Below are 144179 nucleotides of genomic sequence, written 5' to 3' on the forward strand. Positions count from 1 at the left end.
AAATCTGCCAATGGGCTACGACAATTTTTCTTGAATTAAGTGTTTATATCTAGATTTGTTTCTTACCCCTTTGGCAGATTTATTTGCTTGTTTTAAGCCCAAATTCTGAGTTTTTTCTCCCTAAAGGCTAGGTTTATTTTCTTAGGGCATTTTGCTCATCAAAAAATGCATCTTATTTTAAGACTTTCTAGATATTTGTATAGTTAAAACAGTTCGAAATAACAAGTAAGAAATGATTTTTTGCAATGTATTCATTCATTCGCTACCCTTCATACTACAGCTGTCGAAAAACCACAGCAACGTCGACAGACCTGGAAGCGTAGCTGTATTTGTTTAACTCACAAAGACAACGGGTAAAGTATTTTCTTGATTACCTAAATGACTTGCTGTAAGAAAATAAGTTTAGGTTTAAGGGGGGGAAATACAGTTTAAAGGGATATTTCAATTTATGATGATAATTCTGTCATCATTTACTCATGCATACAGGCTTACAACAACACGAGGATTAGTTTTTTTCTGAGTAACACAAAAGAAGGTATTTTGAGGAATGATGGTAAACCCACAGCAGATAGTCACCATTGACTTCCATAGTAGGAATAAAAAAATATGATGGAATTTAATAGGTACCATCAACCGTGTGCTAACCATCACTTTGCAAAATATTTTCTTCATCATTTATCACGATACTTCCAAAATATTTTTTCCTACTAAGTCAATATTTCATTATTTGCTTTACAAGCTTAAAAATGATGGTGACAGGATTCCATGGTAATCACAAACAGGTAAACAAGTAAAATAATCACTATTTACTTTTAAAAGCATTTTGAAAATTGCTTGCTTATGCTGGGAGTAAAGGTATTTCATGCAAAAGGTATTTCCTCTTTAAAAGGTAATGTATGCTTCTTTTAAAGCTGACACATTTGCCACATTAAAATAACAGAAATGTGTACTGTTTAAACTTTTTGGAGCCGGTGTGTCTGTGTTCTTGGGGCACGCATCTACATGTAAAAGCAGAATTGCTTATTATTCTTCTCTATTTCTTGTATAGGTCAATTATGAGTGAAGAACCGTTCACCAAATGAAGACCGCAGCCAGGTGACGGGATCCTGTGGTAATCACAAACAGGTAAACCAGTAAAATAATCATCATTTAATGTTAAAATAATTTTGAAAATTGAAGTTCTGTGTGTTCTTATTGTACTTTATTTATTTCTGCAGGTAAGCACCATACCGTAAGCTTCATTCCCTTTATAACAGGTAAGGTTCATACTGTTTTATTCTTTTGTACTGTTTTATTCGTACTGTTTTAAATCATTCAGTAAATGCAAAGTTAAACTGATGTGTTTTTAATCTAGATTTAAAAGTGTCTACTGTTGAAGCACATCTGATCTCTTCTGAAAGCTGATAATAACTGAATGCTGAGGCACCTTGTTTTGAGTGAACCCTTGTTTTTTTCTAAATGACCTGATCCTATTGATCCGAGTAATCGGTTTCATATTCGATTAGCATATCTGTCATGTATTGTAGCCATGAAGTGGTTTTTAAACAAGAAACAGTACTTTTTAAATCCATTGACCATTGCAATAATCGGCCCTGCTGGTGATGAAAGCATGAACAAGTTTCTCTAAGTCCTGTCTTGAGACAAAACCTCTAATTCTGGCAATATTTCTGAGATGGTAGTAAAAGCAGAATTCCTTATTATTTTTCTCTATCTCAGGCTCTACGGCATATATGTCATGATTTTATTTGTCTATTTATATGTCTATTTACAAGGACTGCCTTGGCCAAATGTTATTGTTAATTAATATTGAAGCAGTTATTTAACATAGGTCCTTTGAGTAGTGATTTGTGTAATGATCCATATATCTATTTTTATGTATATTTTTAACTTAGGAATGTGATTTTAAAGCTCATATTTGTTATTGTATGACACCTCTCATGTTATGAAAGTAAAAAATAAATGTATTTTCTGATGTCTTGCATTTCTGTTTTTAAACTGTTAATCCTTATCAAGTGCTATACATTAGAAAGTGGATATAGAGTGAAATGCACACGGTGAATAATGAACGCAGACCTTCAGTGCCGGACCTCTGACCCGCTAACCTCCATCCCGACAGCCAGCGCCTTCTCCGGATGCCATTGCGGTATCGCTTCTCGGCTTTTTGGGTAAGATCGAGTGGACACCGGGGACTACACGTTTAAATGGATTTTTGACCTTCGGCTATGGAAGCGAGGCTTGTTCCGTCCACTCCGTGCATCGACTCTGGCGCTTTCCGGGGACAAATAAGGTGAGTTTAAAATCAGAGTTTGCTTCTTTAGTGCGTGGTTGCCAGTTTGTTTGCCAGTCCGTGGTCCATAATACGTTCCGCGTTCGTGGTCTCTCCATCGCTCAGTACTTTTCTGTGTTTCTATTTTACGTAAAGCTAACACCAAAACGATTGTGGAAGGCGCTATATAGATTGTTCTCAAAGAAAAAAAACGAGAAACAAACCCATGTGAATATGGGTCAAATTATCTAGGCGGAGCACTTCGTTCAAAGAAAAACGCAACAGAATTGTTTGCGTTGAACAAAGACAATGGTGCCTGCAGACATCGAATGTGTATTGTGGATAAAAAATGGCCAGTGGGGTGGGACAATTTTTCTTGAATTAAGTGTTTATGGGAAAAGTTCACGAATTTTTTCTTACCCTGTAGTCAGATTTATTTGCTTGTTTTAAGCATAAAATAACAGGAGAAGAAATTGTGTAGGGGGAGCAGAGGGTTTTTTTTCGTTCAAAGAAAAGCAGCGTGGCACGAATGAATGTTTGGCTGAAATGCTATCGTAATTTCCCCCTTAATTTTCCTTACAAACATGAAACCAGAGAGAAGGGTCAGTTGGCATCGAATTGCACCTTGTATTCGGTGATTGATTGAGGAAAAATATGCGTATGTGTATATATATACTTGTTTTGTTGAACAGAGACAATGGCCGCGTGCTCCAGCGTCACCTATATGCCTATTTCACAAAATGGCGGCTTTGACCGGAAGTAGGGAAAACATCGTTCAGGTTGCACCACTACGATGGCCACTCAATATAGTATGGACTGACAGCTGCTTTGTTTTCTCCTACACATGAATTTACTTGTAAAAATAACAATAACAGATATTGTCGATTGGTGTTATATTATTTTTTTAGCATTTCGTATTATCAAAATATATCATATGTTAGACAGCTTATCAATTTTAAATAAAATAACGAGACATACATAACTATTCGTGTCTGCTCCCGTTTATTGTAATGAGTGTGCACATTTGGAGAAATACTTAGACATTTTACTTCTTATTTCTTTAGACTGAATAATTATTTCTTATTAATTCCAAAGTATGCGACCCGATGATCTAATCGTGGTGTATGTGCTATTCCTCGTTTGTTTGCCTGCATCCATTGCTTTACGGCTTGCTTGTTGCGTTTAAATGCACATTTGATTTCTTTACCAGCATTGGATTTAGACCATTCAATGAGAAGAGTTAACAGCGTTTATTATGATTGATAAGCCCTCAACGGAGAATGAGGTCGGCATACATTAAAAGCCTTATTTTGTTTTTATCGTGTGCCTTCCAAAATGTATGCGACGAAACTTAAATCACGCAAAATATGAATGGTAACTAGACGTGCTTGTTGTGTGCAAGGAGTGCATTTATTTGTAAACTTTTGCTAAATCAAAATGGTTTATTTGTATTTGCTTTTTACCTGGGTTTTATCAGGTTCGCAGTCGGGACATTTTTAATCCATAGTGTATGCATAATTAATTTCAAAGAAATAAGAAGTAAAATGTGTAAGTATTCCTCAAAATGTGCTTTGGACTAAGTCCCCCGTCATCACAGCAAACGGGAGCAGACCCGAATAGGTATGTCTAGTTATTTTATTAAAAATTTCCAGCCGTCTGTAAATTTATGTTTGAAAGAAAAAAGTAAATTAATATCTTACTTACTGTTTTTGTCTTGTTTTCTAGTGAATATCTGACAATGCTTAAATGGAGATACATTTACTTGGTAAGCAAAGTGGCTTAAGATATTATGTATTGTAATAGAAAATTGTTATAAAAACGTTTTGTTTTTGCTGGGAATTCTTGTATATATTTCACAGCTATATAATTAATTATAATAACGCACTTTTTGTTGATAAACATGTTAAAAAATACATTAACACATAATAATGTGGCAACAAATCAAATGTGCATTTAAATGCAACAAGCAAAAATAAATAAATAAAGCAAATGCACGGAAAAGAAACGAGGAATAAAAGAAACACCGCGATTAAAAAAATCAGATCGCATACTTTGTAATAATTGAAATAAATTATAAAAATCAACAGGTTTATATTTAAAACAAATAAAAAATATCTGCCAGCGGGGTAAGAAAAATAAACTTAATTCTAGTTTCAACTTAATTCAATAATAAACTCAATTTAGGTTTATTTTTCTTACCCCACTGGCAGATATTTTTACTTGTTTTAAGCCTTAACCTATTACATTTTAGAATTTATTTCAGTAAACAAGACTTAAATTCTAAGCCACTTTGCTTATTAAGTAAATGTATCTCGATTTAAGAATTATTTTTTAACTCGAAAACATTAAGAAAATACTAAGTAAACGAACAAATTGGGATGTTCAAAACACTTAAATATTTTTTTTCACTCTACCCTTCATATTACAGCTGTCGAAAAACCACAGCAACGTTGACAGACCCGGAAGCCATGATACATTAGCAGTTTTTAAAATAAGTTAAATCTAGAATCCTTATTGGTTTTAGATACTTTAAAGCAATGAATGATCTTCTTTCTTTTGAATTGATTTGGTATTATGGAGGAGCTCTGTGTCTGGTTATTGAAGATGATTTGTTCTTTGCTCCTATGTTGGCTTATTTTTTTGTTATTTCCGTTACTATATATATTTTTTTCTTTGTTTTTTCTGATTTGAGGTTATGAAAATGTTTTAATTTGTAATAAAGGTTTTTTGAAAATTCTAAATTCTCTCTATCTCTCTCTCTCTCATGAGCGTGGATCAGATCCTGCATTAAAACATGAACTTCTGATTTGCTAGCTCAACGTTCTACCTCTGGGTTATACAATGAGAACGTATAGAGTTAAATGCCCGCTAGCCTCCACCCCAAAAGCCAGCGCCTTCGCCGGCTCCCCCTTTGGCTGCGTCTATTCCGGTATCGCTTCTCGGCCTTTTGGCTAAGATCAAGTGTAGTATCGGTTCTTATCAGTTTAATGTCTGATACGTCTCCTATCCGGGGACTATATGTTAAATGGATTTTTGACCTTCGGAAATGGAAGCGGAGCTTGCTCCTTCCACTCCATGCATCAACATGGTATTGCAGTGTTTCCATGAATGGTGCGCTCCCCATCTCGGGGATAAATAAGTCAAGTATAAAAAAAGAATTTGCTTCTTTTGTGCGTGAATGACGGTGTTTTTTCTAATCCGTGTGTTTTAAAATTGCTGTGATTTCGTTGGCTTTATTGGTTTAACGAAAAGCTTGCGTGGAAATGAACACGCTGATAAAGAAATGTTTTTGTAATGTATTTAATTAATTTCTTTACAAGTTTGCGGAGGTGATACGAGGACGAATTAAACATCCTCGACACAGCTGAAGGCGCAACAAAAGCGAACGAGACCGATTGGAATGTTAAAAACACCTGAAAACTTTTTTCACTACCCTTCATACTACAGCTGTCGAAAAACCACAGCAACGTCGACAGACCTGGAAGCATAGCTGTACTTGTTTAATTCACAACGACAACGGGTAAGTCATTGAGCCCTGTGTTTTTATTTATCCACGTTCTAAAATTGCTATGCTTTCGTTGTTTCTTGATTGCTCTGTACATTTCTTTGTTTCTATTCCACGTAAAGTTACTTTGTAATAACGAAACCATATATTTGAATGCGCAATTTAAATCCATTTGATTTAAATTGTTTCACATATTTCACTCTACACGGTTCAACCGGGCTGGAAACGGAATAAAAACAGGGTAGATCTCGAAGAATGTTTGGTCTCAGACGTGGCTTCGTGCGCTTTCCACCTGGTCACACACAGTAAATGAAATGTTAGTCGGACGGCCTCCGGGGGCGCCGTCGATGTGATCGGTCACAGGAAGATGCGGCCGTCTGGCCTCAAAGGGTGTCGCTCATACTTACCTGGCAGGGGAGACACCATGATCATGAAGGTGGTTCACCCAGGGCGAGGCTCAGCCATTGCACTCCGGTTGGGCTGACCCTTTGCGAATTCCCCAAATGTGGGAATCTCGACTGCAAAATTTCTGATAGTGGGGGACTGCGTTCGCGCTCTCCCCTGACCTTTGTGTAAAAATAGATTCGCTTGTCGTTTTACGTAAAATCCAAGAGACGTCTAACCACGGCCCAAGAATACATTAGTCATCAAAAAAGCGGCTATTCAACGACTACATAACTTTTAATAGACAGCGAATAAGTGTCTAGGCTAAAACAAGGCTGTATTTGGGCTGTCAGTGAAAATCTAATAGCCGTTTGACCATTCCAAACGAATAGACTAGCCATTAAATAGAACCACAATCAAACGGCTACATGTCTAAGAGCACAAAATAATGCTTAGATGATTCTTTTACTTCCAATATAAGAGGTTCTCGGGAATGGCAATCATCCAAACTAATAAATTATAAAGGCTTTTATAAGAAAATGACAACAGTTAAACAACCTAGACAGCGTTGGGCAATACAAAATGCTAATAAATACAAGACAAATTGAAATATTGTACATGCATGTACATTAAACAAGCCAACAAATCTGCCAATGGGCTACGACAATTTTTCTTGAATTAAGTGTTTATATCTAGATTTGTTTCTTACCCCTTTGGCAGATTTATTTGCTTGTTTTAAGCCCAAATTCTGAGTTTTTTCTCCCTAAAGGCTAGGTTTATTTTCTTAGGGCATTTTGCTCATCAAAAAATGCATCTTATTTTAAGACTTTCTAGATATTTGTATAGTTAAAACAGTTCGAAATAACAAGTAAGAAATGATTTTTTGCAATGTATTCATTCATTCGCTACCCTTCATACTACAGCTGTCGAAAAACCACAGCAACGTCGACAGACCTGGAAGCGTAGCTGTATTTGTTTAACTCACAAAGACAACGGGTAAAGTATTTTCTTGATTACCTAAATGACTTGCTGTAAGAAAATAAGTTTAGGTTTAAGGGGGGGAAATACAGTTTAAAGGGATATTTCAATTTATGATGATAATTCTGTCATCATTTACTCATGCATACAGGCTTACAACAACACGAGGATTAGTTTTTTTCTGAGTAACACAAAAGAAGGTATTTTGAGGAATGATGGTAAACCCACAGCAGATAGTCACCATTGACTTCCATAGTAGGAATAAAAAAATATGATGGAATTTAATAGGTACCATCAACCGTGTGCTAACCATCACTTTGCAAAATATTTTCTTCATCATTTATCACGATACTTCCAAAATATTTTTTCCTACTAAGTCAATATTTCATTATTTGCTTTACAAGCTTAAAAATGATGGTGACAGGATTCCATGGTAATCACAAACAGGTAAACAAGTAAAATAATCACTATTTACTTTTAAAAGCATTTTGAAAATTGCTTGCTTATGCTGGGAGTAAAGGTATTTCATGCAAAAGGTATTTCCTCTTTAAAAGGTAATGTATGCTTCTTTTAAAGCTGACACATTTGCCACATTAAAATAACAGAAATGTGTACTGTTTAAACTTTTTGGAGCCGGTGTGTCTGTGTTCTTGGGGCACACATCTACATGTAAAAGCAGAATTGCTTATTATTCTTCTCTATTTCTTGTATAGGTCAATTATGAGTGAAGAACCGTTCACCAAATGAAGACCGCAGCCAGGTGACGGGATTCTGTGGTAATCACAAACAGGTAAACCAGTAAAATAATCATCATTTAATGTTAAAATAATTTTGAAAATTGAAGTTCTGTGTGTTCTTATTGTACTTTATTTATTTCTGCAGGTAAGCACCATACCGTAAGCTTCATTCCCTTTATAACAGGTAAGGTTCATACTGTTTTATTCTTTTGTACTGTTTTATTCGTACTGTTTTAAATCATTCAGTAAATGCAAAGTTAAACTGATGTGTTTTTAATCTAGATTTAAAAGTGTCTACTGTTGAAGCACATCTGATCTCTTCTGAAAGCTGATAATAACTGAATGCTGATGCACCTTGTTTTGAGTGAACCCTTGTTTTTTCTAAATGACCTGATCCTATTGATCCGAGTAATCGGTTTCATATTCGATTAGCATATCTGTCATGTATTGTAGCCATGAAGTGGTTTTTAAACAAGAAACAGTACTTTTTAAATCCATTGACCATTGCAATAATCGGCCCTGCTGGTGATGAAAGCATGAACAAGTTTCTCTAAGTCCTGTCTTGAGACAAAACCTCTAATTCTGGCAATATTTCTGAGATGGTAGTAAAAGCAGAATTCCTTATTATTTTTCTCTATCTCAGGCTCTATGGCATATATGTCATGATTTTATTTGTCTATTTATATGTCTATTTACAAGGACTGCCTTGGCCAAATGTTATTGTTAATTAATATTGAAGCAGTTATTTAACATATTTCCTTTGAGTAGTGATTTGTGTAATGATCCATATATCTATTTTTATGTATATTTTTAACTTAGGAATGTGATTTTAAAGCTCATATTTGTTATTGTATGACACCTCTCATGTTATGAAAGTAAAAAATAAATGTATTTTCTGATGTCTTGCATTTCTGTTTTTAAACTGTTAATCCTTATCAAGTGCTATACATTAGAAAGTGGATATAGAGTGAAATGCACACGGTGAATAATGCACGCAGACCTTCAGTGCCGGACCTCTGACCCGCTAACCTCCATCCCGACAGCCAGCACCTTCTCCGGATGCCATTGCGGTATCGCTTCTCGGCTTTTTGGGTAAGATCGAGTGGACACCGGGGACTACACGTTTAAATGGATTTTTGACCTTCGGCTATGGAAGCGAGGCTTGTTCCGTCCACTCCGTGCATCGACTCTGGCGCTTTCCGGGGACAAATAAGGTGAGTTTAAAATCAGAGTTTGCTTCTTTAGTGCGTGGTTGCCAGTTTGTTTGCCAATCCGTGGTCCATAATACGTTCCGCGTTCGTGGTCTCTCCATCGCTCAGTACTTTTCTGTGTTTCTATTTTACGTAAAGCTAACACCAAAACGATTGTGGAAGGCGCTATATAGATTGTTCTCAAAGAAAAAAAACGAGAAACAAACCCATGTGAATATGGGTCAAATTATCTAGGCGGAGCACTTCGTTCAAAGAAAAACGCAACAGAATTGTTTGCGTTGAACAAAGACAATGGTGCCTGCAGACATCGAATGTGTATTGTGGATAAAAAATGGCCAGTGGGGTGGGACAATTTTTCTTGAATTAAGTGTTTATGGGAAAAGTTCACGAATTTTTTCTAACCCTGTAGTCAGATTTATTTGCTTGTTTTAAGCATAAAATAACAGGAGAAGAAATTGTGTAGGGGGAGCAGAGGGTTTTTTTTCGTTCAAAGAAAAGCAGCGTGGCACGAATGAATGTTTGGCTGAAATGCTATCGTAATTTCCCCCTTAATTTTCCTTACAAACATGAAACCAGAGAGAAGGGTCAGTTGGCATCGAATTGCACCTTGTATTCGGTGATTGATTGAGGAAAAATATGCGTATGTGTATATATACACTTGTTTTGTTGAACAGAGACAATGGCCGCGTGCTCCAGCGTCACCTATATGCCTATTTCACAAAATGGCGGCTTTGACCGGAAGTAGGGAAAACATCGTTCAGGTTGCACCACTACGATGGCCACTCAATATAGTATGGACTGACAGCTGCTTTGTTTTCTCCTACACATGAATTTACTTGTAAAAATAACAATAACAGATATTGTCGATTGGTGTTATATTATTTTTTTAGCATTTCGTATTATCAAAATATATCATATGTTAGACAGCTTATCAATTTTAAATAAAATAACGAGACATACATAACTATTCGTGTCTGCTCCCGTTTATTGTAATGAGTGTGCACATTTGGAGAAATACTTAGACATTTTACTTCTTATTTCTTTAGACTGAATAATTATTTCTTATTAATTCCAAAGTATGCGACCCGATGATCTAATCGTGGTGTATGTGCTATTCCTCGTTTGTTTGCCTGCATCCATTGCTTTACGGCTTGCTTGTTGCGTTTAAATGCACATTTGATTTCTTTACCAGCATTGGATTTAGACCATTCAATGAGAAGAGTTAACAGCGTTTATTATGATTGATAAGCCCTCAACGGAGAATGAGGTCGGCATACATTAAAAGCCTTATTTTGTTTTTATCGTGTGCCTTCCAAAATGTATGCGACGAAACTTAAATCACGCAAAATATGAATGGTAACTAGACGTGCTTGTTGTGTGCAAGGAGTGCATTTATTTGTAAACTTTTGCTAAATCAAAATGGTTTATTTGTATTTGCTTTTTACCTGGGTTTTATCAGGTTCGCAGTCGGGACATTTTTAATACATAGTGTAATTAATTTCAAAGAAATAAGAAGTAAAATGTGTAAGTATTCCTCAAAATGTGCTTTGGACTAAGTCCCCCGTCATCACAGCAAACGGGAGCAGACCCGAATAGGTATGTCTAGTTATTTTATTAAAAATTTCCAGCCGTCTGTAAATTTATGTTTGAAAGAAAAAAGTAAATTAATATCTTACTTACTGTTTTTGTCTTGTTTTCTAGTGAATATCTGACAATTCTTAAATGGAGATACATTTACTTGGTAGGCAAAGTGGCTTAAGATATTATGTATTGTAATAGAAAATTGTTATAAAAACGTTTTGTTTTTGCTGGGAATTCTTGTATATATTTCACAGCTATATAATTAATTATAATAACGCACTTTTTGTTGATAAACATGTTAAAAAATACATTAACACATAATAATGTGGCAACAAATCAAATGTGCATTTAAATGCAACAAGCAAAAATAAATAAATAAAGCAAATGCACGGAAAAGAAACGAGGAATAAAAGAAACACCGCGATTAAAAAAATCAGATCGCATACTTTGTAATAATTGAAATAAATTATAAAAATCAACAGGTTTATATTTAAAACAAATAAAAAATATCTGCCAGCGGGGTAAGAAAAATAAACTTAATTCTAGTTTCAACTTAATTCAATAATAAACTCAATTTAGGTTTATTTTTCTTACCCCACTGGCAGATATTTTTACTTGTTTTAAGCCTTAACCTATTACATTTTAGAATTTATTTCAGTAAACAAGACTTAAATTCTAAGCCACTTTGCTTATTAAGTAAATGTATCTCGATTTAAGAATTATTTTTTAACTCGAAAACATTAAGAAAATACTAAGTAAACGAACAAATTGGGATGTTCAAAACACTTAAATATTTTTTTTCACTCTACCCTTCATATTACAGCTGTCGAAAAACCACAGCAACGTTGACAGACCTGGAAGCCATGATACATTAGCAGTTTTCTCTCTATCTCTCTCTCTCTCATGAGCGTGGATCAGATCCTGCATTAAAACATGAACTTCTGATTTGCTAGCTCAACGTTCTACCTCTGGGTTATACAATGAGAACGTATAGAGTTAAGTGCCCGCTAGCCTCCACCCCAAAAGCCAGCGCCTTCGCCGGCTCCCCCTTTGGCTGCGTCTATTCCGGTATCGCTTCTCGGCCTTTTGGCTAAGATCAAGTGTAGTATCTGTTCTTATCAGTTTAATGTCTGATACGTCTCCTATCCGGGGACTACACTGTAAAAAATTTCCCTGTAAAATAACAGTAAAGAGCTGGCAGCAGAGACGCCAGCAGTATACTGTTATTTTTACGGTATTTATACGTAAAATGACTTTACGGTAGTAGTCTGTAAATTAGAAAAACTGTATTTTTCTGTATTTATATAATTAACAGTAAAGAGCTGGCAGCAGAGACGCCAGCAGTATACCGTTATTTTTACAGTATTCATACGTAAAATTACTTTACGGTAGTAGTCTGTAAACCAGAAATACAGAATACTTCTGAAGTCACACTCTTAAATGATTTCACCGTCTAATACAGTAAAAAAAATAAATGCATATTTCTGTGATTTATTTGGAAACTAAAATAATATTGTTTAGGTTAAAGGAACAACCTAAACAATATTATTGTAATTTCCAAATAATCACAGAAATATGCAGCATTTTTTACTGTATTAGAAATAACATCAATTTAGCAGTTTCTAAAAATTCTTCATTGATATTTAAAATATCTGTCTCCCAATGAACTTGCCAATGAATTCCCAGGGCTAAAGACAGTTGCTTAAGATATGCATTATTGTGAATATTATGCAAAATAAGCAACAAAAACTTCCAAATCAAACACCTTTATTTCAAAGAGCAATGTCTATGTCAACATGACTACAAAAAAAGTAAAGAAAATAAATCCAGTTGGACAATGCTGAAAAGAGCTTTCTAGAAGTAAACAGAAACAGTAGTGTCTTGCTTTAGACCAGGGGTGGGGAACCCTGGTCCTGGAGGGCCACTGTCCTGCAGAGTTTAGTTCCAACCCTAATTAAACACACCTGAAAAATCAAATTAGAATCTTCAGGATCACTTGGAAATTAAATTCCGGTGTGTTTGATTAGGGTTGGAACTAAACTCTGGAGGACAGTGGCACTCCAGGACCCAGGGTTCCCCACTCCTGCTTTAGACTATGGCAATAAACTTAACATTCTTAAATTGCTCATCAGAAACTGCCCCTAATCCTTACCAAATGTGAAGGGCATAACCTATAGTTTACTTTTTTATTTAAGACATAAGTTTGAAAACATACCTAAGGCCATTTTGAAACTATTATAGTACAGTAGAACATTTTGTCAGGATGTATCAATAACATGCATAAAAACATTAAGGATGAAACCGTAGGGTAGGCACCTATGCCACTGCAAGCTAGACTTGCAGGTTACCTCTTAAAATTGTCCTGTGAGGTAGGTTTGTGTTTTTACATCTTAGTTCTTGTGGATGAAGAGACGATCATCACTTTGATAGCCGCTGTTCCTCTCTGCAGCATTATTCCAGTGCTGCCACTGTCAAAGAACAAAAAACAATTATACTCATAAATAAACTAAACAATCACGAATGTAAAGTATAAACTCCAAGCTAATGCTTATGAAGTAAAAAATACCAGTACTCTTGTGGCTAATTGTGGCAATGCCAGACTGTCAAAACAATGAGAAAAAGATTACCGTATATACTCACAGATCTATATGAAGTTCCATTAAAAAGTCAAGGAGATTCTTCAGTAGTATGGCCACATGTGTATTTGACTGCAGAAGACGACTTCTGGACCATCACACCTTTCTTCTTAGAGACAACCTTGCTTGATGATTTTGGCATTTGTCCCTCTCTCTGGATTTATATCAATGAAGCGCCTGAAATCAAAAGCAATTAATTGTTTTTTGTCTTCTTCATTGCACAAATTGAGTGGATTTAATTACATCAAATGGAGTTATAAAAAAGTCTATACCCTGTGTGTGTGCGTGCGTGCGTGCGTGCGTGCGTGCGTGCGTGCGTGTGTGTGTAGGTGTGTAGGTGTGTAAGTGTTGAGGCTTGAAATGTAAAGGGATAATTCCATTTTATGCATAACATACAAACACATTAATTTTGAATTCCACAGGGCAGGCTGTCTCATCTTGATACTGAAGGCTGAAAATGTAGTAGGTTGCAAACATAGCAGCAAGTCCAATTGCAAATGTTGGTGTGATGCCCTTAAAACTTAACAACATGGAAATACTTGTTACTTTGTTTAAACATTTGTAAACTCAAGATGAATGGCCGATAAGATATACAATGCTTCTATCAATGAATCTAAATTAAATGTATATTACCAGGTATCAGGCGAGGACTTGCAGGAAGACTGAGAGTTGTCTCAACATCAACTGCAGTGGCAGACACCTGAAGGGAACAAATATGTTATCCTTACCATAATAAGATTTTTAAGAAGAACATTTATAAAAAGGACAATAACTAGTAAACACTCGGTGGAATGTAACCAAGAGGTGAACGAGGTAGGCTTCTGAAGTACCTACAATCAAACTTCTAAATATATTTGACATCCAAAATTTAAAGGGTAACAATTTACATGCAGCATCCTTTAAACCACAAAATAATTTACACCTCTCTTTTTACATATGTAGTAGTACTCCCACAAATTAGTACACACATTGCATTCACAAAGAGTCCAGAAAGACAATATTTTACACCAATTTGGCGTTTAAAAAGAAAAATGCAAAGTTCAACTTTAACCAAGCTACAATTAGCTTTATTTTCTTGTTAACTGTTTGTAAAACACTTTTCATTAAAGTCAACAAAACTAAATAAAACTCAACAAAACCATCTCGGTTAGTCGATGTTCATATAATCCTATGGTTTGGTTGAAATAAATTCTTTAATAAGTGTTGTTGAAGTAAAAGTAATATTGTTAATGGCTATTCAAATCTAAGCCTCACTGTTAGATGACACGTTTAAATCCCTATAAGAGAAGCTTCTATCAGTTGATATCAAGCATTCTTGGCAATATGAATAAGATTTGAATTACCGTTTCATTTGTAGATGCAAGACCCGATCAATTTGATGAAGAACACTTGAGAATGTGCAGCACGTCATCTAAATTGTACGTCCTCTTCTGGAAAATCTCCTATCCAAATAATGGTTCCCGAAATTCCATCCAGGAGTTAATGGCAAATTATATCTGTATTTTTTAAAGAAAATTGACCAAAAGTAATAGGCTAGCTTCAATTTATAAGACTAACATTGCTTAGCTTCTGACCGTGCTCCAAATTCCCCAGTCAACACGCATTTTCGAGAAAATACTGTATTGTCCTGTAATTTAAAACATCAACTTACTGTTGAGGGCCTCTGTCTTGTTGCTCCAATTTAATCAGCCCACAATGCATTGCTAACTACAGTACTAAACTGTTTAACATGAAAACAGTATTTTACTGTTGAAAATTGGCTGTTAATTTACAGCAATTGCTTACAGTGTATATGTTAAATGGATTTTTGACCTTCGGAAATGGAAGCGGAGCTTGCTCCTTCCACTCCATGCATCAACATGGTATTGCAGTGTTTCCATGAATGGTGCGCTCCCCATCTCGGGGATAAATAAGTCAAGTATAAAAAAAAGAATTTGCTTCTTTTGTGCGTGAATGACGGTGTTTTTTCTAATCCGTGTGTTTTAAAATTGCTGTGATTTCGTTGGCTTTATTGGTTTAACGAAAAGCTTGCGTGGAAATGAACACGCTGATAAAGAAATGTTTTTGTAATGTATTTAATTAATTTCTTTACAAGTTTGCGGAGGTGATACGAGGACGAATTAAACATCCTCGACACAGCTGAAGGCGCAACAAAAGCGAACGAGACCGATTGGAATGTTAAAAACACCTGAAAACTTTTTTCACTACCCTTCATACTACAGCTGTCGAAAAACCACAGCAACGTCGACAGACCTGGAAGCATAGCTGTACTTGTTTAACTCACAACGACAACGGGTAAGTCATTGAGCCCTGTGTTTTTATTTATCCACGTTCTAAAATTGCTATGCTTTCGTTGTTTCTTGATTGCTCTGTACATTTCTTTGTTTCTATTCCACGTAAAGTTACTTTGTAATAACGAAACCATATATTTGAATGCGCAATTTAAATCCATTTGATTTAAATTGTTTCACATATTTCACTCTACACGGTTCAACCGGGCTGGAAACGGAATAAAAACAGGGTAGATCTCGAAGAATGTTTGGTCTCAGACGTGGCTTCGTGCGCTTTCCACCTGGTCACACACAGTAAATGAAATGTTAGTCGGACGGCCTCCGGGGGCGCCGTCGATGTGATCGGTCACAGGAAGATGCGGCCGTCTGGCCTCAAAGGGTGTCGCTCATACTTACCTGGCAGGGGAGACACCATGATCATGAAGGTGGTTCACCCAGGGCGAGGCTCAGCCATTGCACTCCGGTTGGGCTGACCCTTTGCGAATTCCCCAAATGTGGGAATCTCGACTGCAAAATTTCTGATAGTGGGGGACTGCGTTCGCGCTCTCCCCTGACCTTTGTGTTAAAAATAGATTCGCTTGTCGTTTTACGTAAAATCCAAGAGACGTCTAACCACGGCCCAAGAATACATTAGTCATCAAAAAAGCGGCTATTCAACGACTACATAACTTTTAATAGACAGCGAATAAGTGTCTAGGCTAAAACAAGGCTGTATTTGGGCTGTCAGTGAAAATCTAATAGCCGTTTGACCATTCCAAACGAATAGACTAGCCATTAAATAGAACCACAATCAAACGGCTACATGTCTAAGAGCACAAAATAATGCTTAGATGATTCTTTTACTTCCAATATAAGAGGTTCTCGGGAATGGCAATCATCCAAACTAATAAATTATAAAGGCTTTTATAAAAAAATGACAACAGTTAAACAACCTAGACAGCGTTGGGCAATACAAAATGCTAATAAATACAAGACAAATTGAAATATTGTACATGCATGTACATTAAACAAGCCAACAAATCTGCCAATGGGCTACGACAATTTTTCTTGAATTAAGTGTTTATATCTAGATTTGTTTCTTACCCCTTTGGCAGATTTATTTGCTTGTTTTAAGCCCAAATTCTGAGTTTTTTCTCCCTAAAGGCTAGGTTTATTTTCTTAGGGCATTTTGCTCATCAAAAAATGCATCTTATTTTAAGACTTTCTAGATATTTGTATAGTTAAAACAGTTCGAAATAACAAGTAAGAAATGATTTTTTGCAATGTATTCATTCATTCGCTACCCTTCATACTACAGCTGTCGAAAAACCACAGCAACGTCGACAGACCTGGAAGCGTAGCTGTATTTGTTTAACTCACAAAGACAACGGGTAAAGTATTTTCTTGATTACCTAAATGACTTGCTGTAAGAAAATAAGTTTAGGTTTAAGGGGGGGAAATACAGTTTAAAGGGATATTTCAATTTATGATGATAATTCTGTCATCATTTACTCATGCATACAGGCTTACAACAACACGAGGATTAGTTTTTTTCTGAGTAACACAAAAGAAGGTATTTTGAGGAATGATGGTAAACCCACAGCAGATAGTCACCATTGACTTCCATAGTAGGAATAAAAAAATATGATGGAATTTAATAGGTACCATCAACCGTGTGCTAACCATCACTTTGCAAAATATTTTCTTCATCATTTATCACGATACTTCCAAAATATTTTTTCCTACTAAGTCAATATTTCATTATTTGCTTTACAAGCTTAAAAATGATGGTGACAGGATTCCATGGTAATCACAAACAGGTAAACAAGTAAAATAATCACTATTTACTTTTAAAAGCATTTTGAAAATTGCTTGCTTATGCTGGGAGTAAAGGTATTTCATGCAAAAGGTATTTCCTCTTTAAAAGGTAATGTATGCTTCTTTTAAAGCTGACACATTTGCCACATTAAAATAACAGAAATGTGTACTGTTTAAACTTTTTGGAGCCGGTGTGTCTGTGTTCTTGGGGCACACATCTACATGTAAAAGCAGAATTGCTTATTATTCTTCTCTATTTCTTGTATAGGTCAATTATGAGTGAAGAACCGTTCACCAAATGAAGACCGCAGCCAGGTGACGGGATCCTGTGGTAATCACAAACAGGTAAACCAGTAAAATAATCATCATTTAATGTTAAAATAATTTTGAAAATTGAAGTTCTGTGTGTTCTTATTGTACTTTATTTATTTCTGCAGGTAAGCACCATACCGTAAGCTTCATTCCCTTTATAACAGGTAAGGTTCATACTGTTTTATTCTTTTGTACTGTTTTATTCGTACTGTTTTAAATCATTCAGTAAATGCAAAGTTAAACTGATGTGTTTTTAATCTAGATTTAAAAGTGTCTACTGTTGAAGCACATCTGATCTCTTCTGAAAGCTGATAATAACTGAATGCTGAGGCACCTTGTTTTGAGTGAACCCTTGTTTTTTTCTAAATGACCTGATCCTATTGATCCGAGTAATCGGTTTCATATTCGATTAGCATATCTGTCATGTATTGTAGCCATGAAGTGGTTTTTAAACAAGAAACAGTACTTTTTAAATCCATTGACCATTGCAATAATCGGCCCTGCTGGTGATGAAAGCATGAACAAGTTTCTCTAAGTCCTGTCTTGAGACAAAACCTCTAATTCTGGCAATATTTCTGAGATGGTAGTAAAAGCAGAATTCCTTATTATTTTTCTCTATCTCAGGCTCTACGGCATATATGTCATGATTTTATTTGTCTATTTATATGTCTATTTACAAGGACTGCCTTGGCCAAATGTTATTGTTAATTAATATTGAAGCAGTTATTTAACATAGGTCCTTTGAGTAGTGATTTGTGTAATGATCCATATATCTATTTTTATGTATATTTTTAACTTAGGAATGTGATTTTAAAGCTCATATTTGTTATTGTATGACACCTCTCATGTTATGAAAGTAAAAAATAAATGTATTTTCTGATGTCTTGCATTTCTGTTTTTAAACTGTTAATCCTTATCAAGTGCTATACATTAGAAAGTGGATATAGAGTGAAATGCACACGGTGAATAATGAACGCAGACCTTCAGTGCCGGACCTCTGACCCGCTAACCTCCATCCCGACAGCCAGCGCCTTCTCCGGATGCCATTGCGGTATCGCTTCTCGGCTTTTTGGGTAAGATCGAGTGGACACCGGGGACTACACGTTTAAATGGATTTTTGACCTTCGGCTATGGAAGCGAGGCTTGTTCCGTCCACTCCGTGCATCGACTCTGGCGCTTTCCGGGGACAAATAAGGTGAGTTTAAAATCAGAGTTTGCTTCTTTAGTGCGTGGTTGCCAGTTTGTTTGCCAGTCCGTGGTCCATAATACGTTCCGCGTTCGTGGTCTCTCCATCGCTCAGTACTTTTCTGTGTTTCTATTTTACGTAAAGCTAACACCAAAACGATTGTGGAAGGCGCTATATAGATTGTTCTCAAAGAAAAAAAACGAGAAACAAACCCATGTGAATATGGGTCAAATTATCTAGGCGGAGCACTTCGTTCAAAGAAAAACGCAACAGAATTGTTTGCGTTGAACAAAGACAATGGTGCCTGCAGACATCGAATGTGTATTGTGGATAAAAAATGGCCAGTGGGGTGGGACAATTTTTCTTGAATTAAGTGTTTATGGGAAAAGTTCACGAATTTTTTCTTACCCTGTAGTCAGATTTATTTGCTTGTTTTAAGCATAAAATAACAGGAGAAGAAATTGTGTAGGGGGAGCAGAGGGTTTTTTTTCGTTCAAAGAAAAGCAGCGTGGCACGAATGAATGTTTGGCTGAAATGCTATCGTAATTTCCCCCTTAATTTTCCTTACAAACATGAAACCAGAGAGAAGGGTCAGTTGGCATCGAATTGCACCTTGTATTCGGTGATTGATTGAGGAAAAATATGCGTATGTGTATATATATACTTGTTTTGTTGAACAGAGACAATGGCCGCGTGCTCCAGCGTCACCTATATGCCTATTTCACAAAATGGCGGCTTTGACCGGAAGTAGGGAAAACATCGTTCAGGTTGCACCACTACGATGGCCACTCAATATAGTATGGACTGACAGCTGCTTTGTTTTCTCCTACACATGAATTTACTTGTAAAAATAACAATAACAGATATTGTCGATTGGTGTTATATTATTTTTTTAGCATTTCGTATTATCAAAATATATCATATGTTAGACAGCTTATCAATTTTAAATAAAATAACGAGACATACATAACTATTCGTGTCTGCTCCCGTTTATTGTAATGAGTGTGCACATTTGGAGAAATACTTAGACATTTTACTTCTTATTTCTTTAGACTGAATAATTATTTCTTATTAATTCCAAAGTATGCGACCCGATGATCTAATCGTGGTGTATGTGCTATTCCTCGTTTGTTTGCCTGCATCCATTGCTTTACGGTTTGCTTGTTGCGTTTAAATGCACATTTGATTTCTTTACCAGCATTGGATTTAGACCATTCAATGAGAAGAGTTACCAGCGTTTATTATGATTGATAAGCCCTCAACGGAGAATGAGGTCGGCATACATTAAAAGCCTTATTTTGTTTTTATCGTGTGCCTTCCAAAATGTATGCGACGAAACTTAAATCACGCAAAATATGAATGGTAACTAGACGTGCTTGTTGTGTGCAAGGAGTGCATTTATTTGTAAACTTTTGCTAAATCAAAATGGTTTATTTGTATTTGCTTTTTACCTGGGTTTTATCAGGTTCGCAGTCGGGACATTTTTAATCCATAGTGTATGCATAATTAATTTCAAAGAAATAAGAAGTAAAATGTGTAAGTATTCCTCAAAATGTGCTTTGGACTAAGTCCCCCGTCATCACAGCAAACGGGAGCAGACCCGTATAGGTATGTCTAGTTATTTTATTAAAAATTTCCAGCCGTCTGTAAATTTATGTTTGAAAGAAAAAAGTAAATTAATATCTTACTTACTGTTTTTGTCTTGTTTTCTAGTGAATATCTGACAATGCTTAAATGGAGATACATTTACTTGGTAAGCAAAGTGGCTTAAGATATTATGTATTGTAATAGAAAATTGTTATAAAAACGTTTTGTTTTTGCTGGGAATTCTTGTATATATTTCACAGCTATATAATTAATTATAATAACGCACTTTTTGTTGATAAACATGTTAAAAAATACATTAACACATAATAATGTGGCAACAAATCAAATGTGCATTTAAATGCAACAAGCAAAAATAAATAAATAAAGCAAATGCACGGAAAAGAAACGAGGAATAAAAGAAACACCGCGATTAAAAAAATCAGATCGCATACTTTGTAATAATTGAAATAAATTATAAAAATCAACAGGTTTATATTTAAAACAAATAAAAAATATCTGCCAGCGGGGTAAGAAAAATAAACTTAATTCTAGTTTCAACTTAATTCAATAATAAACTCAATTTAGGTTTATTTTTCTTACCCCACTGGCAGATATTTTTACTTGTTTTAAGCCTTAACCTATTACATTTTAGAATTTATTTCAGTAAACAAGACTTAAATTCTAAGCCACTTTGCTTATTAAGTAAATGTATCTCGATTTAAGAATTATTTTTTAACTCGAAAACATTAAGAAAATACTAAGTAAACGAACAAATTGGGATGTTCAAAACACTTAAATATTTTTTTTCACTCTACCCTTCATATTACAGCTGTCGAAAAACCACAGCAACGTTGACAGACCCGGAAGCCATGATACATTAGCAGTTTTTAAAATAAGTTAAATCTAGAATCCTTATTGGTTTTAGATACTTTAAAGCAATGAATGATCTTCTTTCTTTTGAATTGATTTGGTATTATGGAGGAGCTCTGTGTCTGGTTATTGAAGATGATTTGTTCTTTGCTCCTATGTTGGCTTATTTTTTTGTTATTTCCGTTACTATATATATTTTTTTCTTTGTTTTTTCTGATTTGAGGTTATGAAAATGTTTTAATTTGTAATAAAGGTTTTTTGAAAATTCTAAATTCTCTCTATCTCTCTCTCTCTCATGAGCGTGGATCAGATCCTGCATTAAAACATGAACTTCTGATTTGCTAGCTCAACGTTCTACCTCTGGGTTATACAATGAGAACGTATAGAGTTAAATGCCCGCTAGCCTCCACCCCAAAAGCCAGCGCCTTCGCCGGCTCCCCCTTTGGCTGCGTCTATTCCGGTATCGCTTCGCGGCCTTTTGGCTAAGATCAAGTGTAGTATCTGTTCTTATCAGTTTAATGTCTGATACGTCTCCTATCCGGGGACTATATGTTAAATGGATTTTTGACCTTCGGAAATGGAAGCGGAGCTTGCTCCTTCCACTCCATGCATCAACATGGTATTGCAGTGTTTCCATGAATGGTGCGCTCCCCATCTCGGGGATAAATAAGTCAAGTATAAAAAAAGAATTTGCTTCTTTTGTGCGTGAATGACGGTGTTTTTTCTAATCCGTGTGTTTTAAAATTGCTGTGATTTCGTTGGCTTTATTGGTTTAACGAAAAGCTTGCGTGGAAATGAACACGCTGATAAAGAAATGTTTTTGTAATGTATTTAATTAATTTCTTTACAAGTTTGCGGAGGTGATACGAGGACGAATTAAACATCCTCGACACAGCTGAAGGCGCAACAAAAGCGAACGAGACCGATTGGAATGTTAAAAACACCTGAAAACTTTTTTCACTACCCTTCATACTACAGCTGTCGAAAAACCACAGCAACGTCGACAGACCTGGAAGCATAGCTGTACTTGTTTAATTCACAACGACAACGGGTAAGTCATTGAGCCCTGTGTTTTTATTTATCCACGTTCTAAAATTGCTATGCTTTCGTTGTTTCTTGATTGCTCTGTACATTTCTTTGTTTCTATTCCACGTAAAGTTACTTTGTAATAACGAAACCATATATTTGAATGCGCAATTTAAATCCATTTGATTTAAATTGTTTCACATATTTCACTCTACACGGTTCAACCGGGCTGGAAACGGAATAAAAACAGGGTAGATCTCGAAGAATGTTTGGTCTCAGACGTGGCTTCGTGCGCTTTCCACCTGGTCACACACAGTAAATGAAATGTTAGTCGGACGGCCTCCGGGGGCGCCGTCGATGTGATCGGTCACAGGAAGATGCGGCCGTCTGGCCTCAAAGGGTGTCGCTCATACTTACCTGGCAGGGGAGACACCATGATCATGAAGGTGGTTCACCCAGGGCGAGGCTCAGCCATTGCACTCCGGTTGGGCTGACCCTTTGCGAATTCCCCAAATGTGGGAATCTCGACTGCAAAATTTCTGATAGTGGGGGACTGCGTTCGCGCTCTCCCCTGACCTTTGTGTAAAAATAGATTCGCTTGTCGTTTTACGTAAAATCCAAGAGACGTCTAACCACGGCCCAAGAATACATTAGTCATCAAAAAAGCGGCTATTCAACGACTACATAACTTTTAATAGACAGCGAATAAGTGTCTAGGCTAAAACAAGGCTGTATTTGGGCTGTCAGTGAAAATCTAATAGCCGTTTGACCATTCCAAACGAATAGACTAGCCATTAAATAGAACCACAATCAAACGGCTACATGTCTAAGAGCACAAAATAATGCTTAGATGATTCTTTTACTTCCAATATAAGAGGTTCTCGGGAATGGCAATCATCCAAACTAATAAATTATAAAGGCTTTTATAAGAAAATGACAACAGTTAAACAACCTAGACAGCGTTGGGCAATACAAAATGCTAATAAATACAAGACAAATTGAAATATTGTACATGCATGTACATTAAACAAGCCAACAAATCTGCCAATGGGCTACGACAATTTTTCTTGAATTAAGTGTTTATATCTAGATTTGTTTCTTACCCCTTTGGCAGATTTATTTGCTTGTTTTAAGCCCAAATTCTGAGTTTTTTCTCCCTAAAGGCTAGGTTTATTTTCTTAGGGCATTTTGCTCATCAAAAAATGCATCTTATTTTAAGACTTTCTAGATATTTGTATAGTTAAAACAGTTCGAAATAACAAGTAAGAAATGATTTTTTGCAATGTATTCATTCATTCGCTACCCTTCATACTACAGCTGTCGAAAAACCACAGCAACGTCGACAGACCTGGAAGCGTAGCTGTATTTGTTTAACTCACAAAGACAACGGGTAAAGTATTTTCTTGATTACCTAAATGACTTGCTGTAAGAAAATAAGTTTAGGTTTAAGGGGGGGAAATACAGTTTAAAGGGATATTTCAATTTATGATGATAATTCTGTCATCATTTACTCATGCATACAGGCTTACAACAACACGAGGATTAGTTTTTTTCTGAGTAACACAAAAGAAGGTATTTTGAGGAATGATGGTAAACCCACAGCAGATAGTCACCATTGACTTCCATAGTAGGAATAAAAAAATATGATGGAATTTAATAGGTACCATCAACCGTGTGCTAACCATCACTTTGCAAAATATTTTCTTCATCATTTATCACGATACTTCCAAAATATTTTTTCCTACTAAGTCAATATTTCATTATTTGCTTTACAAGCTTAAAAATGATGGTGACAGGATTCCATGGTAATCACAAACAGGTAAACAAGTAAAATAATCACTATTTACTTTTAAAAGCATTTTGAAAATTGCTTGCTTATGCTGGGAGTAAAGGTATTTCATGCAAAAGGTATTTCCTCTTTAAAAGGTAATGTATGCTTCTTTTAAAGCTGACACATTTGCCACATTAAAATAACAGAAATGTGTACTGTTTAAACTTTTTGGAGCCGGTGTGTCTGTGTTCTTGGGGCACACATCTACATGTAAAAGCAGAATTGCTTATTATTCTTCTCTATTTCTTGTATAGGTCAATTATGAGTGAAGAACCGTTCACCAAATGAAGACCGCAGCCAGGTGACGGGATCCTGTGGTAATCACAAACAGGTAAACCAGTAAAATAATCATCATTTAATGTTAAAATAATTTTGAAAATTGAAGTTCTGTGTGTTCTTATTGTACTTTATTTATTTCTGCAGGTAAGCACCATACCGTAAGCTTCATTCCCTTTATAACAGGTAAGGTTCATACTGTTTTATTCTTTTGTACTGTTTTATTTGTACTGTTTTAAATCATTCAGTAAATGCAAAGTTAAACTGATGTGTTTTTAATCTAGATTTAAAAGTGTCTACTGTTGAAGCACATCTGATCTCTTCTGAAAGCTGATAATAACTGAATGCTGAGGCACCTTGTTTTGAGTGAACCCTTGTTTTTTTCTAAATGACCTGATCCTATTGATCCGAGTAATCGGTTTCATATTCGATTAGCATATCTGTCATGTATTGTAGCCATGAAGTGGTTTTTAAACAAGAAACAGTACTTTTTAAATCCATTGACCATTGCAATAATCGGCCCTGCTGGTGATGAAAGCATGAACAAGTTTCTCTAAGTCCTGTCTTGAGACAAAACCTCTAATTCTGGCAATATTTCTGAGATGGTAGTAAAAGCAGAATTCCTTATTATTTTTCTCTATCTCAGGCTCTACGGCATATATGTCATGATTTTATTTGTCTATTTATATGTCTATTTACAAGGACTGCCTTGGCCAAATGTTATTGTTAATTAATATTGAAGCAGTTATTTAACATAGGTCCTTTGAGTAGTGATTTGTGTAATGATCCATATATCTATTTTTATGTATATTTTTAACTTAGGAATGTGATTTTAAAGCTCATATTTGTTATTGTATGACACCTCTCATGTTATGAAAGTAAAAAATAAATGTATTTTCTGATGTCTTGCATTTCTGTTTTTAAACTGTTAATCCTTATCAAGTGCTATACATTAGAAAGTGGATATAGAGTGAAATGCACACGGTGAATAATGAACGCAGACCTTCAGTGCCGGACCTCTGACCCGCTAACCTCCATCCCGACAGCCAGCGCCTTCTCCGGATGCCATTGCGGTATCGCTTCTCGGCTTTTTGGGTAAGATCGAGTGGACACCGGGGACTACACGTTTAAATGGATTTTTGACCTTCGGCTATGGAAGCGAGGCTTGTTCCGTCCACTCCGTGCATCGACTCTGGCGCTTTCCGGGGACAAATAAGGTGAGTTTAAAATCAGAGTTTGCTTCTTTAGTGCGTGGTTGCCAGTTTGTTTGCCAGTCCGTGGTCCATAATACGTTCCGCGTTCGTGGTCTCTCCATCGCTCAGTACTTTTCTGTGTTTCTATTTTACGTAAAGCTAACACCAAAACGATTGTGGAAGGCGCTATATAGATTGTTCTCAAAGAAAAAAAACGAGAAACAAACCCATGTGAATATGGGTCAAATTATCTAGGCGGAGCACTTCGTTCAAAGAAAAACGCAACAGAATTGTTTGCGTTGAACAAAGACAATGGTGCCTGCAGACATCGAATGTGTATTGTGGATAAAAAATGGCCAGTGGGGTGGGACAATTTTTCTTGAATTAAGTGTTTATGGGAAAAGTTCACGAATTTTTTCTTACCCTGTAGTCAGATTTATTTGCTTGTTTTAAGCATAAAATAACAGGAGCAGAAGTTGTGTAGGGGGAGCAGAGGGTTTTTTTTCGTTCAAAGAAAAGCAGCGTGGCACGAATGAATGTTTGGCTGAAATGCTATCGTAATTTCCCCCTTAATTTTCCTTACAAACATGAAACCAGAGAGAAGGGTCAGTTGGCATCGAATTGCACCTTGTATTCGGTGATTGATTGAGGAAAAATATGCGTATGTGTATATATATACTTGTTTTGTTGAACAGAGACAATGGCCGCGTGCTCCAGCGTCACCTATATGCCTATTTCACAAAATGGCGGCTTTGACCGGAAGTAGGGAAAACATCGTTCAGGTTGCACCACTACGATGGCCACTCAATATAGTATGGACTGACAGCTGCTTTGTTTTCTCCTACACATGAATTTACTTGTAAAAATAACAATAACAGATATTGTCGATTGGTGTTATATTATTTTTTTAGCATTTCGTATTATCAAAATATATCATATGTTAGACAGCTTATCAATTTTAAATAAAATAACGAGACATACATAACTATTCGTGTCTGCTCCCGTTTATTGTAATGAGTGTGCACATTTGGAGAAATACTTAGACATTTTACTTCTTATTTCTTTAGACTGAATAATTATTTCTTATTAATTCCAAAGTATGCGACCCGATGATCTAATCGTGGTGTATGTGCTATTCCTCGTTTGTTTGCCTGCATCCATTGCTTTACGGCTTGCTTGTTGCGTTTAAATGCACATTTGATTTCTTTACCAGCATTGGATTTAGACCATTCAATGAGAAGAGTTAACAGCGTTTATTATGATTGATAAGCCCTCAACGGAGAATGAGGTCGGCATACATTAAAAGCCTTATTTTGTTTTTATCGTGTGCCTTCCAAAATGTATGCGACGAAACTTAAATCACGCAAAATATGAATGGTAACTAGACGTGCTTGTTGTGTGCAAGGAGTGCATTTATTTGTAAACTTTTGCTAAATCAAAATGGTTTATTTGTATTTGCTTTTTACCTGGGTTTTATCAGGTTCGCAGTCGGGACATTTTTAATACATAGTGTATGCATAATTAATTTCAAAGAAATAAGAAGTAAAATGTGTAAGTATTCCTCAAAATGTGCTTTGGACTAAGTCCCCCGTCATCACAGCAAACGGGAGCAGACCCGAATAGGTATGTCTAGTTATTTTATTAAAAATTTCCAGCCGTCTGTAAATTTATGTTTGAAAGAAAAAAGTAAATTAATATCTTACTTACTGTTTTTGTCTTGTTTTCTAGTGAATATCTGACAATGCTTAAATGGAGATACATTTACTTGGTAAGCAAAGTGGCTTAAGATATTATGTATTGTAATAGAAAATTGTTATAAAAACGTTTTGTTTTTGCTGGGAATTCTTGTATATATTTCACAGCTATATAATTAATTATAATAACGCACTTTTTGTTGATAAACATGTTAAAAAATACATTAACACATAATAATGTGGCAACAAATCAAATGTGCATTTAAATGCAACAAGCAAAAATAAATAAATAAAGCAAATGCACGGAAAAGAAACGAGGAATAAAAGAAACACCGCGATTAAAAAAATCAGATCGCATACTTTGTAATAATTGAAATAAATTATAAAAATCAACAGGTTTATATTTAAAACAAATAAAAAATATCTGCCAGCGGGGTAAGAAAAATAAACTTAATTCTAGTTTCAACTTAATTCAATAATAAACACAATTTAGGTTTATTTTTCTTACCCCACTGGCAGATATTTTTACTTGTTTTAAGCCTTAACCTATTACATTTTAGAATTTATTTCAGTAAACAAGACTTAAATTCTAAGCCACTTTGCTTATTAAGTAAATGTATCTCGATTTAAGAATTATTTTTTAACTCGAAAACATTAAGAAAATACTAAGTAAACGAACAAATTGGGATGTTCAAAACACTTAAATTTTTTTTTCACTCTACCCTTCATATTACAGCTGTCGAAAAACCACAGCAACGTTGACAGACCCGGAAGCCATGATACATTAGCAGTTTTTAAAATAAGTTAAATCTAGAATCCTTATTGGTTTTAGATACTTTAAAGCAATGAATGATCTTCTTTCTTTTGAATTGATTTGGTATTATGGAGGAGCTCTGTGTCTGGTTATTGAAGATGATTTGTTCTTTGCTCCTTTGTTGGCTTATTTTTTTTGTTATTTCCGTTACTATATATATTTTTTTCTTTGTTTTTTCTGATTTGAGGTTATGAAAATGTTTTAATTTGTAATAAAGGTTTTTTGAAAATTCTAAATTCTCTCTATCTCTCTCTCTCTCATGAGCGTGGATCAGATCCTGCATTAAAACATGAACTTCTGATTTGCTAGCTCAACGTTCTACCTCTGGGTTATACAATGAGAACGTATAGAGTTAAATGCCCGCTAGCCTCCACCCCAAAAGCCAGCGCCTTCGCCGGCTCCCCCTTTGGCTGCGTCTATTCCGGTATCGCTTCTCGGCCTTTTGGCTAAGATCAAGTGTAGTATCTGTTCTTATCAGTTTAATGTCTGATACGTCTCCTATCCGGGGACTATATGTTAAATGGATTTTTGACCTTCGGAAATGGAAGCGGAGCTTGCTCCTTCCACTCCATGCATCAACATGGTATTGCAGTGTTTCCATGAATGGTGCGCTCCCCATCTCGGGGATAAATAAGTCAAGTATAAAAAAAGAATTTGCTTCTTTTGTGCGTGAATGACGGTGTTTTTTCTAATCCGTGTGTTTTAAAATTGCTGTGATTTCGTTGGCTTTATTGGTTTAACGAAAAGCTTGCGTGGAAATGAACACGCTGATAAAGAAATGTTTTTGTAATGTATTTAATTAATTTCTTTACAAGTTTGCGGAGGTGATACGAGGACGAATTAAACATCCTCGACACAGCTGAAGGCGCAACAAAAGCGAACGAGACCGATTGGAATGTTAAAAACACCTGAAAACTTTTTTCACTACCCTTCATACTACAGCTGTCGAAAAACCACAGCAACGTCGACAGACCTGGAAGCATAGCTGTACTTGTTTAATTCACAACGACAACGGGTAAGTCATTGAGCCCTGTGTTTTTATTTATCCACGTTCTAAAATTGCTATGCTTTCGTTGTTTCTTGATTGCTCTGTACATTTCTTTGTTTCTATTCCACGTAAAGTTACTTTGTAATAACGAAACCATATATTTGAATGCGCAATTTAAATCCATTTGATTTAAATTGTTTCACATATTTCACTCTACACGGTTCAACCGGGCTGGAAACGGAATAAAAACAGGGTAGATCTCGAAGAATGTTTGGTCTCAGACGTGGCTTCGTGCGCTTTCCACCTGGTCACACACAGTAAATGAAATGTTAGTCGGACGGCCTCCGGGGGCGCCGTCGATGTGATCGGTCACAGGAAGATGCGGCCGTCTGGCCTCAAAGGGTGTCGCTCATACTTACCTGGCAGGGGAGACACCATGATCATGAAGGTGGTTCACCCAGGGCGAGGCTCAGCCATTGCACTCCGGTTGGGCTGACCCTTTGCGAATTCCCCAAATGTGGGAATCTCGACTGCAAAATTTCTGATAGTGGGGGACTGCGTTCGCGCTCTCCCCTGACCTTTGTGTAAAAATAGATTCGCTTGTCGTTTTACGTAAAATCCAAGAGACGTCTAACCACGGCCCAAGAATACATTAGTCATCAAAAAAGCGGCTATTCAACGACTACATAACTTTTAATAGACAGCGAATAAGTGTCTATGCTAAAACAAGGCTGTATTTGGGCTGTCAGTGAAAATCTAATAGCCGTTTGACCATTCCAAACGAATAGACTAGCCATTAAATAGAACCACAATCAAACGGCTACATGTCTAAGAGCACAAAATAATGCTTAGATGATTCTTTTACTTCCAATATAAGAGGTTCTCGGGAATGGCAATCATCCAAACTAATAAATTATAAAGGCTTTTATAAGAAAATGACAACAGTTAAACAACCTAGACAGCGTTGGGCAATACAAAATGCTAATAAATACAAGACAAATTGAAATATTGTACATGCATGTACATTAAACAAGCCAACAAATCTGCCAATGGGCTACGACAATTTTTCTTGAATTAAGTGTTTATATCTAGATTTGTTTCTTACCCCTTTGGCAGATTTATTTGCTTGTTTTAAGCCCAAATTCTGAGTTTTTTCTCCCTAAAGGCTAGGTTTATTTTCTTAGGGCATTTTGCTCATCAAAAAATGCATCTTATTTTAAGACTTTCTAGATATTTGTATAGTTAAAACAGTTCGAAATAACAAGTAAGAAATGATTTTTTGCAATGTATTCATTCATTCGCTACCCTTCATACTACAGCTGTCGAAAAACCACAGCAACGTCGACAGACCTGGAAGCGTAGCTGTATTTGTTTAACTCACAAAGACAACGGGTAAAGTATTTTCTTGATTACCTAAATGACTTGCTGTAAGAAAATAAGTTTAGGTTTAAGGGGGGGAAATACAGTTTAAAGGGATATTTCAATTTATGATGATAATTCTGTCATCATTTACTCATGCATACAGGCTTACAACAACACGAGGATTAGTTTTTTTCTGAGTAACACAAAAGAAGGTATTTTGAGGAATGATGGTAAACCCACAGCAGATAGTCACCATTGACTTCCATAGTAGGAATAAAAAAATATGATGGAATTTAATAGGTACCATCAACCGTGTGCTAACCATCACTTTGCAAAATATTTTCTTCATCATTTATCACGATACTTCCAAAATATTTTTTCCTACTAAGTCAATATTTCATTATTTGCTTTACAAGCTTAAAAATGATGGTGACAGGATTCCATGGTAATCACAAACAGGTAAACAAGTAAAATAATCACTATTTACTTTTAAAAGCATTTTGAAAATTGCTTGCTTATGCTGGGAGTAAAGGTATTTCATGCAAAAGGTATTTCCTCTTTAAAAGGTAATGTATGCTTCTTTTAAAGCTGACACATTTGCCACATTAAAATAACAGAAATGTGTACTGTTTAAACTTTTTGGAGCCGGTGTGTCTGTGTTCTTGGGGCACACATCTACATGTAAAAGCAGAATTGCTTATTATTCTTCTCTATTTCTTGTATAGGTCAATTATGAGTGAAGAACCGTTCACCAAATGAAGACCGCAGCCAGGTGACGGGATCCTGTGGTAATCACAAACAGGTAAACCAGTAAAATAATCATCATTTAATGTTAAAATAATTTTGAAAATTGAAGTTCTGTGTGTTCTTATTGTACTTTATTTATTTCTGCAGGTAAGCACCATACCGTAAGCTTCATTCCCTTTATAACAGGTAAGGTTCATACTGTTTTATTCTTTTGTACTGTTTTATTCGTACTGTTTTAAATCATTCAGTAAATGCAAAGTTAAACTGATGTGTTTTTAATCTAGATTTAAAAGTGTCTACTGTTGAAGCACATCTGATCTCTTCTGAAAGCTGATAATAACTGAATGCTGAGGCACCTTGTTTTGAGTGAACCCTTGTTTTTTTCTAAATGACCTGATCCTATTGATCCGAGTAATCGGTTTCATATTCGATTAGCATATCTGTCATGTATTGTAGCCATGAAGTGGTTTTTAAACAAGAAACAGTACTTTTTAAATCCATTGACCATTGCAATAATCGGCCCTGCTGGTGATGAAAGCATGAACAAGTTTCTCTAAGTCCTGTCTTGAGACAAAACCTCTAATTCTGGCAATATTTCTGAGATGGTAGTAAAAGCAGAATTCCTTATTATTTTTCTCTATCTCAGGCTCTACGGCATATATGTCATGATTTTATTTGTCTATTTATATGTCTATTTACAAGGACTGCCTTGGCCAAATGTTATTGTTAATTAATATTGAAGCAGTTATTTAACATAGGTCCTTTGAGTAGTGATTTGTGTAATGATCCATATATCTATTTTTATGTATATTTTTAACTTAGGAATGTGATTTTAAAGCTCATATTTGTTATTGTATGACACCTCTCATGTTATGAAAGTAAAAAATAAATGTATTTTCTGATGTCTTGCATTTCTGTTTTTAAACTGTTAATCCTTATCAAGTGCTATACATTAGAAAGTGGATATAGAGTGAAATGCACACGGTGAATAATGAACGCAGACCTTCAGTGCCGGACCTCTGACCCGCTAACCTCCATCCCGACAGCCAGCGCCTTCTCCGGATGCCATTGCGGTATCGCTTCTCGGCTTTTTGGGTAAGATCGAGTGGACACCGGGGACTACACGTTTAAATGGATTTTTGACCTTCGGCTATGGAAGCGAGGCTTGTTCCGTCCACTCCGTGCATCGACTCTGGCGCTTTCCGGGGACAAATAAGGTGAGTTTAAAATCAGAGTTTGCTTCTTTAGTGCGTGGTTGCCAGTTTGTTTGCCAGTCCGTGGTCCATAATACGTTCCGCGTTCGTGGTCTCTCCATCGCTCAGTACTTTTCTGTGTTTCTATTTTACGTAAAGCTAACACCAAAACGATTGTGGAAGGCGCTATATAGATTGTTCTCAAAGAAAAAAAACGAGAAACAAACCCATGTGAATATGGGTCAAATTATCTAGGCGGAGCACTTCGTTCAAAGAAAAACGCAACAGAATTGTTTGCGTTGAACAAAGACAATGGTGCCTGCAGACATCGAATGTGTATTGTGGATAAAAAATGGCCAGTGGGGTGGGACAATTTTTCTTGAATTAAGTGTTTATGGGAAAAGTTCACGAATTTTTTCTTACCCTGTAGTCAGATTTATTTGCTTGTTTTAAGCATAAAATAACAGGAGAAGAAATTGTGTAGGGGGAGCAGAGGGTTTTTTTTCGTTCAAAGAAAAGCAGCGTGGCACGAATGAATGTTTGGCTGAAATGCTATCGTAATTTCCCCCTTAATTTTCCTTACAAACATGAAACCAGAGAGAAGGGTCAGTTGGCATCGAATTGCACCTTGTATTCGGTGATTGATTGAGGAAAAATATGCGTATGTGTATATATATACTTGTTTTGTTGAACAGAGACAATGGCCGCGTGCTCCAGCGTCACCTATATGCCTATTTCACAAAATGGCGGCTTTGACCGGAAGTAGGGAAAACATCGTTCAGGTTGCACCACTACGATGGCCACTCAATATAGTATGGACTGACAGCTGCTTTGTTTTCTCCTACACATGAATTTACTTGTAAAAATAACAATAACAGATATTGTCGATTGGTGTTATATTATTTTTTTAGCATTTCGTATTATCAAAATATATCATATGTTAGACAGCTTATCAATTTTAAATAAAATAACGAGACATACATAACTATTCGTGTCTGCTCCCGTTTATTGTAATGAGTGTGCACATTTGGAGAAATACTTAGACATTTTACTTCTTATTTCTTTAGACTGAATAATTATTTCTTATTAATTCCAAAGTATGCGACCCGATGATCTAATCGTGGTGTATGTGCTATTCCTCGTTTGTTTGCCTGCATCCATTGCTTTACGGCTTGCTTGTTGCGTTTAAATGCACATTTGATTTCTTTACCAGCATTGGATTTAGACCATTCAATGAGAAGAGTTAACAGCGTTTATTATGATTGATAAGCCCTCAACGGAGAATGAGGTCGGCATACATTAAAAGCCTTATTTTGTTTTTATCGTGTGCCTTCCAAAATGTATGCGACGAAACTTAAATCACGCAAAATATGAATGGTAACTAGACGTGCTTGTTGTGTGCAAGGAGTGCATTTATTTGTAAACTTTTGCTAAATCAAAATGGTTTATTTGTATTTGCTTTTTACCTGGGTTTTATCAGGTTCGCAGTCGGGACATTTTTAATCCATAGTGTATGCATAATTAATTTCAAAGAAATAAGAAGTAAAATGTGTAAGTATTCCTCAAAATGTGCTTTGGACTAAGTCCCCCGTCATCACAGCAAACGGGAGCAGACCCGAATAGGTATGTCTAGTTATTTTATTAAAAATTTCCAGCCGTCTGTAAATTTATGTTTGAAAGAAAAAAGTAAATTAATATCTTACTTACTGTTTTTGTCTTGTTTTCTAGTGAATATCTGACAATGCTTAAATGGAGATACATTTACTTGGTAAGCAAAGTGGCTTAAGATATTATGTATTGTAATAGAAAATTGTTATAAAAACGTTTTGTTTTTGCTGGGAATTCTTGTATATATTTCACAGCTATATAATTAATTATAATAACGCACTTTTTGTTGATAAACATGTTAAAAAATACATTAACACATAATAATGTGGCAACAAATCAAATGTGCATTTAAATGCAACAAGCAAAAATAAATAAATAAAGCAAATGCACGGAAAAGAAACGAGGAATAAAAGAAACACCGCGATTAAAAAAATCAGATCGCATACTTTGTAATAATTGAAATAAATTATAAAAATCAACAGGTTTATATTTAAAACAAATAAAAAATATCTGCCAGCGGGGTAAGAAAAATAAACTTAATTCTAGTTTCAACTTAATTCAATAATAAACTCAATTTAGGTTTATTTTTCTTACCCCACTGGCAGATATTTTTACTTGTTTTAAGCCTTAACCTATTACATTTTAGAATTTATTTCAGTAAACAAGACTTAAATTCTAAGCCACTTTGCTTATTAAGTAAATGTATCTCGATTTAAGAATTATTTTTTAACTCGAAAACATTAAGAAAATACTAAGTAAACGAACAAATTGGGATGTTCAAAACACTTAAATTTTTTTTTCACTCTACCCTTCATATTACAGCTGTCGAAAAACCACAGCAACGTTGACAGACCCGGAAGCCATGATACATTAGCAGTTTTTAAAATAAGTTAAATCTAGAATCCTTATTGGTTTTAGATACTTTAAAGCAATGAATGATCTTCTTTCTTTTGAATTGATTTGGTATTATGGAGGAGCTCTGTGTCTGGTTATTGAAGATGATTTGTTCTTTGCTCCTTTGTTGGCTTATTTTTTTTGTTATTTCCGTTACTATATATATTTTTTTCTTTGTTTTTTCTGATTTGAGGTTATGAAAATGTTTTAATTTGTAATAAAGGTTTTTTGAAAATTCTAAATTCTCTCTATCTCTCTCTCTCTCATGAGCGTGGATCAGATCCTGCATTAAAACATGAACTTCTGATTTGCTAGCTCAACGTTCTACCTCTGGGTTATACAATGAGAACGTATAGAGTTAAATGCCCGCTAGCCTCCACCCCAAAAGCCAGCGCCTTCGCCGGCTCCCCCTTTGGCTGCGTCTATTCCGGTATCGCTTCTCGGCCTTTTGGCTAAGATCAAGTGTAGTATCTGTTCTTATCAGTTTAATGTCTGATACGTCTCCTATCCGGGGACTATATGTTAAATGGATTTTTGACCTTCGGAAATGGAAGCGGAGCTTGCTCCTTCCACTCCATGCATCAACATGGTATTGCAGTGTTTCCATGAATGGTGCGCTCCCCATCTCGGGGATAAATAAGTCAAGTATAAAAAAAGAATTTGCTTCTTTTGTGCGTGAATGACGGTGTTTTTTCTAATCCGTGTGTTTTAAAATTGCTGTGATTTCGTTGGCTTTATTGGTTTAACGAAAAGCTTGCGTGGAAATGAACACGCTGATAAAGAAATGTTTTTGTAATGTATTTAATTAATTTCTTTACAAGTTTGCGGAGGTGATACGAGGACGAATTAAACATCCTCGACACAGCTGAAGGCGCAACAAAAGCGAACGAGACCGATTGGAATGTTAAAAACACCTGAAAACTTTTTTCACTACCCTTCATACTACAGCTGTCGAAAAACCACAGCAACGTCGACAGACCTGGAAGCATAGCTGTACTTGTTTAATTCACAACGACAACGGGTAAGTCATTGAGCCCTGTGTTTTTATTTATCCACGTTCTAAAATTGCTATGCTTTCGTTGTTTCTTGATTGCTCTGTACATTTCTTTGTTTCTATTCCACGTAAAGTTACTTTGTAATAACGAAACCATATATTTGAATGCGCAATTTAAATCCATTTGATTTAAATTGTTTCACATATTTCACTCTACACGGTTCAACCGGGCTGGAAACGGAATAAAAACAGGGTAGATCTCGAAGAATGTTTGGTCTCAGACGTGGCTTCGTGCGCTTTCCACCTGGTCACACACAGTAAATGAAATGTTAGTCGGACGGCCTCCGGGGGCGCCGTCGATGTGATCGGTCACAGGAAGATGCGGCCGTCTGGCCTCAAAGGGTGTCGCTCATACTTACCTGGCAGGGGAGACACCATGATCATGAAGGTGGTTCACCCAGGGCGAGGCTCAGCCATTGCACTCCGGTTGGGCTGACCCTTTGCGAATTCCCCAAATGTGGGAATCTCGACTGCAAAATTTCTGATAGTGGGGGACTGCGTTCGCGCTCTCCCCTGACCTTTGTGTAAAAATAGATTCGCTTGTCGTTTTACGTAAAATCCAAGAGACGTCTAACCACGGCCCAAGAATACATTAGTCATCAAAAAAGCGGCTATTCAACGACTACATAACTTTTAATAGACAGCGAATAAGTGTCTAGGCTAAAACAAGGCTGTATTTGGGCTGTCAGTGAAAATCTAATAACCGTTTGACCATTACAAACGAATAGACTAGCCATTAAATAGAACCACAATCAAACGGCTACATGTCTAAGAGCACAAAATAATGCTTAGATGATTCTTTTACTTCCAATATAAGAGGTTCTCGGGAATGGCAATCATCCAAACTAATAAATTATAAAGGCTTTTATAAGAAAATGACAACAGTTAAACAACCTAGACAGCGTTGGGCAATACAAAATGCTAATAAATACAAGACAAATTGAAATATTGTACATGCATGTACATTAAACAAGCCAACAAATCTGCCAATGGGCTACGACAATTTTTCTTGAATTAAGTGTTTATATCTAGATTTGTTTCTTACCCCTTTGGCAGATTTATTTGCTTGTTTTAAGCCCAAATTCTGAGTTTTTTCTCCCTAAAGGCTAGGTTTATTTTCTTAGGGCATTTTGCTCATCAAAAAATGCATCTTATTTTAAGACTTTCTAGATATTTGTATAGTTAAAACAGTTCGAAATAACAAGTAAGAAATGATTTTTTGCAATGTATTCATTCATTCGCTACCCTTCATACTACAGCTGTCGAAAAACCACAGCAACGTCGACAGACCTGGAAGCGTAGCTGTATTTGTTTAACTCACAAAGACAACGGGTAAAGTATTTTCTTGATTACCTAAATGACTTGCTGTAAGAAAATAAGTTTAGGTTTAAGGGGGGGAAATACAGTTTAAAGGGATATTTCAATTTATGATGATAATTCTGTCATCATTTACTCATGCATACAGGCTTACAACAACACGAGGATTAGTTTTTTTCTGAGTAACACAAAAGAAGGTATTTTGAGGAATGATGGTAAACCCACAGCAGATAGTCACCATTGACTTCCATAGTAGGAATAAAAAAATATGATGGAATTTAATAGGTACCATCAACCGTGTGCTAACCATCACTTTGCAAAATATTTTCTTCATCATTTATCACGATACTTCCAAAATATTTTTTCCTACTAAGTCAATATTTCATTATTTGCTTTACAAGCTTAAAAATGATGGTGACAGGATTCCATGGTAATCACAAACAGGTAAACAAGTAAAATAATCACTATTTACTTTTAAAAGCATTTTGAAAATTGCTTGCTTATGCTGGGAGTAAAGGTATTTCATGCAAAAGGTATTTCCTCTTTAAAAGGTAATGTATGCTTCTTTTAAAGCTGACACATTTGCCACATTAAAATAACAGAAATGTGTACTGTTTAAACTTTTTGGAGCCGGTGTGTCTGTGTTCTTGGGGCACACATCTACATGTAAAAGCAGAATTGCTTATTATTCTTCTCTATTTCTTGTATAGGTCAATTATGAGTGAAGAACCGTTCACCAAATGAAGACCGCAGCCAGGTGACGGGATTCTGTGGTAATCACAAACAGGTAAACCAGTAAAATAATCATCATTTAATGTTAAAATAATTTTGAAAATTGAAGTTCTGTGTGTTCTTATTGTACTTTATTTATTTCTGCAGGTAAGCACCATACCGTAAGCTTCATTCCCTTTATAACAGGTAAGGTTCATACTGTTTTATTCTTTTGTACTGTTTTATTCGTACTGTTTTAAATCATTCAGTAAATGCAAAGTTAAACTGATGTGTTTTTAATCTAGATTTAAAAGTGTCTACTGTTGAAGCACATCTGATCTCTTCTGAAAGCTGATAATAACTGAATGCTGATGCACCTTGTTTTGAGTGAACCCTTGTTTTTTCTAAATGACCTGATCCTATTGATCCGAGTAATCGGTTTCATATTCGATTAGCATATCTGTCATGTATTGTAGCCATGAAGTGGTTTTTAAACAAGAAACAGTACTTTTTAAATCCATTGACCATTGCAATAATCGGCCCTGCTGGTGATGAAAGCATGAACAAGTTTCTCTAAGTCCTGTCTTGAGACAAAACCTCTAATTCTGGCAATATTTCTGAGATGGTAGTAAAAGCAGAATTCCTTATTATTTTTCTCTATCTCAGGCTCTATGGCATATATGTCATGATTTTATTTGTCTATTTATATGTCTATTTACAAGGACTGCCTTGGCCAAATGTTATTGTTAATTAATATTGAAGCAGTTATTTAACATATTTCCTTTGAGTAGTGATTTGTGTAATGATCCATATATCTATTTTTATGTATATTTTTAACTTAGGAATGTGATTTTAAAGCTCATATTTGTTATTGTATGACACCTCTCATGTTATGAAAGTAAAAAATAAATGTATTTTCTGATGTCTTGCATTTCTGTTTTTAAACTGTTAATCCTTATCAAGTGCTATACATTAGAAAGTGGATATAGAGTGAAATGCACACGGTGAATAATGAACGCAGACCTTCAGTGCCGGACCTCTGACCCGCTAACCTCCATCCCGACAGCCAGCACCTTCTCCGGATGCCATTGCGGTATCGCTTCTCGGCTTTTTGGGTAAGATCGAGTGGACACCGGGGACTACACGTTTAAATGGATTTTTGACCTTCGGCTATGGAAGCGAGGCTTGTTCCGTCCACTCCGTGCATCGACTCTGGCGCTTTCCGGGGACAAATAAGGTGAGTTTAAAATCAGAGTTTGCTTCTTTAGTGCGTGGTTGCCAGTTTGTTTGCCAATCCGTGGTCCATAATACGTTCCGCGTTCGTGGTCTCTCCATCGCTCAGTACTTTTCTGTGTTTCTATTTTACGTAAAGCTAACACCAAAACGATTGTGGAAGGCGCTATATAGATTGTTCTCAAAGAAAAAAAACGAGAAACAAACCCATGTGAATATGGGTCAAATTATCTAGGCGGAGCACTTCGTTCAAAGAAAAACGCAACAGAATTGTTTGCGTTGAACAAAGACAATGGTGCCTGCAGACATCGAATGTGTATTGTGGATAAAAAATGGCCAGTGGGGTGGGACAATTTTTCTTGAATTAAGTGTTTATGGGAAAAGTTCACGAATTTTTTCTAACCCTGTAGTCAGATTTATTTGCTTGTTTTAAGCATAAAATAACAGGAGAAGAAATTGTGTAGGGGGAGCAGAGGGTTTTTTTTCGTTCAAAGAAAAGCAGCGTGGCACGAATGAATGTTTGGCTGAAATGCTATCGTAATTTCCCCCTTAATTTTCCTTACAAACATGAAACCAGAGAGAAGGGTCAGTTGGCATCGAATTGCACCTTGTATTCGGTGATTGATTGAGGAAAAATATGCGTATGTGTATATATACACTTGTTTTGTTGAACAGAGACAATGGCCGCGTGCTCCAGCGTCACCTATATGCCTATTTCACAAAATGGCGGCTTTGACCGGAAGTAGGGAAAACATCGTTCAGGTTGCACCACTACGATGGCCACTCAATATAGTATGGACTGACAGCTGCTTTGTTTTCTCCTACACATGAATTTACTTGTAAAAATAACAATAACAGATATTGTCGATTGGTGTTATATTATTTTTTTAGCATTTCGTATTATCAAAATATATCATATGTTAGACAGCTTATCAATTTTAAATAAAATAACGAGACATACATAACTATTCGTGTCTGCTCCCGTTTATTGTAATGAGTGTGCACATTTGGAGAAATACTTAGACATTTTACTTCTTATTTCTTTAGACTGAATAATTATTTCTTATTAATTCCAAAGTATGCGACCCGATGATCTAATCGTGGTGTATGTGCTATTCCTCGTTTGTTTGCCTGCATCCATTGCTTTACGGCTTGCTTGTTGCGTTTAAATGCACATTTGATTTCTTTACCAGCATTGGATTTAGACCATTCAATGAGAAGAGTTAACAGCGTTTATTATGATTGATAAGCCCTCAACGGAGAATGAGGTCGGCATACATTAAAAGCCTTATTTTGTTTTTATCGTGTGCCTTCCAAAATGTATGCGACGAAACTTAAATCACGCAAAATATGAATGGTAACTAGACGTGCTTGTTGTGTGCAAGGAGTGCATTTATTTGTAAACTTTTGCTAAATCAAAATGGTTTATTTGTATTTGCTTTTTACCTGGGTTTTATCAGGTTCGCAGTCGGGACATTTTTAATACATAGTGTAATTAATTTCAAAGAAATAAGAAGTAAAATGTGTAAGTATTCCTCAAAATGTGCTTTGGACTAAGTCCCCCGTCATCACAGCAAACGGGAGCAGACCCGAATAGGTATGTCTAGTTATTTTATTAAAAATTTCCAGCCGTCTGTAAATTTATGTTTGAAAGAAAAAAGTAAATTAATATCTTACTTACTGTTTTTGTCTTGTTTTCTAGTGAATATCTGACAATTCTTAAATGGAGATACATTTACTTGGTAGGCAAAGTGGCTTAAGATATTATGTATTGTAATAGAAAATTGTTATAAAAACGTTTTGTTTTTGCTGGGAATTCTTGTATATATTTCACAGCTATATAATTAATTATAATAACGCACTTTTTGTTGATAAACATGTTAAAAAATACATTAACACATAATAATGTGGCAACAAATCAAATGTGCATTTAAATGCAACAAGCAAAAATAAATAAATAAAGCAAATGCACGGAAAAGAAACGAGGAATAAAAGAAACACCGCGATTAAAAAAATCAGATCGCATACTTTGTAATAATTGAAATAAATTATAAAAATCAACAGGTTTATATTTAAAACAAATAAAAAATATCTGCCAGCGGGGTAAGAAAAATAAACTTAATTCTAGTTTCAACTTAATTCAATAATAAACTCAATTTAGGTTTATTTTTCTTACCCCACTGGCAGATATTTTTACTTGTTTTAAGCCTTAACCTATTACATTTTAGAATTTATTTCAGTAAACAAGACTTAAATTCTAAGCCACTTTGCTTATTAAGTAAATGTATCTCGATTTAAGAATTATTTTTTAACTCGAAAACATTAAGAAAATACTAAGTAAACGAACAAATTGGGATGTTCAAAACACTTAAATATTTTTTTTCACTCTACCCTTCATATTACAGCTGTCGAAAAACCACAGCAACGTTGACAGACCTGGAAGCCATGATACATTAGCAGTTTTCTCTCTATCTCTCTCTCTCATGAGCGTGGATCAGATCCTGCATTAAAACATGAACTTCTGATTTGCTAGCTCAACGTTCTACCTCTGGGTTATACAATGAGAACGTATAGAGTTAAGTGCCCGCTAGCCTCCACCCCAAAAGCCAGCGCCTTCGCCGGCTCCCCCTTTGGCTGCGTCTATTCCGGTATCGCTTCTCGGCCTTTTGGCTAAGATCAAGTGTAGTATCTGTTCTTATCAGTTTAATGTCTGATACGTCTCCTATCCGGGGACTATATGTTAAATGGATTTTTGACCTTCGGAAATGGAAGCGGAGCTTGCTCCTTCCACTCCATGCATCAACATGGTATTGCAGTGTTTCCATGAATGGTGCGCTCCCCATCTCGGGGATAAATAAGTCAAGTATAAAAAAAAGAATTTGCTTCTTTTGTGCGTGAATGACGGTGTTTTTTCTAATCCGTGTGTTTTAAAATTGCTGTGATTTCGTTGGCTTTATTGGTTTAACGAAAAGCTTGCGTGGAAATGAACACGCTGATAAAGAAATGTTTTTGTAATGTATTTAATTAATTTCTTTACAAGTTTGCGGAGGTGATACGAGGACGAATTAAACATCCTCGACACAGCTGAAGGCGCAACAAAAGCGAACGAGACCGATTGGAATGTTAAAAACACCTGAAAACTTTTTTCACTACCCTTCATACTACAGCTGTCGAAAAACCACAGCAACGTCGACAGACCTGGAAGCATAGCTGTACTTGTTTAACTCACAACGACAACGGGTAAGTCATTGAGCCCTGTGTTTTTATTTATCCACGTTCTAAAATTGCTATGCTTTCGTTGTTTCTTGATTGCTCTGTACATTTCTTTGTTTCTATTCCACGTAAAGTTACTTTGTAATAACGAAACCATATATTTGAATGCGCAATTTAAATCCATTTGATTTAAATTGTTTCACATATTTCACTCTACACGGTTCAACCGGGCTGGAAACGGAATAAAAACAGGGTAGATCTCGAAGAATGTTTGGTCTCAGACGTGGCTTCGTGCGCTTTCCACCTGGTCACACACAGTAAATGAAATGTTAGTCGGACGGCCTCCGGGGGCGCCGTCGATGTGATCGGTCACAGGAAGATGCGGCCGTCTGGCCTCAAAGGGTGTCGCTCATACTTACCTGGCAGGGGAGACACCATGATCATGAAGGTGGTTCACCCAGGGCGAGGCTCAGCCATTGCACTCCGGTTGGGCTGACCCTTTGCGAATTCCCCAAATGTGGGAATCTCGACTGCAAAATTTCTGATAGTGGGGGACTGCGTTCGCGCTCTCCCCTGACCTTTGTGTTAAAAATAGATTCGCTTGTCGTTTTACGTAAAATCCAAGAGACGTCTAACCACGGCCCAAGAATACATTAGTCATCAAAAAAGCGGCTATTCAACGACTACATAACTTTTAATAGACAGCGAATAAGTGTCTAGGCTAAAACAAGGCTGTATTTGGGCTGTCAGTGAAAATCTAATAGCCGTTTGACCATTCCAAACGAATAGACTAGCCATTAAATAGAACCACAATCAAACGGCTACATGTCTAAGAGCACAAAATAATGCTTAGATGATTCTTTTACTTCCAATATAAGAGGTTCTCGGGAATGGCAATCATCCAAACTAATAAATTATAAAGGCTTTTATAAGAAAATGACAACAGTTAAACAACCTAGACAGCGTTGGGCAATACAAAATGCTAATAAATACAAGACAAATTGAAATATTGTACATGCATGTACATTAAACAAGCCAACAAATCTGCCAATGGGCTACGACAATTTTTCTTGAATTAAGTGTTTATATCTAGATTTGTTTCTTACCCCTTTGGCAGATTTATTTGCTTGTTTTAAGCCCAAATTCTGAGTTTTTTCTCCCTAAAGGCTAGGTTTATTTTCTTAGGGCATTTTGCTCATCAAAAAATGCATCTTATTTTAAGACTTTCTAGATATTTGTATAGTTAAAACAGTTCGAAATAACAAGTAAGAAATGATTTTTTGCAATGTATTCATTCATTCGCTACCCTTCATACTACAGCTGTCGAAAAACCACAGCAACGTCGACAGACCTGGAAGCGTAGCTGTATTTGTTTAACTCACAAAGACAACGGGTAAAGTATTTTCTTGATTACCTAAATGACTTGCTGTAAGAAAATAAGTTTAGGTTTAAGGGGGGGAAATACAGTTTAAAGGGATATTTCAATTTATGATGATAATTCTGTCATCATTTACTCATGCATACAGGCTTACAACAACACGAGGATTAGTTTTTTTCTGAGTAACACAAAAGAAGGTATTTTGAGGAATGATGGTAAACCCACAGCAGATAGTCACCATTGACTTCCATAGTAGGAATAAAAAAATATGATGGAATTTAATAGGTACCATCAACCGTGTGCTAACCATCACTTTGCAAAATATTTTCTTCATCATTTATCACGATACTTCCAAAATATTTTTTCCTACTAAGTCAATATTTCATTATTTGCTTTACAAGCTTAAAAATGATGGTGACAGGATTCCATGGTAATCACAAACAGGTAAACAAGTAAAATAATCACTATTTACTTTTAAAAGCATTTTGAAAATTGCTTGCTTATGCTGGGAGTAAAGGTATTTCATGCAAAAGGTATTTCCTCTTTAAAAGGTAATGTATGCTTCTTTTAAAGCTGACACATTTGCCACATTAAAATAACAGAAATGTGTACTGTTTAAACTTTTTGGAGCCGGTGTGTCTGTGTTCTTGGGGCACACATCTACATGTAAAAGCAGAATTGCTTATTATTCTTCTCTATTTCTTGTATAGGTCAATTATGAGTGAAGAACCGTTCACCAAATGAAGACCGCAGCCAGGTGACGGGATCCTGTGGTAATCACAAACAGGTAAACCAGTAAAATAATCATCATTTAATGTTAAAATAATTTTGAAAATTGAAGTTCTGTGTGTTCTTATTGTACTTTATTTATTTCTGCAGGTAAGCACCATACCGTAAGCTTCATTCCCTTTATAACAGGTAAGGTTCATACTGTTTTATTCTTTTGTACTGTTTTATTCGTACTGTTTTAAATCATTCAGTAAATGCAAAGTTAAACTGATGTGTTTTTAATCTAGATTTAAAAGTGTCTACTGTTGAAGCACATCTGATCTCTTCTGAAAGCTGATAATAACTGAATGCTGAGGCACCTTGTTTTGAGTGAACCCTTGTTTTTTTCTAAATGACCTGATCCTATTGATCCGAGTAATCGGTTTCATATTCGATTAGCATATCTGTCATGTATTGTAGCCATGAAGTGGTTTTTAAACAAGAAACAGTACTTTTTAAATCCATTGACCATTGCAATAATCGGCCCTGCTGGTGATGAAAGCATGAACAAGTTTCTCTAAGTCCTGTCTTGAGACAAAACCTCTAATTCTGGCAATATTTCTGAGATGGTAGTAAAAGCAGAATTCCTTATTATTTTTCTCTATCTCAGGCTCTACGGCATATATGTCATGATTTTATTTGTCTATTTATATGTCTATTTACAAGGACTGCCTTGGCCAAATGTTATTGTTAATTAATATTGAAGCAGTTATTTAACATAGGTCCTTTGAGTAGTGATTTGTGTAATGATCCATATATCTATTTTTATGTATATTTTTAACTTAGGAATGTGATTTTAAAGCTCATATTTGTTATTGTATGACACCTCTCATGTTATGAAAGTAAAAAATAAATGTATTTTCTGATGTCTTGCATTTCTGTTTTTAAACTGTTAATCCTTATCAAGTGCTATACATTAGAAAGTGGATATAGAGTGAAATGCACACGGTGAATAATGAACGCAGACCTTCAGTGCCGGACCTCTGACCCGCTAACCTCCATCCCGACAGCCAGCGCCTTCTCCGGATGCCATTGCGGTATCGCTTCTCGGCTTTTTGGGTAAGATCGAGTGGACACCGGGGACTACACGTTTAAATGGATTTTTGACCTTCGGCTATGGAAGCGAGGCTTGTTCCGTCCACTCCGTGCATCGACTCTGGCGCTTTCCGGGGACAAATAAGGTGAGTTTAAAATCAGAGTTTGCTTCTTTAGTGCGTGGTTGCCAGTTTGTTTGCCAGTCCGTGGTCCATAATACGTTCCGCGTTCGTGGTCTCTCCATCGCTCAGTACTTTTCTGTGTTTCTATTTTACGTAAAGCTAACACCAAAACGATTGTGGAAGGCGCTATATAGATTGTTCTCAAAGAAAAAAAACGAGAAACAAACCCATGTGAATATGGGTCAAATTATCTAGGCGGAGCACTTCGTTCAAAGAAAAACGCAACAGAATTGTTTGCGTTGAACAAAGACAATGGTGCCTGCAGACATCGAATGTGTATTGTGGATAAAAAATGGCCAGTGGGGTGGGACAATTTTTCTTGAATTAAGTGTTTATGGGAAAAGTTCACGAATTTTTTCTTACCCTGTAGTCAGATTTATTTGCTTGTTTTAAGCATAAAATAACAGGAGAAGAAATTGTGTAGGGGGAGCAGAGGGTTTTTTTTCGTTCAAAGAAAAGCAGCGTGGCACGAATGAATGTTTGGCTGAAATGCTATCGTAATTTCCCCCTTAATTTTCCTTACAAACATGAAACCAGAGAGAAGGGTCAGTTGGCATCGAATTGCACCTTGTATTCGGTGATTGATTGAGGAAAAATATGCGTATGTGTATATATATACTTGTTTTGTTGAACAGAGACAATGGCCGCGTGCTCCAGCGTCACCTATATGCCTATTTCACAAAATGGCGGCTTTGACCGGAAGTAGGGAAAACATCGTTCAGGTTGCACCACTACGATGGCCACTCAATATAGTATGGACTGACAGCTGCTTTGTTTTCTCCTACACATGAATTTACTTGTAAAAATAACAATAACAGATATTGTCGATTGGTGTTATATTATTTTTTTAGCATTTCGTATTATCAAAATATATCATATGTTAGACAGCTTATCAATTTTAAATAAAATAACGAGACATACATAACTATTCGTGTCTGCTCCCGTTTATTGTAATGAGTGTGCACATTTGGAGAAATACTTAGACATTTTACTTCTTATTTCTTTAGACTGAATAATTATTTCTTATTAATTCCAAAGTATGCGACCCGATGATCTAATCGTGGTGTATGTGCTATTCCTCGTTTGTTTGCCTGCATCCATTGCTTTACGGTTTGCTTGTTGCGTTTAAATGCACATTTGATTTCTTTACCAGCATTGGATTTAGACCATTCAATGAGAAGAGTTACCAGCGTTTATTATGATTGATAAGCCCTCAACGGAGAATGAGGTCGGCATACATTAAAAGCCTTATTTTGTTTTTATCGTGTGCCTTCCAAAATGTATGCGACGAAACTTAAATCACGCAAAATATGAATGGTAACTAGACGTGCTTGTTGTGTGCAAGGAGTGCATTTATTTGTAAACTTTTGCTAAATCAAAATGGTTTATTTGTATTTGCTTTTTACCTGGGTTTTATCAGGTTCGCAGTCGGGACATTTTTAATCCATAGTGTATGCATAATTAATTTCAAAGAAATAAGAAGTAAAATGTGTAAGTATTCCTCAAAATGTGCTTTGGACTAAGTCCCCCGTCATCACAGCAAACGGGAGCAGACCCGTATAGGTATGTCTAGTTATTTTATTAAAAATTTCCAGCCGTCTGTAAATTTATGTTTGAAAGAAAAAAGTAAATTAATATCTTACTTACTGTTTTTGTCTTGTTTTCTAGTGAATATCTGACAATGCTTAAATGGAGATACATTTACTTGGTAAGCAAAGTGGCTTAAGATATTATGTATTGTAATAGAAAATTGTTATAAAAACGTTTTGTTTTTGCTGGGAATTCTTGTATATATTTCACAGCTATATAATTAATTATAATAACGCACTTTTTGTTGATAAACATGTTAAAAAATACATTAACACATAATAATGTGGCAACAAATCAAATGTGCATTTAAATGCAACAAGCAAAAATAAATAAATAAAGCAAATGCACGGAAAAGAAACGAGGAATAAAAGAAACACCGCGATTAAAAAAATCAGATCGCATACTTTGTAATAATTGAAATAAATTATAAAAATCAACAGGTTTATATTTAAAACAAATAAAAAATATCTGCCAGCGGGGTAAGAAAAATAAACTTAATTCTAGTTTCAACTTAATTCAATAATAAACTCAATTTAGGTTTATTTTTCTTACCCCACTGGCAGATATTTTTACTTGTTTTAAGCCTTAACCTATTACATTTTAGAATTTATTTCAGTAAACAAGACTTAAATTCTAAGCCACTTTGCTTATTAAGTAAATGTATCTCGATTTAAGAATTATTTTTTAACTCGAAAACATTAAGAAAATACTAAGTAAACGAACAAATTGGGATGTTCAAAACACTTAAATATTTTTTTTCACTCTACCCTTCATATTACAGCTGTCGAAAAACCACAGCAACGTTGACAGACCCGGAAGCCATGATACATTAGCAGTTTTTAAAATAAGTTAAATCTAGAATCCTTATTGGTTTTAGATACTTTAAAGCAATGAATGATCTTCTTTCTTTTGAATTGATTTGGTATTATGGAGGAGCTCTGTGTCTGGTTATTGAAGATGATTTGTTCTTTGCTCCTATGTTGGCTTATTTTTTTGTTATTTCCGTTACTATATATTTTTTTTTCTTTGTTTTTTCTGATTTGAGGTTATGAAAATGTTTTAATTTGTAATAAAGGTTTTTTGAAAATTCTAAATTCTCTCTATCTCTCTCTCTCTCATGAGCGTGGATCAGATCCTGCATTAAAACATGAACTTCTGATTTGCTAGCTCAACGTTCTACCTCTGGGTTATACAATGAGAACGTATAGAGTTAAATGCCCGCTAGCCTCCACCCCAAAAGCCAGCGCCTTCGCCGGCTCCCCCTTTGGCTGCGTCTATTCCGGTATCGCTTCGCGGCCTTTTGGCTAAGATCAAGTGTAGTATCTGTTCTTATCAGTTTAATGTCTGATACGTCTCCTATCCGGGGACTATATGTTAAATGGATTTTTGACCTTCGGAAATGGAAGCGGAGCTTGCTCCTTCCACTCCATGCATCAACATGGTATTGCAGTGTTTCCATGAATGGTGCGCTCCCCATCTCGGGGATAAATAAGTCAAGTATAAAAAAAGAATTTGCTTCTTTTGTGCGTGAATGACGGTGTTTTTTCTAATCCGTGTGTTTTAAAATTGCTGTGATTTCGTTGGCTTTATTGGTTTAACGAAAAGCTTGCGTGGAAATGAACACGCTGATAAAGAAATGTTTTTGTAATGTATTTAATTAATTTCTTTACAAGTTTGCGGAGGTGATACGAGGACGAATTAAACATCCTCGACACAGCTGAAGGCGCAACAAAAGCGAACGAGACCGATTGGAATGTTAAAAACACCTGAAAACTTTTTTCACTACCCTTCATACTACAGCTGTCGAAAAACCACAGCAACGTCGACAGACCTGGAAGCATAGCTGTACTTGTTTAATTCACAACGACAACGGGTAAGTCATTGAGCCCTGTGTTTTTATTTATCCACGTTCTAAAATTGCTATGCTTTCGTTGTTTCTTGATTGCTCTGTACATTTCTTTGTTTCTATTCCACGTAAAGTTACTTTGTAATAACGAAACCATATATTTGAATGCGCAATTTAAATCCATTTGATTTAAATTGTTTCACATATTTCACTCTACACGGTTCAACCGGGCTGGAAACGGAATAAAAACAGGGTAGATCTCGAAGAATGTTTGGTCTCAGACGTGGCTTCGTGCGCTTTCCACCTGGTCACACACAGTAAATGAAATGTTAGTCGGACGGCCTCCGGGGGCGCCGTCGATGTGATCGGTCACAGGAAGATGCGGCCGTCTGGCCTCAAAGGGTGTCGCTCATACTTACCTGGCAGGGGAGACACCATGATCATGAAGGTGGTTCACCCAGGGCGAGGCTCAGCCATTGCACTCCGGTTGGGCTGACCCTTTGCGAATTCCCCAAATGTGGGAATCTCGACTGCAAAATTTCTGATAGTGGGGGACTGCGTTCGCGCTCTCCCCTGACCTTTGTGTAAAAATAGATTCGCTTGTCGTTTTACGTAAAATCCAAGAGACGTCTAACCACGGCCCAAGAATACATTAGTCATCAAAAAAGCGGCTATTCAACGACTACATAACTTTTAATAGACAGCGAATAAGTGTCTAGGCTAAAACAAGGCTGTATTTGGGCTGTCAGTGAAAATCTAATAGCCGTTTGACCATTCCAAACGAATAGACTAGCCATTAAATAGAACCACAATCAAACGGCTACATGTCTAAGAGCACAAAATAATGCTTAGATGATTCTTTTACTTCCAATATAAGAGGTTCTCGGGAATGGCAATCATCCAAACTAATAAATTATAAAGGCTTTTATAAGAAAATGACAACAGTTAAACAACCTAGACAGCGTTGGGCAATACAAAATGCTAATAAATACAAGACAAATTGAAATATTGTACATGCATGTACATTAAACAAGCCAACAAATCTGCCAATGGGCTACGACAATTTTTCTTGAATTAAGTGTTTATATCTAGATTTGTTTCTTACCCCTTTGGCAGATTTATTTGCTTGTTTTAAGCCCAAATTCTGAGTTTTTTCTCCCTAAAGGCTAGGTTTATTTTCTTAGGGCATTTTGCTCATCAAAAAATGCATCTTATTTTAAGACTTTCTAGATATTTGTATAGTTAAAACAGTTCGAAATAACAAGTAAGAAATGATTTTTTGCAATGTATTCATTCATTCGCTACCCTTCATACTACAGCTGTCGAAAAACCACAGCAACGTCGACAGACCTGGAAGCGTAGCTGTATTTGTTTAACTCACAAAGACAACGGGTAAAGTATTTTCTTGATTACCTAAATGACTTGCTGTAAGAAAATAAGTTTAGGTTTAAGGGGGGGAAATACAGTTTAAAGGGATATTTCAATTTATGATGATAATTCTGTCATCATTTACTCATGCATACAGGCTTACAACAACACGAGGATTAGTTTTTTTCTGAGTAACACAAAAGAAGGTATTTTGAGGAATGATGGTAAACCCACAGCAGATAGTCACCATTGACTTCCATAGTAGGAATAAAAAAATATGATGGAATTTAATAGGTACCATCAACCGTGTGCTAACCATCACTTTGCAAAATATTTTCTTCATCATTTATCACGATACTTCCAAAATATTTTTTCCTACTAAGTCAATATTTCATTATTTGCTTTACAAGCTTAAAAATGATGGTGACAGGATTCCATGGTAATCACAAACAGGTAAACAAGTAAAATAATCACTATTTACTTTTAAAAGCATTTTGAAAATTGCTTGCTTATGCTGGGAGTAAAGGTATTTCATGCAAAAGGTATTTCCTCTTTAAAAGGTAATGTATGCTTCTTTTAAAGCTGACACATTTGCCACATTAAAATAACAGAAATGTGTACTGTTTAAACTTTTTGGAGCCGGTGTGTCTGTGTTCTTGGGGCACACATCTACATGTAAAAGCAGAATTGCTTATTATTCTTCTCTATTTCTTGTATAGGTCAATTATGAGTGAAGAACCGTTCACCAAATGAAGACCGCAGCCAGGTGACGGGATCCTGTGGTAATCACAAACAGGTAAACCAGTAAAATAATCATCATTTAATGTTAAAATAATTTTGAAAATTGAAGTTCTGTGTGTTCTTATTGTACTTTATTTATTTCTGCAGGTAAGCACCATACCGTAAGCTTCATTCCCTTTATAACAGGTAAGGTTCATACTGTTTTATTCTTTTGTACTGTTTTATTCGTACTGTTTTAAATCATTCAGTAAATGCAAAGTTAAACTGATGTGTTTTTAATCTAGATTTAAAAGTGTCTACTGTTGAAGCACATCTGATCTCTTCTGAAAGCTGATAATAACTGAATGCTGAGGCACCTTGTTTTGAGTGAACCCTTGTTTTTTTCTAAATGACCTGATCCTATTGATCCGAGTAATCGGTTTCATATTCGATTAGCATATCTGTCATGTATTGTAGCCATGAAGTGGTTTTTAAACAAGAAACAGTACTTTTTAAATCCATTGACCATTGCAATAATCGGCCCTGCTGGTGATGAAAGCATGAACAAGTTTCTCTAAGTCCTGTCTTGAGACAAAACCTCTAATTCTGGCAATATTTCTGAGATGGTAGTAAAAGCAGAATTCCTTATTATTTTTCTCTATCTCAGGCTCTACGGCATATATGTCATGATTTTATTTGTCTATTTATATGTCTATTTACAAGGACTGCCTTGGCCAAATGTTATTGTTAATTAATATTGAAGCAGTTATTTAACATAGGTCCTTTGAGTAGTGATTTGTGTAATGATCCATATATCTATTTTTATGTATATTTTTAACTTAGGAATGTGATTTTAAAGCTCATATTTGTTATTGTATGACACCTCTCATGTTATGAAAGTAAAAAATAAATGTATTTTCTGATGTCTTGCATTTCTGTTTTTAAACTGTTAATCCTTATCAAGTGCTATACATTAGAAAGTGGATATAGAGTGAAATGCACACGGTGAATAATGAACGCAGACCTTCAGTGCCGGACCTCTGACCCGCTAACCTCCATCCCGACAGCCAGCGCCTTCTCCGGATGCCATTGCGGTATCGCTTCTCGGCTTTTTGGGTAAGATCGAGTGGACACCGGGGACTACACGTTTAAATGGATTTTTGACCTTCGGCTATGGAAGCGAGGCTTGTTCCGTCCACTCCGTGCATCGACTCTGGCGCTTTCCGGGGACAAATAAGGTGAGTTTAAAATCAGAGTTTGCTTCTTTAGTGCGTGGTTGCCAGTTTGTTTGCCAGTCCGTGGTCCATAATACGTTCCGCGTTCGTGGTCTCTCCATCGCTCAGTACTTTTCTGTGTTTCTATTTTACGTAAAGCTAACACCAAAACGATTGTGGAAGGCGCTATATAGATTGTTCTCAAAGAAAAAAAACGAGAAACAAACCCATGTGAATATGGGTCAAATTATCTAGGCGGAGCACTTCGTTCAAAGAAAAACGCAACAGAATTGTTTGCGTTGAACAAAGACAATGGTGCCTGCAGACATCGAATGTGTATTGTGGATAAAAAATGGCCAGTGGGGTGGGACAATTTTTCTTGAATTAAGTGTTTATGGGAAAAGTTCACGAATTTTTTCTTACCCTGTAGTCAGATTTATTTGCTTGTTTTAAGCATAAAATAACAGGAGCAGAAGTTGTGTAGGGGGAGCAGAGGGTTTTTTTTCGTTCAAAGAAAAGCAGCGTGGCACGAATGAATGTTTGGCTGAAATGCTATCGTAATTTCCCCCTTAATTTTCCTTACAAACATGAAACCAGAGAGAAGGGTCAGTTGGCATCGAATTGCACCTTGTATTCGGTGATTGATTGAGGAAAAATATGCGTATGTGTATATATATACTTGTTTTGTTGAACAGAGACAATGGCCGCGTGCTCCAGCGTCACCTATATGCCTATTTCACAAAATGGCGGCTTTGACCGGAAGTAGGGAAAACATCGTTCAGGTTGCACCACTACGATGGCCACTCAATATAGTATGGACTGACAGCTGCTTTGTTTTCTCCTACACATGAATTTACTTGTAAAAATAACAATAACAGATATTGTCGATTGGTGTTATATTATTTTTTTAGCATTTCGTATTATCAAAATATATCATATGTTAGACAGCTTATCAATTTTAAATAAAATAACGAGACATACATAACTATTCGTGTCTGCTCCCGTTTATTGTAATGAGTGTGCACATTTGGAGAAATACTTAGACATTTTACTTCTTATTTCTTTAGACTGAATAATTATTTCTTATTAATTCCAAAGTATGCGACCCGATGATCTAATCGTGGTGTATGTGCTATTCCTCGTTTGTTTGCCTGCATCCATTGCTTTACGGCTTGCTTGTTGCGTTTAAATGCACATTTGATTTCTTTACCAGCATTGGATTTAGACCATTCAATGAGAAGAGTTAACAGCGTTTATTATGATTGATAAGCCCTCAACGGAGAATGAGGTCGGCATACATTAAAAGCCTTATTTTGTTTTTATCGTGTGCCTTCCAAAATGTATGCGACGAAACTTAAATCACGCAAAATATGAATGGTAACTAGACGTGCTTGTTGTGTGCAAGGAGTGCATTTATTTGTAAACTTTTGCTAAATCAAAATGGTTTATTTGTATTTGCTTTTTACCTGGGTTTTATCAGGTTCGCAGTCGGGACATTTTTAATACATAGTGTATGCATAATTAATTTCAAAGAAATAAGAAGTAAAATGTGTAAGTATTCCTCAAAATGTGCTTTGGACTAAGTCCCCCGTCATCACAGCAAACGGGAGCAGACCCGAATAGGTATGTCTAGTTATTTTATTAAAAATTTCCAGCCGTCTTTAAATTTATGTTTGAAAGAAAAAAGTAAATTAATATCTTACTTACTGTTTTTGTCTTGTTTTCTAGTGAATATCTGACAATGCTTAAATGGAGATACATTTACTTGGTAAGCAAAGTGGCTTAAGATATTATGTATTGTAATAGAAAATTGTTATAAAAACGTTTTGTTTTTGCTGGGAATTCTTGTATATATTTCACAGCTATATAATTAATTATAATAACGCACTTTTTGTTGATAAACATGTTAAAAAATACATTAACACATAATAATGTGGCAACAAATCAAATGTGCATTTAAATGCAACAAGCAAAAATAAATAAATAAAGCAAATGCACGGAAAAGAAACGAGGAATAAAAGAAACACCGCGATTAAAAAAATCAGATCGCATACTTTGTAATAATTGAAATAAATTATAAAAATCAACAGGTTTATATTTAAAACAAATAAAAAATATCTGCCAGCGGGGTAAGAAAAATAAACTTAATTCTAGTTTCAACTTAATTCAATAATAAACTCAATTTAGGTTTATTTTTCTTACCCCACTGGCAGATATTTTTACTTGTTTTAAGCCTTAACCTATTACATTTTAGAATTTATTTCAGTAAACAAGACTTAAATTCTAAGCCACTTTGCTTATTAAGTAAATGTATCTCGATTTAAGAATTATTTTTTAACTCGAAAACATTAAGAAAATACTAAGTAAACGAACAAATTGGGATGTTCAAAACACTTAAATTTTTTTTTCACTCTACCCTTCATATTACAGCTGTCGAAAAACCACAGCAACGTTGACAGACCCGGAAGCCATGATACATTAGCAGTTTTTAAAATAAGTTAAATCTAGAATCCTTATTGGTTTTAGATACTTTAAAGCAATGAATGATCTTCTTTCTTTTGAATTGATTTGGTATTATGGAGGAGCTCTGTGTCTGGTTATTGAAGATGATTTGTTCTTTGCTCCTTTGTTGGCTTATTTTTTTTGTTATTTCCGTTACTATATATATTTTTTTCTTTGTTTTTTCTGATTTGAGGTTATGAAAATGTTTTAATTTGTAATAAAGGTTTTTTGAAAATTCTAAATTCTCTCTATCTCTCTCTCTCTCATGAGCGTGGATCAGATCCTGCATTAAAACATGAACTTCTGATTTGCTAGCTCAACGTTCTACCTCTGGGTTATACAATGAGAACGTATAGAGTTAAATGCCCGCTAGCCTCCACCCCAAAAGCCAGCGCCTTCGCCGGCTCCCCCTTTGGCTGCGTCTATTCCGGTATCGCTTCTCGGCCTTTTGGCTAAGATCAAGTGTAGTATCTGTTCTTATCAGTTTAATGTCTGATACGTCTCCTATCCGGGGACTATATGTTAAATGGATTTTTGACCTTCGGAAATGGAAGCGGAGCTTGCTCCTTCCACTCCATGCATCAACATGGTATTGCAGTGTTTCCATGAATGGTGCGCTCCCCATCTCGGGGATAAATAAGTCAAGTATAAAAAAAGAATTTGCTTCTTTTGTGCGTGAATGACGGTGTTTTTTCTAATCCGTGTGTTTTAAAATTGCTGTGATTTCGTTGGCTTTATTGGTTTAACGAAAAGCTTGCGTGGAAATGAACACGCTGATAAAGAAATGTTTTTGTAATGTATTTAATTAATTTCTTTACAAGTTTGCGGAGGTGATACGAGGACGAATTAAACATCCTCGACACAGCTGAAGGCGCAACAAAAGCGAACGAGACCGATTGGAATGTTAAAAACACCTGAAAACTTTTTTCACTACCCTTCATACTACAGCTGTCGAAAAACCACAGCAACGTCGACAGACCTGGAAGCATAGCTGTACTTGTTTAATTCACAACGACAACGGGTAAGTCATTGAGCCCTGTGTTTTTATTTATCCACGTTCTAAAATTGCTATGCTTTCGTTGTTTCTTGATTGCTCTGTACATTTCTTTGTTTCTATTCCACGTAAAGTTACTTTGTAATAACGAAACCATATATTTGAATGCGCAATTTAAATCCATTTGATTTAAATTGTTTCACATATTTCACTCTACACGGTTCAACCGGGCTGGAAACGGAATAAAAACAGGGTAGATCTCGAAGAATGTTTGGTCTCAGACGTGGCTTCGTGCGCTTTCCACCTGGTCACACACAGTAAATGAAATGTTAGTCGGACGGCCTCCGGGGGCGCCGTCGATGTGATCGGTCACAGGAAGATGCGGCCGTCTGGCCTCAAAGGGTGTCGCTCATACTTACCTGGCAGGGGAGACACCATGATCATGAAGGTGGTTCACCCAGGGCGAGGCTCAGCCATTGCACTCCGGTTGGGCTGACCCTTTGCGAATTCCCCAAATGTGGGAATCTCGACTGCAAAATTTCTGATAGTGGGGGACTGCGTTCGCGCTCTCCCCTGACCTTTGTGTAAAAATAGATTCGCTTGTCGTTTTACGTAAAATCCAAGAGACGTCTAACCACGGCCCAAGAATACATTAGTCATCAAAAAAGCGGCTATTCAACGACTACATAACTTTTAATAGACAGCGAATAAGTGTCTAGGCTAAAACAAGGCTGTATTTGGGCTGTCAGTGAAAATCTAATAGCCGTTTGACCATTCCAAACGAATAGACTAGCCATTAAATAGAACCACAATCAAACGGCTACATGTCTAAGAGCACAAAATAATGCTTAGATGATTCTTTTACTTCCAATATAAGAGGTTCTCGGGAATGGCAATCATCCAAACTAATAAATTATAAAGGCTTTTATAAGAAAATGACAACAGTTAAACAACCTAGACAGCGTTGGGCAATACAAAATGCTAATAAATACAAGACAAATTGAAATATTGTACATGCATGTACATTAAACAAGCCAACAAATCTGCCAATGGGCTACGACAATTTTTCTTGAATTAAGTGTTTATATCTAGATTTGTTTCTTACCCCTTTGGCAGATTTATTTGCTTGTTTTAAGCCCAAATTCTGAGTTTTTTCTCCCTAAAGGCTAGGTTTATTTTCTTAGGGCATTTTGCTCATCAAAAAATGCATCTTATTTTAAGACTTTCTAGATATTTGTATAGTTAAAACAGTTCGAAATAACAAGTAAGAAATGATTTTTTGCAATGTATTCATTCATTCGCTACCCTTCATACTACAGCTGTCGAAAAACCACAGCAACGTCGACAGACCTGGAAGCGTAGCTGTATTTGTTTAACTCACAAAGACAACGGGTAAAGTATTTTCTTGATTACCTAAATGACTTGCTGTAAGAAAATAAGTTTAGGTTTAAGGGGGGGAAATACAGTTTAAAGGGATATTTCAATTTATGATGATAATTCTGTCATCATTTACTCATGCATACAGGCTTACAACAACACGAGGATTAGTTTTTTTCTGAGTAACACAAAAGAAGGTATTTTGAGGAATGATGGTAAACCCACAGCAGATAGTCACCATTGACTTCCATAGTAGGAATAAAAAAATATGATGGAATTTAATAGGTACCATCAACCGTGTGCTAACCATCACTTTGCAAAATATTTTCTTCATCATTTATCACGATACTTCCAAAATATTTTTTCCTACTAAGTCAATATTTCATTATTTGCTTTACAAGCTTAAAAATGATGGTGACAGGATTCCATGGTAATCACAAACAGGTAAACAAGTAAAATAATCACTATTTACTTTTAAAAGCATTTTGAAAATTGCTTGCTTATGCTGGGAGTAAAGGTATTTCATGCAAAAGGTATTTCCTCTTTAAAAGGTAATGTATGCTTCTTTTAAAGCTGACACATTTGCCACATTAAAATAACAGAAATGTGTACTGTTTAAACTTTTTGGAGCCGGTGTGTCTGTGTTCTTGGGGCACACATCTACATGTAAAAGCAGAATTGCTTATTATTCTTCTCTATTTCTTGTATAGGTCAATTATGAGTGAAGAACCGTTCACCAAATGAAGACCGCAGCCAGGTGACGGGATTCTGTGGTAATCACAAACAGGTAAACCAGTAAAATAATCATCATTTAATGTTAAAATAATTTTGAAAATTGAAGTTCTGTGTGTTCTTATTGTACTTTATTTATTTCTGCAGGTAAGCACCATACCGTAAGCTTCATTCCCTTTATAACAGGTAAGGTTCATACTGTTTTATTCTTTTGTACTGTTTTATTCGTACTGTTTTAAATCATTCAGTAAATGCAAAGTTAAACTGATGTGTTTTTAATCTAGATTTAAAAGTGTCTACTGTTGAAGCACATCTGATCTCTTCTGAAAGCTGATAATAACTGAATGCTGATGCACCTTGTTTTGAGTGAACCCTTGTTTTTTCTAAATGACCTGATCCTATTGATCCGAGTAATCGGTTTCATATTCGATTAGCATATCTGTCATGTATTGTAGCCATGAAGTGGTTTTTAAACAAGAAACAGTACTTTTTAAATCCATTGACCATTGCAATAATCGGCCCTGCTGGTGATGAAAGCATGAACAAGTTTCTCTAAGTCCTGTCTTGAGACAAAACCTCTAATTCTGGCAATATTTCTGAGATGGTAGTAAAAGCAGAATTCCTTATTATTTTTCTCTATCTCAGGCTCTATGGCATATATGTCATGATTTTATTTGTCTATTTATATGTCTATTTACAAGGACTGCCTTGGCCAAATGTTATTGTTAATTAATATTGAAGCAGTTATTTAACATATTTCCTTTGAGTAGTGATTTGTGTAATGATCCATATATCTATTTTTATGTATATTTTTAACTTAGGAATGTGATTTTAAAGCTCATATTTGTTATTGTATGACACCTCTCATGTTATGAAAGTAAAAAATAAATGTATTTTCTGATGTCTTGCATTTCTGTTTTTAAACTGTTAATCCTTATCAAGTGCTATACATTAGAAAGTGGATATAGAGTGAAATGCACACGGTGAATAATGAACGCAGACCTTCAGTGCCGGACCTCTGACCCGCTAACCTCCATCCCGACAGCCAGCACCTTCTCCGGATGCCATTGCGGTATCGCTTCTCGGCTTTTTGGGTAAGATCGAGTGGACACCGGGGACTACACGTTTAAATGGATTTTTGACCTTCGGCTATGGAAGCGAGGCTTGTTCCGTCCACTCCGTGCATCGACTCTGGCGCTTTCCGGGGACAAATAAGGTGAGTTTAAAATCAGAGTTTGCTTCTTTAGTGCGTGGTTGCCAGTTTGTTTGCCAATCCGTGGTCCATAATACGTTCCGCGTTCGTGGTCTCTCCATCGCTCAGTACTTTTCTGTGTTTCTATTTTACGTAAAGCTAACACCAAAACGATTGTGGAAGGCGCTATATAGATTGTTCTCAAAGAAAAAAAACGAGAAACAAACCCATGTGAATATGGGTCAAATTATCTAGGCGGAGCACTTCGTTCAAAGAAAAACGCAACAGAATTGTTTGCGTTGAACAAAGACAATGGTGCCTGCAGACATCGAATGTGTATTGTGGATAAAAAATGGCCAGTGGGGTGGGACAATTTTTCTTGAATTAAGTGTTTATGGGAAAAGTTCACGAATTTTTTCTAACCCTGTAGTCAGATTTATTTGCTTGTTTTAAGCATAAAATAACAGGAGAAGAAATTGTGTAGGGGGAGCAGAGGGTTTTTTTTCGTTCAAAGAAAAGCAGCGTGGCACGAATGAATGTTTGGCTGAAATGCTATCGTAATTTCCCCCTTAATTTTCCTTACAAACATGAAACCAGAGAGAAGGGTCAGTTGGCATCGAATTGCACCTTGTATTCGGTGATTGATTGAGGAAAAATATGCGTATGTGTATATATACACTTGTTTTGTTGAACAGAGACAATGGCCGCGTGCTCCAGCGTCACCTATATGCCTATTTCACAAAATGGCGGCTTTGACCGGAAGTAGGGAAAACATCGTTCAGGTTGCACCACTACGATGGCCACTCAATATAGTATGGACTGACAGCTGCTTTGTTTTCTCCTACACATGAATTTACTTGTAAAAATAACAATAACAGATATTGTCGATTGGTGTTATATTATTTTTTTAGCATTTCGTATTATCAAAATATATCATATGTTAGACAGCTTATCAATTTTAAATAAAATAACGAGACATACATAACTATTCGTGTCTGCTCCCGTTTATTGTAATGAGTGTGCACATTTGGAGAAATACTTAGACATTTTACTTCTTATTTCTTTAGACTGAATAATTATTTCTTATTAATTCCAAAGTATGCGACCCGATGATCTAATCGTGGTGTATGTGCTATTCCTCGTTTGTTTGCCTGCATCCATTGCTTTACGGCTTGCTTGTTGCGTTTAAATGCACATTTGATTTCTTTACCAGCATTGGATTTAGACCATTCAATGAGAAGAGTTAACAGCGTTTATTATGATTGATAAGCCCTCAACGGAGAATGAGGTCGGCATACATTAAAAGCCTTATTTTGTTTTTATCGTGTGCCTTCCAAAATGTATGCGACGAAACTTAAATCACGCAAAATATGAATGGTAACTAGACGTGCTTGTTGTGTGCAAGGAGTGCATTTATTTGTAAACTTTTGCTAAATCAAAATGGTTTATTTGTATTTGCTTTTTACCTGGGTTTTATCAGGTTCGCAGTCGGGACATTTTTAATACATAGTGTAATTAATTTCAAAGAAATAAGAAGTAAAATGTGTAAGTATTCCTCAAAATGTGCTTTGGACTAAGTCCCCCGTCATCACAGCAAACGGGAGCAGACCCGAATAGGTATGTCTAGTTATTTTATTAAAAATTTCCAGCCGTCTGTAAATTTATGTTTGAAAGAAAAAAGTAAATTAATATCTTACTTACTGTTTTTGTCTTGTTTTCTAGTGAATATCTGACAATTCTTAAATGGAGATACATTTACTTGGTAGGCAAAGTGGCTTAAGATATTATGTATTGTAATAGAAAATTGTTATAAAAACGTTTTGTTTTTGCTGGGAATTCTTGTATATATTTCACAGCTATATAATTAATTATAATAACGCACTTTTTGTTGATAAACATGTTAAAAAATACATTAACACATAATAATGTGGCAACAAATCAAATGTGCATTTAAATGCAACAAGCAAAAATAAATAAATAAAGCAAATGCACGGAAAAGAAACGAGGAATAAAAGAAACACCGCGATTAAAAAAATCAGATCGCATACTTTGTAATAATTGAAATAAATTATAAAAATCAACAGGTTTATATTTAAAACAAATAAAAAATATCTGCCAGCGGGGTAAGAAAAATAAACTTAATTCTAGTTTCAACTTAATTCAATAATAAACTCAATTTAGGTTTATTTTTCTTACCCCACTGGCAGATATTTTTACTTGTTTTAAGCCTTAACCTATTACATTTTAGAATTTATTTCAGTAAACAAGACTTAAATTCTAAGCCACTTTGCTTATTAAGTAAATGTATCTCGATTTAAGAATTATTTTTTAACTCGAAAACATTAAGAAAATACTAAGTAAACGAACAAATTGGGATGTTCAAAACACTTAAATATTTTTTTTCACTCTACCCTTCATATTACAGCTGTCGAAAAACCACAGCAACGTTGACAGACCTGGAAGCCATGATACATTAGCAGTTTTCTCTCTATCTCTCTCTCTCATGAGCGTGGATCAGATCCTGCATTAAAACATGAACTTCTGATTTGCTAGCTCAACGTTCTACCTCTGGGTTATACAATGAGAACGTATAGAGTTAAGTGCCCGCTAGCCTCCACCCCAAAAGCCAGCGCCTTCGCCGGCTCCCCCTTTGGCTGCGTCTATTCCGGTATCGCTTCTCGGCCTTTTGGCTAAGATCAAGTGTAGTATCTGTTCTTATCAGTTTAATGTCTGATACGTCTCCTATCCGGGGACTATATGTTAAATGGATTTTTGACCTTCGGAAATGGAAGCGGAGCTTGCTCCTTCCACTCCATGCATCAACATGGTATTGCAGTGTTTCCATGAATGGTGCGCTCCCCATCTCGGGGATAAATAAGTCAAGTATAAAAAAAAGAATTTGCTTCTTTTGTGCGTGAATGACGGTGTTTTTTCTAATCCGTGTGTTTTAAAATTGCTGTGATTTCGTTGGCTTTATTGGTTTAACGAAAAGCTTGCGTGGAAATGAACACGCTGATAAAGAAATGTTTTTGTAATGTATTTAATTAATTTCTTTACAAGTTTGCGGAGGTGATACGAGGACGAATTAAACATCCTCGACACAGCTGAAGGCGCAACAAAAGCGAACGAGACCGATTGGAATGTTAAAAACACCTGAAAACTTTTTTCACTACCCTTCATACTACAGCTGTCGAAAAACCACAGCAACGTCGACAGACCTGGAAGCATAGCTGTACTTGTTTAACTCACAACGACAACGGGTAAGTCATTGAGCCCTGTGTTTTTATTTATCCACGTTCTAAAATTGCTATGCTTTCGTTGTTTCTTGATTGCTCTGTACATTTCTTTGTTTCTATTCCACGTAAAGTTACTTTGTAATAACGAAACCATATATTTGAATGCGCAATTTAAATCCATTTGATTTAAATTGTTTCACATATTTCACTCTACACGGTTCAACCGGGCTGGAAACGGAATAAAAACAGGGTAGATCTCGAAGAATGTTTGGTCTCAGACGTGGCTTCGTGCGCTTTCCACCTGGTCACACACAGTAAATGAAATGTTAGTCGGACGGCCTCCGGGGGCGCCGTCGATGTGATCGGTCACAGGAAGATGCGGCCGTCTGGCCTCAAAGGGTGTCGCTCATACTTACCTGGCAGGGGAGACACCATGATCATGAAGGTGGTTCACCCAGGGCGAGGCTCAGCCATTGCACTCCGGTTGGGCTGACCCTTTGCGAATTCCCCAAATGTGGGAATCTCGACTGCAAAATTTCTGATAGTGGGGGACTGCGTTCGCGCTCTCCCCTGACCTTTGTGTTAAAAATAGATTCGCTTGTCGTTTTACGTAAAATCCAAGAGACGTCTAACCACGGCCCAAGAATACATTAGTCATCAAAAAAGCGGCTATTCAACGACTACATAACTTTTAATAGACAGCGAATAAGTGTCTAGGCTAAAACAAGGCTGTATTTGGGCTGTCAGTGAAAATCTAATAGCCGTTTGACCATTCCAAACGAATAGACTAGCCATTAAATAGAACCACAATCAAACGGCTACATGTCTAAGAGCACAAAATAATGCTTAGATGATTCTTTTACTTCCAATATAAGAGGTTCTCGGGAATGGCAATCATCCAAACTAATAAATTATAAAGGCTTTTATAAGAAAATGACAACAGTTAAACAACCTAGACAGCGTTGGGCAATACAAAATGCTAATAAATACAAGACAAATTGAAATATTGTACATGCATGTACATTAAACAAGCCAACAAATCTGCCAATGGGCTACGACAATTTTTCTTGAATTAAGTGTTTATATCTAGATTTGTTTCTTACCCCTTTGGCAGATTTATTTGCTTGTTTTAAGCCCAAATTCTGAGTTTTTTCTCCCTAAAGGCTAGGTTTATTTTCTTAGGGCATTTTGCTCATCAAAAAATGCATCTTATTTTAAGACTTTCTAGATATTTGTATAGTTAAAACAGTTCGAAATAACAAGTAAGAAATGATTTTTTGCAATGTATTCATTCATTCGCTACCCTTCATACTACAGCTGTCGAAAAACCACAGCAACGTCGACAGACCTGGAAGCGTAGCTGTATTTGTTTAACTCACAAAGACAACGGGTAAAGTATTTTCTTGATTACCTAAATGACTTGCTGTAAGAAAATAAGTTTAGGTTTAAGGGGGGGAAATACAGTTTAAAGGGATATTTCAATTTATGATGATAATTCTGTCATCATTTACTCATGCATACAGGCTTACAACAACACGAGGATTAGTTTTTTTCTGAGTAACACAAAAGAAGGTATTTTGAGGAATGATGGTAAACCCACAGCAGATAGTCACCATTGACTTCCATAGTAGGAATAAAAAAATATGATGGAATTTAATAGGTACCATCAACCGTGTGCTAACCATCACTTTGCAAAATATTTTCTTCATCATTTATCACGATACTTCCAAAATATTTTTTCCTACTAAGTCAATATTTCATTATTTGCTTTACAAGCTTAAAAATGATGGTGACAGGATTCCATGGTAATCACAAACAGGTAAACAAGTAAAATAATCACTATTTACTTTTAAAAGCATTTTGAAAATTGCTTGCTTATGCTGGGAGTAAAGGTATTTCATGCAAAAGGTATTTCCTCTTTAAAAGGTAATGTATGCTTCTTTTAAAGCTGACACATTTGCCACATTAAAATAACAGAAATGTGTACTGTTTAAACTTTTTGGAGCCGGTGTGTCTGTGTTCTTGGGGCACACATCTACATGTAAAAGCAGAATTGCTTATTATTCTTCTCTATTTCTTGTATAGGTCAATTATGAGTGAAGAACCGTTCACCAAATGAAGACCGCAGCCAGGTGACGGGATCCTGTGGTAATCACAAACAGGTAAACCAGTAAAATAATCATCATTTAATGTTAAAATAATTTTGAAAATTGAAGTTCTGTGTGTTCTTATTGTACTTTATTTATTTCTGCAGGTAAGCACCATACCGTAAGCTTCATTCCCTTTATAACAGGTAAGGTTCATACTGTTTTATTCTTTTGTACTGTTTTATTCGTACTGTTTTAAATCATTCAGTAAATGCAAAGTTAAACTGATGTGTTTTTAATCTAGATTTAAAAGTGTCTACTGTTGAAGCACATCTGATCTCTTCTGAAAGCTGATAATAACTGAATGCTGAGGCACCTTGTTTTGAGTGAACCCTTGTTTTTTTCTAAATGACCTGATCCTATTGATCCGAGTAATCGGTTTCATATTCGATTAGCATATCTGTCATGTATTGTAGCCATGAAGTGGTTTTTAAACAAGAAACAGTACTTTTTAAATCCATTGACCATTGCAATAATCGGCCCTGCTGGTGATGAAAGCATGAACAAGTTTCTCTAAGTCCTGTCTTGAGACAAAACCTCTAATTCTGGCAATATTTCTGAGATGGTAGTAAAAGCAGAATTCCTTATTATTTTTCTCTATCTCAGGCTCTACGGCATATATGTCATGATTTTATTTGTCTATTTATATGTCTATTTACAAGGACTGCCTTGGCCAAATGTTATTGTTAATTAATATTGAAGCAGTTATTTAACATAGGTCCTTTGAGTAGTGATTTGTGTAATGATCCATATATCTATTTTTATGTATATTTTTAACTTAGGAATGTGATTTTAAAGCTCATATTTGTTATTGTATGACACCTCTCATGTTATGAAAGTAAAAAATAAATGTATTTTCTGATGTCTTGCATTTCTGTTTTTAAACTGTTAATCCTTATCAAGTGCTATACATTAGAAAGTGGATATAGAGTGAAATGCACACGGTGAATAATGAACGCAGACCTTCAGTGCCGGACCTCTGACCCGCTAACCTCCATCCCGACAGCCAGCGCCTTCTCCGGATGCCATTGCGGTATCGCTTCTCGGCTTTTTGGGTAAGATCGAGTGGACACCGGGGACTACACGTTTAAATGGATTTTTGACCTTCGGCTATGGAAGCGAGGCTTGTTCCGTCCACTCCGTGCATCGACTCTGGCGCTTTCCGGGGACAAATAAGGTGAGTTTAAAATCAGAGTTTGCTTCTTTAGTGCGTGGTTGCCAGTTTGTTTGCCAGTCCGTGGTCCATAATACGTTCCGCGTTCGTGGTCTCTCCATCGCTCAGTACTTTTCTGTGTTTCTATTTTACGTAAAGCTAACACCAAAACGATTGTGGAAGGCGCTATATAGATTGTTCTCAAAGAAAAAAAACGAGAAACAAACCCATGTGAATATGGGTCAAATTATCTAGGCGGAGCACTTCGTTCAAAGAAAAACGCAACAGAATTGTTTGCGTTGAACAAAGACAATGGTGCCTGCAGACATCGAATGTGTATTGTGGATAAAAAATGGCCAGTGGGGTGGGACAATTTTTCTTGAATTAAGTGTTTATGGGAAAAGTTCACGAATTTTTTCTTACCCTGTAGTCAGATTTATTTGCTTGTTTTAAGCATAAAATAACAGGAGAAGAAATTGTGTAGGGGGAGCAGAGGGTTTTTTTTCGTTCAAAGAAAAGCAGCGTGGCACGAATGAATGTTTGGCTGAAATGCTATCGTAATTTCCCCCTTAATTTTCCTTACAAACATGAAACCAGAGAGAAGGGTCAGTTGGCATCGAATTGCACCTTGTATTCGGTGATTGATTGAGGAAAAATATGCGTATGTGTATATATATACTTGTTTTGTTGAACAGAGACAATGGCCGCGTGCTCCAGCGTCACCTATATGCCTATTTCACAAAATGGCGGCTTTGACCGGAAGTAGGGAAAACATCGTTCAGGTTGCACCACTACGATGGCCACTCAATATAGTATGGACTGACAGCTGCTTTGTTTTCTCCTACACATGAATTTACTTGTAAAAATAACAATAACAGATATTGTCGATTGGTGTTATATTATTTTTTTAGCATTTCGTATTATCAAAATATATCATATGTTAGACAGCTTATCAATTTTAAATAAAATAACGAGACATACATAACTATTCGTGTCTGCTCCCGTTTATTGTAATGAGTGTGCACATTTGGAGAAATACTTAGACATTTTACTTCTTATTTCTTTAGACTGAATAATTATTTCTTATTAATTCCAAAGTATGCGACCCGATGATCTAATCGTGGTGTATGTGCTATTCCTCGTTTGTTTGCCTGCATCCATTGCTTTACGGTTTGCTTGTTGCGTTTAAATGCACATTTGATTTCTTTACCAGCATTGGATTTAGACCATTCAATGAGAAGAGTTACCAGCGTTTATTATGATTGATAAGCCCTCAACGGAGAATGAGGTCGGCATACATTAAAAGCCTTATTTTGTTTTTATCGTGTGCCTTCCAAAATGTATGCGACGAAACTTAAATCACGCAAAATATGAATGGTAACTAGACGTGCTTGTTGTGTGCAAGGAGTGCATTTATTTGTAAACTTTTGCTAAATCAAAATGGTTTATTTGTATTTGCTTTTTACCTGGGTTTTATCAGGTTCGCAGTCGGGACATTTTTAATCCATAGTGTATGCATAATTAATTTCAAAGAAATAAGAAGTAAAATGTGTAAGTATTCCTCAAAATGTGCTTTGGACTAAGTCCCCCGTCATCACAGCAAACGGGAGCAGACCCGTATAGGTATGTCTAGTTATTTTATTAAAAATTTCCAGCCGTCTGTAAATTTATGTTTGAAAGAAAAAAGTAAATTAATATCTTACTTACTGTTTTTGTCTTGTTTTCTAGTGAATATCTGACAATGCTTAAATGGAGATACATTTACTTGGTAAGCAAAGTGGCTTAAGATATTATGTATTGTAATAGAAAATTGTTATAAAAACGTTTTGTTTTTGCTGGGAATTCTTGTATATATTTCACAGCTATATAATTAATTATAATAACGCACTTTTTGTTGATAAACATGTTAAAAAATACATTAACACATAATAATGTGGCAACAAATCAAATGTGCATTTAAATGCAACAAGCAAAAATAAATAAATAAAGCAAATGCACGGAAAAGAAACGAGGAATAAAAGAAACACCGCGATTAAAAAAATCAGATCGCATACTTTGTAATAATTGAAATAAATTATAAAAATCAACAGGTTTATATTTAAAACAAATAAAAAATATCTGCCAGCGGGGTAAGAAAAATAAACTTAATTCTAGTTTCAACTTAATTCAATAATAAACTCAATTTAGGTTTATTTTTCTTACCCCACTGGCAGATATTTTTACTTGTTTTAAGCCTTAACCTATTACATTTTAGAATTTATTTCAGTAAACAAGACTTAAATTCTAAGCCACTTTGCTTATTAAGTAAATGTATCTCGATTTAAGAATTATTTTTTAACTCGAAAACATTAAGAAAATACTAAGTAAACGAACAAATTGGGATGTTCAAAACACTTAAATATTTTTTTTCACTCTACCCTTCATATTACAGCTGTCGAAAAACCACAGCAACGTTGACAGACCCGGAAGCCATGATACATTAGCAGTTTTTAAAATAAGTTAAATCTAGAATCCTTATTGGTTTTAGATACTTTAAAGCAATGAATGATCTTCTTTCTTTTGAATTGATTTGGTATTATGGAGGAGCTCTGTGTCTGGTTATTGAAGATGATTTGTTCTTTGCTCCTATGTTGGCTTATTTTTTTGTTATTTCCGTTACTATATATATTTTTTTCTTTGTTTTTTCTGATTTGAGGTTATGAAAATGTTTTAATTTGTAATAAAGGTTTTTTGAAAATTCTAAATTCTCTCTATCTCTCTCTCTCTCATGAGCGTGGATCAGATCCTGCATTAAAACATGAACTTCTGATTTGCTAGCTCAACGTTCTACCTCTGGGTTATACAATGAGAACGTATAGAGTTAAATGCCCGCTAGCCTCCACCCCAAAAGCCAGCGCCTTCGCCGGCTCCCCCTTTGGCTGCGTCTATTCCGGTATCGCTTCGCGGCCTTTTGGCTAAGATCAAGTGTAGTATCTGTTCTTATCAGTTTAATGTCTGATACGTCTCCTATCCGGGGACTATATGTTAAATGGATTTTTGACCTTCGGAAATGGAAGCGGAGCTTGCTCCTTCCACTCCATGCATCAACATGGTATTGCAGTGTTTCCATGAATGGTGCGCTCCCCATCTCGGGGATAAATAAGTCAAGTATAAAAAAAGAATTTGCTTCTTTTGTGCGTGAATGACGGTGTTTTTTCTAATCCGTGTGTTTTAAAATTGCTGTGATTTCGTTGGCTTTATTGGTTTAACGAAAAGCTTGCGTGGAAATGAACACGCTGATAAAGAAATGTTTTTGTAATGTATTTAATTAATTTCTTTACAAGTTTGCGGAGGTGATACGAGGACGAATTAAACATCCTCGACACAGCTGAAGGCGCAACAAAAGCGAACGAGACCGATTGGAATGTTAAAAACACCTGAAAACTTTTTTCACTACCCTTCATACTACAGCTGTCGAAAAACCACAGCAACGTCGACAGACCTGGAAGCATAGCTGTACTTGTTTAATTCACAACGACAACGGGTAAGTCATTGAGCCCTGTGTTTTTATTTATCCACGTTCTAAAATTGCTATGCTTTCGTTGTTTCTTGATTGCTCTGTACATTTCTTTGTTTCTATTCCACGTAAAGTTACTTTGTAATAACGAAACCATATATTTGAATGCGCAATTTAAATCCATTTGATTTAAATTGTTTCACATATTTCACTCTACACGGTTCAACCGGGCTGGAAACGGAATAAAAACAGGGTAGATCTCGAAGAATGTTTGGTCTCAGACGTGGCTTCGTGCGCTTTCCACCTGGTCACACACAGTAAATGAAATGTTAGTCGGACGGCCTCCGGGGGCGCCGTCGATGTGATCGGTCACAGGAAGATGCGGCCGTCTGGCCTCAAAGGGTGTCGCTCATACTTACCTGGCAGGGGAGACACCATGATCATGAAGGTGGTTCACCCAGGGCGAGGCTCAGCCATTGCACTCCGGTTGGGCTGACCCTTTGCGAATTCCCCAAATGTGGGAATCTCGACTGCAAAATTTCTGATAGTGGGGGACTGCGTTCGCGCTCTCCCCTGACCTTTGTGTAAAAATAGATTCGCTTGTCGTTTTACGTAAAATCCAAGAGACGTCTAACCACGGCCCAAGAATACATTAGTCATCAAAAAAGCGGCTATTCAACGACTACATAACTTTTAATAGACAGCGAATAAGTGTCTAGGCTAAAACAAGGCTGTATTTGGGCTGTCAGTGAAAATCTAATAGCCGTTTGACCATTCCAAACGAATAGACTAGCCATTAAATAGAACCACAATCAAACGGCTACATGTCTAAGAGCACAAAATAATGCTTAGATGATTCTTTTACTTCCAATATAAGAGGTTCTCGGGAATGGCAATCATCCAAACTAATAAATTATAAAGGCTTTTATAAGAAAATGACAACAGTTAAACAACCTAGACAGCGTTGGGCAATACAAAATGCTAATAAATACAAGACAAATTGAAATATTGTACATGCATGTACATTAAACAAGCCAACAAATCTGCCAATGGGCTACGACAATTTTTCTTGAATTAAGTGTTTATATCTAGATTTGTTTCTTACCCCTTTGGCAGATTTATTTGCTTGTTTTAAGCCCAAATTCTGAGTTTTTTCTCCCTAAAGGCTAGGTTTATTTTCTTAGGGCATTTTGCTCATCAAAAAATGCATCTTATTTTAAGACTTTCTAGATATTTGTATAGTTAAAACAGTTCGAAATAACAAGTAAGAAATGATTTTTTGCAATGTATTCATTCATTCGCTACCCTTCATACTACAGCTGTCGAAAAACCACAGCAACGTCGACAGATCTGGAAGCGTAGCTGTATTTGTTTAACTCACAAAGACAACGGGTAAAGTATTTTCTTGATTACCTAAATGACTTGCTGTAAGAAAATAAGTTTAGGTTTAAGGGGGGGAAATACAGTTTAAAGGGATATTTCAATTTATGATGATAATTCTGTCATCATTTACTCATGCATACAGGCTTACAACAACACGAGGATTAGTTTTTTTCTGAGTAACACAAAAGAAGGTATTTTGAGGAATGATGGTAAACCCACAGCAGATAGTCACCATTGACTTCCATAGTAGGAATAAAAAAATATGATGGAATTTAATAGGTACCATCAACCGTGTGCTAACCATCACTTTGCAAAATATTTTCTTCATCATTTATCACGATACTTCCAAAATATTTTTTCCTACTAAGTCAATATTTCATTATTTGCTTTACAAGCTTAAAAATGATGGTGACAGGATTCCATGGTAATCACAAACAGGTAAACAAGTAAAATAATCACTATTTACTTTTAAAAGCATTTTGAAAATTGCTTGCTTATGCTGGGAGTAAAGGTATTTCATGCAAAAGGTATTTCCTCTTTAAAAGGTAATGTATGCTTCTTTTAAAGCTGACACATTTGCCACATTAAAATAACAGAAATGTGTACTGTTTAAACTTTTTGGAGCCGGTGTGTCTGTGTTCTTGGGGCACACATCTACATGTAAAAGCAGAATTGCTTATTATTCTTCTCTATTTCTTGTATAGGTCAATTATGAGTGAAGAACCGTTCACCAAATGAAGACCGCAGCCAGGTGACGGGATCCTGTGGTAATCACAAACAGGTAAACCAGTAAAATAATCATCATTTAATGTTAAAATAATTTTGAAAATTGAAGTTCTGTGTGTTCTTATTGTACTTTATTTATTTCTGCAGGTAAGCACCATACCGTAAGCTTCATTCCCTTTATAACAGGTAAGGTTCATACTGTTTTATTCTTTTGTACTGTTTTATTCGTACTGTTTTAAATCATTCAGTAAATGCAAAGTTAAACTGATGTGTTTTTAATCTAGATTTAAAAGTGTCTACTGTTGAAGCACATCTGATCTCTTCTGAAAGCTGATAATAACTGAATGCTGAGGCACCTTGTTTTGAGTGAACCCTTGTTTTTTTCTAAATGACCTGATCCTATTGATCCGAGTAATCGGTTTCATATTCGATTAGCATATCTGTCATGTATTGTAGCCATGAAGTGGTTTTTAAACAAGAAACAGTACTTTTTAAATCCATTGACCATTGCAATAATCGGCCCTGCTGGTGATGAAAGCATGAACAAGTTTCTCTAAGTCCTGTCTTGAGACAAAACCTCTAATTCTGGCAATATTTCTGAGATGGTAGTAAAAGCAGAATTCCTTATTATTTTTCTCTATCTCAGGCTCTACGGCATATATGTCATGATTTTATTTGTCTATTTATATGTCTATTTACAAGGACTGCCTTGGCCAAATGTTATTGTTAATTAATATTGAAGCAGTTATTTAACATAGGTCCTTTGAGTAGTGATTTGTGTAATGATCCATATATCTATTTTTATGTATATTTTTAACTTAGGAATGTGATTTTAAAGCTCATATTTGTTATTGTATGACACCTCTCATGTTATGAAAGTAAAAAATAAATGTATTTTCTGATGTCTTGCATTTCTGTTTTTAAACTGTTAATCCTTATCAAGTGCTATACATTAGAAAGTGGATATAGAGTGAAATGCACACGGTGAATAATGAACGCAGACCTTCAGTGCCGGACCTCTGACCCGCTAACCTCCATCCCGACAGCCAGCGCCTTCTCCGGATGCCATTGCGGTATCGCTTCTCGGCTTTTTGGGTAAGATCGAGTGGACACCGGGGACTACACGTTTAAATGGATTTTTGACCTTCGGCTATGGAAGCGAGGCTTGTTCCGTCCACTCCGTGCATCGACTCTGGCGCTTTCCGGGGACAAATAAGGTGAGTTTAAAATCAGAGTTTGCTTCTTTAGTGCGTGGTTGCCAGTTTGTTTGCCAGTCCGTGGTCCATAATACGTTCCGCGTTCGTGGTCTCTCCATCGCTCAGTACTTTTCTGTGTTTCTATTTTACGTAAAGCTAACACCAAAACGATTGTGGAAGGCGCTATATAGATTGTTCTCAAAGAAAAAAAACGAGAAACAAACCCATGTGAATATGGGTCAAATTATCTAGGCGGAGCACTTCGTTCAAAGAAAAACGCAACAGAATTGTTTGCGTTGAACAAAGACAATGGTGCCTGCAGACATCGAATGTGTATTGTGGATAAAAAATGGCCAGTGGGGTGGGACAATTTTTCTTGAATTAAGTGTTTATGGGAAAAGTTCACGAATTTTTTCTTACCCTGTAGTCAGATTTATTTGCTTGTTTTAAGCATAAAATAACAGGAGAAGAAATTGTGTAGGGGGAGCAGAGGGTTTTTTTTCGTTCAAAGAAAAGCAGCGTGGCACGAATGAATGTTTGGCTGAAATGCTATCGTAATTTCCCCCTTAATTTTCCTTACAAACATGAAACCAGAGAGAAGGGTCAGTTGGCATCGAATTGCACCTTGTATTCGGTGATTGATTGAGGAAAAATATGCGTATGTGTATATATATACTTGTTTTGTTGAACAGAGACAATGGCCGCGTGCTCCAGCGTCACCTATATGCCTATTTCACAAAATGGCGGCTTTGACCGGAAGTAGGGAAAACATCGTTCAGGTTGCACCACTACGATGGCCACTCAATATAGTATGGACTGACAGCTGCTTTGTTTTCTCCTACACATGAATTTACTTGTAAAAATAACAATAACAGATATTGTCGATTGGTGTTATATTATTTTTTTAGCATTTCGTATTATCAAAATATATCATATGTTAGACAGCTTATCAATTTTAAATAAAATAACGAGACATACATAACTATTCGTGTCTGCTCCCGTTTATTGTAATGAGTGTGCACATTTGGAGAAATACTTAGACATTTTACTTCTTATTTCTTTAGACTGAATAATTATTTCTTATTAATTCCAAAGTATGCGACCCGATGATCTAATCGTGGTGTATGTGCTATTCCTCGTTTGTTTGCCTGCATCCATTGCTTTACGGCTTGCTTGTTGCGTTTAAATGCACATTTGATTTCTTTACCAGCATTGGATTTAGACCATTCAATGAGAAGAGTTAACAGCGTTTATTATGATTGATAAGCCCTCAACGGAGAATGAGGTCGGCATACATTAAAAGCCTTATTTTGTTTTTATCGTGTGCCTTCCAAAATGTATGCGACGAAACTTAAATCACGCAAAATATGAATGGTAACTAGACGTGCTTGTTGTGTGCAAGGAGTGCATTTATTTGTAAACTTTTGCTAAATCAAAATGGTTTATTTGTATTTGCTTTTTACCTGGGTTTTATCAGGTTCGCAGTCGGGACATTTTTAATACATAGTGTATGCATAATTAATTTCAAAGAAATAAGAAGTAAAATGTGTAAGTATTCCTCAAAATGTGCTTTGGACTAAGTCCCCCGTCATCACAGCAAACGGGAGCAGACCCGAATAGGTATGTCTAGTTATTTTATTAAAAATTTCCAGCCGTCTGTAAATTTATGTTTGAAAGAAAAAAAGTAAATTAATATCTTACTTACTGTTTTTGTCTTGTTTTCTAGTGAATATCTGACAATGCTTAAATGGAGATACATTTACTTGGTAAGCAAAGTGGCTTAAGATATTATGTATTGTAATAGAAAATTGTTATAAAAACGTTTTGTTTTTGCTGGGAATTCTTGTATATATTTCACAGCTATATAATTAATTATAATAACGCACTTTTTGTTGATAAACATGTTAAAAAATACATTAACACATAATAATGTGGCAACAAATCAAATGTGCATTTAAATGCAACAAGCAAAAATAAATAAATAAAGCAAATGCACGGAAAAGAAACGAGGAATAAAAGAAACACCGCGATTAAAAAAATCAGATCGCATACTTTGTAATAATTGAAATAAATTATAAAAATCAACAGGTTTATATTTAAAACAAATAAAAAATATCTGCCAGCGGGGTAAGAAAAATAAACTTAATTCTAGTTTCAACTTAATTCAATAATAAACTCAATTTAGGTTTATTTTTCTTACCCCACTGGCAGATATTTTTACTTGTTTTAAGCCTTAACCTATAACATTTTAGAATTTATTTCAGTAAACAAGACTTAAATTCTAAGCCACTTTGCTTATTAAGTAAATGTATCTCGATTTAAGAATTATTTTTTAACTCGAAAACATTAAGAAAATACTAAGTAAACGAACAAATTGGGATGTTCAAAACACTTAAATTTTTTTTTCACTCTACCCTTCATATTACAGCTGTCGAAAAACCACAGCAACGTTGACAGACCCGGAAGCCATGATACATTAGCAGTTTTTAAAATAAGTTAAATCTAGAATCCTTATTGGTTTTAGATACTTTAAAGCAATGAATGATCTTCTTTCTTTTGAATTGATTTGGTATTATGGAGGAGCTCTGTGTCTGGTTATTGAAGATGATTTGTTCTTTGCTCCTTTGTTGGCTTATTTTTTTTGTTATTTCCGTTACTATATATATTTTTTTCTTTGTTTTTTCTGATTTGAGGTTATGAAAATGTTTTAATTTGTAATAAAGGTTTTTTGAAAATTCTAAATTCTCTCTATCTCTCTCTCTCTCATGAGCGTGGATCAGATCCTGCATTAAAACATGAACTTCTGATTTGCTAGCTCAACGTTCTACCTCTGGGTTATACAATGAGAACGTATAGAGTTAAATGCCCGCTAGCCTCCACCCCAAAAGCCAGCGCCTTCGCCGGCTCCCCCTTTGGCTGCGTCTATTCCGGTATCGCTTCTCGGCCTTTTGGCTAAGATCAAGTGTAGTATCTGTTCTTATCAGTTTAATGTCTGATACGTCTCCTATCCGGGGACTATATGTTAAATGGATTTTTGACCTTCGGAAATGGAAGCGGAGCTTGCTCCTTCCACTCCATGCATCAACATGGTATTGCAGTGTTTCCATGAATGGTGCGCTCCCCATCTCGGGGATAAATAAGTCAAGTATAAAAAAAGAATTTGCTTCTTTTGTGCGTGAATGACGGTGTTTTTTCTAATCCGTGTGTTTTAAAATTGCTGTGATTTCGTTGGCTTTATTGGTTTAACGAAAAGCTTGCGTGGAAATGAACACGCTGATAAAGAAATGTTTTTGTAATGTATTTAATTAATTTCTTTACAAGTTTGCGGAGGTGATACGAGGACGAATTAAACATCCTCGACACAGCTGAAGGCGCAACAAAAGCGAACGAGACCGATTGGAATGTTAAAAACACCTGAAAACTTTTTTCACTACCCTTCATACTACAGCTGTCGAAAAACCACAGCAACGTCGACAGACCTGGAAGCATAGCTGTACTTGTTTAATTCACAACGACAACGGGTAAGTCATTGAGCCCTGTGTTTTTATTTATCCACGTTCTAAAATTGCTATGCTTTCGTTGTTTCTTGATTGCTCTGTACATTTCTTTGTTTCTATTCCACGTAAAGTTACTTTGTAATAACGAAACCATATATTTGAATGCGCAATTTAAATCCATTTGATTTAAATTGTTTCACATATTTCACTCTACACGGTTCAACCGGGCTGGAAACGGAATAAAAACAGGGTAGATCTCGAAGAATGTTTGGTCTCAGACGTGGCTTCGTGCGCTTTCCACCTGGTCACACACAGTAAATGAAATGTTAGTCGGACGGCCTCCGGGGGCGCCGTCGATGTGATCGGTCACAGGAAGATGCGGCCGTCTGGCCTCAAAGGGTGTCGCTCATACTTACCTGGCAGGGGAGACACCATGATCATGAAGGTGGTTCACCCAGGGCGAGGCTCAGCCATTGCACTCCGGTTGGGCTGACCCTTTGCGAATTCCCCAAATGTGGGAATCTCGACTGCAAAATTTCTGATAGTGGGGGACTGCGTTCGCGCTCTCCCCTGACCTTTGTGTTAAAAATAGATTCGCTTGTCGTTTTACGTAAAATCCAAGAGACGTCTAACCACGGCCCAAGAATACATTAGTCATCAAAAAAGCGGCTATTCAACGACTACATAACTTTTAATAGACAGCGAATAAGTGTCTAGGCTAAAACAAGGCTGTATTTGGGCTGTCAGTGAAAATCTAATAGCCGTTTGACCATTCCAAACGAATAGACTAGCCATTAAATAGAACCACAATCAAACGGCTACATGTCTAAGAGCACAAAATAATGCTTAGATGATTCTTTTACTTCCAATATAAGAGGTTCTCGGGAATGGCAATCATCCAAACTAATAAATTATAAAGGCTTTTATAAGAAAATGACAACAGTTAAACAACCTAGACAGCGTTGGGCAATACAAAATGCTAATAAATACAAGACAAATTGAAATATTGTACATGCATGTACATTAAACAAGCCAACAAATCTGCCAATGGGCTACGACAATTTTTCTTGAATTAAGTGTTTATATCTAGATTTGTTTCTTACCCCTTTGGCAGATTTATTTGCTTGTTTTAAGCCCAAATTCTGAGTTTTTTCTCCCTAAAGGCTAGGTTTATTTTCTTAGGGCATTTTGCTCATCAAAAAATGCATCTTATTTTAAGACTTTCTAGATATTTGTATAGTTAAAACAGTTCGAAATAACAAGTAAGAAATGATTTTTTGCAATGTATTCATTCATTCGCTACCCTTCATACTACAGCTGTCGAAAAACCACAGCAACGTCGACAGACCTGGAAGCGTAGCTGTATTTGTTTAACTCACAAAGACAACGGGTAAAGTATTTTCTTGATTACCTAAATGACTTGCTGTAAGAAAATAAGTTTAGGTTTAAGGGGGGGAAATACAGTTTAAAGGGATATTTCAATTTATGATGAAAATTCTGTCATCATTTACTCATGCATACAGGCTTACAACAACACGAGGATTAGTTTTTTTCTGAGTAACACAAAAGAAGGTATTTTGAGGAATGATGGTAAACCCACAGCAGATAGTCACCATTGACTTCCATAGTAGGAATAAAAAAATATGATGGAATTTAATAGGTACCATCAACCGTGTGCTAACCATCACTTTGCAAAATATTTTCTTCATCATTTATCACGATACTTCCAAAATATTTTTTCCTACTAAGTCAATATTTCATTATTTGCTTTACAAGCTTAAAAATGATGGTGACAGGATTCCATGGTAATCACAAACAGGTAAACAAGTAAAATAATCACTATTTACTTTTAAAAGCATTTTGAAAATTGCTTGCTTATGCTGGGAGTAAAGGTATTTCATGCAAAAGGTATTTCCTCTTTAAAAGGTAATGTATGCTTCTTTTAAAGCTGACACATTTGCCACATTAAAATAACAGAAATGTGTACTGTTTAAACTTTTTGGAGCCGGTGTGTCTGTGTTCTTGGGGCACACATCTACATGTAAAAGCAGAATTGCTTATTATTCTTCTCTATTTCTTGTATAGGTCAATTATGAGTGAAGAACCGTTCACCAAATGAAGACCGCAGCCAGGTGACGGGATCCTGTGGTAATCACAAACAGGTAAACCAGTAAAATAATCATCATTTAATGTTAAAATAATTTTGAAAATTGAAGTTCTGTGTGTTCTTATTGTACTTTATTTATTTCTGCAGGTAAGCACCATACCGTAAGCTTCATTCCCTTTATAACAGGTAAGGTTCATACTGTTTTATTCTTTTGTACTGTTTTATTCGTACTGTTTTAAATCATTCAGTAAATGCAAAGTTAAACTGATGTGTTTTTAATCTAGATTTAAAAGTGTCTACTGTTGAAGCACATCTGATCTCTTCTGAAAGCTGATAATAACTGAATGCTGATGCACCTTGTTTTGAGTGAACCCTTGTTTTTTCTAAATGACCTGATCCTATTGATCCGAGTAATCGGTTTCATATTCGATTAGCATATCTGTCATGTATTGTAGCCATGAAGTGGTTTTTAAACAAGAAACAGTACTTTTTAAATCCATTGACCATTGCAATAATCGGCCCTGCTGGTGATGAAAGCATGAACAAGTTTCTCTAAGTCCTGTCTTGAGACAAAACCTCTAATTCTGGCAATATTTCTGAGATGGTAGTAAAAGCAGAATTCCTTATTATTTTTCTCTATCTCAGGCTCTATGGCATATATGTCATGATTTTATTTGTCTATTTATATGTCTATTTACAAGGACTGCCTTGGCCAAATGTTATTGTTAATTAATATTGAAGCAGTTATTTAACATATTTCCTTTGAGTAGTGATTTGTGTAATGATCCATATATCTATTTTTATGTATATTTTTAACTTAGGAATGTGATTTTAAAGCTCATATTTGTTATTGTATGACACCTCTCATGTTATGAAAGTAAAAAATAAATGTATTTTCTGATGTCTTGCATTTCTGTTTTTAAACTGTTAATCCTTATCAAGTGCTATACATTAGAAAGTGGATATAGAGTGAAATGCACACGGTGAATAATGAACGCAGACCTTCAGTGCCGGACCTCTGACCCGCTAACCTCCATCCCGACAGCCAGCACCTTCTCCGGATGCCATTGCGGTATCGCTTCTCGGCTTTTTGGGTAAGATCGAGTGGACACCGGGGACTACACGTTTAAATGGATTTTTGACCTTCGGCTATGGAAGCGAGGCTTGTTCCGTCCACTCCGTGCATCGACTCTGGCGCTTTCCGGGGACAAATAAGGTGAGTTTAAAATCAGAGTTTGCTTCTTTAGTGCGTGGTTGCCAGTTTGTTTGCCAATCCGTGGTCCATAATACGTTCCGCGTTCGTGGTCTCTCCATCGCTCAGTACTTTTCTGTGTTTCTATTTTACGTAAAGCTAACACCAAAACGATTGTGGAAGGCGCTATATAGATTGTTCTCAAAGAAAAAAAACGAGAAACAAACCCATGTGAATATGGGTCAAATTATCTAGGCGGAGCACTTCGTTCAAAGAAAAACGCAACAGAATTGTTTGCGTTGAACAAAGACAATGGTGCCTGCAGACATCGAATGTGTATTGTGGATAAAAAATGGCCAGTGGGGTGGGACAATTTTTCTTGAATTAAGTGTTTATGGGAAAAGTTCACGAATTTTTTCTAACCCTGTAGTCAGATTTATTTGCTTGTTTTAAGCATAAAATAACAGGAGAAGAAATTGTGTAGGGGGAGCAGAGGGTTTTTTTTCGTTCAAAGAAAAGCAGCGTGGCACGAATGAATGTTTGGCTGAAATGCTATCGTAATTTCCCCCTTAATTTTCCTTACAAACATGAAACCAGAGAGAAGGGTCAGTTGGCATCGAATTGCACCTTGTATTCGGTGATTGATTGAGGAAAAATATGCGTATGTGTATATATACACTTGTTTTGTTGAACAGAGACAATGGCCGCGTGCTCCAGCGTCACCTATATGCCTATTTCACAAAATGGCGGCTTTGACCGGAAGTAGGGAAAACATCGTTCAGGTTGCACCACTACGATGGCCACTCAATATAGTATGGACTGACAGCTGCTTTGTTTTCTCCTACACATGAATTTACTTGTAAAAATAACAATAACAGATATTGTCGATTGGTGTTATATTATTTTTTTAGCATTTCGTATTATCAAAATATATCATATGTTAGACAGCTTATCAATTTTAAATAAAATAACGAGACATACATAACTATTCGTGTCTGCTCCCGTTTATTGTAATGAGTGTGCACATTTGGAGAAATACTTAGACATTTTACTTCTTATTTCTTTAGACTGAATAATTATTTCTTATTAATTCCAAAGTATGCGACCCGATGATCTAATCGTGGTGTATGTGCTATTCCTCGTTTGTTTGCCTGCATCCATTGCTTTACGGCTTGCTTGTTGCGTTTAAATGCACATTTGATTTCTTTACCAGCATTGGATTTAGACCATTCAATGAGAAGAGTTAACAGCGTTTATTATGATTGATAAGCCCTCAACGGAGAATGAGGTCGGCATACATTAAAAGCCTTATTTTGTTTTTATCGTGTGCCTTCCAAAATGTATGCGACGAAACTTAAATCACGCAAAATATGAATGGTAACTAGACGTGCTTGTTGTGTGCAAGGAGTGCATTTATTTGTAAACTTTTGCTAAATCAAAATGGTTTATTTGTATTTGCTTTTTACCTGGGTTTTATCAGGTTCGCAGTCGGGACATTTTTAATACATAGTGTAATTAATTTCAAAGAAATAAGAAGTAAAATGTGTAAGTATTCCTCAAAATGTGCTTTGGACTAAGTCCCCCGTCATCACAGCAAACGGGAGCAGACCCGAATAGGTATGTCTAGTTATTTTATTAAAAATTTCCAGCCGTCTGTAAATTTATGTTTGAAAGAAAAAAGTAAATTAATATCTTACTTACTGTTTTTGTCTTGTTTTCTAGTGAATATCTGACAATTCTTAAATGGAGATACATTTACTTGGTAGGCAAAGTGGCTTAAGATATTATGTATTGTAATAGAAAATTGTTATAAAAACGTTTTGTTTTTGCTGGGAATTCTTGTATATATTTCACAGCTATATAATTAATTATAATAACGCACTTTTTGTTGATAAACATGTTAAAAAATACATTAACACATAATAATGTGGCAACAAATCAAATGTGCATTTAAATGCAACAAGCAAAAATAAATAAATAAAGCAAATGCACGGAAAAGAAACGAGGAATAAAAGAAACACCGCGATTAAAAAAATCAGATCGCATACTTTGTAATAATTGAAATAAATTATAAAAATCAACAGGTTTATATTTAAAACAAATAAAAAATATCTGCCAGCGGGGTAAGAAAAATAAACTTAATTCTAGTTTCAACTTAATTCAATAATAAACTCAATTTAGGTTTATTTTTCTTACCCCACTGGCAGATATTTTTACTTGTTTTAAGCCTTAACCTATTACATTTTAGAATTTATTTCAGTAAACAAGACTTAAATTCTAAGCCACTTTGCTTATTAAGTAAATGTATCTCGATTTAAGAATTATTTTTTAACTCGAAAACATTAAGAAAATACTAAGTAAACGAACAAATTGGGATGTTCAAAACACTTAAATATTTTTTTTCACTCTACCCTTCATATTACAGCTGTCGAAAAACCACAGCAACGTTGACAGACCTGGAAGCCATGATACATTAGCAGTTTTCTCTCTATCTCTCTCTCTCATGAGCGTGGATCAGATCCTGCATTAAAACATGAACTTCTGATTTGCTAGCTCAACGTTCTACCTCTGGGTTATACAATGAGAACGTATAGAGTTAAGTGCCCGCTAGCCTCCACCCCAAAAGCCAGCGCCTTCGCCGGCTCCCCCTTTGGCTGCGTCTATTCCGGTATCGCTTCTCGGCCTTTTGGCTAAGATCAAGTGTAGTATCTGTTCTTATCAGTTTAATGTCTGATACGTCTCCTATCCGGGGACTATATGTTAAATGGATTTTTGACCTTCGGAAATGGAAGCGGAGCTTGCTCCTTCCACTCCATGCATCAACATGGTATTGCAGTGTTTCCATGAATGGTGCGCTCCCCATCTCGGGGATAAATAAGTCAAGTATAAAAAAAAGAATTTGCTTCTTTTGTGCGTGAATGACGGTGTTTTTTCTAATCCGTGTGTTTTAAAATTGCTGTGATTTCGTTGGCTTTATTGGTTTAACGAAAAGCTTGCGTGGAAATGAACACGCTGATAAAGAAATGTTTTTGTAATGTATTTAATTAATTTCTTTACAAGTTTGCGGAGGTGATACGAGGACGAATTAAACATCCTCGACACAGCTGAAGGCGCAACAAAAGCGAACGAGACCGATTGGAATGTTAAAAACACCTGAAAACTTTTTTCACTACCCTTCATACTACAGCTGTCGAAAAACCACAGCAACGTCGACAGACCTGGAAGCATAGCTGTACTTGTTTAACTCACAACGACAACGGGTAAGTCATTGAGCCCTGTGTTTTTATTTATCCACGTTCTAAAATTGCTATGCTTTCGTTGTTTCTTGATTGCTCTGTACATTTCTTTGTTTCTATTCCACGTAAAGTTACTTTGTAATAACGAAACCATATATTTGAATGCGCAATTTAAATCCATTTGATTTAAATTGTTTCACATATTTCACTCTACACGGTTCAACCGGGCTGGAAACGGAATAAAAACAGGGTAGATCTCGAAGAATGTTTGGTCTCAGACGTGGCTTCGTGCGCTTTCCACCTGGTCACACACAGTAAATGAAATGTTAGTCGGACGGCCTCCGGGGGCGCCGTCGATGTGATCGGTCACAGGAAGATGCGGCCGTCTGGCCTCAAAGGGTGTCGCTCATACTTACCTGGCAGGGGAGACACCATGATCATGAAGGTGGTTCACCCAGGGCGAGGCTCAGCCATTGCACTCCGGTTGGGCTGACCCTTTGCGAATTCCCCAAATGTGGGAATCTCGACTGCAAAATTTTTGATAGTGGGGGACTGCGTTCGCGCTCTCCCCTGACCTTTGTGTAAAAATAGATTCGCTTGTCGTTTTACGTAAAATCCAAGAGACGTCTAACCACGGCCCAAGAATACATTAGTCATCAAAAAAGCGGCTATTCAACGACTACATAACTTTTAATAGACAGCGAATAAGTGTCTAGGCTAAAACAAGGCTGTATTTGGGCTGTCAGTGAAAATCTAATAGCCGTTTGACCATTCCAAACGAATAGACTAGCCATTAAATAGAACCACAATCAAACGGCTACATGTCTAAGAGCACAAAATAATGCTTAGATGATTCTTTTACTTCCAATATAAGAGGTTCTCGGGAATGGCAATCATCCAAACTAATAAATTATAAAGGCTTTTATAAGAAAATGACAACAGTTAAACAACCTAGACAGCGTTGGGCAATACAAAATGCTAATAAATACAAGACAAATTGAAATATTGTACATGCATGTACATTAAACAAGCCAACAAATCTGCCAATGGGCTACGACAATTTTTCTTGAATTAAGTGTTTATATCTAGATTTGTTTCTTACCCCTTTGGCAGATTTATTTGCTTGTTTTAAGCCCAAATTCTGAGTTTTTTCTCCCTAAAGGCTAGGTTTATTTTCTTAGGGCATTTTGCTCATCAAAAAATGCATCTTATTTTAAGACTTTCTAGATATTTGTATAGTTAAAACAGTTCGAAATAACAAGTAAGAAATGATTTTTTGCAATGTATTCATTCATTCGCTACCCTTCATACTACAGCTGTCGAAAAACCACAGCAACGTCGACAGACCTGGAAGCGTAGCTGTATTTGTTTAACTCACAAAGACAACGGGTAAAGTATTTTCTTGATTACCTAAATGACTTGCTGTAAGAAAATAAGTTTAGGTTTAAGGGGGGGAAATACAGTTTAAAGGGATATTTCAATTTATGATGATAATTCTGTCATCATTTACTCATGCATACAGGCTTACAACAACACGAGGATTAGTTTTTTTCTGAGTAACACAAAAGAAGGTATTTTGAGGAATGATGGTAAACCCACAGCAGATAGTCACCATTGACTTCCATAGTAGGAATAAAAAAATATGATGGAATTTAATAGGTACCATCAACCGTGTGCTAACCATCACTTTGCAAAATATTTTCTTCATCATTTATCACGATACTTCCAAAATATTTTTTCCTACTAAGTCAATATTTCATTATTTGCTTTACAAGCTTAAAAATGATGGTGACAGGATTCCATGGTAATCACAAACAGGTAAACAAGTAAAATAATCACTATTTACTTTTAAAAGCATTTTGAAAATTGCTTGCTTATGCTGGGAGTAAAGGTATTTCATGCAAAAGGTATTTCCTCTTTAAAAGGTAATGTATGCTTCTTTTAAAGCTGACACATTTGCCACATTAAAATAACAGAAATGTGTACTGTTTAAACTTTTTGGAGCCGGTGTGTCTGTGTTCTTGGGGCACACATCTACATGTAAAAGCAGAATTGCTTATTATTCTTCTCTATTTCTTGTATAGGTCAATTATGAGTGAAGAACCGTTCACCAAATGAAGACCGCAGCCAGGTGACGGGATCCTGTGGTAATCACAAACAGGTAAACCAGTAAAATAATCATCATTTAATGTTAAAATAATTTTGAAAATTGAAGTTCTGTGTGTTCTTATTGTACTTTATTTATTTCTGCAGGTAAGCACCATACCGTAAGCTTCATTCCCTTTATAACAGGTAAGGTTCATACTGTTTTATTCTTTTGTACTGTTTTATTCGTACTGTTTTAAATCATTCAGTAAATGCAAAGTTAAACTGATGTGTTTTTAATCTAGATTTAAAAGTGTCTACTGTTGAAGCACATCTGATCTCTTCTGAAAGCTGATAATAACTGAATGCTGAGGCACCTTGTTTTGAGTGAACCCTTGTTTTTTTCTAAATGACCTGATCCTATTGATCCGAGTAATCGGTTTCATATTCGATTAGCATATCTGTCATGTATTGTAGCCATGAAGTGGTTTTTAAACAAGAAACAGTACTTTTTAAATCCATTGACCATTGCAATAATCGGCCCTGCTGGTGATGAAAGCATGAACAAGTTTCTCTAAGTCCTGTCTTGAGACAAAACCTCTAATTCTGGCAATATTTCTGAGATGGTAGTAAAAGCAGAATTCCTTATTATTTTTCTCTATCTCAGGCTCTACGGCATATATGTCATGATTTTATTTGTCTATTTATATGTCTATTTACAAGGACTGCCTTGGCCAAATGTTATTGTTAATTAATATTGAAGCAGTTATTTAACATAGGTCCTTTGAGTAGTGATTTGTGTAATGATCCATATATCTATTTTTATGTATATTTTTAACTTAGGAATGTGATTTTAAAGCTCATATTTGTTATTGTATGACACCTCTCATGTTATGAAAGTAAAAAATAAATGTATTTTCTGATGTCTTGCATTTCTGTTTTTAAACTGTTAATCCTTATCAAGTGCTATACATTAGAAAGTGGATATAGAGTGAAATGCACACGGTGAATAATGAACGCAGACCTTCAGTGCCGGACCTCTGACCCGCTAACCTCCATCCCGACAGCCAGCGCCTTCTCCGGATGCCATTGCGGTATCGCTTCTCGGCTTTTTGGGTAAGATCGAGTGGACACCGGGGACTACACGTTTAAATGGATTTTTGACCTTCGGCTATGGAAGCGAGGCTTGTTCCGTCCACTCCGTGCATCGACTCTGGCGCTTTCCGGGGACAAATAAGGTGAGTTTAAAATCAGAGTTTGCTTCTTTAGTGCGTGGTTGCCAGTTTGTTTGCCAGTCCGTGGTCCATAATACGTTCCGCGTTCGTGGTCTCTCCATCGCTCAGTACTTTTCTGTGTTTCTATTTTACGTAAAGCTAACACCAAAACGATTGTGGAAGGCGCTATATAGATTGTTCTCAAAGAAAAAAAACGAGAAACAAACCCATGTGAATATGGGTCAAATTATCTAGGCGGAGCACTTCGTTCAAAGAAAAACGCAACAGAATTGTTTGCGTTGAACAAAGACAATGGTGCCTGCAGACATCGAATGTGTATTGTGGATAAAAAATGGCCAGTGGGGTGGGACAATTTTTCTTGAATTAAGTGTTTATGGGAAAAGTTCACGAATTTTTTCTTACCCTGTAGTCAGATTTATTTGCTTGTTTTAAGCATAAAATAACAGGAGAAGAAATTGTGTAGGGGGAGCAGAGGGTTTTTTTTCGTTCAAAGAAAAGCAGCGTGGCACGAATGAATGTTTGGCTGAAATGCTATCGTAATTTCCCCCTTAATTTTCCTTACAAACATGAAACCAGAGAGAAGGGTCAGTTGGCATCGAATTGCACCTTGTATTCGGTGATTGATTGAGGAAAAATATGCGTATGTGTATATATATACTTGTTTTGTTGAACAGAGACAATGGCCGCGTGCTCCAGCGTCACCTATATGCCTATTTCACAAAATGGCGGCTTTGACCGGAAGTAGGGAAAACATCGTTCAGGTTGCACCACTACGATGGCCACTCAATATAGTATGGACTGACAGCTGCTTTGTTTTCTCCTACACATGAATTTACTTGTAAAAATAACAATAACAGATATTGTCGATTGGTGTTATATTATTTTTTTAGCATTTCGTATTATCAAAATATATCATATGTTAGACAGCTTATCAATTTTAAATAAAATAACGAGACATACATAACTATTCGTGTCTGCTCCCGTTTATTGTAATGAGTGTGCACATTTGGAGAAATACTTAGACATTTTACTTCTTATTTCTTTAGACTGAATAATTATTTCTTATTAATTCCAAAGTATGCGACCCGATGATCTAATCGTGGTGTATGTGCTATTCCTCGTTTGTTTGCCTGCATCCATTGCTTTACGGTTTGCTTGTTGCGTTTAAATGCACATTTGATTTCTTTACCAGCATTGGATTTAGACCATTCAATGAGAAGAGTTACCAGCGTTTATTATGATTGATAAGCCCTCAACGGAGAATGAGGTCGGCATACATTAAAAGCCTTATTTTGTTTTTATCGTGTGCCTTCCAAAATGTATGCGACGAAACTTAAATCACGCAAAATATGAATGGTAACTAGACGTGCTTGTTGTGTGCAAGGAGTGCATTTATTTGTAAACTTTTGCTAAATCAAAATGGTTTATTTGTATTTGCTTTTTACCTGGGTTTTATCAGGTTCGCAGTCGGGACATTTTTAATCCATAGTGTATGCATAATTAATTTCAAAGAAATAAGAAGTAAAATGTGTAAGTATTCCTCAAAATGTGCTTTGGACTAAGTCCCCCGTCATCACAGCAAACGGGAGCAGACCCGAATAGGTATGTCTAGTTATTTTATTAAAAATTTCCAGCCGTCTGTAAATTTATGTTTGAAAGAAAAAAGTAAATTAATATCTTACTTACTGTTTTTGTCTTGTTTTCTAGTGAATATCTGACAATGCTTAAATGGAGATACATTTACTTGGTAAGCAAAGTGGCTTAAGATATTATGTATTGTAATAGAAAATTGTTATAAAAACGTTTTGTTTTTGCTGGGAATTCTTGTATATATTTCACAGCTATATAATTAATTATAATAACGCACTTTTTGTTGATAAACATGTTAAAAAATACATTAACACATAATAATGTGGCAACAAATCAAATGTGCATTTAAATGCAACAAGCAAAAATAAATAAATAAAGCAAATGCACGGAAAAGAAACGAGGAATAAAAGAAACACCGCGATTAAAAAAATCAGATCGCATACTTTGTAATAATTGAAATAAATTATAAAAATCAACAGGTTTATATTTAAAACAAATAAAAAATATCTGCCAGCGGGGTAAGAAAAATAAACTTAATTCTAGTTTCAACTTAATTCAATAATAAACTCAATTTAGGTTTATTTTTCTTACCCCACTGGCAGATATTTTTACTTGTTTTAAGCCTTAACCTATTACATTTTAGAATTTATTTCAGTAAACAAGACTTAAATTCTAAGCCACTTTGCTTATTAAGTAAATGTATCTCGATTTAAGAATTATTTTTTAACTCGAAAACATTAAGAAAATACTAAGTAAACGAACAAATTGGGATGTTCAAAACACTTAAATATTTTTTTTCACTCTACCCTTCATATTACAGCTGTCGAAAAACCACAGCAACGTTGACAGACCCGGAAGCCATGATACATTAGCAGTTTTTAAAATAAGTTAAATCTAGAATCCTTATTGGTTTTAGATACTTTAAAGCAATGAATGATCTTCTTTCTTTTGAATTGATTTGGTATTATGGAGGAGCTCTGTGTCTGGTTATTGAAGATGATTTGTTCTTTGCTCCTATGTTGGCTTATTTTTTGTTATTTCCGTTACTATATATATTTTTTTCTTTGTTTTTTCTGATTTGAGGTTATGAAAATGTTTTAATTTGTAATAAAGGTTTTTTGAAAATTCTAAATTCTCTCTATCTCTCTCTCTCTCATGAGCGTGGATCAGATCCTGCATTAAAACATGAACTTCTGATTTGCTAGCTCAACGTTCTACCTCTGGGTTATACAATGAGAACGTATAGAGTTAAATGCCCGCTAGCCTCCACCCCAAAAGCCAGCGCCTTCGCCGGCTCCCCCTTTGGCTGCGTCTATTCCGGTATCGCTTCTCGGCCTTTTGGCTAAGATCAAGTGTAGTATCTGTTCTTATCAGTTTAATGTCTGATACGTCTCCTATCCGGGGACTATATGTTAAATGGATTTTTGACCTTCGGAAATGGAAGCGGAGCTTGCTCCTTCCACTCCATGCATCAACATGGTATTGCAGTGTTTCCATGAATGGTGCGCTCCCCATCTCGGGGATAAATAAGTCAAGTATAAAAAAAGAATTTGCTTCTTTTGTGCGTGAATGACGGTGTTTTTTCTAATCCGTGTGTTTTAAAATTGCTGTGATTTCGTTGGCTTTATTGGTTTAACGAAAAGCTTGCGTGGAAATGAACACGCTGATAAAGAAATGTTTTTGTAATGTATTTAATTAATTTCTTTACAAGTTTGCGGAGGTGATACGAGGACGAATTAAACATCCTCGACACAGCTGAAGGCGCAACAAAAGCGAACGAGACCGATTGGAATGTTAAAAACACCTGAAAACTTTTTTCACTACCCTTCATACTACAGCTGTCGAAAAACCACAGCAACGTCGACAGACCTGGAAGCATAGCTGTACTTGTTTAATTCACAACGACAACGGGTAAGTCATTGAGCCCTGTGTTTTTATTTATCCACGTTCTAAAATTGCTATGCTTTCGTTGTTTCTTGATTGCTCTGTACATTTCTTTGTTTCTATTCCACGTAAAGTTACTTTGTAATAACGAAACCATATATTTGAATGCGCAATTTAAATCCATTTGATTTAAATTGTTTCACATATTTCACTCTACACGGTTCAACCGGGCTGGAAACGGAATAAAAACAGGGTAGATCTCGAAGAATGTTTGGTCTCAGACGTGGCTTCGTGCGCTTTCCACCTGGTCACACACAGTAAATGAAATGTTAGTCGGACGGCCTCCGGGGGCGCCGTCGATGTGATCGGTCACAGGAAGATGCGGCCGTCTGGCCTCAAAGGGTGTCGCTCATACTTACCTGGCAGGGGAGACACCATGATCATGAAGGTGGTTCACCCAGGGCGAGGCTCAGCCATTGCACTCCGGTTGGGCTGACCCTTTGCGAATTCCCCAAATGTGGGAATCTCGACTGCAAAATTTCTGATAGTGGGGGACTGCGTTCGCGCTCTCCCCTGACCTTTGTGTAAAAATCAACCCATTCTCACCAAAAGCGTACAAATGACACGCAGTGTGATTATCGTGCAATAGATACGCCAAATTCCGATTTTGCGTGCATATGATACGCCAGTCCTTCCCATTCACTTATATGGCGAATCGTTTCGTGACGTTTTATTTATTGTTTTCTCATTTGTTTTCTGTTTTTTAAACCATTTTCGCTTGGGTTTAGGGTTAGAACAACTTTTTGTTATATAAAAATGACATCCTAACCCAAACCCCAACTCTAACCCCAACTCCAAGCGACCATGGCTTAAATATAGATAAAAACTTAGAGAAACCTGTATATTAAATAACCTGCTTAAACAAATGTGAAATCTAACCCTAAACCCAAGCGAAAATGGTTTAAAAAACAGAAAACAAATGAGAAAACAATAAATAAAACGTCACGAAACGATTCGCCATATAAGTGAATGGGAAGGACTGGCGTATCATATGCACGCAAAATCGGAATTTGGCGTATCTATTGCACGATAATCACACTGCGTGTCATTTGTACGCATCTTGGTGAGAACGGGTTGGTAAAAATAGATTCGCTTGTCGTTTTACGTAAAATCCAAGAGACGTCTAACCACGGCCCAAGAATACATTAGTCATCAAAAAAGCGGCTATTCAACGACTACATAACTTTTAATAGACAGCGAATAAGTGTCTAGGCTAAAACAAGGCTGTATTTGGGCTGTCAGTGAAAATCTAATAGCCGTTTGACCATTCCAAACGAATAGACTAGCCATTAAATAGAACCACAATCAAACGGCTACATGTCTAAGAGCACAAAATAATGCTTAGATGATTCTTTTACTTCCAATATAAGAGGTTCTCGGGAATGGCAATCATCCAAACTAATAAATTATAAAGGCTTTTATAAGAAAATGACAACAGTTAAACAACCTAGACAGCGTTGGGCAATACAAAATGCTAATAAATACAAGACAAATTGAAATATTGTACATGCATGTACATTAAACAAGCCAACAAATCTGCCAATGGGCTACGACAATTTTTCTTGAATTAAGTGTTTATATCTAGATTTGTTTCTTACCCCTTTGGCAGATTTATTTGCTTGTTTTAAGCCCAAATTCTGAGTTTTTTCTCCCTAAAGGCTAGGTTTATTTTCTTAGGGCATTTTGCTCATCAAAAAATGCATCTTATTTTAAGACTTTCTAGATATTTGTATAGTTAAAACAGTTCGAAATAACAAGTAAGAAATGATTTTTTGCAATGTATTCATTCATTCGCTACCCTTCATACTACAGCTGTCGAAAAACCACAGCAACGTCGACAGACCTGGAAGCGTAGCTGTATTTGTTTAACTCACAAAGACAACGGGTAAAGTATTTTCTTGATTACCTAAATGACTTGCTGTAAGAAAATAAGTTTAGGTTTAAGGGGGGGAAATACAGTTTAAAGGGATATTTCAATTTATGATGATAATTCTGTCATCATTTACTCATGCATACAGGCTTACAACAACACGAGGATTAGTTTTTTTCTGAGTAACACAAAAGAAGGTATTTTGAGGAATGATGGTAAACCCACAGCAGATAGTCACCATTGACTTCCATAGTAGGAATAAAAAAATATGATGGAATTTAATAGGTACCATCAACCGTGTGCTAACCATCACTTTGCAAAATATTTTCTTCATCATTTATCACGATACTTCCAAAATATTTTTTCCTACTAAGTCAATATTTCATTATTTGCTTTACAAGCTTAAAAATGATGGTGACAGGATTCCATGGTAATCACAAACAGGTAAACAAGTAAAATAATCACTATTTACTTTTAAAAGCATTTTGAAAATTGCTTGCTTATGCTGGGAGTAAAGGTATTTCATGCAAAAGGTATTTCCTCTTTAAAAGGTAATGTATGCTTCTTTTAAAGCTGACACATTTGCCACATTAAAATAACAGAAATGTGTACTGTTTAAACTTTTTGGAGCCGGTGTGTCTGTGTTCTTGGGGCACACATCTACATGTAAAAGCAGAATTGCTTATTATTCTTCTCTATTTCTTGTATAGGTCAATTATGAGTGAAGAACCGTTCACCAAATGAAGACCGCAGCCAGGTGACGGGATTCTGTGGTAATCACAAACAGGTAAACCAGTAAAATAATCATCATTTAATGTTAAAATAATTTTGAAAATTGAAGTTCTGTGTGTTCTTATTGTACTTTATTTATTTCTGCAGGTAAGCACCATACCGTAAGCTTCATTCCCTTTATAACAGGTAAGGTTCATACTGTTTTATTCTTTTGTACTGTTTTATTCGTACTGTTTTAAATCATTCAGTAAATGCAAAGTTAAACTGATGTGTTTTTAATCTAGATTTAAAAGTGTCTACTGTTGAAGCACATCTGATCTCTTCTGAAAGCTGATAATAACTGAATGCTGATGCACCTTGTTTTGAGTGAACCCTTGTTTTTTCTAAATGACCTGATCCTATTGATCCGAGTAATCGGTTTCATATTCGATTAGCATATCTGTCATGTATTGTAGCCATGAAGTGGTTTTTAAACAAGAAACAGTACTTTTTAAATCCATTGACCATTGCAATAATCGGCCCTGCTGGTGATGAAAGCATGAACAAGTTTCTCTAAGTCCTGTCTTGAGACAAAACCTCTAATTCTGGCAATATTTCTGAGATGGTAGTAAAAGCAGAATTCCTTATTATTTTTCTCTATCTCAGGCTCTATGGCATATATGTCATGATTTTATTTGTCTATTTATATGTCTATTTACAAGGACTGCCTTGGCCAAATGTTATTGTTAATTAATATTGAAGCAGTTATTTAACATATTTCCTTTGAGTAGTGATTTGTGTAATGATCCATATATCTATTTTTATGTATATTTTTAACTTAGGAATGTGATTTTAAAGCTCATATTTGTTATTGTATGACACCTCTCATGTTATGAAAGTAAAAAATAAATGTATTTTCTGATGTCTTGCATTTCTGTTTTTAAACTGTTAATCCTTATCAAGTGCTATACATTAGAAAGTGGATATAGAGTGAAATGCACACGGTGAATAATGAACGCAGACCTTCAGTGCCGGACCTCTGACCCGCTAACCTCCATCCCGACAGCCAGCACCTTCTCCGGATGCCATTGCGGTATCGCTTCTCGGCTTTTTGGGTAAGATCGAGTGGACACCGGGGACTACACGTTTAAATGGATTTTTGACCTTCGGCTATGGAAGCGAGGCTTGTTCCGTCCACTCCGTGCATCGACTCTGGCGCTTTCCGGGGACAAATAAGGTGAGTTTAAAATCAGAGTTTGCTTCTTTAGTGCGTGGTTGCCAGTTTGTTTGCCAATCCGTGGTCCATAATACGTTCCGCGTTCGTGGTCTCTCCATCGCTCAGTACTTTTCTGTGTTTCTATTTTACGTAAAGCTAACACCAAAACGATTGTGGAAGGCGCTATATAGATTGTTCTCAAAGAAAAAAAACGAGAAACAAACCCATGTGAATATGGGTCAAATTATCTAGGCGGAGCACTTCGTTCAAAGAAAAACGCAACAGAATTGTTTGCGTTGAACAAAGACAATGGTGCCTGCAGACATCGAATGTGTATTGTGGATAAAAAATGGCCAGTGGGGTGGGACAATTTTTCTTGAATTAAGTGTTTATGGGAAAAGTTCACGAATTTTTTCTAACCCTGTAGTCAGATTTATTTGCTTGTTTTAAGCATAAAATAACAGGAGAAGAAATTGTGTAGGGGGAGCAGAGGGTTTTTTTTCGTTCAAAGAAAAGCAGCGTGGCACGAATGAATGTTTGGCTGAAATGCTATCGTAATTTCCCCCTTAATTTTCCTTACAAACATGAAACCAGAGAGAAGGGTCAGTTGGCATCGAATTGCACCTTGTATTCGGTGATTGATTGAGGAAAAATATGCGTATGTGTATATATACACTTGTTTTGTTGAACAGAGACAATGGCCGCGTGCTCCAGCGTCACCTATATGCCTATTTCACAAAATGGCGGCTTTGACCGGAAGTAGGGAAAACATCGTTCAGGTTGCACCACTACGATGGCCACTCAATATAGTATGGACTGACAGCTGCTTTGTTTTCTCCTACACATGAATTTACTTGTAAAAATAACAATAACAGATATTGTCGATTGGTGTTATATTATTTTTTTAGCATTTCGTATTATCAAAATATATCATATGTTAGACAGCTTATCAATTTTAAATAAAATAACGAGACATACATAACTATTCGTGTCTGCTCCCGTTTATTGTAATGAGTGTGCACATTTGGAGAAATACTTAGACATTTTACTTCTTATTTCTTTAGACTGAATAATTATTTCTTATTAATTCCAAAGTATGCGACCCGATGATCTAATCGTGGTGTATGTGCTATTCCTCGTTTGTTTGCCTGCATCCATTGCTTTACGGCTTGCTTGTTGCGTTTAAATGCACATTTGATTTCTTTACCAGCATTGGATTTAGACCATTCAATGAGAAGAGTTAACAGCGTTTATTATGATTGATAAGCCCTCAACGGAGAATGAGGTCGGCATACATTAAAAGCCTTATTTTGTTTTTATCGTGTGCCTTCCAAAATGTATGCGACGAAACTTAAATCACGCAAAATATGAATGGTAACTAGACGTGCTTGTTGTGTGCAAGGAGTGCATTTATTTGTAAACTTTTGCTAAATCAAAATGGTTTATTTGTATTTGCTTTTTACCTGGGTTTTATCAGGTTCGCAGTCGGGACATTTTTAATACATAGTGTAATTAATTTCAAAGAAATAAGAAGTAAAATGTGTAAGTATTCCTCAAAATGTGCTTTGGACTAAGTCCCCCGTCATCACAGCAAACGGGAGCAGACCCGAATAGGTATGTCTAGTTATTTTATTAAAAATTTCCAGCCGTCTGTAAATTTATGTTTGAAAGAAAAAAGTAAATTAATATCTTACTTACTGTTTTTGTCTTGTTTTCTAGTGAATATCTGACAATTCTTAAATGGAGATACATTTACTTGGTAGGCAAAGTGGCTTAAGATATTATGTATTGTAATAGAAAATTGTTATAAAAACGTTTTGTTTTTGCTGGGAATTCTTGTATATATTTCACAGCTATATAATTAATTATAATAACGCACTTTTTGTTGATAAACATGTTAAAAAATACATTAACACATAATAATGTGGCAACAAATCAAATGTGCATTTAAATGCAACAAGCAAAAATAAATAAATAAAGCAAATGCACGGAAAAGAAACGAGGAATAAAAGAAACACCGCGATTAAAAAAATCAGATCGCATACTTTGTAATAATTGAAATAAATTATAAAAATCAACAGGTTTATATTTAAAACAAATAAAAAATATCTGCCAGCGGGGTAAGAAAAATAAACTTAATTCTAGTTTCAACTTAATTCAATAATAAACTCAATTTAGGTTTATTTTTCTTACCCCACTGGCAGATATTTTTACTTGTTTTAAGCCTTAACCTATTACATTTTAGAATTTATTTCAGTAAACAAGACTTAAATTCTAAGCCACTTTGCTTATTAAGTAAATGTATCTCGATTTAAGAATTATTTTTTAACTCGAAAACATTAAGAAAATACTAAGTAAACGAACAAATTGGGATGTTCAAAACACTTAAATATTTTTTTTCACTCTACCCTTCATATTACAGCTGTCGAAAAACCACAGCAACGTTGACAGACCTGGAAGCCATGATACATTAGCAGTTTTCTCTCTATCTCTCTCTCTCTCATGAGCGTGGATCAGATCCTGCATTAAAACATGAACTTCTGATTTGCTAGCTCAACGTTCTACCTCTGGGTTATACAATGAGAACGTATAGAGTTAAGTGCCCGCTAGCCTCCACCCCAAAAGCCAGCGCCTTCGCCGGCTCCCCCTTTGGCTGCGTCTATTCCGGTATCGCTTCTCGGCCTTTTGGCTAAGATCAAGTGTAGTATCTGTTCTTATCAGTTTAATGTCTGATACGTCTCCTATCCGGGGACTATATGTTAAATGGATTTTTGACCTTCGGAAATGGAAGCGGAGCTTGCTCCTTCCACTCCATGCATCAACATGGTATTGCAGTGTTTCCATGAATGGTGCGCTCCCCATCTCGGGGATAAATAAGTCAAGTATAAAAAAAAGAATTTGCTTCTTTTGTGCGTGAATGACGGTGTTTTTTCTAATCCGTGTGTTTTAAAATTGCTGTGATTTCGTTGGCTTTATTGGTTTAACGAAAAGCTTGCGTGGAAATGAACACGCTGATAAAGAAATGTTTTTGTAATGTATTTAATTAATTTCTTTACAAGTTTGCGGAGGTGATACGAGGACGAATTAAACATCCTCGACACAGCTGAAGGCGCAACAAAAGCGAACGAGACCGATTGGAATGTTAAAAACACCTGAAAACTTTTTTCACTACCCTTCATACTACAGCTGTCGAAAAACCACAGCAACGTCGACAGACCTGGAAGCATAGCTGTACTTGTTTAACTCACAACGACAACGGGTAAGTCATTGAGCCCTGTGTTTTTATTTATCCACGTTCTAAAATTGCTATGCTTTCGTTGTTTCTTGATTGCTCTGTACATTTCTTTGTTTCTATTCCACGTAAAGTTACTTTGTAATAACGAAACCATATATTTGAATGCGCAATTTAAATCCATTTGATTTAAATTGTTTCACATATTTCACTCTACACGGTTCAACCGGGCTGGAAACGGAATAAAAACAGGGTAGATCTCGAAGAATGTTTGGTCTCAGACGTGGCTTCGTGCGCTTTCCACCTGGTCACACACAGTAAATGAAATGTTAGTCGGACGGCCTCCGGGGGCGCCGTCGATGTGATCGGTCACAGGAAGATGCGGCCGTCTGGCCTCAAAGGGTGTCGCTCATACTTACCTGGCAGGGGAGACACCATGATCATGAAGGTGGTTCACCCAGGGCGAGGCTCAGCCATTGCACTCCGGTTGGGCTGACCCTTTGCGAATTCCCCAAATGTGGGAATCTCGACTGCAAAATTTCTGATAGTGGGGGACTGCGTTCGCGCTCTCCCCTGACCTTTGTGTTAAAAATAGATTCGCTTGTCGTTTTACGTAAAATCCAAGAGACGTCTAACCACGGCCCAAGAATACATTAGTCATCAAAAAAGCGGCTATTCAACGACTACATAACTTTTAATAGACAGCGAATAAGTGTCTAGGCTAAAACAAGGCTGTATTTGGGCTGTCAGTGAAAATCTAATAGCCGTTTGACCATTCCAAACGAATAGACTAGCCATTAAATAGAACCACAATCAAACGGCTACATGTCTAAGAGCACAAAATAATGCTTAGATGATTCTTTTACTTCCAATATAAGAGGTTCTCGGGAATGGCAATCATCCAAACTAATAAATTATAAAGGCTTTTATAAGAAAATGACAACAGTTAAACAACCTAGACAGCGTTGGGCAATACAAAATGCTAATAAATACAAGACAAATTGAAATATTGTACATGCATGTACATTAAACAAGCCAACAAATCTGCCAATGGGCTACGACAATTTTTCTTGAATTAAGTGTTTATATCTAGATTTGTTTCTTACCCCTTTGGCAGATTTATTTGCTTGTTTTAAGCCCAAATTCTGAGTTTTTTCTCCCTAAAGGCTAGGTTTATTTTCTTAGGGCATTTTGCTCATCAAAAAATGCATCTTATTTTAAGACTTTCTAGATATTTGTATAGTTAAAACAGTTCGAAATAACAAGTAAGAAATGATTTTTTGCAATGTATTCATTCATTCGCTACCCTTCATACTACAGCTGTCGAAAAACCACAGCAACGTCGACAGACCTGGAAGCGTAGCTGTATTTGTTTAACTCACAAAGACAACGGGTAAAGTATTTTCTTGATTACCTAAATGACTTGCTGTAAGAAAATAAGTTTAGGTTTAAGGGGGGGAAATACAGTTTAAAGGGATATTTCAATTTATGATGATAATTCTGTCATCATTTACTCATGCATACAGGCTTACAACAACACGAGGATTAGTTTTTTTCTGAGTAACACAAAAGAAGGTATTTTGAGGAATGATGGTAAACCCACAGCAGATAGTCACCATTGACTTCCATAGTAGGAATAAAAAAATATGATGGAATTTAATAGGTACCATCAACCGTGTGCTAACCATCACTTTGCAAAATATTTTCTTCATCATTTATCACGATACTTCCAAAATATTTTTTCCTACTAAGTCAATATTTCATTATTTGCTTTACAAGCTTAAAAATGATGGTGACAGGATTCCATGGTAATCACAAACAGGTAAACAAGTAAAATAATCACTATTTACTTTTAAAAGCATTTTGAAAATTGCTTGCTTATGCTGGGAGTAAAGGTATTTCATGCAAAAGGTATTTCCTCTTTAAAAGGTAATGTATGCTTCTTTTAAAGCTGACACATTTGCCACATTAAAATAACAGAAATGTGTACTGTTTAAACTTTTTGGAGCCGGTGTGTCTGTGTTCTTGGGGCACACATCTACATGTAAAAGCAGAATTGCTTATTATTCTTCTCTATTTCTTGTATAGGTCAATTATGAGTGAAGAACCGTTCACCAAATGAAGACCGCAGCCAGGTGACGGGATCCTGTGGTAATCACAAACAGGTAAACCAGTAAAATAATCATCATTTAATGTTAAAATAATTTTGAAAATTGAAGTTCTGTGTGTTCTTATTGTACTTTATTTATTTCTGCAGGTAAGCACCATACCGTAAGCTTCATTCCCTTTATAACAGGTAAGGTTCATACTGTTTTATTCTTTTGTACTGTTTTATTCGTACTGTTTTAAATCATTCAGTAAATGCAAAGTTAAACTGATGTGTTTTTAATCTAGATTTAAAAGTGTCTACTGTTGAAGCACATCTGATCTCTTCTGAAAGCTGATAATAACTGAATGCTGAGGCACCTTGTTTTGAGTGAACCCTTGTTTTTTTCTAAATGACCTGATCCTATTGATCCGAGTAATCGGTTTCATATTCGATTAGCATATCTGTCATGTATTGTAGCCATGAAGTGGTTTTTAAACAAGAAACAGTACTTTTTAAATCCATTGACCATTGCAATAATCGGCCCTGCTGGTGATGAAAGCATGAACAAGTTTCTCTAAGTCCTGTCTTGAGACAAAACCTCTAATTCTGGCAATATTTCTGAGATGGTAGTAAAAGCAGAATTCCTTATTATTTTTCTCTATCTCAGGCTCTACGGCATATATGTCATGATTTTATTTGTCTATTTATATGTCTATTTACAAGGACTGCCTTGGCCAAATGTTATTGTTAATTAATATTGAAGCAGTTATTTAACATAGGTCCTTTGAGTAGTGATTTGTGTAATGATCCATATATCTATTTTTATGTATATTTTTAACTTAGGAATGTGATTTTAAAGCTCATATTTGTTATTGTATGACACCTCTCATGTTATGAAAGTAAAAAATAAATGTATTTTCTGATGTCTTGCATTTCTGTTTTTAAACTGTTAATCCTTATCAAGTGCTATACATTAGAAAGTGGATATAGAGTGAAATGCACACGGTGAATAATGAACGCAGACCTTCAGTGCCGGACCTCTGACCCGCTAACCTCCATCCCGACAGCCAGCGCCTTCTCCGGATGCCATTGCGGTATCGCTTCTCGGCTTTTTGGGTAAGATCGAGTGGACACCGGGGACTACACGTTTAAATGGATTTTTGACCTTCGGCTATGGAAGCGAGGCTTGTTCCGTCCACTCCGTGCATCGACTCTGGCGCTTTCCGGGGACAAATAAGGTGAGTTTAAAATCAGAGTTTGCTTCTTTAGTGCGTGGTTGCCAGTTTGTTTGCCAGTCCGTGGTCCATAATACGTTCCGCGTTCGTGGTCTCTCCATCGCTCAGTACTTTTCTGTGTTTCTATTTTACGTAAAGCTAACACCAAAACGATTGTGGAAGGCGCTATATAGATTGTTCTCAAAGAAAAAAAACGAGAAACAAACCCATGTGAATATGGGTCAAATTATCTAGGCGGAGCACTTCGTTCAAAGAAAAACGCAACAGAATTGTTTGCGTTGAACAAAGACAATGGTGCCTGCAGACATCGAATGTGTATTGTGGATAAAAAATGGCCAGTGGGGTGGGACAATTTTTCTTGAATTAAGTGTTTATGGGAAAAGTTCACGAATTTTTTCTTACCCTGTAGTCAGATTTATTTGCTTGTTTTAAGCATAAAATAACAGGAGAAGAAATTGTGTAGGGGGAGCAGAGGGTTTTTTTTCGTTCAAAGAAAAGCAGCGTGGCACGAATGAATGTTTGGCTGAAATGCTATCGTAATTTCCCCCTTAATTTTCCTTACAAACATGAAACCAGAGAGAAGGGTCAGTTGGCATCGAATTGCACCTTGTATTCGGTGATTGATTGAGGAAAAATATGCGTATGTGTATATATATACTTGTTTTGTTGAACAGAGACAATGGCCGCGTGCTCCAGCGTCACCTATATGCCTATTTCACAAAATGGCGGCTTTGACCGGAAGTAGGGAAAACATCGTTCAGGTTGCACCACTACGATGGCCACTCAATATAGTATGGACTGACAGCTGCTTTGTTTTCTCCTACACATGAATTTACTTGTAAAAATAACAATAACAGATATTGTCGATTGGTGTTATATTATTTTTTTAGCATTTCGTATTATCAAAATATATCATATGTTAGACAGCTTATCAATTTTAAATAAAATAACGAGACATACATAACTATTCGTGTCTGCTCCCGTTTATTGTAATGAGTGTGCACATTTGGAGAAATACTTAGACATTTTACTTCTTATTTCTTTAGACTGAATAATTATTTCTTATTAATTCCAAAGTATGCGACCCGATGATCTAATCGTGGTGTATGTGCTATTCCTCGTTTGTTTGCCTGCATCCATTGCTTTACGGCTTGCTTGTTGCGTTTAAATGCACATTTGATTTCTTTACCAGCATTGGATTTAGACCATTCAATGAGAAGAGTTACCAGCGTTTATTATGATTGATAAGCCCTCAACGGAGAATGAGGTCGGCATACATTAAAAGCCTTATTTTGTTTTTATCGTGTGCCTTCCAAAATGTATGCGACGAAACTTAAATCACGCAAAATATGAATGGTAACTAGACGTGCTTGTTGTGTGCAAGGAGTGCATTTATTTGTAAACTTTTGCTAAATCAAAATGGTTTATTTGTATTTGCTTTTTACCTGGGTTTTATCAGGTTCGCAGTCGGGACATTTTTAATACATAGTGTAATTAATTTCAAAGAAATAAGAAGTAAAATGTGTAAGTATTCCTCAAAATGTGCTTTGGACTAAGTCCCCCGTCATCACAGCAAACGGGAGCAGACCCGAATAGGTATGTCTAGTTATTTTATTAAAAATTTCCAGCCGTCTGTAAATTTATGTTTGAAAGAAAAAAGTAAATTAATATCTTACTTACTGTTTTTGTCTTGTTTTCTAGTGAATATCTGACAATTCTTAAATGGAGATACATTTACTTGGTAGGCAAAGTGGCTTAAGATATTATGTATTGTAATAGAAAATTGTTATAAAAACGTTTTGTTTTTGCTGGGAATTCTTGTATATATTTCACAGCTATATAATTAATTATAATAACGCACTTTTTGTTGATAAACATGTTAAAAAATACATTAACACATAATAATGTGGCAACAAATCAAATGTGCATTTAAATGCAACAAGCAAAAATAAATAAATAAAGCAAATGCACGGAAAAGAAACGAGGAATAAAAGAAACACCGCGATTAAAAAAATCAGATCGCATACTTTGTAATAATTGAAATAAATTATAAAAATCAACAGGTTTATATTTAAAACAAATAAAAAATATCTGCCAGCGGGGTAAGAAAAATAAACTTAATTCTAGTTTCAACTTAATTCAATAATAAACTCAATTTAGGTTTATTTTTCTTACCCCACTGGCAGATATTTTTACTTGTTTTAAGCCTTAACCTATTACATTTTAGAATTTATTTCAGTAAACAAGACTTAAATTCTAAGCCACTTTGCTTATTAAGTAAATGTATCTCGATTTAAGAATTATTTTTTAACTCGAAAACATTAAGAAAATACTAAGTAAACGAACAAATTGGGATGTTCAAAACACTTAAATATTTTTTTTCACTCTACCCTTCATATTACAGCTGTCGAAAAACCACAGCAACGTTGACAGACCCGGAAGCCATGATACATTAGCAGTTTTTAAAATAAGTTAAATCTAGAATCCTTATTGGTTTTAGATACTTTAAAGCAATGAATGATCTTCTTTCTTTTGAATTGATTTGGTATTATGGAGGAGCTCTGTGTCTGGTTATTGAAGATGATTTGTTCTTTGCTCCTATGTTGGCTTATTTTTTTGTTATTTCCGTTACTATATATATTTTTTTCTTTGTTTTTTCTGATTTGAGGTTATGAAAATGTTTTAATTTGTAATAAAGGTTTTTTGAAAATTCTAAATTCTCTCTATCTCTCTCTCTCTCATGAGCGTGGATCAGATCCTGCATTAAAACATGAACTTCTGATTTGCTAGCTCAACGTTCTACCTCTGGGTTATACAATGAGAACGTATAGAGTTAAATGCCCGCTAGCCTCCACCCCAAAAGCCAGCGCCTTCGCCGGCTCCCCCTTTGGCTGCGTCTATTCCGGTATCGCTTCTCGGCCTTTTGGCTAAGATCAAGTGTAGTATCTGTTCTTATCAGTTTAATGTCTGATACGTCTCCTATCCGGGGACTATATGTTAAATGGATTTTTGACCTTCGGAAATGGAAGCGGAGCTTGCTCCTTCCACTCCATGCATCAACATGGTATTGCAGTGTTTCCATGAATGGTGCGCTCCCCATCTCGGGGATAAATAAGTCAAGTATAAAAAAAAGAATTTGCTTCTTTTGTGCGTGAATGACGGTGTTTTTTCTAATCCGTGTGTTTTAAAATTGCTGTGATTTCGTTGGCTTTATTGGTTTAACGAAAAGCTTGCGTGGAAATGAACACGCTGATAAAGAAATGTTTTTGTAATGTATTTAATTAATTTCTTTACAAGTTTGCGGAGGTGATACGAGGACGAATTAAACATCCTCGACACAGCTGAAGGCGCAACAAAAGCGAACGAGACCGATTGGAATGTTAAAAACACCTGAAAACTTTTTTCACTACCCTTCATACTACAGCTGTCGAAAAACCACAGCAACGTCGACAGACCTGGAAGCATAGCTGTACTTGTTTAACTCACAACGACAACGGGTAAGTCATTGAGCCCTGTGTTTTTATTTATCCACGTTCTAAAATTGCTATGCTTTCGTTGTTTCTTGATTGCTCTGTACATTTCTTTGTTTCTATTCCACGTAAAGTTACTTTGTAATAACGAAACCATATATTTGAATGCGCAATTTAAATCCATTTGATTTAAATTGTTTCACATATTTCACTCTACACGGTTCAACCGGGCTGGAAACGGAATAAAAACAGGGTAGATCTCGAAGAATGTTTGGTCTCAGACGTGGCTTCGTGCGCTTTCCACCTGGTCACACACAGTAAATGAAATGTTAGTCGGACGGCCTCCGGGGGCGCCGTCGATGTGATCGGTCACAGGAAGATGCGGCCGTCTGGCCTCAAAGGGTGTCGCTCATACTTACCTGGCAGGGGAGACACCATGATCATGAAGGTGGTTCACCCAGGGCGAGGCTCAGCCATTGCACTCCGGTTGGGCTGACCCTTTGCGAATTCCCCAAATGTGGGAATCTCGACTGCAAAATTTCTGATAGTGGGGGACTGCGTTCGCGCTCTCCCCTGACCTTTGTGTTAAAAATAGATTCGCTTGTCGTTTTACGTAAAATCCAAGAGACGTCTAACCACGGCCCAAGAATACATTAGTCATCAAAAAAGCGGCTATTCAACGACTACATAACTTTTAATAGACAGCGAATAAGTGTCTAGGCTAAAACAAGGCTGTATTTGGGCTGTCAGTGAAAATCTAATAGCCGTTTGACCATTCCAAACGAATAGACTAGCCATTAAATAGAACCACAATCAAACGGCTACATGTCTAAGAGCACAAAATAATGCTTAGATGATTCTTTTACTTCCAATATAAGAGGTTCTCGGGAATGGCAATCATCCAAACTAATAAATTATAAAGGCTTTTATAAGAAAATGACAACAGTTAAACAACCTAGACAGCGTTGGGCAATACAAAATGCTAATAAATACAAGACAAATTGAAATATTGTACATGCATGTACATTAAACAAGCCAACAAATCTGCCAATGGGCTACGACAATTTTTCTTGAATTAAGTGTTTATATCTAGATTTGTTTCTTACCCCTTTGGCAGATTTATTTGCTTGTTTTAAGCCCAAATTCTGAGTTTTTTCTCCCTAAAGGCTAGGTTTATTTTCTTAGGGCATTTTGCTCATCAAAAAATGCATCTTATTTTAAGACTTTCTAGATATTTGTATAGTTAAAACAGTTCGAAATAACAAGTAAGAAATGATTTTTTGCAATGTATTCATTCATTCGCTACCCTTCATACTACAGCTGTCGAAAAACCACAGCAACGTCGACAGACCTGGAAGCGTAGCTGTATTTGTTTAACTCACAAAGACAACGGGTAAAGTATTTTCTTGATTACCTAAATGACTTGCTGTAAGAAAATAAGTTTAGGTTTAAGGGGGGGAAATACAGTTTAAAGGGATATTTCAATTTATGATGATAATTCTGTCATCATTTACTCATGCATACAGGCTTACAACAACACGAGGATTAGTTTTTTTCTGAGTAACACAAAAGAAGGTATTTTGAGGAATGATGGTAAACCCACAGCAGATAGTCACCATTGACTTCCATAGTAGGAATAAAAAAATATGATGGAATTTAATAGGTACCATCAACCGTGTGCTAACCATCACTTTGCAAAATATTTTCTTCATCATTTATCACGATACTTCCAAAATATTTTTTCCTACTAAGTCAATATTTCATTATTTGCTTTACAAGCTTAAAAATGATGGTGACAGGATTCCATGGTAATCACAAACAGGTAAACAAGTAAAATAATCACTATTTACTTTTAAAAGCATTTTGAAAATTGCTTGCTTATGCTGGGAGTAAAGGTATTTCATGCAAAAGGTATTTCCTCTTTAAAAGGTAATGTATGCTTCTTTTAAAGCTGACACATTTGCCACATTAAAATAACAGAAATGTGTACTGTTTAAACTTTTTGGAGCCGGTGTGTCTGTGTTCTTGGGGCACACATCTACATGTAAAAGCAGAATTGCTTATTATTCTTCTCTATTTCTTGTATAGGTCAATTATGAGTGAAGAACCGTTCACCAAATGAAGACCGCAGCCAGGTGACGGGATCCTGTGGTAATCACAAACAGGTAAACCAGTAAAATAATCATCATTTAATGTTAAAATAATTTTGAAAATTGAAGTTCTGTGTGTTCTTATTGTACTTTATTTATTTCTGCAGGTAAGCACCATACCGTAAGCTTCATTCCCTTTATAACAGGTAAGGTTCATACTGTTTTATTCTTTTGTACTGTTTTATTCGTACTGTTTTAAATCATTCAGTAAATGCAAAGTTAAACTGATGTGTTTTTAATCTAGATTTAAAAGTGTCTACTGTTGAAGCACATCTGATCTCTTCTGAAAGCTGATAATAACTGAATGCTGAGGCACCTTGTTTTGAGTGAACCCTTGTTTTTTCTAAATGACCTGATCCTATTGATCCGAGTAATCGGTTTCATATTCGATTAGCATATCTGTCATGTATTGTAGCCATGAAGTGGTTTTTAAACAAGAAACAGTACTTTTTAAATCCATTGACCATTGCAATAATCGGCCCTGCTGGTGATGAAAGCATGAACAAGTTTCTCTAAGTCCTGTCTTGAGACAAAACCTCTAATTCTGGCAATATTTCTGAGATGGTAGTAAAAGCAGAATTCCTTATTATTTTTCTCTATCTCAGGCTCTACGGCATATATGTCATGATTTTATTTGTCTATTTATATGTCTATTTACAAGGACTGCCTTGGCCAAATGTTATTGTTAATTAATATTGAAGCAGTTATTTAACATAGGTCCTTTGAGTAGTGATTTGTGTAATGATCCATATATCTATTTTTATGTATATTTTTAACTTAGGAATGTGATTTTAAAGCTCATATTTGTTATTGTATGACACCTCTCATGTTATGAAAGTAAAAAATAAATGTATTTTCTGATGTCTTGCATTTCTGTTTTTAAACTGTTAATCCTTATCAAGTGCTATACATTAGAAAGTGGATATAGAGTGAAATGCACACGGTGAATAATGAACGCAGACCTTCAGTGCCGGACCTCTGACCCGCTAACCTCCATCCCGACAGCCAGCGCCTTCTCCGGATGCCATTGCGGTATCGCTTCTCGGCTTTTTGGGTAAGATCGAGTGGACACCGGGGACTACACGTTTAAATGGATTTTTGACCTTCGGCTATGGAAGCGAGGCTTGTTCCGTCCACTCCGTGCATCGACTCTGGCGCTTTCCGGGGACAAATAAGGTGAGTTTAAAATCAGAGTTTGCTTCTTTAGTGCGTGGTTGCCAGTTTGTTTGCCAATCCGTGGTCCATAATACGTTCCGCGTTCGTGGTCTCTCCATCGCTCAGTACTTTTCTGTGTTTCTATTTTACGTAAAGCTAACACCAAAACGATTGTGGAAGGCGCTATATAGATTGTTCTCAAAGAAAAAAAACGAGAAACAAACCCATGTGAATATGGGTCAAATTATCTAGGCGGAGCACTTCGTTCAAAGAAAAACGCAACAGAATTGTTTGCGTTGAACAAAGACAATGGTGCCTGCAGACATCGAATGTGTATTGTGGATAAAAAATGGCCAGTGGGGTGGGACAATTTTTCTTGAATTAAGTGTTTATGGGAAAAGTTCACGAATTTTTTCTTACCCTGTAGTCAGATTTATTTGCTTGTTTTAAGCATAAAATAACAGGAGAAGAAATTGTGTAGGGGGAGCAGAGGGTTTTTTTTCGTTCAAAGAAAAGCAGCGTGGCACGAATGAATGTTTGGCTGAAATGCTATCGTAATTTCCCCCTTAATTTTCCTTACAAACATGAAACCAGAGAGAAGGGTCAGTTGGCATCGAATTGCACCTTGTATTCGGTGATTGATTGAGGAAAAATATGCGTATGTGTATATATACACTTGTTTTGTTGAACAGAGACAATGGCCGCGTGCTCCAGCGTCACCTATATGCCTATTTCACAAAATGGCGGCTTTGACCGGAAGTAGGGAAAACATCGTTCAGGTTTCACCACTACGATGGCCACTCAATATAGTATGGACTGACAGCTGCTTTGTTTTCTCCTACACATGAATTTACTTGTAAAAATAACAATAACAGATATTGTCGATTGGTGTTATATTATTTTTTTAGCATTTCGTATTATCAAAATATATCATATGTTAGACAGCTTATCAATTTTAAATAAAATAACGAGACATACATAACTATTCGTGTCTGCTCCCGTTTATTGTAATGAGTGTGCACATTTGGAGAAATACTTAGACATTTTACTTCTTATTTCTTTAGACTGAATAATTATTTCTTATTAATTCCAAAGTATGCGACCCGATGATCTAATCGTGGTGTATGTGCTATTCCTCGTTTGTTTGCCTGCATCCATTGCTTTACGGCTTGCTTGTTGCGTTTAAATGCACATTTGATTTCTTTACCAGCATTGGATTTAGACCATTCAATGAGAAGAGTTACCAGCGTTTATTATGATTGATAAGCCCTCAACGGAGAATGAGGTCGGCATACATTAAAAGCCTTATTTTGTTTTTATCGTGTGCCTTCCAAAATGTATGCGACGAAACTTAAATCACGCAAAATATGAATGGTAACTAGACGTGCTTGTTGTGTGCAAGGAGTGCATTTATTTGTAAACTTTTGCTAAATCAAAATGGTTTATTTGTATTTGCTTTTTACCTGGGTTTTATCAGGTTCGCAGTCGGGACATTTTTAATACATAGTGTAATTAATTTCAAAGAAATAAGAAGTAAAATGTGTAAGTATTCCTCAAAATGTGCTTTGGACTAAGTCCCCCGTCATCACAGCAAACGGGAGCAGACCCGAATAGGTATGTCTAGTTATTTTATTAAAAATTTCCAGCCGTCTGTAAATTTATGTTTGAAAGAAAAAAGTAAATTAATATCTTACTTACTGTTTTTGTCTTGTTTTCTAGTGAATATCTGACAATTCTTAAATGGAGATACATTTACTTGGTAGGCAAAGTGGCTTAAGATATTATGTATTGTAATAGAAAATTGTTATAAAAACGTTTTGTTTTTGCTGGGAATTCTTGTATATATTTCACAGCTATATAATTAATTATAATAACGCACTTTTTGTTGATAAACATGTTAAAAAATACATTAACACATAATAATGTGGCAACAAATCAAATGTGCATTTAAATGCAACAAGCAAAAATAAATAAATAAAGCAAATGCACGGAAAAGAAACGAGGAATAAAAGAAACACCGCGATTAAAAAAATCAGATCGCATACTTTGTAATAATTGAAATAAATTATAAAAATCAACAGGTTTATATTTAAAACAAATAAAAAATATCTGCCAGCGGGGTAAGAAAAATAAACTTAATTCTAGTTTCAACTTAATTCAATAATAAACTCAATTTAGGTTTATTTTTCTTACCCCACTGGCAGATATTTTTACTTGTTTTAAGCCTTAACCTATTACATTTTAGAATTTATTTCAGTAAACAAGACTTAAATTCTAAGCCACTTTGCTTATTAAGTAAATGTATCTCGATTTAAGAATTATTTTTTAACTCGAAAACATTAAGAAAATACTAAGTAAACGAACAAATTGGGATGTTCAAAACACTTAAATATTTTTTTTCACTCTACCCTTCATATTACAGCTGTCGAAAAACCACAGCAACGTTGACAGACCCGGAAGCCATGATACATTAGCAGTTTTTAAAATAAGTTAAATCTAGAATCCTTATTGGTTTTAGATACTTTAAAGCAATGAATGATCTTCTTTCTTTTGAATTGATTTGGTATTATGGAGGAGCTCTGTGTCTGGTTATTGAAGATGATTTGTTCTTTGCTCCTATGTTGGCTTATTTTTTTGTTATTTCCGTTACTATATATATTTTTTTCTTTGTTTTTTCTGATTTGAGGTTATGAAAATGTTTTAATTTGTAATAAAGGTTTTTTGAAAATTCTAAATTCTCTCTATCTCTCTCTCTCTCATGAGCGTGGATCAGATCCTGCATTAAAACATGAACTTCTGATTTGCTAGCTCAACGTTCTACCTCTGGGTTATACAATGAGAACGTATAGAGTTAAATGCCCGCTAGCCTCCACCCCAAAAGCCAGCGCCTTCGCCGGCTCCCCCTTTGGCTGCGTCTATTCCGGTATCGCTTCTCGGCCTTTTGGCTAAGATCAAGTGTAGTATCTGTTCTTATCAGTTTAATGTCTGATACGTCTCCTATCCGGGGACTATATGTTAAATGGATTTTTGACCTTCGGAAATGGAAGCGGAGCTTGCTCCTTCCACTCCATGCATCAACATGGTATTGCAGTGTTTCCATGAATGGTGCGCTCCCCATCTCGGGGATAAATAAGTCAAGTATAAAAAAAAGAATTTGCTTCTTTTGTGCGTGAATGACGGTGTTTTTTCTAATCCGTGTGTTTTAAAATTGCTGTGATTTCGTTGGCTTTATTGGTTTAACGAAAAGCTTGCGTGGAAATGAACACGCTGATAAAGAAATGTTTTTGTAATGTATTTAATTAATTTCTTTACAAGTTTGCGGAGGTGATACGAGGACGAATTAAACATCCTCGACACAGCTGAAGGCGCAACAAAAGCGAACGAGACCGATTGGAATGTTAAAAACACCTGAAAACTTTTTTCACTACCCTTCATACTACAGCTGTCGAAAAACCACAGCAACGTCGACAGACCTGGAAGCATAGCTGTACTTGTTTAACTCACAACGACAACGGGTAAGTCATTGAGCCCTGTGTTTTTATTTATCCACGTTCTAAAATTGCTATGCTTTCGTTGTTTCTTGATTGCTCTGTACATTTCTTTGTTTCTATTCCACGTAAAGTTACTTTGTAATAACGAAACCATATATTTGAATGCGCAATTTAAATCCATTTGATTTAAATTGTTTCACATATTTCACTCTACACGGTTCAACCGGGCTGGAAACGGAATAAAAACAGGGTAGATCTCGAAGAATGTTTGGTCTCAGACGTGGCTTCGTGCGCTTTCCACCTGGTCACACACAGTAAATGAAATGTTAGTCGGACGGCCTCCGGGGGCGCCGTCGATGTGATCGGTCACAGGAAGATGCGGCCGTCTGGCCTCAAAGGGTGTCGCTCATACTTACCTGGCAGGGGAGACACCATGATCATGAAGGTGGTTCACCCAGGGCGAGGCTCAGCCATTGCACTCCGGTTGGGCTGACCCTTTGCGAATTCCCCAAATGTGGGAATCTCGACTGCAAAATTTCTGATAGTGGGGGACTGCGTTTGCGCTCTCCCCTGACCTTTGTGTTAAAAATAGATTCGCTTGTCGTTTTACGTAAAATCCAAGAGACGTCTAACCACGGCCCAAGAATACATTAGTCATCAAAAAAGCGGCTATTCAACGACTACATAACTTTTAATAGACAGCGAATATGTGTCTAGGCTAAAACAAGGCTTAATTTGATGACTTTCTAGATATTTGTATAGTTAAAACAGTTCGAAATAACAAGTAAGAAATGATTTTTTGCAATGTATTCATTCATTCGCTACCCTTCCATACTACAGCTGTCGAAAAACCACAGCAACGTCGACAGACCTGGAAGCGTAGCTGTATTTGTTTAACTCACAAAGACAACGGGTAAAGTATTTTCTTGATTACCTAAATGACTTGCTGTAAGAAAATAAGTTTAGGTTTAAGGGGGGGAAATACAGTTTAAAGGGATATTTCAATTTATGATGATAATTCTGTCATCATTTACTCATGCATACAGGCTTACAACAACACGAGGATTAGTTTTTTTCTGAGTAACACAAAAGAAGGTATTTTGAGGAATGATGGTAAACCCACAGCAGATAGTCACCATTGACTTCCATAGTAGGAATAAAAAAATATGATGGAATTTAATAGGTACCATCAACCGTGTGCTAACCATCACTTTGCAAAATATTTTCTTCATCATTTATCACGATACTTCCAAAATATTTTTTCCTACTAAGTCAATATTTCATTATTTGCTTTACAAGCTTAAAAATGATGGTGACAGGATTCCATGGTAATCACAAACAGGTAAACAAGTAAAATAATCACTATTTACTTTTAAAAGCATTTTGAAAATTGCTTGCTTATGCTGGGAGTAAAGGTATTTCATGCAAAAGGTATTTCCTCTTTAAAAGGTAATGTATGCTTCTTTTAAAGCTGACACATTTGCCACATTAAAATAACAGAAATGTGTACTGTTTAAACTTTTTGGAGCCGGTGTGTCTGTGTTCTTGGGGCACACATCTACATGTAAAAGCAGAATTGCTTATTATTCTTCTCTATTTCTTGTATAGGTCAATTATGAGTGAAGAACCGTTCACCAAATGAAGACCGCAGCCAGGTGACGGGATTCTGTGGTAATCACAAACAGGTAAACCAGTAAAATAATCATCATTTAATGTTAAAATAATTTTGAAAATTGAAGTTCTGTGTGTTCTTATTGTACTTTATTTATTTCTGCAGGTAAGCACCATACCGTAAGCTTCATTCCCTTTATAACAGGTAAGGTTCATACTGTTTTATTCTTTTGTACTGTTTTATTCGTACTGTTTTAAATCATTCAGTAAATGCAAAGTTAAACTGATGTGTTTTTAATCTAGATTTAAAAGTGTCTACTGTTGAAGCACATCTGATCTCTTCTGAAAGCTGATAATAACTGAATGCTGATGCACCTTGTTTTGAGTGAACCCTTGTTTTTTCTAAATGACCTGATCCTATTGATCCGAGTAATCGGTTTCATATTCGATTAGCATATCTGTCATGTATTGTAGCCATGAAGTGGTTTTTAAACAAGAAACAGTACTTTTTAAATCCATTGACCATTGCAATAATCGGCCCTGCTGGTGATGAAAGCATGAACAAGTTTCTCTAAGTCCTGTCTTGAGACAAAACCTCTAATTCTGGCAATATTTCTGAGATGGTAGTAAAAGCAGAATTCCTTATTATTTTTCTCTATCTCAGGCTCTATGGCATATATGTCATGATTTTATTTGTCTATTTATATGTCTATTTACAAGGACTGCCTTGGCCAAATGTTATTGTTAATTAATATTGAAGCAGTTATTTAACATATTTCCTTTGAGTAGTGATTTGTGTAATGATCCATATATCTATTTTTATGTATATTTTTAACTTAGGAATGTGATTTTAAAGCTCATATTTGTTATTGTATGACACCTCTCATGTTATGAAAGTAAAAAATAAATGTATTTTCTGATGTCTTGCATTTCTGTTTTTAAACTGTTAATCCTTATCAAGTGCTATACATTAGAAAGTGGATATCGAGTGAAATGCACACGGTGAATAATGAACGCAGACCTTCAGTGCCGGACCTCTGACCCGCTAACCTCCATCCCGACAGCCAGCGCCTTCTCCGGATGCCATTGCGGTATCGCTTCTCGGCTTTTTGGGTAAGATCGAGTGGACACCGGGGACTACACGTTTAAATGGATTTTTGACCTTCGGCTATGGAAGCGAGGCTTGTTCCGTCCACTCCGTGCATCGACTCTGGCGCTTTCCGGGGACAAATAAGGTGAGTTTAAAATCAGAGTTTGCTTCTTTAGTGCGTGGTTGCCAGTTTGTTTGCCAATCCGTGGTCCATAATACGTTCCGCGTTCGTGGTCTCTCCATCGCTCAGTACTTTTCTGTGTTTCTATTTTACGTAAAGCTAACACCAAAACGATTGTGGAAGGCGCTATATAGATTGTTCTCAAAGAAAAAAAACGAGAAACAAACCCATGTGAATATGGGTCAAATTATCTAGGCGGAGCACTTCGTTCAAAGAAAAACGCAACAGAATTGTTTGCGTTGAACAAAGACAATGGTGCCTGCAGACATCGAATGTGTATTGTGGATAAAAAATGGCCAGTGGGGTGGGACAATTTTTCTTGAATTAAGTGTTTATGGGAAAAGTTCACGAATTTTTTCTTACCCTGTAGTCAGATTTATTTGCTTGTTTTAAGCATAAAATAACAGGAGAAGAAATTGTGTAGGGGGAGCAGAGGGTTTTTTTCGTTCAAAGAAAAGCAGCGTGGCACGAATGAATGTTTGGCTGAAATGCTATCGTAATTTCCCCCTTAATTTTCCTTACAAACATGAAACCAGAGAGAAGGGTCAGTTGGCATCGAATTGCACCTTGTATTCGGTGATTGATTGAGGAAAAATATGCGTATGTGTATATATACACTTGTTTTGTTGAACAGAGACAATGGCCGCGTGCTCCAGCGTCACCTATATGCCTATTTCACAAAATGGCGGCTTTGACCGGAAGTAGGGAAAACATCGTTCAGGTTGCACCACTACGATGGCCACTCAATATAGTATGGACTGACAGCTGCTTTGTTTTCTCCTACACATGAATTTACTTGTAAAAATAACAATAACAGATATTGTCGATTGGTGTTATATTATTTTTTTAGCATTTCGTATTATCAAAATATATCATATGTTACACAGCTTATCAATTTTAAATAAAATAACGAGACATACATAACTATTCGTGTCTGCTCCCGTTTATTGTAATGAGTGTGCACATTTGGAGAAATACTTAGACATTTTACTTCTTATTTCTTTAGACTGAATAATTATTTCTTATTAATTCCAAAGTATGCGACCCGATGATCTAATCGTGGTGTATGTGCTATTCCTCGTTTGTTTGACTGCATCCATTGCTTTACGGCTTGCTTGTTGCGTTTAAATGCACATTTGATTTCTTTACCAGCATTGGATTTAGACCATTCAATGAGAAGAGTTAACAGCGTTTATTATGATTGATAAGCCCTCAACGGAGAATGAGGTCGGCATACATTAAAAGCCTTATTTTGTTTTTATCGTGTGCCTTCCAAAATGTATGCGACGAAACTTAAATCACGCAAAATATGAATGGTAACTAGACGTGCTTGTTGTGTGCAAGGAGTGCATTTATTTGTAAACTTTTGCTAAATCAAATGGTTTATTTGTATTTGCTTTTTACCTGGGTTTTATCAGGTTCGCAGTCGGGACATTTTTAATCCATAGTGTATGCATAATTAATTTCAAAGAAATAAGAAGTAAAATGTGTAAGTATTCCTCAAAATGTGCTTTGGACTAAGTCCCCCGTCATCACAGCAAACGGGAGCAGACCCGAATAGGTATGTCTAGTTATTTTATTAAAAATTTCCAGCCGTCTGTAAATTTATGTTTGAAAGAAAAAAGTAAATTAATATCTTACTTACTGTTTTTGTCTTGTTTTCTAGTGAATATCTGACAATTCTTAAATGGAGATACATTTACTCGGTAGGCAAAGTGGCTTAAGATATTATGTATTGTAATAGAAAATTGTTATAAAAACGTTTTGTTTTTGCTGGGAATTCTTGTATATATTTCACAGCTATATAATTAATTATAATAACGCACTTTTTGTTGATAAACATGTTAAAAAATACATTAACACAGAATAATGTGGCAACAAATCAAATGTGCATTTAAATGCAACAAGCAAAAATAAATAAATAAAGCAAATGCACGGAAAAGAAACGAGGAATAAAAGAAACACCGCGATTAAAAAAATCAGATCGCATACTTTGTAATAATTGAAATAAATTATAAAAATCAACAGGTTTATATTTAAAACAAATAAAAAATATCTGCCAGCGGGGTAAGAAAAATAAACTTAATTCTAGTTTCAACTTAATTCAATAATAAACTCAATTTAGGTTTATTTTTCTTACCCCACTGGCAGATATTTTTACTTGTTTTAAGCCTTAACCTATTACATTTTAGAATTTATTTCAGTAAACAAGACTTAAATTCTAAGCAACTTTGCTTATTAAGTAAATGTATCTCGATTTAAGAATTATTTTTTAACTCGAAAACATTAAGAAAATACTAAGTAAACGAACAAATTGGGATGTTCAAAACACTTAAATATTTTTTTTCACTCTACCCTTCATATTACAGCTGTCGAAAAACCACAGCAACGTTGACAGACCTGGAAGCCATGATACATTAGCAGTTTTTAAAATAAGTTAAATCTAGAATCCTTATTGGTTTTAGATACTTTAAAGCAATGAATGATCTTCTTTCTTTTGAATTGATTTGGTATTATGGAGGAGCTCTGTGTCTGGTTATTGAAAATGATTTGTTCTTTGCTCCTATGTTGGCTTATTTTTTTGTTATTTCCGTTACTATATATATTTTTTTCTTTGTTTTTTCTGATTTGAGGTTATGAAAATGTTTTAATTTGTAATAAAGGTTTTTTGAAAATTCTAAATTCTCTCTATCTCTCTCTCTCTCTCTCTCTCTCTCTCTCATGAGCGTGGATCAGATCCTGCATTAAAACATGAACTTCTGATTTGCTAGCTCAACGTTCTACCTCTGGGTTATACAATGAGAACGTATAGAGTTAAATGCCCGCTAGCCTCCACCCCAAAAGCCAGCGCCTTCGCCGGCTCCCCCTTTGGCTGCGTCTATTCCGGTATCGCTTCTCGGCCTTTTGGCTAAGATCAAGTGTAGTATCTGTTCTTATCAGTTTAATGTCTGATACGTCTCCTATCCGGGGACTATATGTTAAATTGATTTTTGACCTTCGGAAATGGAAGCGGAGCTTGCTCCTTCCACTCCATGCATCAACATGGTATTGCAGTGTTTCCATGAATGGTGCGCTCCCCATCTCGGGGATAAATAAGTCAAGTATAAAAAAAGAATTTGCTTCTTTTGTGCGTGAATGACGGTGTTTTTTCTAATCCGTGTGTTTTAAAATTGCTGTGATTTCGTTGGCTTTATTGGTTTAACGAAAAGCTTGCGTGGAAATGAACACGCTGATAAAGAAATGTTTTTGTAATGTATTTAATTAATTTCTTTACAAGTTTGCGGAGGTGATACGAGGACGAATTAAACATCCTCGACACAGCTGAAGGCGCAACAAAAGCGAACGAGACCGATTGGAATGTTAAAAACACCTGAAAACTTTTTTCACTACCCTTCATACTACAGCTGTCGAAAAACCACAGCAACGTCGACAGACCTGGAAGCATAGCTGTACTTGTTTAATTCACAACGACAACGGGTAAGTCATTGAGCCCTGTGTTTTTATTTATCCACGTTCTAAAATTGCTATGCTTTCGTTGTTTCTTGATTGCTCTGTACATTTCTTTGTTTCTATTCCACGTAAAGTTACTTTGTAATAACGAAACCATATATTTGAATGCGCAATTTAAATCCATTTGATTTAAATTGTTTCACATATTTCACTCTACACGGTTCAACCGGGCTGGAAACGGAATAAAAACAGGGTAGATCTCGAAGAATGTTTGGTCTCAGACGTGGCTTCGTGCGCTTTCCACCTGGTCACACACAGTAAATGAAATGTTAGTCGGACGGCCTCCGGGGGCGCCGTCGATGTGATCGGTCACAGGAAGATGCGGCCGTCTGGCCTCAAAGGGTGTCGCTCATACTTACCTGGCAGGGGAGACACCATGATCATGAAGGTGGTTCACCCAGGGCGAGGCTCAGCCATTGCACTCCGGTTGGGCTGACCCTTTGCGAATTCCCCAAATGTGGGAATCTCGACTGCAAAATTTCTGATAGTGGGGGACTGCGTTCGCGCTCTCCCCTGACCTTTGTGTTAAAAATAGATTCGCTTGTCGTTTTACGTAAAATCCAAGAGACGTCTAACCACGGCCCAAGAATACATTAGTCATCAAAAAAGCGGCTATTCAACGACTACATAACTTTTAATAGACAGCGAATAAGTGTCTAGGCTAAAACAAGGCTGAAAATGAGGTTTAAGAGGGATGGTAGGTGGCTGGCTTGAGACCAGTGGAGGTGTCGGTAAGAACAATCCAGTCCAGTCACTTTAATTACAGAGTGTTTTATTTATGAGGCAAGTATTTGTATGCGTGTCTGTGTGTGGTTTCTAGGAGACAAAGGATATAGAATACAATTAATTACATAAGGCCACAATACAACTGAAGGAAAATCAAACATTTGTACAAGAACTCAGAATTCAGAAATTAGCTACAAACAAAGTCAATACAGAAATATTGTCAGCCCCATAATTAACCTATAAATACTCAAATGCATAATCTTACAATTACAACAGAAAGTCACATGAATAAACCAAATTAAACCGTTTAATCTACATTTAAACAGACAAACTGAAAGTAATGAAAGATTAATGCTCACTTCTCATAATTAACTTAAAGGAAACTTACATAACTCAATAACGCACACAAGGCAGGAGACATAACAGCTTTCAGCAGCAACACACAAGAATCTTCCATGTAGCATGAACAAAGGGCAGAGGCTATGCACAGGTGCTGTCTAATAAAGCCTGTGGCTGATTGAGGCTAATTAATTAAAGGTGTGGTGAGCTGCATGGGGAACTGAAAGACAAAGTGGGCGTGGCAATTGGACAGAGGAGAAACTTCCAAACAGCCGCCCCCAAATTTGCCTTGCAAATTTGCTGGATTGGAGAGTCATGGGGGTTCAGGTAGGGCAGGGAGTGGGATGAGGCGGGCAACGGGTCTTGTGTACCGTTTGTCCCCCACCTGGACATCTGCAACTCTACAACGACCATCTTTACCAAGATGAAGGGAAATCACTTTCCCTACTGGCCAGAGAGATCGGGGGAGCTGAGGGTCAAGGATGAGAACAACAGTATTTATTTGAATGTTAGGATTATCAGTGTACCACTTCTGTCTAGACTGGAGAGAAGGCAGATAATTTCTAATGAAGTGGGACCAAAAGTGATCAGAAAGAATCTGACTGTGACGCCATTGACGGCGACTGCTTAGCTCAGAGTCAGGATACGTTACTAAGGGGAGGGAAGAGTCATGCCGCCCCATGAGCAACAGGTTAGGAGTCGCCGGATCAGGATCTGCAATGTCAGAAGAGACATAACCAAGGGGCTTTGAATTGAGGATACCTTCAATTTCAATCATCACAGTGCGTAACACCTCTTCAGTGACTGCTTGGGCACCTAGGGTGGTCTGTAGGGCAATCTTGATGGAACGAATTTCACGCTCCCACGTCCCACCGAAGTGGGGTGCGTGGGGGGGATTAAACTTGAAGGAGATTCTCTGTTTAGCCAGGAGTGCCTGGAGGTCAGAGGTCAGGGATTGGTAGACTTCCTGTAGCTCTCTGTTGCCCCCGATAAAGTTGGTACCCCTGTCGGAGAGCAGCTCGAAAGGTTTGCCTCTGCGCGCTATAAAGCGCCTTAGTGCCATTAAAAAGGAATCTGCATTCATGTGACTAAGTAGATCTAGATGTACACACCTAGTTGTCAGGCATTTAAAGATAATTCCCCACCTTTTCTCACTCCGTCGTCCAACTTTCACAGTGTAGGGCCCAAAACAATCTATCCCGGTGGAATAAAAGGGAGGTTTACAGAGGCGTAGGCGAGCAGGAGGAAGATCGGCCATTAGGGGAATAAGGGGTTTGGCACGGGACTGCTGGCACTTAGTACACCTGTGCTGATGTTTCCTGACAGCCTCACGACCCCTCAGGATCCAGAATTTCCTTCTTAGCTCAGCGAATAGCCTTTCTGGCCCAGGATGATGTAGGTGGTCATCACAATCTTTAATTATAATTTTTGTAATTGGATGGGCAGGGTCTAGGACAACCGGATGTATAACATCAGGGGGTAGGTCATTGCTTTGTCGTAACCTTCCGCCTACTCGAATGAGACCTGACATTGAATCCAGTTCTGGAGCAAGAGAGAGAAGACGACTGGAATGTGGAAGGGGTTTGTGAGACTGAAGACATGCTAGATCATTTCCAAAGGAATCCAGCTGGGCCGGTCTGATGATGGCAATCTCTACATCGAGGTAGGTTGCTGCTGATGGTGGTGTTGCAGGAGGCTCTGTCAACCCATGATAGGAGGCAGCGGTAGAGTCAAGGAGATCCTGAAAGGTGGTGAATTGGGTAGGGTCAGAGATGGAGGGCTTTTGGTTAAGAAATACGGCACCACAGAAACTGGGCTTACGTAACTCTATGGGATCTTCAGCTTGATCTATTGTGGGGTTAGTTGGCCACAGGTCAGGGGGTTGCAGGAGGAAGGCAGGTCCTTGGTTCCACCTGCAAGGCTCACTTAGCTCAGATAGATGCTTTCCTCTAGTCAGATCATCAGCTGGGTTGTTCAGGGAATCCACATAGCGCCATTCCTGGCCTTTGGTGAGTTCCTGGATTTCAGCCACCCTGGTTCCAACAAAGACCTTATAGCGGCATGAGTCTGAGAGAAGCCAATAGAGGACTGTGGTAGAGTCACTCCATAAAGTAGCCCGTCTGATTTTGAGGGTGAGCTCGGTTTGGAGGAGGTTGAACAGTTGAGCTCCAATCAGGGCTGCGCATAGTTCAAGTCGAGGGATAGAGAGTTGTTTTTTGGGCGCAACACGGGACCTCGCCATTAGGAAGGATACATTCACCTGTTGATCATATTCAGTGCGCATATAGGCGACTGCGCCATAAGACTGCTCTGACGCATCGCAGAAGATGTGCAGGTCTAGGATGGCTGAGGGGTTGTCTGCTGTCCAATGTATAAAACAACGGGGGAGTACTATTGAGGAGAGATTAGGGAGTTCTCTTTCCCAGGAAAGCCAGGCTTCTAGGATGTTGTGGGGAAGGTTTGGGTCATCCCATTCTCTTGCCTTTGCCCACAGGTGCTGGACAATTATCTTGGCTCTTGTTGTGTAGGGGAGGATGTAACCAAGAGGATCATACTGGCTTGCAAGTACTCTGTAGATGTGACGCATGGTTGGAGTAGTAGCTTCAATGGCTCTATGCCTGTATTTCAGGGTGTCTGTATGACAATTCCAATGAAGGCCTAAAGTAGATTCCATGGGGTCAAGAGAAGGATGGTGTGACAGCCAGAGCTCTGCCTGGTCTGACCTAGCATCGGGAGGGAGATCACAAATAACCTTGGGGTCATTACTGGCCCATTGTCTAATGTCAAAGCCACCAGAGGAGAGGGTTGCACGCAGGGAGTGAAGGAGGTCCTTAGCTTCATCTGATGTGGGGAGACTTTGAAGGCAATTATCCACATAGAAACAGTGTTGTATGGAATAGGTAACACGCTCATCGGCCTGTGCATCCTTGGCAATCCTCTGGAGGGCATAAATGGCACAGCATGGGCTGGCGGTGGTGCCAAATGGGATTACTTGCCATTCATATATAGTTGGAGGGGATTTAATTTCTAGGTCACGCCAAAGGAAGCGCAGGAGGGGTTTATCTTGGGGTAGCAGGCGCACCTGGTGGAACATGGACTTAATGTCACCGCTGATGGCAATCTTGTGCTGCCTGAAACGAAGGAGAACTCCAAGGAGGGAAGGCCCAAGGGTTGGACCAGGAAGCAATTGTAAATTCAGACATTGATTCTGATAGGAGAAAGAACAATCAAATACAATGCGGTCCTTTCCATTATGACGCACAATGTGATGAGGTATATACCAAGACTCTGGGGCATCTGCTGCTTCAGAGAGAGTCAACTTCTTGACATACCCAACATCAACTAGCTTTTGGATCTCTCTGGTATAGGTTTCCGCCTGTGAGGGATTTTGGAGCAGTCTCCTCTCACAGCTGCGAAGACGGGACATAACTGCTTCCTTAGGGGCCTTTAAGGGGGGCCAGGGATCTGCTCGGAGGAGAGGTGTGGCATACCTTAGGACGTCATCAACAGGAATTCGAATGGTTTGAGTCTCCAGCTGGTGAAGTGCATCTCTGTCCTGTTTAGAGCGGACAACCAATTTTGTGTTCCTCAAAGGTACTGTGTCCAGCTGCCACAGTTTTTGCACATTGTGGTGAATGTCATCAGGTGGACATTTAAAGGAGATATAGTGACACTTTGTAGAGGGAGAGCTGACAATATCTCTAGCAGGGCCCTGTAACGTCCAGCCGAGACGGGTTTTGATAGCTGCTGGTGCTCCGGGGGGGCCTAACTTTACAGGCAGTGTTGGAGTGATCAGGTGGGTATGATCAGCTCCTATGAGTAGGAGGGGTCTTATATTATTATGCTGCTTCAAGGGAATCTGCCTGAGATGAGGGTAGCGCCGCTGGAGGGATTTCACAGGATGAGAATGTTCAGATAAGGAAAGCTGATCTGCAGTGAAGGCATGCCTGATGGCGTAGGTTTTCTTTGGACGGGCCTTTGGAATGAGGGTGAAGGACACAGTGGCACCGTTTAGAGTCTGGACATCCTGTCTCACTGTCCTCAGCTTCAGGCTCTCAGACTCTCCTATCAACTGAAGTTTCTGGGCTGCAGGATGCAGAAGGATCGTACGTTCTGACCCATCATCTAATATGGCATACGTGTCTAAGGACTTGTTTCCATTACGTAGGGTCACTTCAACTACCTTTAGCAGCACTTTATTGCAATCACTAGGATGGTCTAGGTATAAATTCTGCACTTGCCTCTGATTGATGTTGCATAGGACCTGCAGATGTTTCCCATTACATTGGTTGCAGCGTCCCTTCAGATCACACTGGTTTGCAAAGTGGTCTCGTGCACACCGCCAGCATCGTTTCTGTCCTGTGATCCAACTAGCTCTCTGATCTTCAGTGAGCGTGAGGAAGTCATCACATTTACTGACGTGATGTTCAGGTGAGTTACAGTAAGCACACAATGGACAACGCGTGGATGTGGGGTTGAGGGGAAGCTGACTGACCCTAGGAGGAGCTATCTGGACTTTAGGGAAGGTCACTTGGGAAGTCTTGCTACCATGGAGTATAGCTGTAGCTCTGAATGGGTGAGAGGGTGGTGGCTTTGGTCGGACAGGTTGAAGGGTTCTCTCCCTTCTGGGCTGGCAACGTGTTTCCTGTTGCAACCAGGAGGAAAAATCTAGGAGGTTATAGCATAGGGGACCTGGTCTACTCAAACTGATGCTTCTCTTAAACTGACAAAAGTGCTCACTGGGTAGTTTCTCTAGTAGGCGTTCGACATGTGAGCCACAGGTAAGCTCAGAGTGACCTTCAGGACCCATGGACTGGAGGAGACCCACTAAGGCTTGTACTCTAAGGGAAAACTGATCTAGGCCTCTACCATCACCCATACGGATAGCAGGCATCTCCATTATAGCCCGGAGCTCTCTGAGAGCAAGCTGTCTGGGTTGGCCATAACGCTCATCTAGGGCCCGCATAGCTTGAGTGTAAGGATCTGGAGCATAAACATAAGCTAAGGCAAGCCGCTTTGCCTGATCTACCTTTAAGTGATCCAGTAAGATGTGATATTTATACTGCTCTGACTCTCCTGGGTCTAACAGGTTGGATAGGGCCATCTTTAACATCATATATTGGCTTTCATCTTCTCTAGTAAGATCAGGGAATGAGGGACCTTCTATCTTACTATATGGGTGCAGTCGGCCTAAAGGGGGGGCTAAATGGCTTGGTGAGGCTGCAGAAGTATGATGGTGAGGCTGCACATTTTGGGGCTGGTACACTGGCTGGGCAGAGTGGGCCATAGCTCTAGGCTGAATTTGAGATGACATATAGGCTGGGAGCAAAGGGTTACGCGAGACTGGGACTTGACCCGTGACAGGGAACTGACTATTGTCAGAAGGAATCGTGTGCTGCCAGTACTGAACTAAGGGCTGACTGGCAGGGGCATGGCTTATAGGAGGTGGATAAGGAAGCTGCTGCCGAGGTGGAGCAGGAAAGGGCTTAGTGTCACGAGTGGTAGCCTGGGGTGGCATTGCAGCATGCTGGGCTTGTGATGCTACTAACGGAGGGCCAAAGGTTTCAGGGAATGGTACTGAACGAGACCGCAAAGAATGGCCTTGGTCTAGCATGCAGCGGTGGATTAGTCTACCTTGATTCTTTACTTCATCTAGTAACTGCTGTAAGAGCTCAGTTTGACGGTCAGGAATTGGGGCTACATGAGGGACATGTGGGTACTCAGGGGCTAGGGCTCTTCCAGAAGGGACAGGTGAGCGAGGGTTCATTGCTGGCTCTGCCAGTGGTTCCGGCTCTTCCTCTTCATCCTCCTCACTGGATAGTTGAGGTGGCTCTTGGTCCTCCTCAGACTCGGACTGTGATTGGTACTGAGGTCCAACACCACAGATGTCTGCAGAGGGAAGCGGTGGTGGCTCTGGTAATTCAGTAGTACGTTGTGGCCGCTGATCATATTCCATGACGTAGTCATCATAGCGTGCAGGACGCGAGGCTTGGCGGTGAGGACGCTGAAATAAGGAAGGCAGGGAGTGACTGGACATTTCCACTGGTCGTCAATGGATCCGGCTCGAAGGACCATGAAAAGGAGGTTTAAGAGGGATGGTAGGTGGCTGGCTTGAGACCAGTGGAGGTGTCGGTAAGAACAATCCAGTCCAGTCACTTTAATTACAGAGTGTTTTATTTATGAGGCAAGTATTTGTATGCGTGTCTGTGTGTGGTTTCTAGGAGACAAAGGATATAGAATACAATTAATTACATAAGGCCACAATACAACTGAAGGAAAATCAAACATTTGTACAAGAACTCAGAATTCAGAAATTAGCTACAAACAAAGTCAATACAGAAATATTGTCAGCCCCATAATTAACCTATAAATACTCAAATGCATAATCTTACAATTACAACAGAAAGTCACATGAATAAACCAAATTAAACCGTTTAATCTACATTTAAACAGACAAACTGAAAGTAATGAAAGATTAATGCTCACTTCTCATAATTAACTTAAAGGAAACTTACATAACTCAATAACGCACACAAGGCAGGAGACATAACAGCTTTCAGCAGCAACACACAAGAATCTTCCATGTAGCATGAACAAAGGGCAGAGGCTATGCACAGGTGCTGTCTAATAAAGCCTGTGGCTGATTGAGGCTAATTAATTAAAGGTGTGGTGAGCTGCATGGGGAACTGAAAGACAAAGTGGGCGTGGCAATTGGACAGAGGAGAAACTTCCAAACAGCCGCCCCCAAATTTGCCTTGCAAATTTGCTGGATTGGAGAGTCATGGGGGTTCAGGTAGGGCAGGGAGTGGGATGAGGCGGGCAACGGGTCTTGTGTACCGTTTGTCCCCCACCTGGACATCTGCAACTCTACAACGACCATCTTTACCAAGATGAAGGGAAATCACTTTCCCTACTGGCCAGAGAGATCGGGGGAGCTGAGGGTCAAGGATGAGAACAACAGTATTTATTTGAATGTTAGGATTATCAGTGTACCACTTCTGTCTAGACTGGAGAGAAGGCAGATAATTTCTAATGAAGTGGGACCAAAAGTGATCAGAAAGAATCTGACTGTGACGCCATTGACGGCGACTGCTTAGCTCAGAGTCAGGATACGTTACTAAGGGGAGGGAAGAGTCATGCCGCCCCATGAGCAACAGGTTAGGAGTCACCGGATCAGGATCTGCAATGTCAGAAGAGACATAACCAAGGGGCTTTGAATTGAGGATACCTTCAATTTCAATCATCACAGTGCGTAACACCTCTTCAGTGACTGCTTGGGCACCTAGGGTGGTCTGTAGGGCAATCTTGATGGAACGAATTTCACGCTCCCACGTCCCACCGAAGTGGGGTGCGTGGGGGGGATTAAACTTGAAGGAGATTCTCTGTTTAGCCAGGAGTGCCTGGAGGTCAGAGGTCAGGGATTGGTAGACTTCCTGTAGCTCTCTGTTGCCCCCGATAAAGTTGGTACCCCTGTCGGAGAGCAGCTCGAAAGGTTTGCCTCTGCGCGCTATAAAGCGCCTTAGTGCCATTAAAAAGGAATCTGCATTCATGTGACTAAGTAGATCTAGATGTACACACCTAGTTGTCAGGCATTTAAAGATAATTCCCCACCTTTTCTCACTCCGTCGTCCAACTTTCACAGTGTAGGGCCCAAAACAATCTATCCCGGTGGAATAAAAGGGAGGTTTACAGAGGCGTAGGCGAGCAGGAGGAAGATCGGCCATTAGGGGAATAAGGGGTTTGGCACGGGACTGCTGGCACTTAGTACACCTGTGCTGATGTTTCCTGACAGCCTCACGACCCCTCAGGATCCAGAATTTCCTTCTTAGCTCAGCGAATAGCCTTTCTGGCCCAGGATGATGTAGGTGGTCATCACAATCTTTAATTATAATTTTTGTAATTGGATGGGCAGGGTCTAGGACAACCGGATGTATAACATCAGGGGGTAGGTCATTGCTTTGTCGTAACCTTCCGCCTACTCGAATGAGACCTGACATTGAATCCAGTTCTGGAGCAAGAGAGAGAAGACGACTGGAATGTGGAAGGGGTTTGTGAGACTGAAGACATGCTAGATCATTTCCAAAGGAATCCAGCTGGGCCGGTCTGATGATGGCAATCTCTACATCGAGGTAGGTTGCTGCTGATGGTGGTGTTGCAGGAGGCTCTGTCAACCCATGATAGGAGGCAGCGGTAGAGTCAAGGAGATCCTGAAAGGTGGTGAATTGGGTAGGGTCAGAGATGGAGGGCTTTTGGTTAAGAAATACGGCACCACAGAAACTGGGCTTACGTAACTCTATGGGATCTTCAGCTTGATCTATTGTGGGGTTAGTTGGCCACAGGTCAGGGGGTTGCAGGAGGAAGGCAGGTCCTTGGTTCCACCTGCAAGGCTCACTTAGCTCAGATAGATGCTTTCCTCTAGTCAGATCATCAGCTGGGTTGTTCAGGGAATCCACATAGCGCCATTCCTGGCCTTTGGTGAGTTCCTGGATTTCAGCCACCCTGGTTCCAACAAAGACCTTATAGCGGCATGAGTCTGAGAGAAGCCAATAGAGGACTGTGGTAGAGTCACTCCATAAAGTAGCCCGTCTGATTTTGAGGGTGAGCTCGGTTTGGAGGAGGTTGAACAGTTGAGCTCCAATCAGGGCTGCGCATAGTTCAAGTCGAGGGATAGAGAGTTGTTTTTTGGGCGCAACACGGGACCTCGCCATTAGGAAGGATACATTCACCTGTTGATCATATTCAGTGCGCATATAGGCGACTGCGCCATAAGACTGCTCTGACGCATCGCAGAAGATGTGCAGGTCTAGGATGGCTGAGGGGTTGTCTGCTGTCCAATGTATAAAACAACGGGGGAGTACTATTGAGGAGAGATTAGGGAGTTCTCTTTCCCAGGAAAGCCAGGCTTCTAGGATGTTGTGGGGAAGGTTTGGGTCATCCCATTCTCTTGCCTTTGCCCACAGGTGCTGGACAATTATCTTGGCTCTTGTTGTGTAGGGGAGGATGTAACCAAGAGGATCATACTGGCTTGCAAGTACTCTGTAGATGTGACGCATGGTTGGAGTAGTAGCTTCAATGGCTCTATGCCTGTATTTCAGGGTGTCTGTATGACAATTCCAATGAAGGCCTAAAGTAGATTCCATGGGGTCAAGAGAAGGATGGTGTGACAGCCAGAGCTCTGCCTGGTCTGACCTAGCATCGGGAGGGAGATCACAAATAACCTTGGGGTCATTACTGGCCCATTGTCTAATGTCAAAGCCACCAGAGGAGAGGGTTGCACGCAGGGAGTGAAGGAGGTCCTTAGCTTCATCTGATGTGGGGAGACTTTGAAGGCAATTATCCACATAGAAACAGTGTTGTATGGAATAGGTAACACGCTCATCGGCCTGTGCATCCTTGGCAATCCTCTGGAGGGCATAAATGGCACAGCATGGGCTGGCGGTGGTGCCAAATGGGATTACTTGCCATTCATATATAGTTGGAGGGGATTTAATTTCTAGGTCACGCCAAAGGAAGCGCAGGAGGGGTTTATCTTGGGGTAGCAGGCGCACCTGGTGGAACATGGACTTAATGTCACCGCTGATGGCAATCTTGTGCTGCCTGAAACGAAGGAGAACTCCAAGGAGGGAAGGCCCAAGGGTTGGACCAGGAAGCAATTGTAAATTCAGACATTGATTCTGATAGGAGAAAGAACAATCAAATACAATGCGGTCCTTTCCATTATGACGCACAATGTGATGAGGTATATACCAAGACTCTGGGGCATCTGCTGCTTCAGAGAGAGTCAACTTCTTGACATACCCAACATCAACTAGCTTTTGGATCTCTCTGGTATAGGTTTCCGCCTGTGAGGGATTTTGGAGCAGTCTCCTCTCACAGCTGCGAAGACGGGACATAACTGCTTCCTTAGGGGCCTTTAAGGGGGGCCAGGGATCTGCTCGGAGGAGAGGTGTGGCATACCTTAGGACGTCATCAACAGGAATTCGAATGGTTTGAGTCTCCAGCTGGTGAAGTGCATCTCTGTCCTGTTTAGAGCGGACAACCAATTTTGTGTTCCTCAAAGGTACTGTGTCCAGCTGCCACAGTTTTTGCACATTGTGGTGAATGTCATCAGGTGGACATTTAAAGGAGATATAGTGACACTTTGTAGAGGGAGAGCTGACAATATCTCTAGCAGGGCCCTGTAACGTCCAGCCGAGACGGGTTTTGATAGCTGCTGGTGCTCCGGGGGGGCCTAACTTTACAGGCAGTGTTGGAGTGATCAGGTGGGTATGATCAGCTCCTATGAGTAGGAGGGGTCTTATATTATTATGCTGCTTCAAGGGAATCTGCCTGAGATGAGGGTAGCGCCGCTGGAGGGATTTCACAGGATGAGAATGTTCAGATAAGGAAAGCTGATCTGCAGTGAAGGCATGCCTGATGGCGTAGGTTTTCTTTGGACGGGCCTTTGGAATGAGGGTGAAGGACACAGTGGCACCGTTTAGAGTCTGGACATCCTGTCTCACTGTCCTCAGCTTCAGGCTCTCAGACTCTCCTATCAACTGAAGTTTCTGGGCTGCAGGATGCAGAAGGATCGTACGTTCTGACCCATCATCTAATATGGCATACGTGTCTAAGGACTTGTTTCCATTACGTAGGGTCACTTCAACTACCTTTAGCAGCACTTTATTGCAATCACTAGGATGGTCTAGGTATAAATTCTGCACTTGCCTCTGATTGATGTTGCATAGGACCTGCAGATGTTTCCCATTACATTGGTTGCAGCGTCCCTTCAGATCACACTGGTTTGCAAAGTGGTCTCGTGCACACCGCCAGCATCGTTTCTGTCCTGTGATCCAACTAGCTCTCTGATCTTCAGTGAGCGTGAGGAAGTCATCACATTTACTGACGTGATGTTCAGGTGAGTTACAGTAAGCACACAATGGACAACGCGTGGATGTGGGGTTGAGGGGAAGCTGACTGACCCTAGGAGGAGCTATCTGGACTTTAGGGAAGGTCACTTGGGAAGTCTTGCTACCATGGAGTATAGCTGTAGCTCTGAATGGGTGAGAGGGTGGTGGCTTTGGTCGGACAGGTTGAAGGGTTCTCTCCCTTCTGGGCTGGCAACGTGTTTCCTGTTGCAACCAGGAGGAAAAATCTAGGAGGTTATAGCATAGGGGACCTGGTCTACTCAAACTGATGCTTCTCTTAAACTGACAAAAGTGCTCACTGGGTAGTTTCTCTAGTAGGCGTTCGACATGTGAGCCACAGGTAAGCTCAGAGTGACCTTCAGGACCCATGGACTGGAGGAGACCCACTAAGGCTTGTACTCTAAGGGAAAACTGATCTAGGCCTCTACCATCACCCATACGGATAGCAGGCATCTCCATTATAGCCCGGAGCTCTCTGAGAGCAAGCTGTCTGGGTTGGCCATAACGCTCATCTAGGGCCCGCATAGCTTGAGTGTAAGGATCTGGAGCATAAACATAAGCTAAGGCAAGCCGCTTTGCCTGATCTACCTTTAAGTGATCCAGTAAGATGTGATATTTATACTGCTCTGACTCTCCTGGGTCTAACAGGTTGGATAGGGCCATCTTTAACATCATATATTGGCTTTCATCTTCTCTAGTAAGATCAGGGAATGAGGGACCTTCTATCTTACTATATGGGTGCAGTCGGCCTAAAGGGGGGGCTAAATGGCTTGGTGAGGCTGCAGAAGTATGATGGTGAGGCTGCACATTTTGGGGCTGGTACACTGGCTGGGCAGAGTGGGCCATAGCTCTAGGCTGAATTTGAGATGACATATAGGCTGGGAGCAAAGGGTTACGCGAGACTGGGACTTGACCCGTGACAGGGAACTGACTATTGTCAGAAGGAATCGTGTGCTGCCAGTACTGAACTAAGGGCTGACTGGCAGGGGCATGGCTTATAGGAGGTGGATAAGGAAGCTGCTGCCGAGGTGGAGCAGGAAAGGGCTTAGTGTCACGAGTGGTAGCCTGGGGTGGCATTGCAGCATGCTGGGCTTGTGATGCTACTAACGGAGGGCCAAAGGTTTCAGGGAATGGTACTGAACGAGACCGCAAAGAATGGCCTTGGTCTAGCATGCAGCGGTGGATTAGTCTACCTTGATTCTTTACTTCATCTAGTAACTGCTGTAAGAGCTCAGTTTGACGGTCAGGAATTGGGGCTACATGAGGGACATGTGGGTACTCAGGGGCTAGGGCTCTTCCAGAAGGGACAGGTGAGCGAGGGTTCATTGCTGGCTCTGCCAGTGGTTCCGGCTCTTCCTCTTCATCCTCCTCACTGGATAGTTGAGGTGGCTCTTGGTCCTCCTCAGACTCGGACTGTGATTGGTACTGAGGTCCAACACCACAGATGTCTGCAGAGGGAAGCGGTGGTGGCTCTGGTAATTCAGTAGTACGTTGTGGCCGCTGATCATATTCCATGACGTAGTCATCATAGCGTGCAGGACGCGAGGCTTGGCGGTGAGGACGCTGAAATAAGGAAGGCAGGGAGTGACTGGACATTTCCACTGGTCGTCAATGGATCCGGCTCGAAGGACCATGAAAAGGAGGTTTAAGAGGGATGGTAGGTGGCTGGCTTGAGACCAGTGGAGGTGTCGGTAAGAACAATCCAGTCCAGTCACTTTAATTACAGAGTGTTTTATTTATGAGGCAAGTATTTGTATGCGTGTCTGTGTGTGGTTTCTAGGAGACAAAGGATATAGAATACAATTAATTACATAAGGCCACAATACAACTGAAGGAAAATCAAACATTTGTACAAGAACTCAGAATTCAGAAATTAGCTACAAACAAAGTCAATACAGAAATATTGTCAGCCCCATAATTAACCTATAAATACTCAAATGCATAATCTTACAATTACAACAGAAAGTCACATGAATAAACCAAATTAAACCGTTTAATCTACATTTAAACAGACAAACTGAAAGTAATGAAAGATTAATGCTCACTTCTCATAATTAACTTAAAGGAAACTTACATAACTCAATAACGCACACAAGGCAGGAGACATAACAGCTTTCAGCAGCAACACACAAGAATCTTCCATGTAGCATGAACAAAGGGCAGAGGCTATGCACAGGTGCTGTCTAATAAAGCCTGTGGCTGATTGAGGCTAATTAATTAAAGGTGTGGTGAGCTGCATGGGGAACTGAAAGACAAAGTGGGCGTGGCAATTGGACAGAGGAGAAACTTCCAAACAAAGGCTGTATTTGGGCTGTCAGTGAAAATCTAATAGCCGTTTGACCATTCCAAACGAATAGACTAGCCATTAAATAGAACCACAATCAAACGGCTACATGTCTAAGAGCACAAAATAATGCTTAGATGATTCTTTTACTTCCAATATAAGAGGTTCTCGGGAATGGCAATCATCCAAACTAATAAATTATAAAGGCTTTTATAAGAAAATGACAACAGTTAAACAACCTAGACAGCGTTGGGCAATACAAAATGCTAATAAATACAAGACAAATTGAAATATTGTACATGCATGTACATTAAACAAGCCAACAAATCTGCCAATGGGCTACGACAATTTTTCTTGAATTAAGTGTTTATATCTAGATTTGTTTCTTACCCCTTTGGCAGATTTATTTGCTTGTTTTAAGCCCAAATTCTGAGTTTTTTCTCCCTAAAGGCTAGGTTTATTTTCTTAGGGCATTTTGCTCATCAAAAAATGCATCTTATTTTAAGACTTTCTAGATATTTGTATAGTTAAAACAGTTCGAAATAACAAGTAAGAAATGATTTTTTGCAATGTATTCATTCATTCGCTACCCTTCATACTACAGCTGTCGAAAAACCACAGCAACGTCGACAGACCTGGAAGCGTAGCTGTATTTGTTTAACTCACAAAGACAACGGGTAAAGTATTTTCTTGATTACCTAAATGACTTGCTGTAAGAAAATAAGTTTAGGTTTAAGGGGGGGAAATACAGTTTAAAGGGATATTTCAATTTATGATGATAATTCTGTCATCATTTACTCATGCATACAGGCTTACAACAACACGAGGATTAGTTTTTTTCTGAGTAACACAAAAGAAGGTATTTTGAGGAATGATGGTAAACCCACAGCAGATAGTCACCATTGACTTCCATAGTAGGAATAAAAAAATATGATGGAATTTAATAGGTACCATCAACCGTGTGCTAACCATCACTTTGCAAAATATTTTCTTCATCATTTATCACGATACTTCCAAAATATTTTTTCCTACTAAGTCAATATTTCATTATTTGCTTTACAAGCTTAAAAATGATGGTGACAGGATTCCATGGTAATCACAAACAGGTAAACAAGTAAAATAATCACTATTTACTTTTAAAAGCATTTTGAAAATTGCTTGCTTATGCTGGGAGTAAAGGTATTTCATGCAAAAGGTATTTCCTCTTTAAAAGGTAATGTATGCTTCTTTTAAAGCTGACACATTTGCCACATTAAAATAACAGAAATGTGTACTGTTTAAACTTTTTGGAGCCGGTGTGTCTGTGTTCTTGGGGCACACATCTACATGTAAAAGCAGAATTGCTTATTATTCTTCTCTATTTCTTGTATAGGTCAATTATGAGTGAAGAACCGTTCACCAAATGAAGACCGCAGCCAGGTGACGGGATCCTGTGGTAATCACAAACAGGTAAACCAGTAAAATAATCATCATTTAATGTTAAAATAATTTTGAAAATTGAAGTTCTGTGTGTTCTTATTGTACTTTATTTATTTCTGCAGGTAAGCACCATACCGTAAGCTTCATTCCCTTTATAACAGGTAAGGTTCATACTGTTTTATTCTTTTGTACTGTTTTATTCGTACTGTTTTAAATCATTCAGTAAATGCAAAGTTAAACTGATGTGTTTTTAATCTAGATTTAAAAGTGTCTACTGTTGAAGCACATCTGATCTCTTCTGAAAGCTGATAATAACTGAATGCTGAGGCACCTTGTTTTGAGTGAACCCTTGTTTTTTCTAAATGACCTGATCCTATTGATCCGAGTAATCGGTTTCATATTCGATTAGCATATCTGTCATGTATTGTAGCCATGAAGTGGTTTTTAAACAAGAAACAGTACTTTTTAAATCCATTGACCATTGCAATAATCGGCCCTGCTGGTGATGAAAGCATGAACAAGTTTCTCTAAGTCCTGTCTTGAGACAAAACCTCTAATTCTGGCAATATTTCTGAGATGGTAGTAAAAGCAGAATTCCTTATTATTTTTCTCTATCTCAGGCTCTACGGCATATATGTCATGATTTTATTTGTCTATTTATATGTCTATTTACAAGGACTGCCTTGGCCAAATGTTATTGTTAATTAATATTGAAGCAGTTATTTAACATAGGTCCTTTGAGTAGTGATTTGTGTAATGATCCATATATCTATTTTTATGTATATTTTTAACTTAGGAATGTGATTTTAAAGCTCATATTTGTTGTTGTATGACACCTCTCATGTTATGAAAGTAAAAAATAAATGTATTTTCTGATGTCTTGCATTTCTGTTTTTAAACTGTTAATCCTTATCAAGTGCTATACATTAGAAAGTGGATATAGAGTGAAATGCACACGGTGAATAATGAACGCAGACCTTCAGTGCCGGACCTCTGACCCGCTAACCTCCATCCCGACAGCCAGCGCCTTCTCCGGATGCCATTGCGGTATCGCTTCTCGGCTTTTTGGGTAAGATCGAGTGGACACCGGGGACTACACGTTTAAATGGATTTTTGACCTTCGGCTATGGAAGCGAGGCTTGTTCCGTCCACTCCGTGCATCGACTCTGGCGCTTTCCGGGGACAAATAAGGTGAGTTTAAAATCAGAGTTTGCTTCTTTAGTGCGTGGTTGCCAGTTTGTTTGCCAGTCCGTGGTCCATAATACGTTCCGCGTTCGTGGTCTCTCCATCGCTCAGTACTTTTCTGTGTTTCTATTTTACGTAAAGCTAACACCAAAACGATTGTGGAAGGCGCTATATAGATTGTTCTCAAAGAAAAAAAACGAGAAACAAACCCATGTGAATATGGGTCAAATTATCTAGGCGGAGCACTTCGTTCAAAGAAAAACGCAACAGAATTGTTTGCGTTGAACAAAGACAATGGTGCCTGCAGACATCGAATGTGTATTGTGGATAAAAAATGGCCAGTGGGGTGGGACAATTTTTCTTGAATTAAGTGTTTATGGGAAAAGTTCACGAATTTTTTCTTACCCTGTAGTCAGATTTATTTGCTTGTTTTAAGCATAAAATAACAGGAGAAGAAATTGTGTAGGGGGAGCAGAGGGTTTTTTTTCGTTCAAAGAAAAGCAGCGTGGCACGAATGAATGTTTGGCTGAAATGCTATCGTAATTTCCCCCTTAATTTTCCTTACAAACATGAAACCAGAGAGAAGGGTCAGTTGGCATCGAATTGCACCTTGTATTCGGTGATTGATTGAGGAAAAATATGCGTATGTGTATATATATACTTGTTTTGTTGAACAGAGACAATGGCCGCGTGCTCCAGCGTCACCTATATGCCTATTTCACAAAATGGCGGCTTTGACCGGAAGTAGGGAAAACATCGTTCAGGTTGCACCACTACGATGGCCACTCAATATAGTATGGACTGACAGCTGCTTTGTTTTCTCCTACACATGAATTTACTTGTAAAAATAACAATAACAGATATTGTCGATTGGTGTTATATTATTTTTTTTAGCATTTCGTATTATCAAAATATATCATATGTTAGACAGCTTATCAATTTTAAATAAAATAACGAGACATACATAACTATTCGTGTCTGCTCCCGTTTATTGTAATGAGTGTGCACATTTGGAGAAATACTTAGACATTTTACTTCTTATTTCTTTAGACTGAATAATTATTTCTTATTAATTCCAAAGTATGCGACCCGATGATCTAATCGTGGTGTATGTGCTATTCCTCGTTTGTTTGCCTGCATCCATTGCTTTACGGCTTGCTTGTTGCGTTTAAATGCACATTTGATTTCTTTACCAGCATTGGATTTAGACCATTAAATGAGAAGAGTTAACAGCGTTTATTATGATTGATAAGCCCTCAACGGAGAATGAGGTCGGCATACATTAAAAGCCTTATTTTGTTTTTATCGTGTGCCTTCCAAAATGTATGCGACGAAACTTAAATCACGCAAAATATGAATGGTAACTAGACGTGCTTGTTGTGTGCAAGGAGTGCATTTATTTGTAAACTTTTGCTAAATCAAAATGGTTTATTTGTATTTGCTTTTTACCTGGGTTTTATCAGGTTCGCAGTCGGGACATTTTTAATCCATAGTGTATGCATAATTAATTTCAAAGAAATAAGAAGTAAAATGTGTAAGTATTCCTCAAAATGTGCTTTGGACTAAGTCCCCCATCATCACAGCCAGAGGCGCACCTTGTCAACAGGCAAGGCAGGCAACTGCTTGGAGCCCCGAGCCACTAGAGGGCCCCCGAGTTTGTTTCTCGGATGGCCAGCTACACCTGGTAGATGAACATAGATACTCAACATGACTGCATATCAAAATTCCGATTGGATGGAATGTTGATTGACATTGACTTAGCCCAGTCAAAATCCAACCCAGGTGGATAACTTGCCAGTTTCGAAAATGAACGTAGCGAATGGGTGACGTTGTATCATTCAGTCGTCGTGCTGTCGCAGTTGATCCGTACGGATCACGACCCACGGTTTGGCTTGCGATTGCCAGATTATTACGCAAATTTGAATAGGAAAAGTTTATCATTTGCACGTGTTTGAAAGGCTTGCAAATGCTAACACTCAAATGATTTAAAACAATTTAACCGCAAAAAGGCGCCAAAGTGAGCAGCCTCGTACCCACATGTGGTTTAATGTGTCCGGTCCAGCTCCAGTCAGGCACGTGCCCAAGTGTAAATCTTGTGTGCCCCGATGTAAATCTCAAGTTTAAATTTCAGCAGTTAACTAGTGCAATCCTTTACAAAGACAATCGCGGCAAAAACGGATCTATATGCAATGTAGTTACAAATCAGTCGCAATGACGCGTACACGCACATATTCATGTCCGCGCGCGTCTTTGCGTTCATTCGCGCACAACCGCATTCAAAAGACGCCACGCGAGTGAGTTAGCTTATGAAAACATGACGAGACTAAAGGAAGTTTCTAAATAACAATGCAAATCCTATTTTGACTCGATCATTATTGGCTTCTGTAGATGGACATCAGAAATGTTTTGTGCAAAGCAGGGAAAGGGAAGAAGAAATGAGAGATGATGAGTTCATTAAAGGAGGTAAGACAAACTACATCCTCACCCTGTCAGGTCTCAAACATTATCAAACAAATCTCTGGAAAACCTCTTGTCAAGTCTATAGAATTGCATTGTTGCTGAGAAAATCAACAGATGTATGTGTTATACTGTTATGTATTTTCAGATATGAAATTAATATTTAGTTTACTAATATTTAACTCTAGGACACTAACTTACATAACAGTTAGCAGTAACTTTACTGAGATTATTTAGTATAGCAGTCATAAAATGACTGGTTTCTGAAAACATTCTTGTAAAAATAAGTTATTTATCATTGCTATCATTGTATAATGTAGAAAATATTTCTCTGCTGTCATTTTTTCCAAACATGTTATGCCATTTATGCATCTAAACATGTTAATAATGTTAGGTATGATGAAGATTACACTTGTATATATGTATCTTTCGCAATAACTGTTGCACTGTAGAATAGTGGGTTAAGCAAAGGACATTGTATAGAAGTTTTGCACACTTCTTGCACACAGGGAATTTTCTGCTTGGGGCCCCCATAGACCCTAGAATCGCCTCTGATCACAGCAAACGGGAGCAGACCCGAATAGGTATGTCTAGTTATTTTATTAAAAATTTCCAGCCGTCTGTAAATTTTTGTTTGAAAGAAAAAAGTAAATTAATATCTTACTTACTGTTTTTGTCTTGTTTTCTAGTGAATATCTGACAATGCTTAAATGGAGATACATTTACTTGGTAAGCAAAGTGGCTTAAGATATTATGTATTGTAATAGAAAATTGTTATAAAAACGTTTTGTTTTTGCTGGGAATTCTTGTATATATTTCACAGCTATATAATTAATTATAATAACGCACTTTTTGTTGATAAACATGTTAAAAAATACATTAACACATAATAATGTGGCAACAAATCAAATGTGCATTTAAATGCAACAAGCAAAAATAAATAAATAAAGCAAATGCACGGAAAAGAAACGAGGAATAAAAGAAACACCGCGATTAAAAAAATCAGATCGCATACTTTGTAATAATTGAAATAAATTATAAAAATCAACAGGTTTATATTTAAAACAAATAAAACATATCTGCCAGCGGGGTAAGAAAAATAAACTTAATTCTAGTTTCAACTTAATTCAATAATAAACTCAATTTAGGTTTATTTTTCTTACCCCACTGGCAGATATTTTTACTTGTTTTAAGCCTTAACCTATTACATTTTAGAATTTATTTCAGTAAACAAGACTTAAATTCTAAGCCACTTTGCTTATTAAGTAAATGTATCTCGATTTAAGAATTATTTTTTAACTCGAAAACATTAAGAAAATACTAAGTAAACGAACAAATTGGGATGTTCAAAACACTTAAATATTTTTTTTCACTCTACCCTTCATATTACAGCTGTCGAAAAACCACAGCAACGTTGACAGACCCGGAAGCCATGATACATTAGCAGTTTTTAAAATAAGTTAAATCTAGAATCCTTATTGGTTTTAGATACTTTAAAGCAATGAATGATCTTCTTTCTTTTGAATTGATTTGGTATTATGGAGGAGCTCTGTGTCTGGTTATTGAAGATGATTTGTTCTTTGCTCCTATGTTGGCTTATTTTTTTGTTATTTCCGTTACTATATATATTTTTTTCTTTGTTTTTTCTGATTTGAGGTTATGAAAATGTTTTAATTTGTAATAAAGGTTTTTTGAAAATTCTAAATTCTCTCTATCTCTCTCTCTCTCATGAGCGTGGATCAGATCCTGCATTAAAACATGAACTTCTGATTTGCTAGCTCAACGTTCTACCTCTGGGTTATACAATGAGAACGTATAGAGTTAAATGCCCGCTAGCCTCCACCCCAAAAGCCAGCGCCTTCGCCGGCTCCCCCTTTGGCTGCGTCTATTCCGGTATCGCTTCTCGGCCTTTTGGCTAAGATCAAGTGTAGTATCTGTTCTTATCAGTTTAATGTCTGATACGTCTCCTATCCGGGGACTATATGTTAAATGGATTTTTGACCTTCGGAAATGGAAGCGGAGCTTGCTCCTTCCACTCCATGCATCAACATGGTATTGCAGTGTTTCCATGAATGGTGCGCTCCCCATCTCGGGGATAAATAAGTCAAGTATAAAAAAAAGAATTTGCTTCTTTTGTGCGTGAATGACGGTGTTTTTTCTAATCCGTGTGTTTTAAAATTGCTGTGATTTCGTTGGCTTTATTGGTTTAACGAAAAGCTTGCGTGGAAATGAACACGCTGATAAAGAAATGTTTTTGTAATGTATTTAATTAATTTCTTTACAAGTTTGCGGAGGTGATACGAGGACGAATTAAACATCCTCGACACAGCTGAAGGCGCAACAAAAGCGAACGAGACCGATTGGAATGTTAAAAACACCTGAAAACTTTTTTCACTACCCTTCATACTACAGCTGTCGAAAAACCACAGCAACGTCGACAGACCTGGAAGCATAGCTGTACTTGTTTAACTCACAACGACAACGGGTAAGTCATTGAGCCCTGCCCAGATAGCAAAACCACACTGGGGTGGTTCTGGCCCACACCTACCATGCGATCCACCCCGGATCCATCTCACGGACATGGTCCAGTGTCCAAATGCACAACGGGCCAAAAGTGATCAGGATTTGTTTCATGGCTCTGCACCAGAGATGGGTCAGCCCTGGCCCACTCTCGTACCAAAACAGTAAAACAACACTGGGGTGGAGCTGGCCCACACATACCGTTCCATCCGCATCAGATCCGTTTAACTAACACGGTCCAGTGTCCAAACGCACATCGGCCAAGAAGTGGTCAGGATTAGTTTCACAAATCTGAACTGGAAATGGAACAGAGCTGGCCCAGTCCCGCATAGAGATGCGGCACAGATCCGCGTACCAGATCAATGCCAGCTATGCCTTATTTTTGGGATTTATGGCCTATGTGATGTTTAGTCTTTCATGTGTTTAGGCTACCTTATATTTAATTACCCTACAGTCAGAAGCAATAATCATAGGCCTCCATTCACATAAAGTACACATGAAATTTTCAGAATGTATATAAGCTAACAACCATAGCACTTGTCGCTTGGTGTAGGTCTTTAGGCATTAAACACATTAAAGAACACATTATTTGTGGACATGAGCAAAAAAGAAGCATGTTCTGATTTAAGACTTTTATTTTTTTAACTATAATAACAATTTCAAAATACTTTATTATATAAAGGGATAGTTCACCCAAAAATGAATATTTAGTCATTTACTCCCTCTCATGTTTCAAACCTGTATACCTTTCTATGTTCTGCGGAACACAAAGATATTTGAAAGAATGTTTTTAAAAAAGCAGATCTCACAACCCATTACTACAATTGTAAAAAAAATGATTATGACAGTTAATGGGTTGTGAGAAATGCTTGGTTACAAACATTATTCAATCTTTGTGTTCAGCAAAAAATAGAAATGTATACAGGTTTGAAACACGTGGGTAAGAAAATTATAACAATTTTCATTTTTGTGTGAACTATCTCTAACACATTACATCTGTTTGGCTTATTTTTTGTATTCACAACCCCTAGCTCTCTTCCTGGAGCATGCTTGAGGTGGTCTGCCATAGCTGCATCGATTTCCGAGTCCGTGGCTTTTGGGCTCCACCTCCTCACAGCATCTGAGGGAAGAGAAGAATATGTTTCTTTTTAAAATAAATACAATTAAACATTTGAGGTAAATGACATGCACTTACTTTCAAAATCTTTATGGTCTACAGCTAAAATTATATATATATAATTTTTCAGAAATCTTGTTTTTTGGTTGTTCAACTGCAGTTGGTTTGTTTTGATTTAAACCTTCATAACTTAAAAAATACAGCTAGGTAGCACCATATAACAAGATAATAACATGATAACAGAATAATAAACATGTTTTGACAAAAATGTTAAAAACGGAGTTATCTCGTTTTGCAATGAAACTCTTCATATATATATATATATATATATATATATATATATATATAAATTATTGTATAAAAGATGTTATGCTTTAAATAAGTGTTAGATCAGTTGTGAGACCAACAGCATTTGTACCCTTGCTCTTCAATCCCACTGTGGTGCCCTTGAGAAAGACCCTAAACTAGGTGTGTAACTGTCAAAAAATGAACAGGATATTTCTGATAAAGACAGGTGAGCTGTGATGTCCCCTAAATACATAAATCATAGTAATAAAAATTACATCAATATACAAGAACAAGAGTTTTTTTTAGATCAACATATTCCCCAAATTACCTTGAATAACATAATACAAAGGTGTGCCTTTAAAAGACTTATTTTCCAGATGTCCACCACCCCTCATATTGAACTTTGCCATAAGACAATTAGACATCATTCTGTGAAAGAAATGTAAGATTACTTCACCTTAGACAAATTACCTTAATGGTCAATAAATTACAATTAACAGTAATGTGCAACATAGCAATTGCATGCAATGTTCAAACATACTCACAACTACTCATCTACCATGTAACATGTGCTATAAACAATATCCTCATCCATAGGTTTTGGTGACAAGTAATGGCTTACACCAGGGGTGTCAAACTCAGTTCCTGGAGGGCCGGTGTCCTACACAGTTTAGCTCCAACCAACTCCAACACACCTGTTTGGAAGTTTCTAGTAATCCTGAAGACCTTGATTAAACGCATCAGGTGTTTTTGATTAGGGCTGGATCTAAACTCTGCAGGGACACCGGCCCTCCAGGAACTGAGTTTGACACCACTGGCTTACACTGAAATTATGATTTGATTTCTTGTTTTCAGTATGGCTGACTGTTTGAGCCACTACGAACTTTAATAGTTCTGAACAAGTGATGTGTGACAGATTAAATCCTGAATTTAAGTAATATAAATTGCTGGGTTAATTATGGTTGTAATCAATATTCCTGCAATATTATGCAGGATTACACAATTCAAGGGAAACACATACCTGTTCATAACGTTGTTCATGCAGTCTCTGATAGAATATCCACCAGCTCAGAAAGTTGCTGGACCTAAATGTGAAAACAATTGAAATAATGTTATAGAAAGATAGATGGAAATATATATACATATTCTTTATATCACAACTTACACAGATCAACTTGTTATCAACATCTTTGATGTATTCATAATGCATTCATAATGCAAAATACACGTCATATAGCATTTCTTACTTCTTGCATTTGAAGCTAAGGCCATAGGTGAAGAATCAGGTAGTCTCCATCCTGTTATTTTTTCGTTGTGTTACCTCACCTGTACAAATATAGTTAATTATATGGTAGTGTAAAATATTAACAGTAAATCACTTCACAGTGTAATACTGCATTAGTTATGAAATCAGATGGCTGTACTTAAGGTCTTTGTGGTTGAGCAATGACAGACATTATAAGCTCTGTATTTGTAACTATTAACTGAAATTCAGAGAAATGTACATGTTTATACTCTAAGCTGTGTTGTCACTAATGTAGTTTCCAGCGATGCATGATAAATCGCATGCGATATCATGCGCATCTCGTCATTGAAGCCGGTTCCTTGATTAGTAGTAAATTGCCATCACCTGCTTTCAGATGGAGCAGCATTTACTACACAAAGCTGAGGTTAACTGACAAGCTGGTCCATATCGCATGTATTGCAGGAGATGCGTCCTCGATAATTAATGCGAAATTGCCCCAATTGTCAGTGAACTAAGGCTTTGTGTAGTAAATGCCGCTCCATCTGAAAGCAGGTGATCGCGATCATGGAACCAGCTTCACTGACAAGATGTGCAATGACAATCACATGCGATATATTGTGCATCCCTAGTAGAATCTGCTTAAAATAAGATGTGACTGTAAAGTTCTCACATACAATGGGATGCTCTCTGGGATTGGAGTGCCTTCTGGTACTGGGGCGTCAATCCAGAATTTGGTATTGTAGACAATACTATATAGACATTAAAAACAAAAGGAGTGAAAAATGACAAGTTATTTAAGGTAATAAAGGACACATTAATGAATGAATAACGCCATAACTGTACAATTACAAAAAATCCTCTTTAGGTGTATGACAATACACAAGAAAACAATACTCTGCCTGTTTCGGTTGTCTGGAAGATGGCTGTTCATTATGTCACCCTGCAAAACAAATTACACCTTGCATGTAATTTCATTAAGTACAATAAACATACACACGCACAATGTATTTAAAAAAAACTTAGTAGTGTAAAATATTAAAATAAATCACTTTTTATATCAAAGTTTTGGGATATTATGTTGACATTCAGGCAAAACCCTGATGGAATAAATGTTTACCTATAAATGAGAATGACATTATAAAGTCAAAAGTGTATGCACTTTGGAGCCAAGCAACGTGTTTGTATAGTGTGGGAATGCACCAAAAAAATAACAAAAAGCATCAGTAGCACGTACGTCTCATAGTGTCACAGCTTATTCTAGGGTATAGATCAATCACATCATCTTGATACCAATGTTTACTGTCATGAAGTGTGCCATCACCTGTGTAAACAAAATACACCAAAACAATTTATATAAATTTTTGAGTTTCATATCGAAATATATAAAAGTCCTTTTTGAAAGCATGATTCTTTTTCAAAGTAAAGCAAAGCAGTCAAAAACTTACAACTTAATGTAGGGTAGACAAAGTCAGGGGTCGGGCACGTCTCATCCAAGTGTGTTGGACACAAAACTTGATCTTTAGCACAAACAAGAAGATATGACACATTAGAACATTAACAAATATGTAGACTGACTGTTTAAACCATATCTACAGTTTGCCATACCTTCTTTTTTATTGTTTGTGGAATGTGCAACATCTTCATTTGGTTTGTGTTGACCACCTTCAACTGTAAACAAAATGAAATTGTAATTACTGATATTAACCCCACAAATACCAACTCCTATGTGTTTAAGTGTATAAAACTGAGGCATTTACCTGGCTTTTAACAGCTTGTTTATTTTTATTTGGATTAGGTTCTGCTCTTCCTTTGTACAAAACAAAAGCAAAGGAAGTTAATCAAACACTTATGCTGAGCTTTTAATACAGAACAGTATTTAACATTTTACATGTGCAATGTGTAGGCAATCAAATCATTCCATCATGCCAAATAACTTTTCTCTTTCAGATGTTTTAATTTCTGAAATAAATTCTCAAAGGCTACATATATAAGCTAAAGTAATAACTTTGACTCTATCATTAAATATACTTTATACTATGGTATAACATGTGTAAGTTCAAAGTACCTTTTAGCCTATTAGCTAATTTTAGCCATACTCAGTGTGGACAATTCTGGCAATGTTTATTTTGGTTCATTTGTGTCAAACAAGTAAAACTTAAGCACGTTAATCAAATAATACCAAATGTACTTACCCAACAGTAGATTTTATATAATATATAGACAAAACTCCTTAGTAAATTCCCCCTCTCCTCGTGGTTGCATGCAGAGGATTTTTTATGTCATGATGGACTATAAATGCACCTGTAAAAGACATGCATCCAATTCACATCAGGGTATATATTGAAGTACACGTAGCTAAAAGTCAAAGTAACAATTATACATGTAACCCCATATAACTATAGACATGTACAAATGTATCTGAATGCATTTTTATGACATGTTTTTTTTTTTTTTTTTACATATTTTCACCGATTTATGCCGATCATACCGCGACTATTTTTGGCCAGGGCCACGACGTTGCCGTCGGACCAATGTTTGCTGGGTAACTAGAAAAATGTATAAATTTCTATTTTTCTTTTTTCATTTTATAAATGGAAACGATAAATGAAAATTCGATTTGTTTTTTCATTTTTGGTTTTTAATTTTAAAACGAATATGGAATGGACGGAAGATACCCTGATTCACAACGCGTGTCAGACGAACATTTGGAAACCCAAACAAAACAGCACACGCAGTAAAAGACAGAATATAATGCATGCACATTGCACCGTGAAAGCTTTAGCCAGAAACCTTTATGCTGATATTACTCAAACAGAAAGCTGCATCCTCCGCAGGTCGCATATGCAGGATGCATACAGTACGTCATCAAGCCTGCTTTATTTCAGTTAATTAATCATTACATTCGCAAGTCATAAGCATATTACAACAATTAACTAAATTTAAATACAGCTACGATTAACTAAATATAATAGTGTAAAACTTTATAATTGTTAATATTCTGTAACAAGACAGTCTTTATGACGTATGCAGTTTACAAATGCGACCTCCTATGCAGCCTTTTGTT

The 144179-nt window shown here is 37.1% G+C and overlaps 2 long non-coding RNA genes, 35 other non-coding genes and 1 pseudogene across 39 annotated transcripts; 36 read left to right on the forward strand and 2 right to left on the reverse strand.

Annotated features, from left to right (window-relative positions):
• Window positions 1–5197: 5197 nt before the first annotated feature.
• On the forward strand, window positions 5198–5388 carry LOC135773040 (U2 spliceosomal RNA). The gene has a single exon (XR_010543375.1). It is a non-coding gene; the product is annotated as a U2 spliceosomal RNA (small nuclear RNA).
• A 782-nt stretch (window positions 5389–6170) lies between these two features.
• Window positions 6171–6335, forward strand: LOC135773074 (U1 spliceosomal RNA). Its single transcript, XR_010543404.1, has one exon. It is a non-coding gene; the product is annotated as a U1 spliceosomal RNA (small nuclear RNA).
• A 5397-nt stretch (window positions 6336–11732) lies between these two features.
• LOC135773045 (U2 spliceosomal RNA) lies at window positions 11733–11918 on the forward strand. The gene has a single exon (XR_010543379.1). It is a non-coding gene; the product is annotated as a U2 spliceosomal RNA (small nuclear RNA).
• Window positions 11919–12812: 894 nt separating this feature from the next.
• LOC135773013 (uncharacterized) lies at window positions 12813–14013 on the reverse strand. 2 transcript variants are annotated; one of them, XR_010543344.2, is made up of 4 exons: window positions 13932–14013; window positions 13695–13818; window positions 13303–13475; window positions 12813–13130 (listed from the first exon to the last, which is right to left on the reverse strand). It is a non-coding gene; the product is annotated as an uncharacterized lncRNA (long non-coding RNA). The 2 variants fall into 2 exon arrangements; XR_012337252.1 differs by having other exon boundaries at window positions 13695–14007.
• A 1061-nt stretch (window positions 14014–15074) lies between these two features.
• Window positions 15075–15194, forward strand: LOC135773052 (U2 spliceosomal RNA; annotated as a pseudogene).
• Window positions 15195–15977: 783 nt separating this feature from the next.
• Window positions 15978–16142, forward strand: LOC135773072 (U1 spliceosomal RNA). Its single transcript, XR_010543402.1, has one exon. It is a non-coding gene; the product is annotated as a U1 spliceosomal RNA (small nuclear RNA).
• A 5661-nt stretch (window positions 16143–21803) lies between these two features.
• LOC135773044 (U2 spliceosomal RNA) lies at window positions 21804–21994 on the forward strand. The gene has a single exon (XR_010543378.1). It is a non-coding gene; the product is annotated as a U2 spliceosomal RNA (small nuclear RNA).
• Window positions 21995–22776: 782 nt separating this feature from the next.
• On the forward strand, window positions 22777–22941 carry LOC135773071 (U1 spliceosomal RNA). The gene has a single exon (XR_010543401.1). It is a non-coding gene; the product is annotated as a U1 spliceosomal RNA (small nuclear RNA).
• Window positions 22942–28601: 5660 nt separating this feature from the next.
• Window positions 28602–28792, forward strand: LOC135773035 (U2 spliceosomal RNA). Its single transcript, XR_010543369.1, has one exon. It is a non-coding gene; the product is annotated as a U2 spliceosomal RNA (small nuclear RNA).
• A 782-nt stretch (window positions 28793–29574) lies between these two features.
• LOC135773070 (U1 spliceosomal RNA) lies at window positions 29575–29739 on the forward strand. The gene has a single exon (XR_010543400.1). It is a non-coding gene; the product is annotated as a U1 spliceosomal RNA (small nuclear RNA).
• Window positions 29740–35399: 5660 nt separating this feature from the next.
• LOC135773033 (U2 spliceosomal RNA) lies at window positions 35400–35590 on the forward strand. Its single transcript, XR_010543367.1, has one exon. It is a non-coding gene; the product is annotated as a U2 spliceosomal RNA (small nuclear RNA).
• Window positions 35591–36372: 782 nt separating this feature from the next.
• LOC135773068 (U1 spliceosomal RNA) lies at window positions 36373–36537 on the forward strand. Its single transcript, XR_010543399.1, has one exon. It is a non-coding gene; the product is annotated as a U1 spliceosomal RNA (small nuclear RNA).
• Window positions 36538–41932: 5395 nt separating this feature from the next.
• Window positions 41933–42123, forward strand: LOC135773032 (U2 spliceosomal RNA). The gene has a single exon (XR_010543366.1). It is a non-coding gene; the product is annotated as a U2 spliceosomal RNA (small nuclear RNA).
• A 783-nt stretch (window positions 42124–42906) lies between these two features.
• Window positions 42907–43071, forward strand: LOC135773067 (U1 spliceosomal RNA). The gene has a single exon (XR_010543398.1). It is a non-coding gene; the product is annotated as a U1 spliceosomal RNA (small nuclear RNA).
• Window positions 43072–48732: 5661 nt separating this feature from the next.
• Window positions 48733–48923, forward strand: LOC135773043 (U2 spliceosomal RNA). Its single transcript, XR_010543377.1, has one exon. It is a non-coding gene; the product is annotated as a U2 spliceosomal RNA (small nuclear RNA).
• Window positions 48924–49705: 782 nt separating this feature from the next.
• LOC135773066 (U1 spliceosomal RNA) lies at window positions 49706–49870 on the forward strand. Its single transcript, XR_010543397.1, has one exon. It is a non-coding gene; the product is annotated as a U1 spliceosomal RNA (small nuclear RNA).
• A 5660-nt stretch (window positions 49871–55530) lies between these two features.
• LOC135773030 (U2 spliceosomal RNA) lies at window positions 55531–55721 on the forward strand. The gene has a single exon (XR_010543365.1). It is a non-coding gene; the product is annotated as a U2 spliceosomal RNA (small nuclear RNA).
• Window positions 55722–56503: 782 nt separating this feature from the next.
• LOC135773065 (U1 spliceosomal RNA) lies at window positions 56504–56668 on the forward strand. Its single transcript, XR_010543396.1, has one exon. It is a non-coding gene; the product is annotated as a U1 spliceosomal RNA (small nuclear RNA).
• A 5395-nt stretch (window positions 56669–62063) lies between these two features.
• On the forward strand, window positions 62064–62254 carry LOC135773029 (U2 spliceosomal RNA). Its single transcript, XR_010543364.1, has one exon. It is a non-coding gene; the product is annotated as a U2 spliceosomal RNA (small nuclear RNA).
• A 783-nt stretch (window positions 62255–63037) lies between these two features.
• Window positions 63038–63202, forward strand: LOC135773064 (U1 spliceosomal RNA). Its single transcript, XR_010543395.1, has one exon. It is a non-coding gene; the product is annotated as a U1 spliceosomal RNA (small nuclear RNA).
• A 5661-nt stretch (window positions 63203–68863) lies between these two features.
• LOC135773041 (U2 spliceosomal RNA) lies at window positions 68864–69054 on the forward strand. Its single transcript, XR_010543376.1, has one exon. It is a non-coding gene; the product is annotated as a U2 spliceosomal RNA (small nuclear RNA).
• Window positions 69055–69836: 782 nt separating this feature from the next.
• LOC135773063 (U1 spliceosomal RNA) lies at window positions 69837–70001 on the forward strand. The gene has a single exon (XR_010543394.1). It is a non-coding gene; the product is annotated as a U1 spliceosomal RNA (small nuclear RNA).
• A 5661-nt stretch (window positions 70002–75662) lies between these two features.
• Window positions 75663–75853, forward strand: LOC135773028 (U2 spliceosomal RNA). The gene has a single exon (XR_010543363.1). It is a non-coding gene; the product is annotated as a U2 spliceosomal RNA (small nuclear RNA).
• A 782-nt stretch (window positions 75854–76635) lies between these two features.
• LOC135773062 (U1 spliceosomal RNA) lies at window positions 76636–76800 on the forward strand. Its single transcript, XR_010543393.1, has one exon. It is a non-coding gene; the product is annotated as a U1 spliceosomal RNA (small nuclear RNA).
• A 5396-nt stretch (window positions 76801–82196) lies between these two features.
• Window positions 82197–82387, forward strand: LOC135773027 (U2 spliceosomal RNA). The gene has a single exon (XR_010543362.1). It is a non-coding gene; the product is annotated as a U2 spliceosomal RNA (small nuclear RNA).
• Window positions 82388–83170: 783 nt separating this feature from the next.
• LOC135773015 (U1 spliceosomal RNA) lies at window positions 83171–83335 on the forward strand. Its single transcript, XR_010543350.1, has one exon. It is a non-coding gene; the product is annotated as a U1 spliceosomal RNA (small nuclear RNA).
• Window positions 83336–88994: 5659 nt separating this feature from the next.
• LOC135773026 (U2 spliceosomal RNA) lies at window positions 88995–89185 on the forward strand. Its single transcript, XR_010543361.1, has one exon. It is a non-coding gene; the product is annotated as a U2 spliceosomal RNA (small nuclear RNA).
• A 782-nt stretch (window positions 89186–89967) lies between these two features.
• LOC135773060 (U1 spliceosomal RNA) lies at window positions 89968–90132 on the forward strand. Its single transcript, XR_010543391.1, has one exon. It is a non-coding gene; the product is annotated as a U1 spliceosomal RNA (small nuclear RNA).
• A 5950-nt stretch (window positions 90133–96082) lies between these two features.
• Window positions 96083–96273, forward strand: LOC135773023 (U2 spliceosomal RNA). The gene has a single exon (XR_010543357.1). It is a non-coding gene; the product is annotated as a U2 spliceosomal RNA (small nuclear RNA).
• A 783-nt stretch (window positions 96274–97056) lies between these two features.
• Window positions 97057–97221, forward strand: LOC135773057 (U1 spliceosomal RNA). The gene has a single exon (XR_010543388.1). It is a non-coding gene; the product is annotated as a U1 spliceosomal RNA (small nuclear RNA).
• Window positions 97222–102876: 5655 nt separating this feature from the next.
• LOC135773021 (U2 spliceosomal RNA) lies at window positions 102877–103067 on the forward strand. Its single transcript, XR_010543355.1, has one exon. It is a non-coding gene; the product is annotated as a U2 spliceosomal RNA (small nuclear RNA).
• A 783-nt stretch (window positions 103068–103850) lies between these two features.
• Window positions 103851–104015, forward strand: LOC135773056 (U1 spliceosomal RNA). Its single transcript, XR_010543387.1, has one exon. It is a non-coding gene; the product is annotated as a U1 spliceosomal RNA (small nuclear RNA).
• Window positions 104016–109669: 5654 nt separating this feature from the next.
• Window positions 109670–109860, forward strand: LOC135773019 (U2 spliceosomal RNA). The gene has a single exon (XR_010543354.1). It is a non-coding gene; the product is annotated as a U2 spliceosomal RNA (small nuclear RNA).
• Window positions 109861–110643: 783 nt separating this feature from the next.
• LOC135773086 (U1 spliceosomal RNA) lies at window positions 110644–110808 on the forward strand. Its single transcript, XR_010543415.1, has one exon. It is a non-coding gene; the product is annotated as a U1 spliceosomal RNA (small nuclear RNA).
• Window positions 110809–116005: 5197 nt separating this feature from the next.
• On the forward strand, window positions 116006–116196 carry LOC135773091 (U2 spliceosomal RNA). Its single transcript, XR_010543421.1, has one exon. It is a non-coding gene; the product is annotated as a U2 spliceosomal RNA (small nuclear RNA).
• Window positions 116197–116978: 782 nt separating this feature from the next.
• LOC135773055 (U1 spliceosomal RNA) lies at window positions 116979–117143 on the forward strand. Its single transcript, XR_010543386.1, has one exon. It is a non-coding gene; the product is annotated as a U1 spliceosomal RNA (small nuclear RNA).
• A 20696-nt stretch (window positions 117144–137839) lies between these two features.
• LOC135760761 (U2 spliceosomal RNA) lies at window positions 137840–138030 on the forward strand. Its single transcript, XR_010537537.1, has one exon. It is a non-coding gene; the product is annotated as a U2 spliceosomal RNA (small nuclear RNA).
• Window positions 138031–139511: 1481 nt separating this feature from the next.
• Window positions 139512–143496, reverse strand: LOC135773014 (uncharacterized). 2 transcript variants are annotated; one of them, XR_012337253.1, is made up of 11 exons: window positions 143308–143496; window positions 142873–142922; window positions 142721–142783; window positions 142561–142632; window positions 142350–142436; window positions 142015–142055; window positions 141790–141864; window positions 141117–141195; window positions 140891–140954; window positions 140198–140298; window positions 139512–139584 (listed from the first exon to the last, which is right to left on the reverse strand). It is a non-coding gene; the product is annotated as an uncharacterized lncRNA (long non-coding RNA). The 2 variants fall into 2 exon arrangements; XR_012337254.1 differs by lacking the exon at window positions 139512–139584 and adding an exon at window positions 139947–140112.
• Between the last annotated feature and the right edge of the window lie 683 nt (window positions 143497–144179).

The sequence above is a fragment of the Paramisgurnus dabryanus genome, chromosome 9 (assembly GCF_030506205.2).
Source record: "Paramisgurnus dabryanus chromosome 9, PD_genome_1.1, whole genome shotgun sequence".
In the NCBI taxonomy this organism is placed as follows: domain Eukaryota; kingdom Metazoa; phylum Chordata; class Actinopteri; order Cypriniformes; family Cobitidae; genus Paramisgurnus; species Paramisgurnus dabryanus.